Here is a 144,179-nt window from a genome sequence, read left to right as displayed (position 1 = left end):
ATCTAGCACAACATTAGCAGATTCATTGTTAGAAGGAGAGGCATCTGCAACAGCCATACCAGCCTCTTTCTTCTTAGCCTCTTTCGCAGCCAGCTTAGGACACGCTTTGATGACATGATCATTTCCCTTACAGTACTTGCAAAATGTCTTCTGTTTGTCACCCTTCTTCTCATCTTTGTCTTCCTTCTTTGGTTGCGCAGCATTTGCAGATTTCTGCTTACTAGAAGAAAAGCCAGCTTTACCTTTCCCGCTTCTCTGACTAGCAACGAAAGCTTGATCTGCGACACGCATAATATTCCTGTTTTGCCTTGACTGGTCTTCTTGCAGCAAAACAGAAACTAACTCCTCAAATGATAAGGCATTGGGATTGCCTTTCATCATCAAGCGAAGAGTGGAAGCAAAACCCTGATAAGAATCTGGTAGACCATTCAAAACAGTCTGCACAAGTGAACTGTCTGACAGGATTTCATCTGCAGAAATGAGCTGCTCTTTGAAATCCTTGATCTTTGTCAAAAAGCTATCCATAGAATCACCTTCGTTCATATGCTCACTCTCCAACTGTTTTCGGAAATAAGCAACACGAGCCTCATTTCTTGCCTGATACAATGTGGCAAGTACATCCCAAGCATCCTTAGAAGTCCTGCAGGAGCGAATATGTGGGATAATGGTACGTTTGACAGACAGCACAATCAAGGCATGAGCCTGCGCATCTCTACCATCCCAACGAATCTGCTCTGCTGAAAGTGGTGGTTCTCGAACAGCTGCTACAGCACTTGTGCCTGCACCATCATCAACAGTACCTGTTTCTGATGTGTTTGCAGCATTCCCAGCCACAATAGGACGTGCATCAATACCCTGCACAATGTTCCATAACCCCTTTGCTACCAATACATGTCGCATCATATATGCCCACAATGGATAGTTGGTGCCATCCAACTTATCCTCAGCAGCCAACATGCGGAATACATCATTGTTGTCAGCCATGGCCAATGACTGTACTACTAGATGTAAATGCTGTCTGTAAGAGGTAAACCTGTATAAAATCGACCTGTGCTATGTAGCACAGCCCAAAACAGACGAATGGGCACCTGTCCTGCAGATTTTAATCTTGAAAGAAAATCTGCACAGTAGGACGATTTTGCCTGCGCAGTACTTGGAATGCAAAAACGGAGGGCGAAATGACTTCAGATCAAAATTTTGAAACGACATATACTAACCTGCAGACGCTCGTGAAACCTCGTTGCAATCGGAGGAGATGAAGCGGCAGGTGCCGGTGATGCTGCCCGGGAGGAGGAAGCCTGCTCTGATACCAATTGTTGGAATTAGGGTTGCAGGAATGCACACACAACTTCAAGAAGATGAGGAAGCTTGAGCACAACACTGTAGTGTATTATGAGTGCCAAAAATAAAAGATAACCAACCCTAAAAGATAATGGGCGTATATACAATGCACGGGGGAAAAAACCTCCTAGTGAGGGAAAAAGTGCCCCGGCGGTCCTAAGTGTGTTCACACACATCACTACTATAATATGGTAACATCCCTCTGGCAGGCTCTTTTTCTCTCAGGTTCACGAGTCTTTTCCACTGACGTTTCAATTTGGGAGCTAATTCTATCAATTGCCCAAAAGTAATATTAGCTTTCCTTCCAGCCATGTCCTCCTGCAAATTGTAGCTATCCTACCCAACCCCTAGTGAAAAATCAGTCACTTGAAACTTCCTACGAGACTTTCGCTTCCGCTTAACCTTTACATCCCCTCCTTCCTTCACTTTACCTTTCTTCTTGCTAGGCCCTGCAGCATCCCTGCCTTCCCTTTCCTGTGGCGTTCGTTTCCACAAAGGCATTACATCAGCTTCCGTCTCCTTCGTCTTCTCAAGGGTGACCACATTCACCACCTTAGTTTTACCTTTCTCCTCATTTGTCAACCCACTGGTCCCTGCTTCACCTTTGATTTCAAATCCATAATCATTTGCCCTATCGGGAATCTGAGAGGGTAAGGGATACATATCACCCCCCATTCGCGGCGGCTTATCACAGTCAGGACTTATATGCCCCAATTCACCACAATTCCAACATGTAGGAATAAACCGTCTACCCCTGCCAAAACCACGGCCATTTCCATAGCCTGTCTGACCTTCAACCCCTTCCTGATTATAACCTCTGCGTCAGCCACGTCCACCACTTGTGTTCCCTATCATTTTCAAACTCAGATTCTTCATACAATCCACTATTTGCCGCATGTCTTGTTGAAGCCCTTCATCAGAAGCTGTAACAGCTGTGGGTGCCACCTTTGTCCCCTGTGGTGTGGCATTATTCATTTGAGCTTCTGTCGGTTGCACTCTTTCCAGCACGATTCTCATCGGTACTGCTTCTACCCTTCTAATTTCAGGCCTCACTACCACTGGAACCATCCCCAGCTGGTTCATCCGTTGCAACTTCCAATCCTTTAATTTGGCAATCTCTACAGCATCCTCATAAGATTTGGGCTTCTTTAGTTCAACCTTCCAGCGACTGCCTCCCTTCAATCCTGCAACAAAATGATCCTTCTTCATCATGTCCGGAGGCACTTGATCCTCCCCCAAAGCCCTACACAAAGTCTCCCACAACAAGGAGAATTTCTTTACATAATCATCAATTGGCTCCAATTCGCCCTATGTCAACCCCTGCACTTCATGCCAGACTCTATATGGATCCTCAACCTTCTTGAACCTGTTCAAAAGTGTAGTCTTCAATCCATCCTCGGTCATTGGAATGCATGGCTCAGTGTCCCTTAACGGCTCTTCAAAAGTTCTGAACCATGTCCTCGCATCTCCCTTCAAACATATACTCAGCAACCGCAATACTTGTGCCGGCTCGTTGATGTGGTTGCTTATGCATGCAACCTCCATTCTTTCAAGAAAATCTGCTACATCTTCATTAGGACCACCAAAAAACTCTGGATATGACATCATTTTGATCCCCAAGCTTCACCTCAAATCCCAAGAAAAACAAGAAAAACACCTTCTTCCCTGAAACCTTCAACTCCTGGGGCATACACCTTTGTAGGCGAAGAACAGCACTTGGCTCTCCTCAGTGGGTGGGGGCACCAAAAAGCTGTGGAGTGGAAAAAAGAACAAGGGAACAGGCCTCTATAGCTTCCCACTCCCCCAACCTTGGAATCACTAGCACAAAACAAGGGCACCATAGACAAAATAATCACCCAACAAACACATATGCTCTCACTGTGTGCATGACGAGGTAATCGAAGGCTGGCACAAGGTGCATTGTGAGAGTGTAAATCCGTGGACTACACCACCAAACATGTCAATCACACCTTCTTCTTCAAATCAACACACACAAGAAACAAACATATCTCTTCTCGATCAGTAGAGCAGCAATACTAGTAAAAGACAATACACCCTTGGGCTACAAGAAGCTGCCCACAAACATGATGACTAATCCCTCTCTCACCTCTTCTCAGAACATCATCACCTCAACTCTCTAGCTGCCCTTAGACACCAGGGGGGTAGTAACCCAACGAAAAAACCCACACACTCTCTCACTGGCTACAATATTAACAAAAACAAAACAAAAGCTGCTCATAAGCATCACAACTCGAGCAAAGGCTCCCTCTTGTCAGCCACTTCATTGGTCGCCTGATATCATGCTCCAAATCTCTAGACTATAGGCGATGGATCGCTTCTCAGTCCTTAGCAAAGCCCTCAGCTCGACACACAGGCTCCTTACCCTTCATCAACTTTTTCAAACTTATCTGCTGCCCATTATAGGGAACTTCCAGGACATCAGGTCGACACACCACCAGCTTCTGACATTATCAAGCTTCGGCAACAACAGAGCAGACTCTTCCATAATAGCACCGGCTCCAGCCGCTCTCTGTTCTTCCTAGAAAACTCCCCTTCACGCACTTTTTTCCTTGGTGCCTCCCTGACCCGAGCCCTGGCTACTGCCTCTTTGATGTTGTCAAGAGAAGGATGGCAAAAAACTGCAGCTTTCAGACAATCACTCTTTGCCGACTCCACAACCACTTTTTCGCCCCAACAAACCCGACTGCTCCAACCGATTGCACACCCTCGCTCCTCAAGAACTTTTCCTCTTCACACATTTTTTCTTGCCGCCTTGGCGATTAGGGTCCTTCATTTCTGCAACCGCCATACCCTCCTCCTGCAAAGCCCCACACACTATAGCGATCATGTATTTTTGCTGCGATGGCCACGACCATCCTTTCCTACAGAGCCGCCACTGGTTCTCGATCAGCTACATCATAACTTACCAAATATGGCCACTGCCCATGCATTGCCAACCATCTTCACATGCTTACTAAATATGGCCAACACCTACACACTATAGGTGCCAGAGAACGGCATCCACAATCAGCCCAGGATCAACCAGCCATCATGCCAATTGGAGTTCCCATGAACTTCCACGTGGAGGCATTACCAAGAGCTCGTAAAAAAGCATAAAACCACCCTGTTGTTCCAACATACATACATCAAAGCCCAAAGGCTACCAACATCAAAGGCCTTTCACAAGCTTTCCACACATTGGAGACCAACCTTCCTCATGGCTAAACGCAGAGCTACAATGAAAAAAAACTTCAAACCTCAAGCACTTGCTCTCCAAAAAAAAAACATGCATGTACTAGCCTACTGCAGAACCATCCACTCTGTACACCTGCCAGGGCATTCAGGGCAAAGCTTTTTTACATGCCATGCATCCCATATGTACACAAGCCCAAAACACCTTTACAAAATTTCACCTGACAACGTCATGAGCACCACCTTGGTACTGCACATGTGAAGGTGGCGAGCTGTAATCACTAGAATAGCCATTGCCAAGATCAAGAAGACAAAGCTTAAAAGGGTGGCTGATCACGCAGCAAGGAGATTGCACGGTGCTAATAGCTCACAGCTTAATAGTTGACAGCCATTAGTGAGAAGTCAAACATGGTCATAATAGTCCTTAGGAAGTAGTAGTCTCTATGTTAAGCAGTTACTTTGTAATGATCCTGCCATGATTCCAAAAGCAATCTAGTAAACAAAGAGCAATGTTGCCATTCATTATGTCTCTGTGTTACTCTTTGTAATGTGTTGAATAAGAGTGATGTGTCTGTTTTAATAAGTATGTTATGCACTAGAGAGTGAGTGAGTTATGTAGCAGAGTGAGAGAAGAGTGAGAGTGTGTGGAGTTCTAAAGTGGAGTGGTGTATTGAGTGTCCCATGACCACCCTAGAGATGATGTTAAATCCAGAAGCTCTGGGGGGTGGCTACTCGGCCTCCCACGGCATTGCTACTAGTCTGTTACTTTAGACCGTTGTCTTGCCATTCCACGGAGAGAGAAATCGATGAGAAACACCTGCTGGCGATCCTGCTGGGGAACTCTACCACAACTCCGTTGGAAAACTCTCTCTTAAGGGAAACCTCTACCGTAACTAGGCCAGAAATATTTCCGTTTTGGAAAATTACGGGCAGGGCAGAACGGTCTCTGACTGCTGAGTAGCATTCTATACTTTCAGGCAGCAAAGGAAACTCTGAAAGGGAAAGTTTTGGTTTTGCTTAAACTGATCTTGCTAGAATTAGATCCCCAAAACAAGTCTACAAAGAAGCCATAGCATGGAGGGGATTTTTTGGGCAAATCAGTGGTGCGAAGAACCTTCCACCACACAACCTAACAAAAAAAATGGAGTCAGGCATGATGTCTGCATGATTGTGAACCTGAGGATGGAGAAAAGTAATGCCTTCCAAGAAACCCTCTAGGAAGCTTGCACAGCTGCTGGGAGTGTCTCACACTGTTCCAATAAAGAAGATAGTGCGAAAACTTCTACAAACCCACACAAGAAAGAGAAAGCGTCAAATTTCAAGCACAATTTGGACCAAGAAAAGGAGTGCCAACAGCTAGAAGTTGTACACAGTCCAGGTTTAGAAAGCCCAAGAAGGGTGGAGCAATAAAACCACGAAAAACAACCATAACAACAACCCTCGAAAAGATTCAAGGAAGCCATGGCATCATTAGCCAAAAATTTCCTAGTGTTCTCAGGAGAGAAAGGGGAAGATATAGATCTGCACATGTAAGGAGGTTTAAGCAATACTGGAAAGTGGCGAGACCTCGAGATGTGGAAGAACCAGAGCTGAGTGAAATTTATAGAGATGCTTTCATAAACACCTTCAAAGACAAAGTCACGGAGTGGGTGTTGATATACCAAGACAACCATTTCCAAACTTATGAAGAGGTCATGATTTCTTTCCTAGGGAGATTCCGCAAGATAAAGTGTGCAACTCAACTATGTGTGATCAAATGAGCAAACTTCGACAAGAAGACATGGATGTTGAGACCTATGCAACAAAACTGTTGAGCTTAAGGCAGAGAGTGGCAAAACAAACCTTGACCCTCAATGCAAATAGTTGCAGATTGGTTTGTCCAAGGGCTTAAGCAGGACATCCATGTAGCAGTCAGCATAAAGTAGGCAGAAATTGAAGAGGAGTTTGAGGAACTAGTCGAGCTGACCAAAATGGCAAAAAAAAAAAGAGAGAAAGCCCAAGAAAAGTGTCACAACTAAGGAGGATGATTCAAGCGATACCTCACAGAATACTCCAGTGGCAGTAAAGAAAAGAAAGGACAAAAAGAAGAAAATCGCGAGGGCATAAATGAGCCCCAGAGAACTTGTGCTACAGGTGAAGCAGAGGTGAAGTAGCTAATGCAAGAGATGAAAAAGAGAAAAAGATCATAATTCTGTAAAAATGTGTTCTACTTATAAATAAAATAGGAAGGACACCTCAAGGAGGAATGCACAGTGTCACCAACGTGTACCATTTGTAACATGTACAAGCATAGTACTTGGAACTACAGGTACAACTTAAAAAAAAGAGCTCCCATGGTGAACAGTATGGAAGGAGCAAAAAAGAAGACCCCCCCAGGGATGGGAAGGTATGGGAGCAAAGACCGCGAAAATTACTTAAGAAGAAGAAGCCAAGGACATGTCGGTGGTTCTACAACATTCACATGCTACTATTATTTATAGCCTCGGCATGCCAAGGCAAAATGGGCCATGAAGAAAAAACATGATGAATAAAGACAAGCAAAATTAAGGAAACTTAAATAAAATTTTCCGAGTGCCAACATTATGCAGGCGGATGACATACAGATGGAGGTTCACGTCATCTTGGTAGTTATAAGGGCAAAAGCAAATGAATCTAGTGTAGTAATCACTCCGGTAGATAATCAGGACTCACCCAAAGCTCATAACAAGGCAGTTGTGGATTGGGAACAACAGCAAAAGGCGAGGATCCAAACCACTAAGGAAATAGAAATAAGGCAAGGTAAGCAGAAGGAGGGTGGCTCATGCGAAGTTATCACAAATCACCCAAGTAGGCAAAAATCTGCACAAGATGTGTGCAGAGCACAACAATAAAATCTAAAGTTGGAAGAAAGCAAGAAGGATGCTGATTGGTTTAGCAAACCAATGTAGTATGAATGCTATAGACAAGTTCAGCTAAGACAAGTGCTAGACTTATGTTCAAGATTCAAGGCTAAAATCTTAATGGCAGGCATTCAAGGACTAAGCAAGGAACTTGAGCACTCAGAAGAAGAAGAAATCCTAGAATGCAACAGAGTGCAAGCTAAGGAACTCTCAACATCCAGAGATGATGAAGTGGCCAAAGTCAAAATCCAACTAAAAACGTGCTCATCAATGATGCAATAGTAGATGGTGGATTCGGAGTAAATGTCATTACTGAGGTAAAAATTGGTATTATGATATGATGCAGTTTCTAGAGGATGGAACTTTCCCGAAAGGTTACACTGCTAACAGAAAGAAAAGGATTCCCTTAAGGAGAAGGAACTTCAATATGATTTCAAGGCAGCTCTACAAAAGAGGCATAGACCAGTTCCTACCTAGGTATGTCCCGGACCATGAGCAGCAAGTAGTAGTTCCTATGCAGGTATGTCCCAGACCATGAGAAGGAACTTCAATATGATTTCAAGGCAGCTCTACAAAAGAGGCATAGACCAGTTCCTACGCAGGTATGTCCCGGACCATGAGCAGCAAGTAGTATTAAGAGAAGCACAGTGTGTCATTACCGGAGGACACATGGGCAGAAAAATCATAACTCGAAAAATTTTGCAAGGAGGCCTATGGTGGCCAACAGTCATGAGGGATGCCAATAGTGAAGCAAAACAATGTGATGTCTGTCAGCGGGGCGGATGGGTCAACCCGGTGATTGTGATAGATTTCCCATCTTGCCTATACTGTTGTTATTTCCATTCATGAAGTGGGGATTGAATTTTGTTGAACTAATCAAGCTGCCCACAAAAGGCAGCAAGTGTGAATACATCATTGTGTTAACTGATTATTTCACCAAATGGCCTGAAGCTAAAGTTGTGAAGAGCAATTATATAGAAGAGGAGGTGAAGTTCCTCTTCAAGGACATTATTGCTAGGCATGGATTGCCAGTGGACATAGTCAGTGACTAGGCACCCATTTCGTGATGAAAGGGTTGATGAAAAGCACCTAATCAATCATCACAAGAAGTCCTCAACCTATTAATAACCCATAGTGCAATGGCCATGCGGAATCTACCAACAAGGTTCTAACCAAAATCCTGAAGAAGATTATAAATGCCAATAAGGATGATTGTGACCAAAAGTTAGATGCAGCCCTATGGGCATTCTGCACATCTTACAAAGTCTCAACGGGGCAATCACCATTCAAGCTAGTCTATGGGTTGGAGGTAGTGGTGAGAGTGGCAATCCAAGAAAAGCTACCAATGGAAGAATTCCGGGAGCACAGAATACAAGAGCTCCTAGCCTTAGAAGAAGAAAGATAACTGAGCTCCCTATAGGTGGAGATAGTGCAGCGGAGAAGAAAAGCTTGGATTGACAGGCATCTCAAGCACATAATTTTCAAGCAAGGAGACCTTATATTGGTCTATAACTCCAAGTTGGGATCGCATCCTAAAAAATTCAAAATCCGATGGATAGGACCATTCATGGTGAAAAACTCGGTCAATCAGAATGCCTTCACATTAGAAAGCTTGGATGGTATGCCTTTTCCCAAAACAATGAATGGCTTCAGGATGAGGAAATACATGGGCCAACTGGTGGAAGTTACACCATAAGAAGAATAAGCAGAGAACAAGGAGCTGGTCTAGAGCATCTGTGTTGTGGCATGATCTCACTAGCAGAGGCAATGACGCGAAAAATCCAAAAAAGCAATAGAGCTACGAAAGAATTCCACAGGGGTGGCCAATCTGCATAAAAATAGAATTCTGCAACAAATCAAGGTTAGGACAGCAAAGAAGCAAGCGACCAAGTGTACGCCGACCCAATCCACGTCAGTAATGCGAATTGCCATGATGTCGGCATAAGTAACCGCATGAAGGACAACTGTCACAAGATATTAAAATTCCACATGCAACGGTAAGACGACGGGGAGGCCACGAGTAAACTTTAATGCTTTTACACTAGGACGGCAGGGATGATACAAATCAGGAGTCACCTCACATCAAGAAGCGGGAGGTCAAAAATGACAATGCCCCAAGAAAGGAAGGAAAAACAAACAAGCATCGCAAAAAAAGAGCACAAGGAACCAAAATGTGCATACTCTCAACCTACTTTCTTGCACACAGCTCTCTCACCAACTCGCAAGCTCTCTCACCAACCTACTTTCTTGCACATAGCTCTCTCACCAATTCACAAGCTCTCTCAGATGACAAAGCCATGCCAAAGGTCAAAAAGAGTCTAAGGCCAACAAGAGGCCAGAGAAAAGCCTTTGCATGCCAATGATGATTCCCAACATGAGGAAAAAAGAACATCAGGGAGTGGGCGAGGAAGTGCGGCTCTGAAAAGCTGCTTAGTCACCACTGGGAGGATCTTGAGGACCCCGAGGATGGGGGAAATTCATTAACCAGTTTCTTGAAACGAACACTGTACATGTGGAAGAGAAGGAACCTATCAAGATCTCGAAGCTCGCAATGCACCACGCACTAGGGTTGCCAATGGACGGAGCATTGGACACGAGCATGAAGCCTAGAATAGAGGAGGAGATTCCCAAAATAGGCAACATGCATCAAGTTAAGGATGTGGTAGATGAGACCAAGCGAGAGCAGTTTGTTTTCTTTTTACAAAATGTAATGTTCATGGGGAAACTAAAAGACATGTCAAACAAGAATTGCATGCTGCTCATGGTAGCAGAAGCAGGAGAAAAAATCAATTGGGCCACCATCTACAAGGAGAACTTGGTAAAAAGAGTGGAAAAACAGCCCACGGTGGTGCATGCACACCCAAGGGCCATCACACAAGCCGCCAAGTCTATGGATCCCAAGCCTGGAGAATCCCCATGCGGAACAACCACACCATGAAGCTGAAGGATCCTCAAAACCCACTAGAGTGACCTTTAGCTCTTTCAAAGATGACATGGATGATGAAGAAGAGTGGCAAAAAATTGCCCAGAAGGCCAACAAGAAAAGAAAGCTCAGAGTAGACGAAGAGCTTTGCATGACCCACACACAGTAAGGAAGTAAAAAGCAAAAGAAGAAAGAAAAAGACAACTAGAATAGAGACAAAAACAGGAAGCCGCCCAATGGGAAGATGTAGAAAAGAAGAAAGGAAAAAGGAGAAAGAAGAAAAGAGAAGGAGGAGGAAGAGAGAAAGAGGAAGGAAGATGAATGACATAAAAAGAAAGAGGAAGAAGCTCAAAAGGGGAAGTTATCAGTAGGGGTTGATCTGTCCATATCACCAAAATTGCAGCCTTGGGTGGCAGCCTTAGCACAGAAGATGTAGGAAGGACTAAGCCACAGCCCCAAACTACCCAGAGAAATAGAGGCACAACTTCCTATCCAGCAACTACACATGAATAAAGGGCATGAGTCAGGCCCAAAACACCGTCAATCAAATGTGCACCCTGAATCAGCAACAACATGTACTGCTCAAAACTGTTATAGAAAAGCCAGGGACCTAGAGAGAAAAGCACATACAATGGCTCAGCATAAAATGGAAATGCAAAACAAGCTCACTCTGGCGGAGAAGGCCTTAGTCTAGCAGAAAGAGCTAAGTGAAGGGAAAAAAAACCCCTCACTAGCGAGAAAAATATGCTCAAAGCTTAGGTGGATAGGCTCAGAGTAGAGTTAGCTGAAGCACAAAACCAGCCAAGGTCCGGGCGACGCCATCCACCAAGGGCTAAAAGAAGAAGTGCTGGATAGCACAACAGCATTAGCAGTCGCCCAGATAGAGGTCCAAGCGCTGATAGCCCAGGAAGAAGAGGAGATCATGTACCTTCTACTTAATGCTAAAGTGGCAAACATAAAAACAACAATGAAGGCCAAACTCAACAAGGTCTGGGACCAAGCCGTGGAAGCCCTACTAGGAATTCATGAATTAATGGCTTGCAAGGCTCAAAAGGTCATCCATGACCTAGACAAAGATGATGACACGGGTAACAGCCCCAGCAATAATAGCAGCAACACCCTGCAAGTCAGGGGTCCCCCAAACGAAGCACTTCCAAAAAGGATAAGCAAGAAGAAGACAAGGACCAGAACCTAGTGCTAGCCCTAAAGGCCACCGCTTAGAAGGTAGCTCACTCTAGGAGGAGGAGGCTAAAAAGCTAGCAGAAAGAAATCAGGAATTACACCAAGAATTGCAAGACACCACACCCTCCTAGGAGTATGCAGAGACCTTGAGAGAAGTCATGGAGGACAAAGTCAAGGCCAAGACACAGGTAGAGGAATACAAAGAAAATCTCGAGAGGAGCACCAAGTTTGAAATTAACACAATCAATGAACTGAATACACTAGAATTAGAGATGCAGCACTGTCTGGAGAACGAGTCTCAAATCAGAAGAGAAAGGCGTGGAGATTGGACAGAGTACAAGATGGCACTCTAGAAGAAAAGAGAGGAGGTGCATCCAATAGCGAAAAGGGTATGACAAACCCAGAAGAACAGACTATAGTGGGTGCTGGAGCTACGTGAAGCAAAAGAAGAGACTACCAGGCTACAAACAAAACTTGCAATGGTGAAGGCTAATATGGAATCAACCATGGATAACCCAAAGATGTTGTGTGGCCGGTATACCAAGGAAAGAGTGTAGAGAGCTGCTGGTTGAGGTCCAGAAGCTGTAGGATGCCAACCAAGCTCCAAACAAAGAAAATGTGCTCCTGAATGACAGGGTAGCAAACAGTTCAGGAGCCCCGTGGGCCAACATAGATAACCCCTTCTTTGAAGCCTCCCATGTCATGTTCTCAAAATTGTTGTGAAGGCTAACAAAGAACTGCCAACATACTTTTAGAAAGGAGACAGAATAAGGTCTATACTGCCCAAGAAACACCTTCCTCCAAAGCATCCATGTTCTCAATACTTGTTCTCTCAGACTTTGGAGGGAAGGAAGATGCTGCCACCAAGGGTGCAACCACCAACCAATGCCGATGTCTGGAAGTGGGACACGGGTGGAGAGATTCTAGGAGTCACTTTTAGTATTGACAATCATTTCGTGAAAATCACATAGGAGTCGTCCGAAGAGGAGGATGAAGTGGAGATACTTGGTAAGCTCTTTCTCTAAGAAATTGATGTGGATCCTCATAGGAATAAGAGCACATATGGCGCTTGCACTTGGAATGAGTGCACAACTTGCTCTACTAACAAGAGGGACCAAATGCAAGACATTAGCATCCCAAAAGGAACCACACAAAGAAGCAGATTATGTGGTGGCCTTGTAGAGTAAACTATGCCAATTGATGAGCTTGAGTGTAGTAGTTTTTGAGGGAGAGGAGCTTCTCTTTCTCCATGATGTGGATAAACTCTTCCATCTAAGTGAAGATGAAGCCCTTTCCCATTTAAGACTACCTCGAAGTCCCCCCCCCTCTTGACAATTCCAATGATGATCACCTATACGGATGCAGCTTGTTCTTGTTGGAGAAACCTTGCTAGATTTGGGGAGGATTATGTAGAGTTTTATTGAAGAGAGTGAGCAAGCTGCAGTATCAGAGGATGAGTTTGTGCTCATACAAGCAAACTTTCCTACCAAAGTTGCCCCCAAGTGCTGCTGCATCTGCAAGTCACCATATATGAAGGTAAACCATCAATTCATTAATTTAGATAATGAATTGCAAAAAGCTATTGATGGCAAGCAAGAGGCAATACTTGACTCTTTCCTCAGGCAAACAATATGAAGTATATGTAATTTAATGCTATAACAATTGATTCGCATTGTGCTTTTAGCATGTCTTAGACGTGGAAACAATATGAAATATATGTAATTTAACGCTATAACAATTGATTCGCATTATTGTGCTTTTAGCATGTCTTAGACGTGGAAACAATATGAAATATATTTAATTTAACGCTCTAACAATTGATTCTCATTGTTCTTTCAACACATCTTAGACGGATGCATGGGGAAGTCAAAGTGGTAGACAGAGAGATTCATTTGGCAAAGACGTGGAAATTGCACATTTTATTCAAGATATACCTATTGATGACCTTGTGATTGTGCACAAGATGTATACACCTAAAGAAAAAAAAGGAAACTTTTAGGTGCTTGCTCTCATTGTCGATACACAACATGTGAGAAGGACCTTGAGGGATTGCTGAAGTCGTGGTGTCTGACACCCTTCCTAGCACAAAGAAGAGGTGCAAAGTGCATAAAGGAAAAAATTCAACATAACTAGCTATATGTGCTTGATGATATCATATTCACATGATGTACTATAAAACCCTCTCTTTTCACACATGATGATGTGAGGTTTCAAAGTATTATAATATTTTTTTGCCTTCTAATATAAGTAAACTTTGATTGAGCTTTTGTTATCTCTTTTGGGTTTCATTAAGTGAATAATTGATACTCTCTTTTGGGTTTCATTAAGTGAATAATTGATACTCTCTTTTGGGTTTCATTGTGAAAATAATGGTGAATAATCACTGCTCTCTCTCTTTGGTCTCATGAATACATATTTTTTGTCTCATAGTCTTTCTATGTCTTCCTTTCTCTCTCTCTCTCTCTCACATAAGCTATGAGGGCTTTTTTATAACAAAAACTGTATATATGTCTACAAACATATATCACTACTTATATTTATGCATTTACAAGTATATGGCTAAGTATCTATCAATAAATAAAGTTATGTATATAAAATTCTATTTAAAAGTGTGTAAATATATCAATGATAATATCAACATGAAAAATGTATAAGCCAATAGGAGCCTAATAATAAACATGAAGTCTACCAGTTATATATATATATATATATTTCTATTTAAGAGTATGTAAATATAAATGCCAATGTCTACTTTAATGATGCCATTCTAAGGGCTAGTGGGTGGGGGCTTCCTTATACTAGAAATAGCAGGGTTGCAAGGGTGCAAAAAAGTGCAAAACATAAATTATGTTTCATAGTTAGGGCATTATGTCATGAACATTATAAAAATATGGCATTAGAGTAAACATAAACATGGCACTATGTCATAAACATGGAATTAGAGTAAACATTGCAACCCACTCATTAACTTGGCTCCATAGGTCATGACTACCAAATAGATAAACATGCAACTTGAGAGTGATAGTGGGGCTGATAGAGGAAACAAGGATGCAGGCTCCACTAACCACAATGCATAGGTGGGAGAAGCGTCAAGGATCTTGTAGAGACATCAGAGAAATTGGCCCCCATATGGAAGCCCTTACACAATGAAATAATTAGTGTAAATCTTGTCATTCTTGATGTTTTATGACATTATGCCTTGCACAACACAAGATAAGAGTAAATATTGCCATTTTATATGTTTTGTGACATTATGCCTTGCACAGCACAAGATAACACCAAATAAAGAGACAACATGCACAAGACACCACCAAATAAAAAGACAACATCAAGCTCATTAAAGGGAAACAAGATTATGATTATAATTATGGCTTGCACAAGAAAACACCAAATAGAAAGACAACATGAAGCTCATTAAAGGGAAACAAGATTATGATAATGATTATGCCTTGCGCAAGACAACACCAATAATAAAGAGACAACATCAAGCTCATTAAAGGGAAACACTATAAACCAATAAATAGGACAACTTCTATAAATAGTACAAGCATCATTCTATATTAAAAGCAAGTAGATACATTGCCAAAAGTAACTCACAACCAAATGAAAAGTGTCACAAAATCATTGCAGGTCATCATGTTGAAACTTATGTGCAATCTGCATGTCTTTAGTTTTGATGGTTACCATCTTAGCATGTATTGCATAGAGATTAGTGTCCTCAAATAGCCCTCCAAGGAATGCTTTTTTTTTGCTTCTTAAAGGGCTAGAAGGGAAAGCCCTTGCATGTGCATTTCCATGGAGTAACTATACAAAATCTCTTCCACACATGACTAAATGGTGCTTTCCTCATTAATGAGAGGTCGGTTCTCTTTTGGAACTTTTGAATATTTGAGAGATATTTGATTGCATAATTCTTTCTTTGTGGGAATATTCAAGGTACATTTGTAGGGCCACAATGTGCACTGACTCATCGTCGAGAAGACCTTGGAGCACAATGACTTTTTTTTTAAGTCCTCTTGACACCCATGTGTACGTGTAACATTCGTTCCATACTCTTCCTTAGTATTTGATCCGATCTCTTCATCAGATACACCACCACCTTTTGAAAGATTTGTAGATTTAATGGGTGCCACCCCCTCCCCTCCACTTGCAAGTTCATCTCGGGTTGGAAGAGTGCCCATGGTAACTAGTGTAAGTTTCAATCCGCCAAGCTAACATGTTCAAGGAAGCGGTGGCATATGTTATCCCTCTCAAGGCACCCTATTGCTTGTGTGCTCTGATGCTTCAGGTTGACTCTCCTCATCTAAAGCCAAATTACCCCTCTAGCCTAGAATGTTATGTGGACTCAATGGTGGTGTCCCCCATGCAAGCCCACTTGCAAAAGCATGTTAAGATGCTTGGGTTCTTGAGCTTGCTTGGGGTGGTTGTCCCATGGGCCACTTATAAGCAATTTGTTTGGTGCATGCCATGCTTATGAACTAATGGACCACCCATGGGGTATTTATAGATGGTCACCCAAATTAGGGTGCTTTCACACTAGGTCATTCACATTGGGACATGTTTGTTTAAGGGCCGCTACACACATGGTGCCTATTTGCAAAAAGTGAAAGTGTGTATACCATTGAAAAAAATTACATTGAAAAGGAGACTTTGTCACGGGACCCTTTTGTACTTCTTGAAGAAATAATTAAAAACTCATAAAATATATCAAAAAGATTAAAACAAAGACTTGAATTAAATTGAAATCAAATAGCATAGCATAACACAAGGCAAGAGAAATAGAATAACATCACCACCATCAAGACAAGATTAGGTGCAATCTCCACTGTTTGTTTCAGTTAGTTTGTATGGAGGGGTGATTCCCAAGTTACTTACGCCTGGTAAACATGTGTGTGGCTATTATTTGAATACTTATGGGTTGTTTATATCTCAAGATGAAGTTGGGATGATGAATTAATAATCGTAGAAAAATATGCTTAATTTAATTTGTACAAGATTCAGCTTAATGGAATGTACAAATGTGCACAAGATTATTATATGTGCAAATGTGCACAAAGTTATTTTTATGTAACAAGTCCCATTAGCAATTATATTTGGGCAAAGGTTTTTATATGTACAAACCTGAGACTTGATATGGTTAATGATATGTAAAGCAATACCCAAAAGTGGGAAAAGCAAGCCCAATTTGTACGCACATCTATTCTTAGCTCCTTGGGCTATTTTTATGAATTAAATTCTCTAAATACTCATGTCGTGGAAGTGGAGCTAGGGGGGGGGGGGAGATTGCACCCAATCTTATCTTGATGGTGATGTTATTCTATTTCTCTTGCCTTGTGTTATGCTATGTTATTTGATTTCAATTTAATTCAAGTCTTTGTTTTAATTTTTGATGTATTTTATGAGTTTTTAATTATTTCTTCAAGAAGTACAAAAGGGTCTCCTGATAGACTTCGAGATTAAAGAGAACGGCAAAAGAGCACAAATAAATGAATGTCTTGTATTACACCTCGAATTGAAGTATATGAGTTCATATAAAAAACTTTAATTCCTTGGCATATCAAGTGTAAAATCTTTACCCAACGTTTCCCATAATTGGGCTTGCTTTTCCCACTTTTGGGTATTGCTTTACATATCATTAACCATATCAAGTCTGTATTGCCATTTCTCTTTATTGCTTTGTTTTTTGTTACAAACGTATTGCTTTTGTAATATTTGATGCTTGATCTTTCTCAAATCCCAAGCATCTACTGAGTCTGTAGTGAAAGAACCAACCAAACATTTCAACAAGATAATTGCTTTGGGTTGCACCCCCTCCTCGTACTCGATAGTGAGACTTCTACATTCCTTGGGTTCTCCACATGTCCAATGATCCATATCTTTCAAGGAATTATATCCATGTGCATAAATAACATGCTACAAAAAGTAGGAAATTATTTATTATAGATGGGTCATTTATTATTTGCCCAAAAGAAAAATAAACAATTACGATTTTAAAATATCTAAAGACTTGTCATATAGTGGGTAATGCTCATTTCACTCCATGAATCTATCACTAATTGAATAAATGTTGTGACATCTATTAAAAATTATGTCCTCTCATTTTGACTAGTACTTTTCTTCAACATGGTTGTGACCATCTTATCAAAGTAAACCCATACTTTTGCATGTTTATTGCAAAAGTGTTGGATTTCTTTCTAGTCTACACACTTGCATAATTCTATAACTCCTGTCTCAATTTGGAGATTTTGTCAGACATACTGTGTAGGAATTTTCTTGTCTTTGTTCCACTCATTAAGACCTGTCTATCTACATCATGTGTTTTTCCTGACTTTACCATGTCTTTTATTATTGTTGTATTTCCTCAATGTACTCCCTTAGAGTTGAGAAGTACTTCCATCTTATAATGGCTTCTTTTAACCATAGAGGTGGCTTCATTGTGTATGCATAATCTATGTGAAGTTTGAGAAGCTTGTCCAAATTCTCATCATAGCATACAAAGTACAAAAATGTACTTTGGCTATAGGAAATGGTATGATGGGTTTCCAATTGGTATGATAGGAAATGGTTGGCATTTTTATACAGAAGGGACAAGGATTTTTGGTTGGACCTATGTCAAAACCATGCATGCACTTTATTATTGTAAAATCTCCTCCCTACTTCCATTCAAGTTTAAAGTTTCCAATACTTGGTACACCAAGTAGTTTCTTCTCCATTTCATGCTTTATAACTGAAAAAACATAAGGGCATATGTCAAACACCCACTTTAAAAACTCGTGAGTCTCTTTGGGCACCTCAAAAGCTCCTAACCACCATACTTCCTTTTCAGATTGAACACTAAATGAGTGGCATTGAAGCATCCTTCACATAGTCCATAGCTTCGTTCTCATAAGTATGATGCTCATCCTTTCTATCTTGTGACCCTTCACAAGCTGGCACATGTTTAATTTCAAGAACTCCCCCTACACCCTATCACATAACCAAATCAAGAAATTAGAATTAATAGAAGACACTAATTAATCATCAATATTGATCTTTCTAAACTTAGATAAAGCATTTATAAAATTGAACCATAGCTTGTTACAGTTTCTTCAAGTTAACAAAAATGTTATTTAATTCATGATACTCAAAGCCTATATGTCTTTACTTTTCTCTTTTGTGACTATCCTTCTTTTCACATGAAAATGTTTACCAATAAATCTTCGAACATGTACATTATTACACCTCTTAGCAAGATTAACTCTATAAGGAGTTGGAAGAAAATGTTTTTTTATGCCTTGAATCCTTGACAATTGAAAAAAGTGCCTTATATCCCTTACGACTTATCCCAACTCCATCACATGCATTTTAAATATCATTATCACTAAGCATATTTAGTAGATCCCTCCATTACTTCTTCCACTATGGTGGCAGCTCGGTTCTTCTTCTGCTTGGAATCTTGTATACTGGCAAGGATGTCCTTTCTAGTTGAGCAAACTTTAATGAGCTCCAAAGCATTATTTAATCCTTGTCCAAATGCAAGTTAGAATAAAAAATCTTAGGGTAATTTCTTTCAATACTTAGTGGCCAAGCTTCTTTACTTCTGAGTGCCACACTTAGCCCTCTATAATGTTATCCTTAACTCCAAATTTAAGATTATAAGATCAATAATGATATATGATCATTTATCTATTCTTTTCCCACCTTGAAAAAGCGAGTCAAAAAGTCCAAGCGGCCTGGTTCCACACTGACCCTCAACCGTTCCAACTTCCCATAATTAAGAATAGCATCAAATAAATATAGGAGCATAACTTCAAAGCCATCAAGTCCCTATTAAAGACATGGGAAAACATAACTGTTCACACACACTTAAACTATGGCCGACTCATGTGTGAAATACATTCATAAGGAATCCATTCTAGCCTGCCACATGCTCTTAGAGTGGGAATTGCCATAAATATTATGTCGAACCATTTCAAGACATCCGTATAAGTTATAAATTTGGACATCTTTGCTTCATAGATTGATAATGCATGCTATTGGTGTCTCCTCTTTGCTATTTGATGTAGAATTACATTGGCAACTCTTATTAACTCCAAAATGGGTTATCACTCCAACCTTCTTAGTGTCTATCATGTCCTTGTTATCCAGTAGAAGAATTTGATGTGGGGAGTTTTGACAAGCTTATTTTATTGATGTGTATAATGTTGCATGAATGTTGAATAGTCATTGTTTCTTCAGAAGGAATGGAAAAGTTAGCAAAATGGGGTGGGGACTTGTATGAGTGATTGCATTTAAAAAAAACATTTGTGGCAATCCCAAGAAAGTTTACATTGTCAATTTCAAGTTAGTGGTGATTCTAAGGCTTGTTATTTGGAGAAACAATGACACAATCATTAGAACAAGAGAGTGAATCTCATTGAAGCGATGCAAATGTAGTTTCTTGGTTGTTATTTTCCCTGTTTTGCAATACTTTGTCAAATGGTCTTAAAGTTTTCTTGAAGCAAACCTATCTTGCTGCTTTCTTCATTCCATGTGCTTTTTACTTTTTTGTGTATAAAAATACCCCCCAAACATGGCATATTCATGTTCTAAATGAAAGGAATCCACTTAGGATGAGCTTATAATGTAGGTTGACTTAGTAATTTCCATTCAAGGGTCATGACATTATCTTCAGACCATTGATAAAGTTGGGCTCAAGTGCTTTAAATCCTACATTAAATCTTGGAAGATTTAGAGCAGGGTCAAGTTTAGGTGCTAGGATTTTAAGCTCCATGGCTTTAGGTGGTAAAGGTTCCATTTTTGGTAATGGCTCTTCTTGTAAGAGAATTATGAATATACTCACTAGGTGTCCTAAGGTGATAGTTTACGTTAATAGAGAACTGAGAACTTCTTATCCACTCACACATAACTCCATCAAAACCACTTCCTTTTTGTGGAATTTCATTTCTCAAGAGAATGAGAAATGGTTTATGCATAAATTTAGAGAACAAGCAATGGAAAAAGCCAAAGGATTGCTCCTTGGTAGCGATGCTCCTTGGTAGCTCCTTGGTAGCGATGCTACCAAGGATTGCTCCTTGGTAACGATGCTAAAAATGTTATTGCTCACTTTGGCCTCTTCTAGAAACACATTCACAAGAAATTACCTTAGCAAGCTATAACCATCATGGGGATCTTTTTGATGACCAAGCTCGAGTACACTACTTCAAAATCTCCACACCTCCTTGGGTAGAAGTTTCAATCACCATCTCTCCTACGAGTGTTGTCACACCATCGTGTTGGCCTACTATTGGTCCTTGTCCCTCCTCTCACCTCAACTCACTCATACACACTCACTAGAATGCATTAGAGAAGGTAATTAGTAATAAGATTAGCAAGAGCAAGACTTAATTGCACAATGGGAGAGTATATTGCATTATGAGAGAAAATGACTTATATACAAGGCCATGTGATCACACACACTTAAACTATGATCGATTTGGGAGTCTAAATATTATAAGTGGCCTATTGCTTATACAATGATTTATCCCATAATACATGTGTGAAGTATGTTGGATAGGTGTCATCTCCAGATGGTGTCACACTAGTGGCACACTCTTTAGCCTCTAGGCATTTTTGGGATTTATAGCATTCATTTCCATTTTTTCCTATTTACAACACTTTTTGGGTGGAGGGAAGGGGTGGAGGAACTTTCCTATATATATGAGGCATTGTAGTTCATTTCTAATCAAGTTGGCTAGTGGTTCATTGATGAGTTCTTGAGTACATTGTCTCTTCTCTCATCTCTTCTTTCTTACATAGTATCAAGAGCAAGGTGGTGGCGCACATAGAGTCTCCTTATCCTTCTTCCTCTCTATCTTTAGTCCTCTTCAACAACCCCGCTTTCTCAACTGTATTTTTTATTCTTGATTATCTGCTAAACGGATGCGTTTTTGAGGATTGAGCTCGCACGACCTACTAGAATCATCGTGGTCTACAACTTTGCAGAAGAAAGTTTTTGCAAATTCCTCACCGTTTTTGAGTTATTCTTCGCAGATTGCTTGCATGCAGAATTTCTGCTTGCGTTTTTTGCAGAAGCTCTTACATGCTTGATTATCTGCTAAACGGATGCATTTTTGAGGATTGTGCCCGCTTGACCTAGTGGAATCATCGTGGGCTACAACTTTGCAAAAGAAAGTTTTCACAAATTTCTCACCGTTTTTGAGTTATTCTTCGCAGACTGCCTGCATGCAGAATTTCTGCTTGCGTTTTTTACAGAAGCCCTTACTCATCATCCTTGCACTCATTCAATGATGCAAGAGGCTTCAAACCAGCCCCTTACCATCCTCTACAAGTGTGTTTTTAAAGCACTTCAATCCGAGTCCTACAACTCTACTTGCGGCGGTGAAAACATTGCCAACTAGTTTTCCCTACATGCGGTAGAGTTTTTTTGGAGGCTTCTTGTGGAGAGATTTCTTGGCTGCGTTTTCATCATCAACTTCAGCCCTCTTCATGGTGTTTTGAGTTACATATTCATCCTCTTTTCTACACCTTTCTACCGGCTGAAAATTCCACTTTGCTACACACTTTGTGTTTGCATTTTTGTGGACAATCAACTCCTCCATACTCCTCCACCTAAGGCTACATTCTCAGCCCTCTTTTGGTGGTCTCTACGGAGTCTATTGGTTCATATATCGGCTGCATTTTGTGGTTGTGTTTTTATACTATCTTTGTGCATATTTTGGAGATACTTCCTTGGTGGACAGTCCATCTATTGGCTATGTTGGAGGTACGACACTTCTTCCCTTGTGTTTTCCCACCCTCCACTCCCTATGGGATCTCGGAAGTCCTCTACTCCAAAAGACAAAGGCAAACTTGAAGATACTATGGATCCTACATCTCCTACGACGCTTGGACTGACAACTACTACAACGGAAGTTGGTGCAATTTCTTCTTCAGTAGGTGCTTCTACTTTCTCTTTTCCGTCGTATCCATTACCTTCTACGGATCCATACACTCTTTCTTCTTTGTCCTTTATGCCTTCCTATCCACATACTTCTATGCCCTCTATGGTATATCCCCCTACATCATCTATGCCTTTTATGGCAACTTCATCAACTATGATTCCTTCTTCTACTACTTCCACTACTACTCCTCTCCCCACTCAATCATATCATCCCTTTAACCCATTCACTCAATCTTTGAGCCTTCCAAGTCTTTCCAATTCACAAAAGCTTACCCCAAACAACTACCACACTTGGTTCTTGTTTATGCAACTTCTTTTGGAAAGCGCCGGAGTGTGGTCTATAATCACTTCTCCTCATATGGTGCCTTCTCAATATAAAACCTATATGGATGCACGGGCCAAAGCTTTACTTGTGCTGGCATGCCTACATCGGTTGTGTCTCAATTTCTCTTTACAAGGAGTACAGCTCAACAATTATGGCACGCTATACAAATGCAATATATGGAAGACTTTCAACGGTTAAGATGGCTAAGTTGGTAGAAGAGTTGGATAAGCTTTCTATCTCCAAATCCGATAACATAGTGGAGAAGCTTGGAGAATTCAATCAAATCAAGCGGCAACTTGAAGAGTTTGGTACATTGGTAATAAGCAATCCGGTCCACAAGCTACTTGGTAAATTGCATTCTTCTTTTGAATCGTTCAAAGATAACATCTTTCTTCGAGTTCCTTTCCCTTCCTTTGAAGAGACTATGGGTCTTCTTCATGATAAGTGCCTTACTCGCAAGCAAAACAAAAAGGACTCGGCTTTTGTAAGCCAAGGTAAGGGCAAAGGCAAAGGCAAGGGGAATGATCAACACAAAGGCTCTAATTCCAATGCTAAAGATTCTTCAACCAAAGGCGACAAGGACAAATCAAAGTGCACTTTCTGTGGTCGTAGTGGCCATATGGAAGATCGTTGTTTTGCTAAGAAGGCGGCATCCAAGAAGGTAAAAGCTGAACTTGAATCCAAATCTAAGGGTTCTTCTACATCAACATCTTCTCACGACAAAAACAAAGACAAGAAGGAAGACGGTAACACCAAGATTGCATATGTTGCTATGTCTTCTACTTCTTCATGTGACACAATCAAAGATCTTGATACGCATACTGCGGATGAGTGGATTGCCGATAGTGGTGCTACCTCTCACATGACAAATAGTTCTTCCTTATTGGAAAACTATAAGTCTATCTCTTCATCAGTACACATTGGTGATGCTTCGTCTCTCCCTGTGATTGGTATTGGTGATGTTTCTTTTGGAGATGCTATCTTACATGATGTTTTGCATGTGCCTAAGATGTCTACCAACTTATTTTCTATATCTAAGGCTACTTCTAAAGGTCTTGGGGTTTACTTTGATGATGAAGTGATTGAAATCATTGATAGACAGTCACTTTCTTATGTGGCACATGGTTATCAAAATGCTGGGCTTTATCATAAAAGCCCTTTTACAGCACAGTTGCCACCACATGAGTCTCATCTTCATCAATTATTTGCTTCTCCTAAAGCACTTGTTTCTAATGAAGATAGTGATCTATGGCATTTCCGCTTTGGCCATGTTCCTCTTGCTACTTTGCAACATCTTGTCTCACATGACATGGTTACAGGTCTACCAAAACTTCAGAAACCTCGCCATCATATTTGTTCTTCTTGTGCTCACATGACATGGTTACAGGTCTACCAAAGCTTCAGAAACCTCGCCATCATATTTGTTCTTCTTGTGCTCAAGGAAAGCAACATCGGGCTTCTTTTCCAGAGGAGGCTACTCATAGGGCCACACGCATACTTGAGCTTATTCATGCTGATCTTGCAGGACTTATGGAAGTACAATCGCTTGGTGGATCCAAGTATTATATGCTTCTTGTGGATGGCTTCTCTCGCAAATCATGGGTTTATTTCTTACCTAAGAAGTCTGATGCTTTTTCTCAAATTCTGAATCACCTTGGATGTTCATCTACTCCGACACTCATCTACTCAGATTCACAGAGTGCTATTGCTTTAGCCAAAAATCCAGTTATTCGAGGACGATCCAAACATATTGACGTTCATTTTCATTTTGTTCGTGTGATTGGATTTCTGAAGGTCGCATTCAGCTTGAGTATTGTCCTACGAAAGATAATGTTGCTGATTTGTTTACTAAGCCTCTTCCTCGACCTACCTTGGATTATCTTCTTCAACACGTTGGCATTGGTCCTCCCATCTGGACCTGAAGATGAGGTGTTGGATAGGTGTCATCTGCAAATGGTGTCACACTAGTGGCACACTCTTTAGCCTCTAGGCATTTTTGGGATTTATAGCATTCATTTCCATTTTTTCCTATTTACACACTTTTTGGGTGGAGGAACTTTCCTATATATATGAGGCATTGTAGTTCATTTCTAATCAAGTTGGCTAGTGGTTCATTGATGAGTTCTTGAGTACATTGTCTCTTCTCTCATCTCTTCTTTCTCACAAAGTACATTCACAACAAATCTATTCTAGCTTACTATCGCATGCTCTTGGAGTAGGAATTATCATAAATATTCCATTGGACCATTTTCGGACACTCATCCAAGTTGTGGATTTGGACACCCTTGCTTCATAGATTGATCATGCTTGCTTTTGGTGTTTCCTTCTTTTCTATTTGATGTGTATAACTATAGTGGAAGCTCTTGTTAACAAATAGTGCAATGTAGCCATTTATATGGTAGTGATGTGTAGAACTATAGTGGAAACTCTTGTTAACAAATAGCATAATATAGCCATTTATATGGTAGTGATGTGTGGATGTAGACTAATAATAGGTCGAGGCACTTTTTTCCTCTTTAGGAGATTTTTAATCTTAATTGTACACACTCTTATGAGTATTTGTAAGTGACCTCATCATTCTACTCAATTATACTTCACTAATTCTCATCAATCTATATAGAGTGTTGTGCTTCTACCCATCTCTCCTTACTTATTACTGTATATGTGCATGTTCTTACCATGGTCTCAATCCAACAATTGGTATTATCAAAGTAGGTTCTCTTGGATCTCACCCCCTTGTAATCTTCTCCTTTAGATTGACCTATTCTCTTAGGTGGAGAAAGTATACCATGTAGTGTTATATTGACTATGTTTCAAGGCATTTCAGGTGCATCCAAGGCTCATTTCACATGCTATATGATTTTTTCTTAACATTCTTCTAGCAAAGTCATAGCACGTAAACTCCATAACCTAGAGTTTAGTGTGACTTTAATGCTCTTCTCCACCATCATCATCATCTACAATAATCCTCTGTGTTTATTATAATCTTCTTTCATGTGTGTGTGTGTGTGTGTGTGTGTGTGTGTGTGTGTGTGTGTGTATATATGTATATGCATATATATATGTATATATATATATATATATATATATATATATATATATATGTATGTATGTATGTATGTATGTATGTATGTATGTATGTATGTACATACATACATACATATATACATACATACATACATATATACATAAATACATACATACATATATATATATATATATATCATCTCTTGCCTTTTAGTGTTAGATGGTGTTAGAGATGGTATATATATATATATATATATATATATAGAGAGAGAGAGAGAGAGAGAGAGAGAGAGAGAGAGAGAGAAGGGCCTTAAGCTTTGACAACTCTAACACCATCTCTTGCCTTTTAAGGCATAACAAACTACCAAAATTCAAGTAATAACCAAAGTCCATAGCTCCATGTCACTCATAGCATATGTGGTAGTAAAACTGAACTAGAATCATATGCCAATCTCTCATACTTGTCCAACCTATAAAGCCCATGGTATAGAGTACTAGAGACCACTGTGATGTCTCCATCACTCTAATCACCACGAATTGTACACCTACCATCAACAAATTTGACCCACTAGGCTTGCCCTAACAATGGTAGAGAGTGACAGCACGTTATTTTTTATGCTTAGAACAAAAAAGACTTCATAGAGAGTTATTGTCCCACCATTTTATAGCACAATGCATGTGCTTGTGCATCCCTGCCATCCCACTTGGCTTATTCCTCTACGAGAGGTGTGGAGGTGGTGGATTCTAGAGTTATATCAGAACTTGTATTAAAATCCAAAGTACATGTACTATGCTACTGTAGTGGTGAGACATAGCATGAATCAATGCCAATAACAACATTTCAAAGCCCTATAAATTGGCAAGACCAATACATGGTGCCAATAACAACATTTCAAAGCCCTATAAATTGGCAAGAACAATACATGGTGCATCATATAAGGCCACAATGGGTAGTTTGTCTTACTGAAAAGCATATAAGACCACAATGGGTAGTTGGTTTTACTGAAAAGTATCCCAAAAACATCATTGCCTACCATTTTAACCTGTAAATAACTAGTCTCTAACACAAAATGCAAATAACTCAACTACATATAGTTACTATCAATGCCCACTGATGCCATCAAGATGACAACCACTATCACTGATAACGAAGGAAATCTAGAAAGTGTATGAAAAATTATTGAGTGCAAAGTGTGGAAATGATATTTAGCAGGAATGCAAAAATCGATGATAATGTTGATCATGATGTTGAAGCTATTGATGATGAGCTCAAAGATGCCATGTCGAAGATGATGATGGCCTTGTTTGCACACTAAATGCTTGTAATTTTTAAAATCCAAAATCGAACAAGATAGTTCAAAGTGACACTTCCCTTAGAAACTTTACCCCTCTCCTTTAATGGAGAGAAAGTCACTATACACATATCAAAAAAGCTTTTGGTGTGTTAGCATGGGCTCTCCCCAATAGAAATGGTCTAGGAGCAAACTAGGTAAGCTATTTAAATAATTTTTGGTATGTTAGCATAGAAATGGTCTAGAAGCAAACTAGGTAAGCTATTTAAACAATTTTGAAATGGTCTAGGAGCAAACTAGGTAAGCCGTTTAAATAAATTTTGGTATGTTAGCATGGGTTCTCCCCAATAGAAATGGTGTAGGAGTAAACTAGGTAAGCTATTTAAACAATTTTGAAGGGATACATTTATTATTGGTGTCATAAAATTTATAAGAAGGGTTGAGGAAGTTCTTGAAAAGACTACACAACATCAAGGTGATACATTTTGAGTCTAAGAGAAAAGAGTGGGTAGCAACGTTGATGCAATGTTTGCCTTATTCTATATTCGAGTTTACTTGGAATGTACAAACATTGTTTGTTTAGTATCATCATTAGCCAATGTATTATCTAAGTACTAGACTTTTTCCAACTTTGCCAATCTTTACTTGTTAAAAGGGTGAGCTACTACAAAAGATTCAAGGCTAGCTTTGCAAACATCAACCAAGTTTTTTGGGCATTGAAGCTATCAAAAGTCTTTGAATAGGAGCAAGTCCCATGAATATCTAAAGGAAGCAAGTCCCATGATTCAAGGCTAGCTTTGCAAACATCAACCAAGTTTTTTGGGCATTGAAGCTATCAAAAGTCTTTGAATAGGAGCAAGTCCCATGAATATCTAAAGGAAGCACTCTTATGCGGCATGGGGGGGCCAACACAATTGATAGTCATGCACAATGATAAATTGTAATGCTAAAATTAAGGATAAATGAAGCCATAAATTCATTAATTATCTTTGCATTCAATTTTATTTATCGAGAGGCATTTGGATATTTTTACATAGGTAGTGCCTTTGAGTCCACATAAAGACGCTTTCAGTACAAAGAAGGGGGGGTGTCAGGGTCGAGTTGGGATTATATGGGAATTGACTCTATAACTCTTCCAACAATGTTACTCCTATACACCTCTAGCCGCTCTCTACAAAGGTAACCACTAGATCTATACGCCTCTAGTTGCTATACAAAGGTAACCACAACATCTATGCACCTCTAGTTCCTGTACAAAGGTAACCACTATATCTGCTAGGGATTTCATAAAGAGAAGAGTGTAGAAGAGAGGATGAGCAAGCTCCCTTGAATGGAAATGTAGTAAAAACAATTATTAAGTTAAAAACTAGTAGAAAATGGTTATTGCATAAAGTTACAAGCCACAAGTACAATTATATTTTAGAGGTAGTTAGAAGGAGTGGAGGGACTTTGAGTTCCAAACTACCACATACTTGGATTAAAGAAAAGATGGTGGACAATGAAAGAATAAATCAAGGTGAAAGCTAGAGATGAGATACCCCATGCTATATCTAACATTAACTAAACAAGGTCTAGACTAAAGCGATGTGTGAAGGGGAATGTTCGATGAGGAGTAAGGCTACAATCATATCCAGTAATTTTTATAGCTCTATCAACTATCTTTAGTAGGAACCCCCATCATGATTGGAGCCTTCTTGTTCATGTTCATAATAAGAGTAATTTTGACCATAGCCATGCTTTTGCAATGAATGATCCCAACAACTAACACTGGGTTGATTTTGGCATTATTCATTGAAGCTCAAGGCTTCACAACAATGGGTGCTCAACCTCACCAACATGTGACCACCCATAGGGCCCTCAGTGTATATGTGTGATCTACATGATAGCATCCCACCAAAATGATTATAGAAGACCCCAAAACAAGGCATGCCACCATTTCCACCCATGGATACTCATTTCCATACTATATCCAGATCCCAACACCATGCTATCAAACACATCACAACCTGCCTTGATTTTATTGTATTGGACAACAATCTCTGGACATGGAACAACAACTTTTCGTCCATTACCAATTTGTCTTTGGACCTCTCCTTCATGCATACCATATACATTTGATGCAAACAAAATAGGCTTCTTATCCATCCAACTACATGCCAACAAGCCATGGTCACGACAGTATGCAAACTTTGAAGTTCCTCTTTCCATGCGCTCAATATTCAACATGTCCTTGCCAGGGAAATGCTTTCGATTAGATATGTATGTTCCTGTTGCACCATATCCCTCATTTGACAAATGCATCAAAAGTTTTACGGAGTTGAACTATCTATCAAAGAATACATGGTGCCCCTTTTGCTTTAAATCCTTAGCAAGTAACGATACAACATGCAATGATAGCTCAGGAGACAAGGAAGCTTATCATATATACGAAAAGAGTAATTATAACCTGTTATCACAGAATCACATAGATTCCACAATTGAATCCCAAATTTGTGTGGCTTTTTGGGATTGTAAACTCGACAAGGATTTAGTTTACATTTTGAGGGAATGATCCTCTCATCAATGGTTACATGCTTTCCACAATTATAATGCAATTGAAAAGTTGCATTCAGTCTTTCCTCTAGAGGTAGTATTTGCCACAACTTGTACTCCTTTATGCCTCTTGTAAGAGGTCTTTGCGCATTATCACGTATATGCAAAAAGCGTTTAATCTATTGGTATTCAGTTTGGCCCATCTTCTCAGCATAGTCAGGATATCTCATGACCCCACATCTATCTCCTCGCCAATAGTACGTCTTGTCAGGCATAAATTGCAAAGCCATGCCAAGAGAAATGCCTAAAAAGCATAAGAACGAGTGTCTATCAAGAGGTACCCATCTGCGAGTCGAGTTAGAGCTCTCCAACACTTTGTTTCTCTTCTCATTTGCATAGCGATTAGTCTCATCCACAATCATATCTACCAAATCAAGCGGGAAGAGAGACAAAAATAACTGAATTTCTGTGAACTCTCGAGGTATTTGTCCCAAATCTCGTCCTACATTATCCAACCATCTTGGCAAGGGCTTGAATGTGCTGGCAGGCTCTTCATGAAGGCCATTGCCACTTACCCAAGAGGGAAAACGTATAGCCACCTCACTTGCATCATCACTTTCATGCAAAACCGGACCTTCAGCCTCAAGTAGCTCATCTTCCACAACATCACCCTCACCAACTGATGTATGTTCATCACTTGAATCCTCTTGCATTGAGTCTCACGAGGTGGCCGACCTCTCACACTAGTATTCTCATTCTTCTTTGCTCTTCTAGGAGCTTTCTTGCTCCTTGATGCATCAGCTTCTTGACTGTGTGTGCCATCCTCATGCCGTCGTGGCCTATACCTCGTCCAAGGATCACCTTCTTTGGTGGTCTCCCTCGCTTTTGTGAGATGATTTGGGAATTTTGCATGTCATTTGTTGGCATATCAGCATATACTATAGCCTCAGAACAAAGACTATGCATAACTGAGTTATCAATGTTCACTGCATTTCTGTCTACATCTTCCAACAACCTGTCACGCATAGATTGCAAACCCACCATCACATCCATTACATGTTGCATATCATCAGCATCCACATCAAGAATTGCATCAGATACTGGCAAACTGTTTTGCATCATTGCATCTCTCTTTAGCCTCTTTTGGACGTCCAACAATCATCAAATATGGCTCTATCATGCGAGCAATCATTGCAGCTGTCTGATTCTTCTATCAAAAGATCTCGTATGCCTTGCCATGTGAGGAAGTATGCATTGGCATCTTCATCAAAAATACATTTGAATAGGTGCTTTTGTGCATTGTACCTGGCTCTATGCTTATGAGCCTATGTATAGAGATCTTATGTATATATCTTATGTAGTGGAGCTTATGCATAAGTAATGCATAGAGTTCTTTATGCATAAGTTTCTTGCATAAATGCTTATATGCATAGAGCGTAGGTACAGAGATCTTATGTATCTCTTATGCACATAATGGAGTTATTATGCTAAGAGACTTATACATAGTTGTAATGTATCAAAATTTTTATTCATAATAGATTCATACATAGCTCTTTAGCATTAGACTTTACATATAAGCTCTTATTCGTAAAAGCCATACATATAGCTCTTACGTATAAGAACTCTAGTGAATAAGAGATCTTATGCAAATCTTCTAGTGAATAAGAGATCTTGTGCATATCTTATACATAGAGCTATTATGCATGAGAGCTCTATGAATACATCTCGTGCATTAAAGCGCTCTCTCTCTCTCTCTCTCTCTCTCTCTCTCTCTCTCTCTCTCTCTCTCTCTCTCTCATATTCATCATGGATACATTGTACCACCTAGGGATGGTCATCGAGGGAGCTCGGTGGAGGGAGATTTTCTCGGCTCTCTCTATACTTTGAACACACTCTCTCTCTCTAACTCTTCCCACCACCTCCCAGCCTAGCTCAGCCGACCTCCCTTTGTTACTCTGTCTATTACCATCTTCTCTTCCTCTCCTCTCTCTCTCTCTCTCTCTCTCTCTCTCCCCCTTCTCTCTCTCTCTCTCTCTCTCTCTCTCTCTCCCTCTCTCCCCCTTCTCTCTCTCTCTCTCTCTCTCTCTCTTTGCTCACTCTCTCTATCCTCCCCCTCTCACTCTCTCTATCCTCATCTCTCTCTATCTATCTATCTATCTATCCTTCTCTTTGCTCACTCTCTCTATCCTCCTCCTCCTCTCTCTCTCTCTCTCTCTCTCTCTCTCTCTCTCTCTCTCTCTCTCTCTCTCTCTCTCTCTCTCTATCCTTCTCTTTGCTCACTCTCTCTATCTACCATCTCTCTCTCCATCCATCTTACATCTCTCCATTGCTTCTCTTTCTCTCTCTCCCTTGCCTCTCTCTCTCTCTCTCTCTCTCTCTCTCTCTCTCTCTCTCTCTCTCTCTCTCTTTGCTCACTTTCTTTCCTCGTGCCTCCTTGTCTCTGTGACCCTTAATCCTCTTTCCTTGTCTATTTCACTAGTAGTCTATTACTGTCTCTCCCCTCTCAACTCATTTTTTCTAATTCTTCTTATCATTCATTTCTTATCACAGTACACTTAACTCATTTTTTGCGTAGAGATCCTTCTTCGAGTCTACAAACTTAACACTACCTTATTCATTCACACAACACAGAAAATGTTAATTCTTTATTACTTTGTATGACATGTTGAGCACAAACATTGTTGAAGCTGTCAATTATATCTTATTGTTGCAAAACCCCAACATACATTGCTCTTGCCCTCTCTCTCTCTCTCTCTCTCTCTCTCTCTCTCTCTCTCTCTCTCTCTTCATGTGTAAAATAAGATCATGACATAATCATAAATAATTGTTAAACCCAATCACTTGCATATTCGTAAACCCAATCACTTGAATATTCGTAAACAAATATGTTCATTGCACTACAATGACATCTTCATCTCAAGACACCTCCACAATGTCCTCTTCATGATCAATATACAAATAATGTCCATGCCTAATTTATGTGCTACCATAGCATAATCTCCACATCCTGCATAAAGCTCTACTATCACTTGCCCTTATTTGCATGTTGCTTTAATAGGCGATCCCAAAAGTCATATCCATATTGACATCCACTTGCAAAGAAAACATTTCTCTAAATTCCACATAATACACAACACCCATAATTTGGAGAACTTATATGTTTATACCATACCTCATTATGCTATCCCATTTGGGCATCTTCCCCAATGCATCGTGGTGCAAGGATCAATAATATAATCAAGTGAGAAAGATTGTGCATGGTTTATTCCAACTATGCTCATGAAGATAGCAGCGAACAAGGGTATATGTTTGCACAATAGTATGAGATGATTTATTGCAATAGAAAGTGATTTTCAATGGCAACCTTTTATGAAAATCATAAGCACCTTTATGATTAATGTTGCTTACCACTTATCCAAATGCCCTTCCAATATTTGTGTACACTACACATTCACTAGGGAGTTTAATACGAATCCATATTGCTTGGCATGCACTATCATGGTTGTCACTTGATACATAGTACCAATGATAATAAGAGAGCCATTGGCATCTAGGATAGTCTCACAAATCATAACCAATAAAAGCTACGTGGCATATACATAAAACATGAGAATTTATACCTAATATATACACAATAACACCTAAGGTCTTAATGTTGAAAAATTCATCTCGATTCCTCACATATACAGAGATTCCATGGTGGGATAATGTCATCGGGGTAGCTATAAATGGAACCTCCTATGGCAAGCTCACTACAATATAATCACACCTTGTGCTTGTAATATTGACACCTTTAATATTAATGTCCAGTTTTCCTTTTTCATGATGTGTAACATATCAAAAAGACGTACTAGCTCCTCTAGACACTCCTGGTTCTAAATTACATGACCTATCTTAACAGAATCCCCAACAAATGCTCTCACCTTTGGGGAAAATCGTGTCTCGCTACACCATGTTCAGAAGAGTTACATATTAATTGTCATTACATGATATAAAAGACACACATTTACTATCCTTACACATGTGTTCACAATTGATTAGTACATATGTCAACACCAAGGCTTCTATAACAGTAGAGAGGAGCTAGCACTTTGATGTTGCATCATGCTTGGAACGTTGAGAACTACTATAGAGGGCGTATGATGAGACACTCCTACAAAGCATACATTTTGTAAGTGCATGCACTACATATATACATTACATTGTCATTCCTCTTTAGTAAAATCATACCTGGAAAATTCATTTGGATTGGTGTCAGAACACCTAGGCAAGGTGCATTATTATGTCGCAATGGTGCATTTGCTGCTTCACCTCTTCCCAAGATTATCTAGACCCATAACTTATTCATCTACGTTAGTATTCCAACTATGTAATAATCAAACTCCTCACCTCTTGCCACAAGAATCTTTGGACCCATAACTATATCATGTACGTTAGTATCTGAACTATTTGATAATAAAACTAATCAATCACGAGTAAAAGAGTGCCTTGCATGTGTTGCTATGTATGACCCACTTCGTCAACTTTTAGGATTGCCTCAATGGGTTGAGTGTTATCCTCAAAATTGCTTTCGTCATACTTTAACATCATCAGAGTCATCTTCTTCCCCTCGTGCCTTTGTTTCTTCCTCTTCCTTCGTGGAATCCTTTTTTGGCACATTCGCCCCTTCATCATCACCATCCTCTTCATCTTCATTAGCCCCTTCATCTTCCAAAAGCCCATTTTCCCCTATGTTAAAGATGTGATTGGTTACGTAGAACTTGAGTCTTCACAATATAAATCACAATTCAAAAAGATATAATGTCTCGATACAACATTCTTGAATGCTGCATTCAGTGTGAACCTAATTATAACATGACATGGTTACAGGTCTACCAAAGCTTCAGAAACCTCGCCATCATATTTGTTCTTCTTGTGCTCAAGGAAAGCAACATCGGGCTTCTTTTCCAGAGGAGGCTACTCATAGAGCCACACGCATACTTGAGCTTATTCATGCTGATCTTGCAGGACTTATGGAAGTACAATCGCTTGGTGGATCCAAGTATTATATGCTTCTTGTGGATGGCTTCTCTCGCAAATCATGGGTTTATTTCTTACCTAAGAAGTCTGATGCTTTTTCTCAAATTCTGAATCACCTTGGATGTTCATCTACTCCGACACTCATCTACTCAGATTCACAGAGTGCTATTGCTTTAGCCAAAATCCAGTTATTCGAGGACGATCCAAACATATTGACGTTCATTTTCATTTTGTTCGTGTGATTGGATTTCTGAAGGTCACATTCAGCTTGAGTATTGTCCTACGAAAGATAATGTTGCTGATTTGTTTACTAAGCCTCTTCCTCGACCTACCTTGGATTATCTTCTTTAACACGTTGGCATTGGTCCTCCCATCTGGACCTGAAGATGAGGTGTTGGATAGGTGTCATCTGCAAATGGTGTCACACTAGTGGCACACTCTTTAGCCTCTAGGCATTTTTGGGATTTATAGCATTCATTTCCATTTTTTCCTATTTACACACTTTTTGGGTGGAGGAACTTTCCTATATATATGAGGCATTGTAGTTCATTTCTAATCAAGTTGGCTAGTGGTTCATTGATGAGTTCTTGAGTACATTGTCTCTTCTCTCATCTCTTCTTTCTCACAAAGTACATTCACAACAAATCTATTCTAGCTTACTATCGCATGCTCTTGGAGTAGGAATTATCATAAATATTCCATTGGACCATTTTCGGACACTCATCCAAGTTGTGGATTTGGACACCCTTGCTTCATAGATTGATCATGCTTGCTTTTGGTGTTTCCTTCTTTTCTATTTGATGTGTATAACTATAGTGGAAGCTCTTGTTAACAAATAGTGCAATGTAGCCATTTATATGGTAGTGATGTGTAGAACTATAGCGGAAACTCTTGTTAACAAATAGCATAATATAGCCATTTATATGGTAGTGATGTGTGGATGTAGACTAATAATAGGTCGAGGCACTTTTTTCCTCTTTAGGAGATTTTTAATCTTAATTGTACACACTCTTATGAGTATTTGTAAGTGACCTCATCATTCTACTCAATTATACTTCACTAATTCTCATCAATCTATATAGAGTGTTGTGCTTCTACCCATCTCTCCTTACTTATTACTGTATATGTGCATGTTCTTACCATGGTCTCAATCCAACAATTGGTATTATCAAAGTAGGTTCTCTTGGATCTCACCCCCTTGTAATCTTCTCCTTTAGATTGACCTATTCTCTTAGGTGGGAAAGTATACCATGTAGTGTTATATTGACTATGTTTCAAGGCATTTCAGGTGCATCCAAGGCTCATTTCACATGCTATATGATTTTTTCTTAACATTCTTCTAGCAAAGTCATAGCACGTAAACTCCATAACCTAGAGTTTAGTGTGACTTTAATGCTCTTCTCCACCATCATCATCATCTACAATAATCCTCTGTGTTTATTATAATCTTCTTTCATGTGTGTGTGTGTGTGTGTGTGTGTGTATATATATATATATGTATATGTATATATATATGTATATGTATATATATATGTATATGTATATATGTGTATATATATATATATATATATATATATATATATATATATGTATGTATGTATGTATGTATGTATGTATGTATGTATGTATGTATGTATGTATGTATGTATGTATACATACATACATACATATATACATACATACATAAATACATACATATATATATATATATATATATATATATATATATATATATATATACACACATATATATATATATATATATATCATCTCTTGCCTTTTAGTGTTAGATGGTGTTAGAGATGGTATATATATATATATATATATATATATATATATATATATATAGAGAGAGAGAGAGAGAGAGAGAGAGAGAAGGGCCTTAAGCTTTGACAACTCTAACACCATCTCTTGCCTTTTAAGGCATAACAAACTACCAAAATTCAAGTAATAACCAAAGTGGACATCCATAGCTCCATGTCACTCATAGCATATGTGGTAGTAAAACTGAACTAGAATCATATGCCAATCTCTCATACTTGTCCAACCTATAAAGCCCATGGTATAGAGTACTAGAGACCACTGTGATGTCTCCATCACTCTAATCACCACGAATTGTACACCTACCATCAACAAATTTGACCCACTAGGCTTGCCCTATCAATGGTAGAGAGTGACAGCACGTTATTTTTTATGCTTAGAACAAAAAAGACTTCATAGAGAGTTATTGTCCCACCATTTTATAGCACAATGCATGTGCTTGTGCATCCCTGCCATCCCACTTGGCTTATTCCTCTACGAGAGGTGTGGAGGTGGTGGATTCTAGAGTTATATCAGAACTTGTATTAGAATCCAAAGTACATGTACTATGCTACTGTAGTGGTGAGACATAGCATGAATCAATGCCAATAACAACATTTCAAAGCCCTATAAATTGGCAAGACCAATACATGGTGCCAATAACAACATTTCAAAGCCCTATAAATTGGCAAGAACAACACATGGTGCATCATATAAGGCCACAATGGGTAGTTTGTCTTACTGAAAAGCATATAAGACCACAATGGGTAGTTGGTTTTACTGAAAAGTATCCCAAAAACATCATTGCCTACCATTTTAACCTGTAAATAACTAGTCTCTGACACAAAATGCAAATAACTCAACTACATATAGTTACTATCAATGCCCACTGATGAATGCCATCAAGATGACAACCACTATCACTGATAACGAAGGAAATCTAGAAAGTGTATGAAAAATTATTGAGTGCAAAGTGTGGAAATGATATTTAGCAGGAATGCAAAAATCGATGATAATGTTGATCATGATGTTGAAGCTATTGATGATGAGCTCAAAGATGCCATGTCGAAGATGATGATGGCCCTGTTTGCACACTAAATGCTTGTAATGTATAAAACCCAAAATCGAACAAGATAGTTCAAAGTGACACTTCCCTTAGAAACTTTACCCCTCTCCTTTAATGGAGAGAAAGTCACTATACACATATCAAAAAAGCTTTTGGTATGTTAGCATGGGCTCTCCCCAATAGAAATGGTCTAGGAGCAAACTAGGTAATCTATTTAAATAATTTTTGGTATGTTAGCATAGAAATGGTCTAGAAGCAAACTAGGTAAGCTATGAAACAATTTTGAAATGGTCTAGGAGCAAACTAGGTAAGCCGTTTAAATAAATTTTGGTATGTTAGCATGGGTTCTCCCCAATAGAAATGGTGTAGGAGTAAACTAGGTAAGCTATTTAAACAATTTTGAAGGGATACATTTATTATTGGTGTCATAAAGTTTATAAGAAGGGTTGAGGAAGTTCTTGAAAAGACTACACAACATCAAGGTTATACATTTTGAGTCTAAGAGAAAAGAGTGGGTAGCAACGTTGATGCAATGTTTGCCTTATTCTATATTCGAGTTTACTTGGAATGTACAAACATTGTTTGTTTAGTATCATCATTAGACAATGTATTATCTAAGTACTAGACTTTTTCCAACTTTGCCAATCTTTACTTGTTAAAAGGGTGAGCTACTACAAAAGATTCAAGGCTAGCTTTGCAAACATCAACCAAGTTTTTTGGGCATTGAAGCTATCAAAAGTCTTTGAATAGGAGCAAGTCCCATGAATATCTAAAGGAAGCAAGTCCCATGATTCAAGGCTAGCTTTGCAAACATCAACCAAGTTTTTTGGGCATTGAAGCTATCAAAAGTCTTTGAATAGGAGCAAGTCCCATGAATATCTAAAGGAAGCACTCTTATGCGGCATGGGGGGGCCAACACAATTGATAGTCATGCACAATGATAAATTGTAATGCTAAAATTAAGGATAAATGAAGCCATAAATTCATTAATTATCTTTGCATTCAATTTTATTTATCGAGAGGCATTTGGATATTTTTACATAGGTAGTGCCTTTGAGTCCACATAAAGACGCTTTCAGTACAAAGAAGGGGGGGTGTCAGGGTCGAGTTGGGATTATATGGGAATTGACTCTATAACTCTTCCAACAATGTTACTCCTATACACCTCTAGCCGCTCTCTACAAAGGTAACCACTAGATCTATACGCCTCTAGTTGCTATACAAAGGTAACCACAACATCTATGCACCTCTAGTTCCTGTACAAAGGTAACCACTATATCTGCTAGGGATTTCATAAAGAGAAGAGTGTAGAAGAGAGGATGAGCAAGCTCCCTTGAATGGAAATGTAGTAAAAACAATTATTAAGTTAAAAACTAGTAGAAAATGGTTATTGCATAAAGTTACAAGCCACAAGTACAATTATATTTTAGAGGTAGTTAGAAGGAGTGGAGGGACTTTGAGTTCCAAACTACCACATACTTGGATTAAAGAAAAGATGGTGGATAATGAAAGAATAAATCAAGGTGAAAGCTAGAGATGAGATACCCCATGCTATATCTAACATTAACTAAACAAGGTCTAGACTAAAGCGATGTGTGAAGGGGAATGTTCGATGAGGAGTAAGGCTACAATCATATCCAGTAATTTTTATAGCTCTATCAACTATCTTTAGTAGGAACCCCCATCATGATTGGAGCCTTCTTGTTCATGTTCATAATAAGAGTAATTTTGACCATAGCCATGCTTTTGCAATGAATGATCCCAACAACTAACACTGGGTTGATTTTGGCATTATTCATTGAAGCTCAAGGCTTCACAACAATGGGTGCTCAACCTCACCAACATGTGACCACCCATAGGGCCCTCAGTGTATATGTGTGATCTACATGATAGCATCCCACCAAAATGATTATAGAAGACCCCAAAACAAGGCATGCCACCATTTCCACCCATGGATACTCATTTCCATACTATATCCAGATCCCAACACCATGCTATCAAACACATCACAACCTGCCTTGATTTTATTGTATTGGACAACAATCTCTGGACATGGAACAACAACTTTTCGTCCATTACCAATTTGTCTTTGGACCTCTCCTTCATGCATACCATATACATTTGATGCAAACAAAATAGGCTTCTTATCCATCCAACTACATGCCAACAAGCCATGGTCACGACAGTATGCAAACTTTGAAGTTCCTCTTTCCATGCGCTCAATATTCAACATGTCCTTGCCAGGGAAATGCTTTCGATTAGATATGTATGTTCCTGTTGCACCATATCCCTCATTTGACAAATGCATCAAAAGTTTTACGGAGTTGAACTATCTATCAAAGAATACATGGTGCCCCTTTTGCTTTAAATCCTTAGCAAGTAACGATACAACATGCAATGATAGCTCAGGAGACAAGGAAGCTTATCATATATACGAAAAGAGTAATTATAACCTGTTATCACAGAATCACATAGATTCCACAATTGAATCCCAAATTTGTGTGGCTTTTTGGGATTGTAAACTCGACAAGGATTTAGTTTACATTTTGAGGGAATGATCCTCTCATCAATGGTTACATGCTTTCCACAATTATAATGCAATTGAAAAGTTGCATTCAGTCTTTCCTCTAGAGGTAGTATTTGCCACAACTTGTACTCCTTTATGCCTCTTGTAAGAGGTCTTTGCGCATTATCACGTATATGCAAAAAGCGTTTAATCTATTGGTATTCAGTTTGGCCCATCTTCTCAGCATAGTCAGGATATCTCATGACCCCACATCTATCTCCTCGCCAATAGTACGTCTTGTCAGGCATAAATTGCAAAGCCATGCCAAGAGAAATGCCTAAAAAGCATAAGAACGAGTGTCTATCAAGAGGTACCCATCTGCGAGTCGAGTTAGAGCTCTCCAACACTTTGTTTCTCTTCTCATTTGCATAGCGATTAGTCTCATCCACAATCATATCTACCAAATCAAGCGGGAAGAGAGACAAAAATAACTGAATTTCTGTGAACTCTCGAGGTATTTGTCCCAAATCTCGTCCTGCATTATCCAACCATCTTGGCAAGGGCTTGAATGTGCTGGCAGGCTCTTCATGAAGGCCATTGCCACTTACCCAAGAGGGAAAACGTATAGCCACCTCACTTGCATCATCACTTTCATGCAAAACCGGACCTTCAGCCTCAAGTAGCTCATCTTCCACAACATCACCCTCACCAACTGATGTATGTTCATCACTTGAATCCTCTTGCATTGAGTCTCACGAGGTGGCCGACCTCTCACACTAGTATTCTCATTCTTCTTTGCTCTTCTAGGAGCTTTCTTGCTCCTTGATGCATCAGCTTCTTGACTGTGTGTGCCATCCTCATGCCGTCGTGGCCTATACCTCGTCCAAGGATCACCTTCTTTGGTGGTCTCCCTCGCTTTTGTGAGATGATTTGGGAATTTTGCATGTCATTTGTTGGCATATCAGCATATACTATAGCCTCAGAATAAAGACTATGCATAACTGAGTTATCAATGTTCACTGCATTTCTGTCTACATCTTCCAACAACCTGTCACGCATAGATTGCAAACCCACCATCACATCCATTACATGTTGCATATCATCAGCATCCACATCAAGAATTGCATCAGATACTGGCAAACTGTTTTGCATCATTGCATCTCTCTTTAGCCTCTTTTGGACGTCCAACAATCATCAAATACGGCTCTATCAAGCGAGCAATCATTGCAGCTGTCTGATTCTTCTATCAAAAGATCTCGTATGCCTTGCCATGTGAGGAAGTATGCATTGGCATCTTCATCAAAAATACATTTGAATAGGTGCTTTTGTGCATTGTACCTGGCTCTATGCTTATGAGCCTATGTATAGAGATCTTATGTATATATCTTATGTAGTGGAGCTTATGCATAAGTAATGCATAGAGTTCTTTATGCATAAGTTTCTTGCATAAATGCTTATATGCATAGAGCGTAGGTACAGAGATCTTATGTATCTCTTATGCACATAATGGAGTTATTATGCTAAGAGACTTATACATAGTTGTAATGTATCAAAACTTTTATTCATAATAGATTCATACATAGCTCTTTAGCATTAGACTTTACATATAAGCTCTTATTCGTAAAAGCCATACATATAGCTCTTACGTATAAGAACTCTAGTGAATAAGAGATCTTATGCAAATCTTCTAGTGAATAAGAGATCTTGTGCATATCTTATACATAGAGCTATTATGCATGAGAGCTCTATGAATACATCTCGTGCATTAAAGCGCTCTCTCTCTCTCTCTCTCTCTCTCTCTCTCTCTCTCTCTCTCTCTCTCTCATATTCATCATGGATACATTGTACCACCTAGGGATGGTCATCGAGGGAGCTCGGTGGAGGGAGATTTTCTCGGCTCTCTCTATACTTTGAACACACTCTCTCTCTCTAACTCTTCCCACCACCTCCCAGCCTAGCTCAGCCGACCTCCCTTTGTTACTCTGTCTATTACCATCTTCTCTTCCTCTCCTCTCTCTCTCTCTCTCTCTCTCTCTCTCTCTCTCTCTCTCCCCCTTCTCTCTCTCTCTCTCTCTCTCTCTCTCTCTCTCTTTCTTTGCTCACTCTCTCTATCCTCCCCCTCTCACTCTCTCTATCCTCATCTCTCTCTCTCTATCTATCTATCTATCCTTCTCTTTGCTCACTCTCTCTATCCTCCTCTCTCTCTCTCTCTCTCTCTCTCTCTCTCTCTCTCTCTCTCTCTCTCTCTCTCTATCCTTCTCTTTGCTCACTCTCTCTATCTACCATCTCTCTCTCCATCCATCTTACATCTCTCCATTGCTTCTCTTTCTCTCTCTCCCTTGCCTCTCTCTCTCTCTCTCTCTCTCTCTCTCTCTCTCTCTCTCTCTCTCTCTCTCTCTCTTGCTCACTTTCTTTCCTCGTGCCTCCTTGTCTCTGTGACCCTTAATCCTCTTTCCTTGTCTATTTCACTAGTAGTCTATTACTGTCTCTCCCCTCTCAACTCATTTTTTCTAATTCTTCTTATCATTCATTTCTTATCACAGTACACTTAACTCATTTTTTGCGTAGAGATCCTTCTTCGAGTCTACAAACTTAACACTACCTTATTCATTCACACAACACAGAAAATGTTAATTCTTTATTACTTTGTATGACATGTTGAGCACAAACATTGTTGAAGCTGTCAATTATATCTTATTGTTGCAAAACCCCAACATACATTGCTCTTGCCCTCTCTCTCTCTCTCTCTCTCTTTCTCTCTCTCTCTCTCTCTCTCTCTCTCTCTCTCTCTCTCTCTCTCTCTCTCTCTCTCTTCATGTGTAAAATAAGATCATGACATAATCATAAATAATTGTTAAACCCAATCACTTGCATATTCGTAAACCCAATCACTTGAATATTCGTAAACAAATATGTTCATTGCACTACAATGACATCTTCATCTCAAGACACCTCCACAATGTCCTCTTCATGATCAATATACAAATAATGTCCATGCCTAATTTATGTGCTACCATAGCATAATCTCCACATCCTGCATAAAGCTCTACTATCACTTGCCCTTATTTGCATGTTGCTTTAATAGGCGATCCCAAAAGTCATATCCATATTGACATCCACTTGCAAAGAAAACATTTCTCTAAATTCCACATAATACACAACACCCATAATTTGGAGAACTTATATGTTTATACCATACCTCATTATGCTATCCCATTTGGGCATCTTCCCCAATGCATCGTGGTGCAAGGATCAATAATATAATCAAGTGAGAAAGATTGTGCATGGTTTATTCCAACTATGCTCATGAAGATAGCAGCGAACAAGGGTATATGTTTGCACAATAGTATGAGATGATTTATTGCAATAGAAAGTGATTTTCAATGGCAACCTTTTATGAAAATCATAAGCACCTTTATGATTAATGTTGCTTACCACTTATCCAAATGCCCTTCCAATATTTGTGTACACTACACATTCACTAGGGAGTTTAATACGAATCCATATTGCTTGGCATGCACTATCATGGTTGTCACTTGATACATAGTACCAATGATAATAAGAGAGCCATTGGCATCTAGGATAGTCTCACAAATCATAACCAATAAAAGCTACGTGGCATATACATAAAACATGAGAATTTATACCTAATATATACACAATAACACCTAAGGTCTTAATGTTGAAAAATTCATCTCGATTCCTCACATATACAGAGATTCCATGGTGGGATAATGTCATCGGGGTAGCTATAAATGGAACCTCCTATGGCAAGCTCACTACAATATAATCACACCTTGTGCTTGTAATATTGACACCTTTAATATTAATGTCCAGTTTTCCTTTTTCATGATGTGTAACATATCAAAAAGACGTACTAGCTCCTCTAGACACTCCTGGTTCTAAATTACATGACCTATCTTAACAGAATCCCCAACAAATGCTCTCACCTTTGGGGAAAATCGTGTCTCGCTACACCATGTTCAGAAGAGTTACATATTAATTGTCATTACATGATATAAAAGACACACATTTACTATCCTTACACATGTGTTCACAATTGATTAGTACATATGTCAACACCAAGGCTTCTATAACAGTAGAGAGGAGCTAGCACTTTGATGTTGCATCATGCTTGGAACGTCGAGAACTACTATAGAGGGCGTATGATGAGACACTCCTACAAAGCATACATTTTGTAAGTGCATGCACTACATATATACATTACATTGTCATTCCTCTTTAGTAAAATCATACCTGGAAAATTCATTTGGATTGGTGTCAGAACACCTAGGCAAGGTGCATTATTATGTCGCAATGGTGCATTTGCTGCTTCACCTCTTCCCAAGATTATCTAGACCCATAACTTATTCATCTACGTTAGTATTCCAACTATGTAATAATCAAACTCCTCACCTCTTGCCACAAGAATCTTTGGACCCATAACTATATCATGTACGTTAGTATCTGAACTATTTGATAATAAAACTAATCAATCACGAGTAAAAGAGTGCCTTGCATGTGTTGCTATGTATGACCCACTTCGTCAACTTTTAGGATTGCCTCAATGGGTCGAGTGTTATCCTCAAAATTGCTTTCGTCATACTTTAACATCATCAGAGTCATCTTCTTCCCCTCGTGCCTTTGTTTCTTCCTCTTCCTTCGTGGAATCCTTTTTTGGCACATTCGCCCCTTCATCATCACCATCCTCTTCATCTTCATTAGCCCCTTCATCTTCCAAAAGCCCATTTTCCCCTGTGTTAAAGATGTGATTGGTTACGTAGAACTTGAGTCTTCACAATATAAATCACAATTCAAAAAGATATAATGTCTCGATACAACATTCTTGAATGCTGCATTCAGTGTGAACCTAATTAGTCCATTTGTTATTTTAAAAAACTTAACATCGCGTTTAAAAAGTTAGCAATTTAAGATGACACATTTACTAATCTCCTCCATCCATGCCATAACGTGATGATTGTTGTCCCACATATAAAACATCTTATTAGACATAAATGCTCACTTCGTATCTTTGAACACATTCTCGAACTCCTCATTTTTTATTCACCATATGTCATCCCATCTACTAACATCATCTTGCAATACTTCTCTAATAGGATTGTGAGATGAGAAGATAGAGCAAATGAACCTGAATCGATAGGTAACACAGCCATTTGTGTAGAATTCCCTTGCCGGCTTCTTATACCTAAACTACACTCTTTGTATAGAGGGGTTAGGCACAAGTTTGTACAAGGGAATAGGTGGCAAAGGAGTGGAATTCTTCACTTGCAAATGTACACATAGAGGTTGTGCTTACCACTCATAAAAACATCTTATGCAATATTACTTAAAAAGTGGATAACAATTACCTTTACTCTATTTAGACTATCCTGTAGGAGTTCCAACTGTAGACGAGTTGCATGTGTGACCATATAGTTGTCTTCATTCTTTCCTTCTTTTTCAGTTCCCTCTTCCACCTCTTCTACTTCCCTTGTTTGTTTTATGGATTTCAAAGAAGCACTTTTTGTGGTAGACTTAGAAGATCGACTTAGATTTCTTCATGGAGGTACCTAATCGTTGCCGTCTTCTTCTTGCACTGTTTTCCTCCTCTTCTTCGTGCTTGTTACTTCTTGGCTTGCTTGTCTGGTAACAGTGCTCTTTAAGCATTGTGTGCATGCTTTAAAGATTTAATTACATGTTGAGTTTCCATTGAATGTAGATCAATCTAAATACAATGACATATACAAGATAAATTAATCTCAGTAAAATAAAAAAATAAACATAATTACGAAGGTAATAATAAATTAAAAAACACTTACACAATCTCTTGTTAGCCATACAAAAACGTAGCCTTTGCTTTCATTTAATGTGGAGATATCACCATCTTCAAGAGGGAAAGGAAACGGTACTTCTCCCACTTCGACATTTTTAATCGACATGCTAATAGACCCAAGCGACAAAGGAATTCCATGGACGGTATCAATAGTGAAGTTTACATGCAACACGGTGCCAGTAGCTACTTTCGTACTATTAAACATTAAAAACACCCATGTCCCTTTTTCGAGTTAAGGAGGCGCCATATAAAAAAGAAAAGAAAATCAAGAGAGGGAAAGGTTAGTAGATAAGCAAGAGAAGAGAGAGAAAAGTAGGAGATTGGAAGATTAAAGAAAGAGGACAAGCAAACAAAGTAAACAATAATAGAGAGATAAAAAAAATAAAGAGAAGATAAGAAGAAAGAAAGAAAGAAAGAAAGAGATATAAATAGAGAAGCAAGATAAACTTTTAGGGTTTTCGATTTAAAAAAAGAGAGATAGAGATAAGAAACGAAAGAGAGATATAAATAGACAAGTAGAGCAAACTTTTAGCATTTTTTATTTCTTTTTAAGAAAGAGATAAAAAATAGAAAAGACAAGAGAGGAAAAGGGAAAAAAGAGAAGAAAAAATAGAAAAAGAATCAAAAGAGGAGAGAGAGAGAGAGAGAGGCAAAGGAAACGTGAAATGAGGCAAGAGAGAGAGAGAGAGAGAGAGAGAGAGGGGGGGGGGAGGCGAGGGGTGTCAGAGAGAGAGAGTTAGCAGAGAGAGAGAGAGAGAGAGAGAGAGAGAGAGAGAGAGAGAGAGAGAGAGAGAGAGAGAGAGAGAGAGAGAGAGAGAGAGAGAGAGATCAGCGAGAGTGAGAGAGTGAGAGAGAGAGATTAGCGAGTGAGAGAGTGAGAGGCATCACCCTTAGTGAGAAGGGAAACTGCCCTAGTTGCTCTTCTCACTAAGACGACATCACCCTTAGTGAGCAGGGTGATAGTTAGACGTCGCTCTTAGTAAGGAGGGCGACTGCCCTAGTCATCCTACTCATTAAGGGCGATGTTGCCCTTAGTGAGGGGGGTGGATGATTGACCCCCCCTCACTAAGAGCAACCCAGCTTGCCTTAGTAATAAGGAGGCTGGGTCACCCTTAATGAGGGGGGTCAACCCCCCTCACTAAGGGCGACCCGGTTCAACCTTAGTGCCTTCACTAAGGTTGACTAATGGTGACCCCCCTTAGATGGATATCACCAAACAACCTATATTGGATGCAGTTGTTATGAAGCATACGAAGGACGAATCAAGTATTAGCAACATGGAGTTGTCACTATTATTGGAACACATGCATTCCCTAATTCAATGTCAAAGGTAATATTAACTCCATATTGATTTAATTTTTTTATTGTTCTTATCAAGTTATTTTACATAGATTGTTAAGATGTCCAATTCTCTTGTAGATCCAGGAGGATGGTACGTGGTTCTAGAATCAACGATACAGTGCAAGAAGGTGTAGAGTCCAGTATCCTAAAATTGAAGAGACAATGTGCTTTTGAGTTTTTCCATGGTAGTCATTTTCCTAGGCAAGCTTTAGATGAGTTGGAGTGGTGTTACATGTTTAAAATGTCCATGGACCACGTCGGGTTTAGACCTAGTGAACCATATGCGTCAAACAAAAGATGATGGTTTGATAAGGTCTTGGATTTATTTTGATCACATTAGGCATGTGTAGGGATGGATAATAACTGCTACACATGTATATGATCCAAGGTACATTTTGGTCTTATAAACTTCCTAAAAAAATTGAACTTCTTTTTAGTTGTTTTACAACTGTTATATAATGGCATAAAGCTTGAAAGAGCTCATGATGACAATTGCTTCCTGCAAAATGAAAGAGGAACACATAAAGGCACAAGTTCTATCCTAGGAGATGATTAACAATATTATGGTGCACAAAGGCTTTCCCAAACTAGATTTTTTTTAGCTTCATGGCTAATGAGGTTGGAGCCGGCTAAAGGGCAGTAAGGATAGTCTATAACAATGGACCAGATAATATATTGGAAGGTCGTGATGAGCGGTAAAGGTAGGAGATTAAACTTTTCACCCACTATTTCTTTAGCTATATAGAAGATGGTCAGCACAATGTAGAGGCACAAGAAATTGTGGAGAATGACATACACAACTCAATGTGGGTTATACACCGAACACCACTTCACAACAAGGTCACTTACCAAGGATGGTTAGGTGGCCAAGATGGAAAGTGTAAGAAGAGCATCAAGAATTGCAGGCAAGGTGTTTCAGATCCATATTTCTATGGTATGAAAGAGTGGTCAAGGGGCTAGAGGCGTTAGGTCATGTGATTTTGTAATAGCAACATGGATCATACTTGGAGAGTATGCAATACTGTTAGACCCGTGGTTGTACGGCCAGTTGGAGGAGGTACAAACCTTATTGTGGATGAGATCCGAGCATTGGAGGCTGGTGGATTTGTGTTGTAAAAGGGACTACACAAAGAAGCAAATGATATAACCCATCGGTCAACAAAGTACATAAGTGGCATATCGAATATGGATTGACCAAGAGAATAGATTCGGTAATTTCAAACATAGCTACGGTCTTTGAGAATTTGGTTATTAAGGCCATGCAGATAAAAGTGTTTGTAATTGAGACCGAGGAATCACTACTACGCAATGAAAAATACAAGGTGACTATGGAAAAGAATCCATCATGCACATGTCCCGATTTTCAAATCAGGGTAGGGGCTGGTAGACCATATTGTGTATGCAAGTACCTTTATTTTGTTTATTTGCATATTTTTGGGTTATATTTGAACCATAATATGTTTATACATCGATCCACTCTATAAAAGGAGAACCTAATGAGAATGTTCAGTAGTAGGAGAACAATCTGAAAAGGACCTTATACTATTAATGACGTTGTACTAATGTTTTGAAAATGCCCTTCATTTTGTGATAATAAAATGTCCTTTATATCATGGTTCTATCAACTCTCTATGAAGGTCTATTTACTTTTCATTTTTTTAATGTCTTAGCAGGACAATCAATATGGTTGTATGTCGATGGTTGGAATATCGTTTTAAGGTCTTCTCAATGTTGATGTCTACATTGATTTTCTTAAATATAGCATTTATTCATGCAATTACTTTTTCTACGCAAAGCACTTATCCATGCTATTACTTTTCTAAATTTAGGAAATATTCATGCAAAATGCCTTTTTGCTTTTAGTATGATGTATCCATATATATGACCCCCTAGCTCTTACTCTAACCCTCACTCCCATATCTCATTGCGCCTCCCTCTCTCTCTCTTATTGTATTTCTCTCCCTCATCATTTATCTATATTTACTTCACTCTCCCTCACCATCATTCTCTACCTTACCAACCCTCACCTTCTCCCTCATCCTCTATCTTTATAGATCTCATTATGTCTTCTTTAAATGGCCCCTACTCTACTCTCAAGGATACCCTTGATATTGTTTGCAAAGATTTGTGAGTCACGTGGAGATGTGAAAGAACATCTAAAAATCATGATAGAGGCTCGTAATCTTTGGAGCAAGCTCCTAGCAAAGGAGCCTATCGATTCCAGAGATCTATATGTTTGGAATAGGAAGATTGGAAGCGCCATCGCCACTTGGCAGACTTACAAGTACATTGCTAAAGAAAAGGAGGAGTCCCTTCAAGAGAGTTGAAGAATAGAGTAAAAGTACATAGGTGTAGGAACCCTTATGTAGTTATGTCATGGTGTCTTTTGTAAACAACATTTAAGGCTATAGCCCTTACAAGTACTTAGTTGTAGGAACCCTTATCTAGTTACGTGAGGCTGTCATGTTGTCTTTAGTAAACAACATGCAAGGATGATGTAACAACCTTTCTGGAATAAAGTCTTTGTATAACCACAATTCACCTTGTCATTTTGATTAATTGCCTTGTCAAATTTTATGTTGTTTGTTGTTTTTAGGAAATAATATATGATCTTGATGTAATTTCTTATGGGAAATAAAATTATCTTTTGCCCACAATTGGCTACAATATTATCCTTTTCAATTTTGTATTGTTCATTATTATTTTTTTGACATGAAGTCACATGCAAAGGCATCCAATGACATGTGTATGCATAGAATGGCATACAATACTCCTATGCAATAAATGGTATTCGCGTTACAAGGACCTATGTATATGAAGCACACGAATCCTTATCTCTGAAATGGGATGTTGAAAAAAGCAATACATATTTACTCTTTCCCAAAAAAGTATGAAAAGATGTCTTCATTATTGGGGTGTAGGATTTTGAGGGAAGATGTCTTTATTATTAACATTAAAAAAGAAGAAAGGTGATTTTATTTTATTTTTGGTGCAAAAGTAGAGTATACCTCTTCCACTATTATGAATATAGAGATAACCTCCATAGAACTTTGTTAACCACCATTTAGCTAAGCCTTCTTAGTAGAGTACACCAACCACAACCCTCCTTTATATTGTTTGTGATATCCTCATCAAATGTTAGCATTGAAGTTGTTGCTGTGCGTATCACTAGGGAGGCCACCAATGCGGAGGTCAAGCCAAAAGTCCGTAGATAATGCACAAGCATAGAAAGATCTCACATCCTTACGATTTCTTGGTAGTGATAATGATATTTCTCAAGTGAAGACCAAAGTGGTTGGCTTAATTTCCACATGACGAGCCCATGGTTTTATATTGATGATGTGTCTTAGCGTCTCTTACTTGAGGAAGTGCGGAAGGGAACGAACACCCTTCACTTACTTTGTGCCTTCACCCCAAAGGACAAGTGACACCCATAGAAGTAAAGATGATGGTGTACAACAATATGACAGAAGAGTTGTATTTGGAAGCTGTATGTGAATGAACTTGGTTTTATTTCCACTTGGAAGCAATAACCTCAATCTTGAGGATGTAATGTTGTCATGTTTTTCTCACTTTCACTCCCTCTCGTTCTCTCTCTCTCTCTCTCTCTCTCTCTTAAATAATTATGTCATGACTCTCTCTCCCACTCTCTTTGCTACTCTCTCTCCCACTCTTTTCGCGCCCCTCTCTCTCTTGATGGAGGGGGAGGATTTCTTGATTCCAAAAAAGCGTGTGGGAGGGAGAGAGGGAGAGAGAGAGAGAGAGAGAGGGAAGGAGAGATTATGCATAGAAAGGGTGAGGGAGAGGGAAGGAGAGATTATGCATAGGAAGAGTGAGGGAGATGGCAAGGAAGCAGAGAGGGAAAAGGGTGGGAGAAGGGGAGAGAGAGGGCGAGGGAGAAAGAGAGGACGAGGTTGGGAGAAAGGGAGAAAGAGGGTGTGTAATATTCTGTGCACATGTAAGTACCCAGAAGAAAGGACGAGGTTGGGAGAAGGAGAGAGGTAAGGGGGTGGGAGAGGGAGAAGGAGAAGGAGAGTGAGAGAAGAGAGAAAGGGACGAGGTTAGGAGAGAGAGAGAGAGAGATTGAGAGGGAGGGTGGATAAGGAAGAAAGAGTGAGAGAGGGAAGATGGTGGGAGATGGAGAGACAAAGGGAAGAGGAGAGGAGATATTATGGCATAGGGAGGGAGAGGAAGAGAGAGATAGAGAGAGGAAAGGAGAGATTATGCATAGGGAGGGTGGGAAAAGGAGAGAGAGAGGAAGAGAGAAAGAGAAGAGGTTGGGGGGGGAGAGAGAGAGAGAGAGAGAGAGAGAGAGGGAAGGAGAGGGAGTGAGAGGGAGGGTGGGTAAGGGAGAAAGAGTGAGAAGGTAGGGGGGAGAGAGAGAGAGAGAGAGAGAGAGAGAGAGGAGCTAAGTTGGGCTAGAGGGGAGAAAGTGGGCTGGGCTGAGAGGTGGTGGTGGAGGTTGTAGGAGATAGTGGTGGGCTGGGAGGGAGGGTAGTTAAGGGAGAAAGAGTGAGAGGGTAGGGGGAGAGAGAGAGAGAGAGAGAGCTAGGTTGGGCTAGAGGGGAGAAAGTGGATTGGGCTAAGAGGTGGTGGTGGAGGTTGTAGGAGATAGTGGTAAGTTGGGCAGTGGTGGAGGGACTGGAGAGAGAATGTCCACATTTTTAAGAGAGAAGAGGTGCTAGTCAAAGCTGGTGTCATAGACTCTTTGCTCTTTTAAAGATATTCACATATTTTTCTTTTGAAGACATTAACATATCTTTTTTAAAGGACCCTCATGTCTTTTGAATAACTCAATATACTTTCTTGCTCTTCTTATTGTACTATTCTCTATAGACACATTCTACTCCGTTTTCTCTATATTCTTTATACCTTTTGGTATTGATATTGTATGGCTGAGGGTACCTGGTGTAGAGTGATTGTTCTTAGTATATGCTTGGGACTGAAATACTATTTTGGCCATTCTTCTTTCTGTTTGTAGTTGTTTCATGTAATGTGTGTTGTTTTGTAGTTATGCCTTTTGTGATTTGTTATATCCCCCTTGGAGAGTCGTTCTCTCTTTCCTATATAAAGGATATATTGTCCCAATTTAGTCAACTATTATAGGTAAGTTACCATGAAAGTGGTATGATATGATGTTGCAATGATATATTCACCCAACTTAGTCAACTATTGTAGGTAAGTTCGTCTCCATGGAATTGGTACGATGTATGATATGATGTTGGTTATAGGCTGCCAAGGTTTTATGCTTTACACGATTTTGTTTAAGGTGCCTAAATAGATGGGACCACTAATTCATCTACACTCCTCAGTCCTTTTGATTTTTGTCAAAGCACATTAGCCTACAACTCTCAAAACCTTCAATTCATCTCGATCCATCCACTTCTTCAATAGTTGCTTAAGTTCACATTTGCTTTTGAGTAACACCCCAAGAATACATGTTTCCATTCCTTCCCATGATGTGCATAGGTTTTTAGATAAGAAAACCCTCCTATTAGAATAGTTTTGTGTCTCCTATTAGGGATGCTGTGGATTTTATCGAGTTCCAAACTATTGATTTGGGATATTACAGGCTGCTAGTTCTACTGCTTTATGACTTTTGACTTTCACACACATGAGTGCAACAAGGAGCCACAAAAGTAAATGATGGATGAGCACTATTTCCACAAATGTTATATGGCTAATTGAGAAGCATTGTAGCATGGTGAGGCTGCAAGCAATGCTCACTAAAGACGTGCAAACAATATATAATGAACTTTTTAGATTCTCATTTTTTCTTTTTGGCAAAAGCTATAGTTCTCAAATTAAAAAATCCTTCAAATTCTAATGCATTTTAGTTATAATATTTAGCTCAAAAATATACAAATTCTAAATAAAAAAAACTTGTAAACTTATGAAATTATATGTTTTGAAATATGTAGATAGAAATGTTTTATGTGAACATTACATGGAAGTTGTTTTCTATTCTTATGCCAAGTTGGGTTCAGAAGCACGTGTTCTTGGTAGGATAGTGGAGCCTCCAAAAAGGAGTGGGTATATGTCTCATTTGCTTAAAAGCTAAGAGGAGATGCGGGGGGTCTAGTGAGGTCAAACAAGCATTTGCTTAAAAGCTAAGAGGAGATGCGGGGGGTCTAGTGAGGTCAAACAAGCATTTGCAAAATACCCTTTTTGCTTGCTCCATTAAGAGATGTGGGCTTGCGTAGGAGTTGGGAGTTAGCAGAAGTTTAATAAACGAGCAGGTTCCATGCACCAGATTTGGATTTCCATGATATCTTCAAGTCTTATAAGTGGAGGTAAATTTAGGTAAGACTAGTGTGCAATTGTAGGAAGTGGAGTTGCAAGTCTTGTAAGTGTTTGTAAGTGGAAGTAATTTCAAGTCTTGTAAGTGATTGTGAGTGGAAGTAATTTTAGGTAAGACTAGCGCGTGGACTTGTAGGAAGTGGAGCTGCACAACAAATGAGTATTTTCAAATCTCTTTTAAATGGTACTTTCTTCTGAACACGATAGCTTTTTGTCAGAAGGATTCCCTTTTTCCCCTGCTAACAAGCACTTACATGAGACACTATTACTCCTAGCAAAAAGAAAAAACAAGTTGGGCAAATCAACGTGGGTCACAGCTATAAAGATCCTTTTTTTATGAGAACAAGTGGACACCATTTTTGCCCAGTGTATGTGACACACGCCATCAGGTTCACAAGGCGTTTAATGCTGTGTCCTGGTGGTGAGCCTAGTGTGAAGACCATACAGAGGCGCTTTACCATCTGCATTTTGTGAGGCTGAGGGGCATGCTCATTGCCCACCTCAAGTGTGTAAAGGGCATTGAGAGTTGGGTGGTTAACCCCAATGGTGTGGAACCATTAAGCAACTATAAGGCATACTAGAGTTGAACCAAGTTCATACACAAGCTCATGAAACATGGCTCACTGCAACTACCACTGCACGCAGCAAAGCTCAATCCAAGCGTGTGGTGGGTTCTCTTCACACGGAAAGAGAACTCCATGGTTTCTTCTTTCTTCTCAGGAGGCTTTGTCTCCTCTTAACCTGCACTGCGCCATGGCCAAAAAGAAGCAGAAGAGGAGGAGGAGCAGGAGGGAAGGCTTTTGTCTCCGCGTTTCTGCAATGAATGCTCCCCCTCAGCAAACAGAAAAGGCCAGAAAGACCAAGCCCAGAGCAGGCGGCAAGCGAGAACCCAGAATCAATCCAACAGGAATACTTGACGCTGAGCTCTCCTCCACAGCACCCACCAAAGAAGCCGAGCTCTCCACCAAAGCATTTGCCCAGTTCCTTAGGAACAGGTATTTAATTCTTTCCCCACATAATAATTGCACAGTATTAGTATTTAATCCTTTCCCCACATTATAATTGCACATGTAAATGTAAAATATAAATATAAATAGAGATATAGATTTGAATATCGTAATGACTGAATATAAATTATAGATTTGCTTATCTTGATAAGCAAACATTAATATAAGCTTAAATAAAAGTATGAATGTAAATATAAATATAAATATAATGGTAAATATACCTGTAAGTTTTAATTTTATGTAAATGTAAATGTAAACTTGAATATGTATATTTCTACAAATATATTTAGATTTTTATCAATGTAAGCATACATATATAAATATACATGACTTTTAAATATGACTAGTGATATAGAAATATAAATTTAGTCACTTAAATATAATTACTCACAAAAGGATGTAAAAATAAACACAAACTTACACACAAAGATAAAGATAAACACAAATAGTGTAATACAAAAATATAAATAAATGCAAATGAAAATATAACTATGAATATACAACTCCTAAAGCTAAATAAATTTTCAAATACAATTATGCATGCATACATGAACTGGTTGAGCTAGCCATGGATTGCACTAGAAGTCGTCATTTGGCTAGCACAGGATATATACATGCAAACATTTATATTAGTTGTTCTGTTTTCTACATTTAGGTACAAAGCTTTGAAAGAGTTGAGAGAAACCATAGCAGCTCGCGATCTTAACCTCCTCGAACTTGCTTCTGCGTATGTTTTTGACTAATTTCAATTTAGTCTTTAAGTCATAGTGAAAGGCATTCCATTTGATGTGATAAATTACAAACTAAAAAGAAATGCTATATCATTTCTAGGAGGGTCCAACTCTAGGGAACTTGTTTTGATCACTTTGTAAAGACCATAATCATGTGAGTAAGTTACAAATCATGGTGAGTATAGGTGTGGGATCAATAAAACAAGACTAAGTGCCATAGCAAGACTTAAGTACAGAATAGAAGATAATAAGAGAGCCAAATATCATGATCTTAATTATTTTCTCTTAAAATGAGAGCAAACAAGTACATCGTTCTATAGCATGTAATAAGAGGAGCTTCTAGATTTTGGTTTATTTTATTAATTCAGCCTCTCATTCTTTTACCTCAAGGTTGGGTCTCACTTTCTATGCCCTGCTATCATGTTAATTGCTGCTATCATGGTTGCAATCATACCTAGACTTTGGTATTGGTGTCGAAGCATGCCATCATGACTTAAGGACATGTATAGGGTAATATGAGACAGTTTTAGGGGTTAGCAAGCATTGTAAGCCCTCACAGCAAGGGGGGGGGGTAGTACAGCCTAGTTAATCAACCTACGTAGGTGTTGGAAATCAATACTCCACCCTAGCCATTGTTATTGTGCAGGTAATGGATTGCACTACTTTGTAAGGCCCCGTTTATGAGTAGCCGCTGGTTTGTCTTGAGCGATGCTCGAAAGGGCCCAGTTAGACATTGGGTTTGGCCGCAGGTGGCAGACAACTTATGTAGACTTGGCACCATGCCAAGTAGGATGCATGCATGTGACATGCGGAAAGATAGGATTTTACTTAAGATAATGAATATTCTACACCTTGCTTCTCGACGATTGCACAATGTAGCGGAAGCAAGAGAGAGAGAGAGAGAGAGAGAGAGAGAGAGAGAGAGAGAGAGAGAGAGAGAGAGAGAGAGAGAGAGAGAGAGAGAGAGAGAGAGAGAGGAGAATCCCAATAAAGACATGGTACACCTGATTGGGTCCCAAATACCCATTGCAGGGCCCCCACCAAGGATGGTGTATTTGCTTTATTGAATGATGAGAAAAGGATCGACTTCCGAAACTGTCACATGTGGAAGCTCTGAACTATATGACTGTCATCATCCCATTGTCTATTCCTAGAGTTCCAGTGTCATCCTTCCATGGCAACCTTTTCACTGAAAACCTATTCGGTCTCCAAATCCACTCTGACTCTGATGAAGATCTGCGCATCTGTTTCTTCCCGTCTCCTTTTCCATTTCTACCCTGTCCCTGAACACCGTCTTTGATCTTCTTTTCCTGAGTATTGAGTCTGGCACTCTCACTCCACCCCTTGGAGGATCATCCTCCCTTGGAACCGTTGCCTGAAAGCCTTTCCTAGTGTGCCCCAAGTGGCACCTGACTCATAGGTTTGCCATTCCCTTTCGGTCTTGTGGAACACCACCAACCAACCTCCTGGGAATTTCTTCCATGTCTTGTATTCCTTTCCTTGGGCCTCGTACTTGTGTACTTTCCCGTACCTTGGACCTGCGCACCTTCATCTGGGACTGAATCAGATTTTAGCCTTGCTGAGCCTAATGTTGAGACAATGTTGCGTGGTTCCCACACCACCAAAAGATCTAGACACGGGTGATTGTTTCATCCATGCACGATGCAGCAAGGGTGGGTGGGACATTGGCTGCAATAGTATCTCAGAATCAGCCTGAAGCTCTGATACCAATGTGGGAGTCTTCTTTCAGTCCTAAACACATCCTGGAACATGCTTGATGCAAAACACATTCAGAAGATAGAGAAGAGAGAGAGAGAGAGAGAAAGAATGAGCAACAAATAAAGGATCCATGTGAAAGGATCACACCGCAAGGGCAAAACACCCTCCTTGTTCTGTAAACATTGCAAAGAACACAGGCTCGGACACAATAAACTCTGCTCAGGATCTCTGAAAAGATCACTGCTTTCCTCCAAAATCTGTAAACTCCTGTCATAGAAGAAAGTCTCCACAGATACAAAACAGCTCCCGAAACTCATCCTCAAGTGAAGTAGCTGGAGAAAGGCCCCCTTTGAGTGTAGAAAACTTCTGTGGGAAGCAAAATGCAGCCAAAACACTGCTATCCAGCAAAAATATCACTCCACTGCCAACAGAAGGCAAGGAACATGTAGAAACCGGGAAACTGTGTAGGCCACGAACAAAACATAGGTATAGATGCTCCAAAATCAGCAAAACGCTGACTGAAATCTGAAATTCAGAATCCTCCTCAAGTACCAAAATGCCTCCAAAGCCACAATCCAAACAAGAAACCCCCTCTGCAAGTGATCTGTGTCCACTGGAGAAGAAAACGCAGCCAAACAAGGGCTACAAACCTGAAAATTCAGGTCAACTAGTGTCCACACCTCCTATGAGGAAAAACGCTGAGGAGAAGGTACATTCGTGTCTAGTAGAGGAAGCCCAAGTGAAGGTAGAGCTACCAGCAAGATCAGTTCAGAAAAACGCAGCAACCATGGCTGCAAATCTGAAAAAGCAGAGGTATACGGGGGTGTAGAACGGGCTGAATATGGAAACGCTGAAGCCTTAGATCAAGAACTGCTGCAGAGAACAAGCAGGGGGGGGGGATGGCACAAGATAACCAGAAGGTAAGGCAAAAGGGAGCCCAAAGAGCTCCAAGATCAGGGCTTGGGAAAGCAAGCGCAAACAGGCCAAAAACGCAGCCTGTTTGGGGCAACTATGTTGCTGTCTAGACTTGAAAAAAAAAATGCTTGAGAACCCTGGAAGGTGCCGCCAAGAAGGACAGGTATGCTGTCCAGAAAAGACGCCCCTGTCAGGCTGCCAAGAAGCTGCAAGCTGACTGTCACGTGCACACCAGTCAGGTGTACAGTGACATGGCATCATTCTAGCATCATTAGCATCATCAGGATTTTATCAGGCATTATTCAGGCATTTATGCAATTTTATAGGCATTTATGAGGCAGCTGACTAGTTTTATTAGTATTTTATGGGAGATATGTACTGGCCGACTGCAGCCCATCTGGCCGACCAGCCCTCTCACCCTTATATATTCAGGCGCCTCTCCATTCAGCATTCCAGGGCTCATCAGTGAAGCGCATCCTCATCTGGATCATCAGCGTTTCAGCCCCTCATCTCAGCAGATAGATTAACGCATCATCCTCAGCATTCGTAATCAGCAAACGCATCTCCATCAGCATCATCTTCAGCAAACGCAGCAACATTCAGCTCAGTTCAGCCATCAGGTCTGCGTTTCATCATCCCATCAGCATTCAGCATCTGTTCCAAAGCCTCCCTTCAGTGTTTCCTTCCCAGGAAACAAGGGAAAGAGTGGACAGCAGTTCATCCCGCATATTCAGCATATTGGCAGCATATTCAGCATTACAGATCCATTTGGATCTCATTGTAACCGCATTCTTTCATATAATATAGCTGCATTGCATTGACACCTATTTGTCTATCTCTTGAACATCATTAAGTGCAGTTTAGTTAGACTAAGGTTGTGATTACTACGGTCATAAGCTCTCACATGTCACATTGGTATCAGAGCGTTACAGGGTAACCAGCATTAGAGCATGTTCAGTTCATCAGTCATTCAGTCAGACATCATGTTAATCGCTTCCGCACAGTTAAACCCAGTTCTCAAAATTTTGCAAGCCACCCTTAGGGATTTTCCCTTAGGTCTGCATCAGTAACCCATTCATCTGCATTCTTGCACAGCATATAGGGTTGCACATGGCTTGCATAGCAGACATCTTAGCAGTCAGTCCTGCATACATGTTACCCATGAACTCTCAGGGAAGAAGGACATCCATCATCAAAGGAGCACATAAGTTTTGGTCTTCAACTGGCAGCAGCAGGGGGTTTCTCTTCCACAGAAGACGGAAGTTTGCTCCAACATCGCCTCAGGAGGTTCAGAGCTTCAGGTACGACGGAGATGGTAGGTGAAAGGTTTCCACAGGCAGGTCAGGGGTGACTCAGGTATTTGCCATTCAGTTCCCGCAGTACATAGAGTCTTGGCTCAAAGGATTTCACTCTTGCAGACGACCTCAGTCCCAGCAGAAGACAGAAGGGGGCAGTGGTTCGGAGGAGAAGGATCACAGAGGAGTCGAAGGTTGCCAGGTATCCACCCAGCAACAGTTTAGCAGCGGGGAATGTCACGTGCACACCAGTCAGGTGTACAGTGACATGGCATCATTCTAGCATCATTAGCATCATCAGGATTTTATCAGGCATTATTCAGGCATTTATGCAATTTTATAGGCATTTATGAGGCAGCCGACTGGTTTTATTAGTATTTTATGGGAGATATGTACTGGCCGACTGCAACCCATCTGGCCGACCAGCCCTCTCACCCTTATATATTCAGGCGCCTCTCCATTCAGCATTCCAGGGCTCATCAGTGAAGCGCATCCTCATCTGGATCATCAGCGTTTGAGCCCCTCATCTCAGCAGATAGATTAACGCATCATCCTCAGCATTCGTAATCAGCAAACGCATCTCCATCAGCATCATCTTCAGCAAACGCAGCAACATTTAGCTCAGTTCAGTCATCAGGTCTGCGTTTCATCATCCCATCAGCATTCAGCATCTGTTCCAAAGCCTCCCTTCAGTGTTTCCTTCCCAGGAGACAAGGGAAAGAGTGGACAGCAGTTCATCCCGCATATTCAGCATATAGGCAGCATATTCAGCAGTACAGATCCATTTGGATCTCATTGTAACCGCATTCTTTCATATAATGTAGCTGCATTGCATTGACACCTATTTGTCTATCTCTTGAACATCATTAAGTGCAGTTTAGTTAGACTAAGGTTGTGATTACTACGGTCATAAGCTCTCACATGTCTTTTTTTTTTCGGTGAAAATGTCTGGGAGGTTCCCTTGGTCGTTGGGGTGCAGACCGTCCATCAATCGGACGCCCGGTCGTGCATTTATTAAGGTTTAAAGGTCGTCGTTTTTAAATTAAAAATAACTGAAATTCGTGTATAAGCTTGATTTGGTGTCCGTTTTGGATGCTTTAAAATTCTATATTAGGGTAAAATCGTGCGCAGCTTTCAAATTTGGACTCGGAATTTGAAGATTCTAAGTGGAAATGTCTCGTTTAATAAAATCACTGATTTTTACACCATAAAAACTCATAAATTCATCTATTACAGGGACATTTCTTTATTAATGAAGATGGGCCCACAATGTCTACATCAGCCTTGGTACTCAAGCCTCCATCTCTGAGCTTGTTGAGCACCAATCTCTAGATACTAGGTTTTTGGATCTCCATGTATCTTCGGTCCAAGAATGCCTCTTTGTCTTGCTAACACTCCAAGTGGAAGAAACATACCTCCAGCACTGTAGCTGACAATCTTGCCGGCACCTGATCTTTAAAACCTGTATCCATAACTCGCCATCGTGTGATGGGACTACTACTCACACACCCCTATGAGTCACCCAATCACATGGCAACACCCCCTGAGCTCTTTGGTGTTAACTATGGCACTGAGCTCAAGAAAGCTCTCCTGCCAAAACTTGACAGCCCCAACTGGCAAGCTCCTAACCAACCAGTCACGTGTCCATGTGGAACCAACCGTCCACAACTCATCATCCCAAAGCACAATCTGAAGTCAATCATTTGCTCCAAACTCCTGCTCCATTGGTACCTACCTGTACACCTGCCATGCATCCTGTTCCCATCCTACAACTGAGCAAGTACCTGTGAACCTCGACAATAGCTCTTGTCACCAAATGACCTAGCCTGCCTCTGCATGAATGCCGATATCAACCTGTACACCAAGCTCCCAAATCAATGCTCATCCAAGGGATGAAGACTCCTGTGCCTGTACCCTGTAATCCAGAAGGCCATCTGCCTGGGGAATAGGAGTGGCTCACCTTGCCAAGTAACCACATCCCCCTCTCAAGGTGAACACCGTGAGAACCTAAAGTAAACACCTGTACACCATCAAAACTATGCTGAACTGGCACAAACTCATAGACCCCCTCTGCTATTGAGAAAGGACTAACTGTCTTCCACACACACCTCGAGGATGTGGATCCAAGTGTGCACCCATGAGTCTGAAAACTCTGACAAAGCAAAGATTGGCCGAGCAAGGGCTCAAGGCCATGTGGGAAGGCGCCATTCTTGGAAAAGAACACCTGCCTCCACTGCCTCCAAAAACGCAGATGAGATAATGCAAAAACCGCTGCTGTAACCAGCCGGCAGCACGTGTACCAAGAAGAAGAGAGGGAAGAGGAAAACACAGCACCTTCAGCACCTCCTCTGGAGAAAAAATGCAGCCAGGCTGCCCAGCACCTCCTCTGGAGAAAAACGCTGCTGTGCTGCCCAACACCTCCTTTGGAAAAAACCGCAGCCATGCTGCAGCACCTCCTCTGGAGAAAAACACAGCCAGGCTACCCACCTTCAGAGAAAAAACGCAGCCATGCTGGCTGCCCTTCACCTGCTCACAAGGGCAGAAAACGCAGCCAATAGGGTACCTACTCTGGCCGCCCCAGACCTGCAGAAAACGCAGCCAGTAGGGGCTGCCCTGTACCTCCTCCAGCCGCCCCACGCTCCCTCCTCCTCTGCAACCAGCAGTATCAAAAAACGCAAAAATCCTTCTCTCAGAAAAAACGCCAGAACACCTTCTGTAGGAGAGTCTCGACTCTCAACCCGGTGCCTTGATACCATGTCAAAAGTGCGCAGCGGAATGTGTGAGACACAGGCACAGAGAGAAAGAAAACGAATCTGCATAATGATGAAGAAGCAATGATACAAACAGCCCTGTGCAAGGGGTGGTCCCGTAAGTGAGGGCATGATGAGCTACTCCCGTGAGGGAGGACCCGGGCCTAGAAGCCCCTGTCAAGGTTTCTACAAATGAGTAAGAGCCTGGCCTTATATAGCCCTTATTGGAGCTGGCCGACTTGCTCTAAAAAAAAGGACCCATGACTAGAAAATAATAAACATGTGAGTATGGATGGCCAACCCTACAACCAAGGGCCCTGACCAGAGGGAAAAATATGGTGTTGCCTGGGATAAATCTGGGCACCCCTGATACTCAACTTGGGCACACTACCAAGAGATGAATAATGCTAACGACATGCAGCATAACAAACTGGACGATACTCCGCCTTTGTAGAGGAAAGCGCCATAGTAGGCTGCTTTTTATTGCTCCATGAAATGGCTCCAAACCCAAGTGAAAAAACCCAACCGGTGGTTGAACGTCGAGTATTTGGATCTCTAGTCCAATCTGAATTAGACCTTCCAAGAAGAGTGCATCCTTGGCCATAGAAGATGCCAAAGTCCAGAGTGCCATGCAAGTATCGAAGAACTCTGAGAGCACACCGCCAATGTTGCTGACGGGGTTTGGATGAGAAAGAACTCAATAAGCTGACTGCGAAACACATGTCCAATCGGGAGTAGGACAACCAAACCAAACAACCGATGAGAACCCGATACTGTCCCTGATCAATCCCTGGAGAAGCATCAAGAAGAGAAGGCTTCTCACTAGTATCCATAGGAGAAGATACTGGTTTGCATCCAGTCATATGAAATCTGTCAAGTATCTCCCGTGTGTACTTCTACTGAGAGAAGAAAATGCCCTTAGGGGTCTGCCAAATCTCAAAGCCAAGAAAATAATGCAAAAGGCCAAGATCCGTCATCTCAAACTCTATCTCCAAAGCATCCATGACTGAATGGATCCTCAAAGAATAAGAACCTGTAAAGATGAGGTCATCAACATAGACCACAATGATAACAATCAACCCCCCTCTCAAGGAGGATATAAAGGTTCGAATCTGCATGAGAATGATGCAGGCTGAGCTTCAGAAAGAACTCATCAATCCGTTGGTACCAAGCCCGTGGAGCTTGCTTCAGACCATATAAAGCTTTCTTCAGTCGGTACACCTGATCCTGTTTGCTTGGAACAACAAATTCCGGCGGCTGATCAACATAAACCTCCTGTGTAAGCTTTCCATTCAAGAAAGCCGACTCGACGTCCATCTGGAATACGGGTTATCTATGATGTCCTGCAAGAGCAAGAACGGTGCGAATGGTAGTCATCCAGGCTGTCGGAGCGAAGGTCTCATCGAAGTCAACTCCAGGGCGCCGAGCATAACCCTTGGCAACCAACGTCGCCTTGTGCTTGTCCAAGCTGCCATCAGCTCGGAACTTCTATTTGAAGATTCGTCGCACACCAATCACCTCAGGATGCAGTGGCCTAGGCACCAAAATCCAAGTGCCATTCCGTTCAATAGCATCCAGCTCTGCCTGCATAACACGACGCCAAGGCTCATGTGAAAGAGCCTCATCCACAAAAGTGAGATCAGAAGGACCATGAATGATAGAGGACATAAGAGCATAGTTAACAAACATGTTGCCCTCATGGAGTTGTTTCCCTGAAACTCTGGAAGATCGCCTAAGAGAACCAAGCGGAGGAGCAGAAGGAAGCTCACGTAACCCAGAATCACGAACTGTCTGAAAATACCATCCAGGCACAGATCTGCTCGAACTCGCTGGAGGAGGAGCAGAGTCATCATCATTTGATGTAGCTGGAGGTGTAACAGAAGCAGAGGGAGGAGGCGGAGGAAGAAGAAGCTCACCACCCTCCTCTGAAGATGTAGGAGTCTCGTCAAACACCACATCACAGCTCATAACAACTTTGCCGGCCTGCTGATCATATAGACGATATGCCTTGGACACAGTGCTGTATCCGAGAAAAGTCATGCGCTGAGACTTCGAGTCCAACTTGGAGCGATGCTCCTTAGGCACATGTACATACGCCGAACAACCAAATACCCAGAAATGAACAACAGAGGGCTTCTCACCATGGAAAGCCTCATATGGAGTTTTATCTGGAAGAGCAGTAGTAGGAGACCTGTTTTGAATGTAGACAGCAGTAGAAGTCGCCTCAGCCGAGAAACGTTGAGGTAATGAAGAATGCTCAAGCATAGCACGGGCCATCTCCATAATGGTCCTATTCTTCCTCTCTGCAACTCCATTCTGTGATGGAGTATATGCTGTAGTACGCAGTCTTCGAATGCCATGAGCCCTGCAATAATGCTGAAACTCCTGGGATGTAAACTCACCCCCTCTGTCAGTCTTGAGAGCCTTGACGGAGGAACCGGTCTCTTTTTCCACCTCAACTCTCCAATCACAAAAGTGCTGAAAAGCCTCATCCTTGACTTCAGAAAGAAGACCCAAGTATATCTGGAGAAGTCATCAACCATCACGAGTATGTACAACGCCTTACTCAAAGATGTGGTCAGTGGTACTCATAGGACCACATAAGTTTGCATGAACAAGAGCAAGTGATGTCGAAGATCTGTGTGTTGCCTCCTTCGGAAAGGCGGCTCGGTGTTGCTTCTCTTGTAAACAAGAGGAACAAACAGAAGATGGAGCCTTGATGGTCGGTAAACCCTTAACCAACCCATCCTTCGAAGCTCGCTGTAGAAGCTGATAGCTCAAATGGCCAAACCGAGCATGCCAAAGAGCAGACGAAGAACCAAAAGAAAGCAAAGCGGTCAACTTGTACAGACCACTATCTTGGACTCCCTGAGCCAAGATGCTACCAGTCTCCTTATCATAGTTGTTACGAGGTGTGCCTCTAACAGTTTGAGGCGTTCGAGGCGTACGACTGCCTGATCGAGGCGCCCACAAAAAAAACTAAAAAAATAAAAAATTATTATTATTATTTTGTTGGTTTGAGTCTTTAGATGGGGGCTTTAAGGGCCCAAGGCAGCCCCTCTCACACACACTTTCTCTCCCTCATTCTCTCCCTCCCTCCCTTAAGCCTTTCTCAAGACCCAAAGTTCAAATTTCAAAGTTCAAACACACTGGATGATGATGTTTTTTATACCCACTTCTGGAGCTTTCTCTATACTCTACCGGTTCATTTCATTTTACTTTGTACCCTTGAATCTTGATGATATATCCAGATGACGAGGATGAACTATTTTGGTCTCATAGGTCATTTTGGCCTTTTGCAGACGTTTAATACAGCTTTCTTTCTTTCACACACAAGAATGCTGAGAAGGAAGAAGGGGAGATCAATGACAACACTCTCATGGCCATCAAAGAAGAGATCTCCAAGGAGATCACAAAGGACATGGAGGGAAAGCTCGAAGCCAAGCAGTCAGGATGGGTTGAGGTGGTGAAGAAGAACATCCGTAAAGAAGTGAGGGAGGAGACTCAAAGGGAAGAACACCAAATCATTCACACCACCATTGAGGAGGAGAAGATGAGGCATGCCCGCCGCCTCAACATTCGAGTCACAGGTATAGCCGAGACACCCGACTCCACTCTCGAGAAAGATGGACAGCTTCTATGCATGAAGCTCGGCTACAAGGAAGAGCACCCTCTCCCCTTCACCAAAGCATGGAGAGCCGGGAAAGACTCAACACGCAAGCGAGCCCTCATCCTACAGTTTGCAGGAGAGACGGAGAGGGTCACCTTCATGAGGAAGAGGGTCATACTACGAGGTTTAGAGGGAGCTCCTATTTTCTTGGATGATCTCACGAGGATGCAGCTTGAGCATAGGAGAACTTGCATGACACGAGTCTTACACGCTAGGAGAGAAGGCAAGAAGGCCTTCTATCGAGATGGTCGGGTCATCATTGATGGCCGGCCCATGGATTAGCGGTTTGGGGCCTATGGGACACAGACCAGGCAACTGACAGAGATACACATGGCAGTATGGAACTGTAATGGTTCACTATGGGTGCAGCCTGGAGGACTGGAGCATGTTATGGTGGGGAGAGACATCATACTTCTGACAGAGACACATCAGAGCCCAGAGAGAGGGCTACCTCGAGTAGAGGGATTCCAGTGGGAGTCAGCATACAGGAGGACCGCACGCCAGGGTACCTCGAGAGGGTCGGGGGGAGTAGCAGTCCTATTCAGACGGGAGCTACAGGGGAGACTGAGAGTGGTAGCACAGGATCGAGAGGCCAGATACATGTGGATCAGCTTACAGCTCTCACAGGACAGGGTTATATACATAGCTCTATGTTACTTTTCTCCATCAGGATCCTCCTATCACACACACACACACACACACATATATATATATATATTATATAATAGATGCCTCTAACACGCCTCTAACGTCTCTAAAAAATACGAGTCTTTTGAGGCGCGTACCATACCCGCCTCGTACCAAACGCCTCTGACGCCTTCAACCTTGCTCCTTATCACGAATGGTAATCTCATAATGAGAGAAGATCACCTCCGCACCGTGAGCTGTAAGAGCACTCACTGACAAAAGGTTAAATGCCAAATTTGGAATGTACAAAACGTCAGAGCAGTACCTCTTGTCCAGAGGAGCGGAAGATGGGGATGGTGCCATGTCCATGCACTGGCATGGAAGAAGAATCACCCAAAGTGATCTCGCTTGTCCTGGTAGTGAAGTCCTCAAACCAATCTCGATGGGATGTCATGTTAGCAGTAGCACCGCTATCCACAATCCGTGACCGAGATCGAGAAGTCACAAGAGCAACTATACAACGAGTACCTGCTAATAGAAGAATACCATCATCCTTCTTGGTTTGAGACACCGCTGTAGAGGAAGAGTTCTTTGCTTCTTCATCTCGCTTCTTCTTGTGACATTGGGGCGATTTATGACTCTTCTTGCCACAATAATGACACTCAATGTCCTTGTTTTTAGAAGATGTGCTTTTGTCTTTGTCTTTATCCTTGGAGTTATCCTTGGAGTTCTTGTCAGAACCCCCTTTCTCTTTCTTCTGTTGATTCTTCCCTTTATCTCGTGCAGTCAAAGCTCCATCAGAACCACTAGAGGTGCCAGTCTGCTCCTCAAAGCGAGACTCAATCTGCATAATGGAGGGGAGAACTTCCTCCCAAGTAACTGGAACAAGATGAGGAGAAGAAACAAGAGTCTGAAAATAAGCATCAAACCTCTCTGGAAGCTTGGAGAGAAGCCGAATAGCCATATCATCTGTAGAGATATCCTTGCCACAAACAGCAAGCTCATCCTGGAGATCTTTCATCTTCGAGATGAATGCAGGTAAAGATGGAAAGGTGGAAATTGACAAGTTCATAAGCTGCTTTTCCAAAGCCAAAATCCGTCCCGGAGACTTAATCTCGTAAAGATCTGCAAATGCCTTCCAAACTTCATGTGTAGCGTCTATTGTACGGACATGAGAGAGAACAGGATCCTGACAATTCAACATCAGAAAGGAGAAAACATGACGATCATTTGCTTGCCAAATATCAATCTGTGCTTGAGTCACACCACCGGAAGCAAGAGTGGGAGGAGTGGCATTGGTAGGTGTAACAAGCCAATCCCAGAGATCCCAGAGATCCACGCCACGCAAGGCTGATTTCACCTTCACCTTCACCTTCACCTTCACCTTCCACAAAGTGTAGTTGGAACAATCCAACTTTGCAGACTCAGAGAATATATGAAGTGTAGTCGGGGCAGCCATCACAAGAGCTTGGGCTGAATCTCAGAAAAATGCACAATCTCGGAAGGAGTGTCCACCACAGGTACCAAGCTTGCCACCAAAGCCAGAATCACCACAAGACCCCCTCTGCAATAGGGAATGTCCACTGGAGAGGAAAACGCAGCGAAAAAGGGGATGTAGACCTGAAAATACAGGCCGACTAGTTCCACACTCCTAGTAAAGAAAAACGCTGATGAAAAAAGTACCTTCAGGCTGAAAGCGATGAAGCCCAAGTGAAGGGAAAGCGATCAGCAGCAACTGTCCAGAAAACGCAACAACCAGAGGGCTACAAATCTGAGAAAAGCAGAGGTGAAGGGGCAGTAGATAGGGCACAATCTGGGGCAGCAGAGAGAATGCTGAACCAGGAGCGATGATACCATGAATGAGTGCACAGAGTGGAAGCAAATAAACACTAGAGTGTGCTGAGCAGAGAGTGCAAGAGAGAGAGAGATATGGAGCAACTATGCTGAATATACTGAAATGATACAGTCCCAAGCAAGAGATACGAAGAGTCTCATAAGTGAGGGAGCAAAAGGAAAGACTAGACTATGAGAAAAGTGAGAGGCTAGCCCACCTATTTATAGGTAAGAGGGGCTGGTTGACTGCACAAGATCACCTGGCCGACTGGACATGGTGAAGCTGCCCGACTGGGAAAAATGCACCCGACATGGGAAAAATCCCAGAAAAATATACTAAAAAGGGGTGGCCAGCCCACAATCAAGGGCCATGAAAAGGGACCAAAAGGGACACCAAATATGAGCAGAAACTGAGGATGAATGTGCTAACAAGGTGCCCATCTATGTATGGGCTTGGGCAGCCAGTCGGCCTGTATAAACAGGGCTGACAGCCCCCGATATGGGCCCCACGACCAGGTTGGCCAGCCCCTAGTCGGGCCCCTCCTGGCCAGCCGACTCCTACTGTCCGACTAGAGAGAAAAAACAGCCCTCCACAACTACAGAATTGGGAAAAATGATCAAAATCGGGGACGACTCCTGAGGGCGGGCACACCCACATCACACGCCCTCACTCCCTATGGTATAGTATGGTAGAGACAGGAGATGAATACTAACAGATGCTTATATGCTTTCATATGCTTCGGCAATGCATATTGGATTGAGTTTGACATGCCTAGCCTTAGATGACTTCTACATGGGACTAACCTTGACATCTAGGGCCGAGAGATCGACATACGTAGCTCGTGCTTGACGTGTCCTAGACCGGGGCTCACAATGGGGCCACGACATATAACAAATAATCCTTAAAAAAGAGTATTAATGATGTGTAACGTTACATTAAATGCTGAGCTGGTGTGTCACATAGCACCATAGTGCAAGGTGCATGTGACATCTCCTCTCCCAAGGTAGAGTTCCACACATGAACTCCCCCAAAAATGAGCCACAATTGCAACTATATAGCCCAATAACCGGTTTACACTGCTATAAGAACTGTGTTCGGCCGGTCTCTAACCACCATAACAACATGCGTAGCCGACACCATGAGCTGATTTCATGAAGTTCCTCTCGGCTAGCCAATTGCATTATGTCTTACCAACAAGGTAATTTGTTGTGGCTATTATTGCATGCACAAGAAAGTTTCAATACATGTCATTCTCGTTTGATACGAGTATCCAGCTTTAAAAAAGAATATCATTGCTTTTTCATGCATAACAAGGTACATGAAAATTTAATACTGTCCTGGGGTAAGGGAACTAGTTTATTGCCATCTCATGGTTCTCCATACAAAGTATTGGTGCAAAGGTCAAACATTTGGTTTTAATATTCATGCATGATGGTTTTTGACACTTCTAGTGACATCCTTTTGATAAACACATATTAAACTTAGGTTTATTAGCTTGACTCATGAAGAATAACATGTCATGTGTTATTGTGACCAGGTTAAGAATTAAGGAGGACCTTCCTCAATGATATTGCAGGACATTGGGTTAATCTTTACGAGATTTTTTTGAATAGTGTCAAATTATGGCTGTCTATATCTCCATATCTAGATGGAAACATTAGCCTAGTTATAAGTCATGGCGATAAACTTCAAAAAGCCCCTAATTATGTGTTAATTGACTTGAAGTATTAGGGATTTGACCATGAAATTGGTTCTAAATGGTCCAGGCTTTTTCGATTTGGGTACTTGGAAGGGCTGTACTTAGATCCATACATGTGGTATGAAAGTTTTTTGGGTTGTAGATGAGAACATAAAAATCAGGCCAATCATCTTGGATAACCTTTTAGATTACACTAATTAAAGTAGGACAATTTTCATTACACAATGTCGTGAAGATAAAGGCAACGTGTTGTTTCTACATTTGCAATGTTGATGTGTGTATGTTTGACCTGGTTTTGCAGCTATCAATTCATGGGTTTGCATCGGCATATCCAACATGGGGTTGAACTTATGGAATGGGCTCCTGGTACGATCATTCCATACAGATGATTGAGTGTCGAACTCAAAGACAATTTTTTTTATAACAAAGTTGTGGGATATACAGTATATAGTTTATGTCTGAGGGCCTGAACTCATGCTTCCTTGTGGGCAGCATTGTCTGATAGCCATTCCACATACCATTTTCCCTCTGTTTTGGTCCCATTACTTTGCGGTTTCTGGCTCTCACATGCAGGCTGTTTTCATTTACCATTGTTAGTTTTGACAATTATGCTGTAGGGACATAACCACACGGCAGTATATCCATCCATGTTTTGGTGTTTGGAAGTTGCCATATGCTTGATCTCAGTAACACATTTTTTCTAGCAATTACATTGTGAACCTTCAATACCTTTTTCAGATTAATCTTGCATTTCTCAAGCAAAGAAACCTATATCAAGTAGGAGTGATGCTACAAGAAATCCTTCTCCATCAGAGATTGGACCGTGGAATCAGCCTGCAGGAAAAAGTTGAATCCACATCTCCTGTCACACGGCAGTGTATCCATCCGTATTTTTTCGTTTGGAGGATTGCCCTATGCGTGATCTTAATAACATGCTTTTTCCAGCAATTGTGATGGGAGTCTTTAATGTTTTCTTCAGATTAAGCTTGCTATTTCTCAAGCAAAGAAACTCTATGAAGTAAGAGTGATGCTACAAGATACAGGACCTGCCTGTTACCATTATCATTAATCTTATGTCCTGGTGATGTGTGATGATCCCCTCTGCCTGTCAATGTCTGCACAGAATGCTGATGTATGTGGTCTATTGTCTTGCCTAGCTCCATCAAAGGTGCATCCTCAAGACTGTAATGCACAGAATGTTGACATGTTTATCACCTGTAGGCTGTCATCTTACCTTGCCTCCCCAAGACACTGACATCTGGGAATGGCAGTTGGTTTGCCAGGTTTTTGAAAACAAGTACGTGACTTATTATCTATAGAGAGGCTAGTTTTTTGACGTGTACCTGACACTTCAATGCTTTGTATGCAGGTGCACAGTTCTGCTCTATTGTTGGTGATTTCAACAGCTGGCAGCACCGGAAAAATTTTGCAGACCGTGAGCTACAACATGACGACTTTGGATACCGGCGTATATTTGTTGATGATAAGCTACGTGAAGGGCAGGAAGAGGATGAATTCTACCAAGATTACAATTATGTGGATGACTATGACCTTGGAGATGAAAATCCCGACATCGAGGCTCTTTTGAAGAGAGTCGAAGATGAGTACTGGGAACCTGGTGAAGATGAATTCATGGGTGACCGGCCTGAGAAACTGGCGGAGGAACTCTTTAAAGTATTCTTTGGAGATTTTGATTCCTTGAATATTGATGAGAACAAAGAGGAGGATGATATACCGGAAATTGTAGAAAAAGCAAGGGCAAGAGTTGAAGAATTGAAAGCAACTTATGGAAAGAATGATCTCCCACCAATAGATGTCATCGATGATGGGAGCAATCCTGAACACCTTGAGTTTGTTGATGACCCTGTTTGGAGGAAACGGGTCTTTGCAAAAAAACCGCCTCTCCCGTATTGGAAGTACTTGTGCAAAGGTCGAAAAGCATGGCAGAAAAAGTACATTCCGGGTATACCACATGGTAGCAGATACAGGGTTTATCTTCATACAAAGGAAGGGCCAGTAGAGCGGGTTTCGGCATGGTCCACTTACATCTTGCCAGGTGTTTTACATGGCATCTACTTATGGGATTCCCAAGGGTGGTTGCATATGTAGGGAGCCTAGAGGGCTAGGCTGTGCTTGAGGTGGTTCAGAAGGGGGTTTAAGCCTGAGAAAGTAATTGGCTATTCGGCAAGCACTGGGAAAGGGGGGATTTGATCTAGAAAACTCTTTATTGATGGGAAGGTTAGAGCAAATCAAGGCTGGGGAATGAAGGAAGAAGCCATCTGTACTCTCTTGGTGAATTGTGAAATGTAACTAGTACTGAAAGCGGTCCCTAAAGATAGTTTTGATTGGATTTCAATGGCGTATTGCAGACCCAGATGGGAATCGCTCAAGCTCTATATATTGGGAGCCGCCTCCGCGTGAGATTTTTCAGTGGCGAAACAAGAGTCCAGCAAGGCCTAGATCACTGCGTATCTATGAGTGTCATGTCGGGATAAGTGGATCAGATGCACGCATATCAACATATAATGAATTTACTGACAATGTAAGCTATTGGCTTTAGGCATTCCTTAGCCAGTTTTGTGATTGTTTGTGGTAGTCTTCAAAGACCTGTAAGAATCGTCAAATATTCAGGCTGGTTACAGATATCCCCAGCTGTCTCATGGGCAGGGGGTTGGATGGGCAAGACTGGCCATCCATAATAACCAGCCTCATATACCTGGAGAAATTCTTCGTAGTGTCAGGGTCCGATTATTAGCTCGTTTTATGACCGCATTCTGATGAACCTGCAGGTTCTCCCATACGTAAAGAACGCTGGATACAATGTCATTCAATTGTTTGGTGTGCAGGAGCATACTGACTATTCAAGTGCGGGCTATAAGGTTGCACTCCTTTTTTGTCCTCTCTCTCCACTAATCTAGGATCAGGCACTCTTTTGCAATTCAAGTTTTTGACCAACCATATCCTTGTATTGCGGCTGTTGCAGGTGACATGCATGTTTGCTATAAGCAGTCGGTTTGGCAAACCAGAAGATTTTAAACGGCTAATTGACACAGCACACGGTGATTCTGATTTCACAATGATCTTGAGTGCCTAAAACATGTGATTTGAATTCTTTATGTGGAAAACTTATTCGATTTTGCACCGTACAATTTCTTTGTTTTGAGTAGAGACTGGACTGCTGGATAGATTGTATAAGGTGGTAGGTAGGATCTTAAAACATATATGGCAAGGGGATTAAAGTATATAATCAAAAAGAGAATCCAGGTCTTGGATGAAGTGAAAATAGTACATAACGAAGGATTGGTGGTGATGGTTGATAGTGTGCATAGATTTTGAGGAAGTATAGCAAAGGACAGGAATGATTGGCTACAGGCTCGAGTGTAATCTGAAGTCCTGGACCTGTGTCGCCTAAGGGGGGATTCAGCTGCTGCACGCCAGTGTTTTGTCCACAGCCTAGCCGATAGCCCCTGGCGTCTTTGGTACCACATCCGGGTTCTCTCTTTTGTCTGGCAGCTGCAGTTTCTTCCACCCCGAAGAGGGCTGCATGCTAGCTCACCTCCCAACCGTAGGTTCTATGCTTTGAACCACCCCCGAGATAGGGGCTAAGGTCTGACTCCCATAGATCCATACTAGTCCTTTGGCATGCTGATCTATGCCTTGCCACACATGTAGCGGGAGTCTTGGTCGAAGATCAATAGTGAGGTTAAGACAACAATAACCCATGTCTCACTTATATAGTGCCCATGCTGCTATAAATAACCAAACTGTTATAAATAGCAGTACACATGGATTTATTAATAATAACCTTAGCCGCCCGTATTAGCCCATTTTCTTCTAATCCTAGGGCTCCCCTAACCTTGTCGGATTAGGCCACTAATTTTTGAGGATTAGCACTAGGTATGTAACATACTTCCCCTCCTCAGATGTTTCCACTCTTGGAAACAAAATATGTCTAAGAAACCTATGCTGTAAACTAGCAACTGTCTCCCAAGTCAAAGACATTCCTAGTCTTGGAAATAAATAGGGGAAACTCAGGCTGCGTGCGACAATTGACTCCACGATCTAGTTCACCATTCATGTACTTTCCACTCATAGCTTTGCTTTAGGAACTGACTAATTATGTAGCCATTGGTATTACAACTATGTTAGTGGAACAAAAAACAGACTGACTCGATCCAGAGTCATGAGGAACACAATAATCCCTCAATCCAACTCCCGAGGAATCGAGAAATTTGACATCATAGAGACATTTGTTGTAGCCAATCAAATTACCTATCCAATCAGGATTGGGTAATTCCTCGTACCTAGGGGATAAAAATACCTTTCCTCTTTGAGAACCACAACTATTAGATATTTGAACACTCTCGTCATAAATGACCTTTGAAAGAGTTTCTATCAAGACCATGTCCAAGCCAGAACACCCATGATATAACTCTCCTACTGTACCATATCCTCCGCCAAATGCAGAACTGTGGAATTGGTTGTATAGCAAGTCAATTCTTTCTAGGGCTACACTAGAACTCCATTTTTAAGTTCTATTTCTCAAGGGAAACTTGGGTTGACACCCATACCAAACATAACCTATTCAATATTATCATAGGCAGATCCTGACTAATCAAATGATCTCTCAGTGCTGAATATGTGCAATGTTCCACTAGAACTGATATATCCTCTGTGCTACATGACAGATGGTGAACAATCATCATGAGTAGGAACCTATCTCAATCGAACTCTAAGTGCCTGAATCATCTAGAAACTTCAAGTCCCAACTCAGCCTACTAAGTCAAGGTAATCAAAATGCAAGCGTAATCTGCCAACATCAACACTCTCTATTGGAACTGGTTCGAACTAGTATAATTCGACCAGTTAATTCGCTACACAACTTTGGATAACAGCCATAAAAGGTGATGACCTGGACATTTGCCTCGTCAGAAGCATGGCCTGTAAACCGTACATCTGCCACGTCAAAGGTGTGGCAAATGAACTGGACATCTTTCATATCATCCCATGAACTAGGCATCCAATAATCCTGAGTTTTTGGATAACTATCTCACCAAGAGCTAAAACATCTGCCTCGGCTGAACTTTGTGAACCTGCACATGTGATACATCCTAGTGTCCCAGACCACTAGAACATACCCCATATACATCTTACAATCCATTACTCCTTAGCTTGCAAGTCTTCCGAACGATTTTCTAAGGTTGTTAGTAACCTCTTTTGGCATACAAATTGAATCTTCTTGGGAGAATAAATCTACTCTAGAAACCTACTGATAAAATATCAACAAAATTTGGTCTAAATCTGGATCTCTACAAAATATATGTGCGCGCGCTAAGATCCACCATCTCTGCGAAGCAAAGAAGCTTCACCTGACATCTAGCAAAGCATAACTGCTTACCCAAAACATATAGACCTAATCAACAACATAACACTCTCTCCGATCATCAACATAACACTCTCCGATCATCTGCAATCCATAGTCTTATTCTTCGTGTCATGTGCATGCTTGCCCATGTACATTCTCAGGGATAATCCAGAAGGGGCAGCCAAGAAAAAGATCATTAGAGCTAGGATTATGGAGCACAGAGTGCAAATTTGGCTAGGGTGGAATTGGAGAAGACCAGGATGTTGTTGGCTGCTTCCAGGAGACATTGGCGGTACCAAAGACCAAGGCGGCTGAAGGAGCATCATGACATGGCAAGTCGGCTGCAGGCGCAGCATTGTATGATTTATTCAGCCAGTCGGCTGGACCAGTGGTCGGCTGGCCGACTGCTGGTCGGCCAACACTTCTCTTTTCCCAAGGGGCCTATAAAAGGCACTCAAAGCTCATCATTGTAATCATTCATTCCTTTATGGGGATACCAATGTAACACGCGGAAGCTTTGGGGGTCTTCTTTCAGCCCTAAACACCATTGGAAACATGCTGATGCAAAACGCAGACATGAAGAGAGAGTAGAGAGAGAGAGATATGCTGGGAATTGAGTATATTCCTATGGTACAAAAAGGTACCTACTTCTGCAGCCCTAGGCTGCCTCATACAAAAGGTGATAAACACCCAAAATCTAGTCCCTACTTGGACCCTAAGGACCCATCCCCATAAAGGAATGAATGATTACAATGATGAGCTTTGAGTGCCTTTTATAGGCCCCTTGGGAAAAGAGAAGTGCTGGTGACCAGCACCGACTGGCTAAATAAATCATACAATGCTGCGCCTGCAGCCGCCTTGCCATGTCATGATGCTCCTTTAGTCGCCTTGGTCTTTGGTACCGCCGACGTCTCCTGGAAGCAGCCGACAGTACCCCTTCATGCAGTCGACAGCATCCTAGTCTCCCACCCTAGCCAAATCTGCACTTTGTGCTCCATAATCCTAGCTCTAATGATCTTTTTCTTGGCTGCCCCTTTTGGATTATCCTTGAGAATGTACATGGGCAAGCATGCACATGACATCCCCCTCTACTAAACTTGATGATGGGATTCCAACCCGTTCTTGGATGACTGTCATCATCCCACTCTATTCCCGGAGTCCCTCCGTCATCCATCCGACTCTGTCAACCCTTTTCACTGAAAACCCGTCCCGGTCTCCAAAACCACTTTGTCTTAGAATAAGATCTATGCATCTATTCCATCTAGCCCCCAATCCATTCTTGCCCTGACTCTGAACACCGTCTTGGTCTCATTCGTGTGAGAAATGAGTCTGGCACTCTCACATCACCCCTTGGAGGATAATCCTCCCTTGGGACTGCCCGAGAACCTATCTGGCTCACAGGATTATCATCCCCTCTGGCTTTGTGGAACACCACCAACAAACCTCTTGGGAGCTCTTCCCGATTCTGTGTTCCTTGCCTTGGGCTTCGTAGCCGTGTACATTTCTGTACCTTGGACCTGTACACCATCATATGGGACTGATTCAGTGTTTAGCTTTGCTGAGCCTGATGCTCTGATACCAATGTAACACGCGGAAGCTCTGGGAGTCTTCTTTCAGCCCTAAACACTACTGGAAACATGTTGATGCAACCATGAATAGAGAGTTGTGGGATCGAGTTTACCATTATACTTACTGAAGTTCATTTTCTTGGGAAAATGATTCGAGGGCGTTGTCGGTGTCAATCTGGTGTCCAAAGTTGCTAGGTAACGCTCGTGTTCCACGAGTCGCATGGCTTCGTCTTCACGTTGTGGGATCTCCAATGCACGCATGTGCAACTCAAGCAAAGAGCTCGACTGCGGTCGTGACCCTGCGAGAGGGTCCCTGTGTCGAGGATCTGGAATCTGGGATACAGAAGGAGAGGGAGGAGGAGATGGAAAATGCTACGCTGGAGAACGGGTATGTTCTTCCAGAGCCTCAATCTGCTGCTCTTCCAACTTGGTCGTCTGGTTTGCGACTGCTCGCGTCATCTGCCGGAACATCTCTGCAACACTCAAGCCTGGTGCCCTAGTTGGGCTGCCTGGTGCACTTTGGTCCCATGTTTCTTGGTCTCTCTCATCGCGGAAGCTCGCCATAGCAAGAAAAAGATCTGACCATCAACTATGTGTGTGGGAGACGTACCATCCTTCGAGGGACAGGAGTCACTCCGAAAGGGGTAGTCCACCGGCGCCTGAAAACCAACCACACGAGCGAGAAAAAATTCTGGTTTCTTTGTTGAATCTTTGCACTTGAAGTAGGCTCTAATACCACTATAACATGCGGAAGCTTCGGGGGAGATCGGTAACTTCAATGCTCAGAAAATCAGCACACTTTTCGCGATGGAATTAACGCACAAAACTGAATGAAGATGTGCAGAAAATAGAGAGAGAGAGGGAGAGAGAGGAGAGGACATAGTATTGGGTCCCAAATACCCTATGTAGGGCCCCCACCACGGATGGTGTATTTGCTTTATTAGAATGATGCAAATCTGAAAAGAAAATATAGAAATCTTGACCTTTCTTGGCCTAGAAATCTCTGCCCTTGACTTGCAGTCCTCCACCCCTTTGCTTTAGCAACTTCTTGGCTGTCCTAGCCCTTGTATGCTTGAGCACTTTGTGAATTGTGAGATAACACAACTGAATTATGGCTCACCTATTTATACTCCTCCCAACTGAATTATGGCTCACCTATTTATACTCCTCCCAACAGCAGTTGGCCAGTCTATAACCAGGCGGCCAGCAATAAAAGTCCCATGACTGAATATTTCAGCATTAAATGCTGAAAATTCACATAAAAAATCTGCGCTTTTCCCCCTTGTTGGCTGGGCATCATGCGCTTGAATCTAGATGGGCTGGACCCTGAATATATGCTGTTTTTGGGGACTGGGCAGCCTGTATGGTCTGCCCCAACTTTGCCCTGCAGCCCTCATAACACTAGATGTGTTGTTGGCTGCCCCTGGCATGCCCCTAGGGCTGTCCTACAGCCCTTCCATGGCTGGTGGGTTCAGCCAGGGCCTTCCTGGCCCTCATGGGGGTGGTTTCACACTATCCCCATGCCCACACTAAGACTTGGGGTAGCCCTATGGGCTGGCCCCTATTCCTAAAAGCAAACCCTAACTATCTACAGAATGATCTGGCATCCGGTACCATACCAGATACACAGAATCACTGATGTCATTCCAGAGGGAGACTCACAGCGCGGACTAGCACTGTTGCATGTGCAGGACAGTGCACACCTGACCTTGGACTCCTGTGCAGGACAATGCACACCTGACCTCGGACGACTGAGATGGATCCCTAGTTGACTCGTCCCAGACTGGGCTCACATGGGACCAGTTTACTATCCCAGGTCCTGCACCTTCTGTACAGATATGTCTACGTGCCATCCAAGTGCGGGATGCACGTGACACTTCGTTCCTTCGTGTAATTGGTTTCTCAAATCAAGTTCCGCTTCCCTTAAGTCGAGAAATCCATCAAATAGGAATATAGATGTATCCAAAAACCTTGCATGTGTAGCAGATCCTAGCGTTCCATACCACCAAGATATACTCCATACAAGACCCCCTTTAGACATAAGATTAAGTTGAGAGTGATCAATTCCTTCCCAATCGTCCCTTGACACAACCAGACGCCCACCCGAAGGATGTCGACTTTCATGGTATACCACCACATCAATTTGCCCTATATGATATACCTTTTACTTCCTCCTATAATTCTGGGGCTGCCATAAATATAGAACACTCGTCTATGGCAATCTTGCCCCAAATAGTGATCATGAGGCTATCGTAAGTGTAGGACACTCATCCACGACAATCGTGCCTCAAGTAAAACTGTGTTTGTAGCAACTCACTGGCCCAAATCATCCCTACATAAGGTTGGCGAGGTCCACCTCATGTAAACCCTATGAACCTAAGTTCAAAACTTAGGAGGATGGTCTTGGGGAATACAACCTTTACCCAAAATAGGACTTTCTCGAAAGAAACCATAAATCCCATACGAAGCTGCTAAACTCTCCCAAGGAACCAACCACAATACTCACTTCCACCTTGGTATGTGCGCACCAAAAAGAAGTGAAACCCCATCCAATAAATAAAATTCGTGGATCATCAAGTTCTATACAAAAACCCCATCTCACATGCAATAAGCGATGGAACAAAGGTAGCCTCTCTCATCTCGAAATCTGAGATGGAACAAAGGTAACCTTTTTCATCTCGAAATCTGAGATGAAACAAAGGTGCATCCAAAATGTGCCCTTAAGGTGGGGCTAGAGTATATACGTGAGCCAAAGGTATTTGGAAAATCAAGTATAGATCATACCATTAGTACTGTGTAGATCACACATCTGTATATCATGTCCCCCTCGAGTAACGTCTATGGTACTAAAACCTAGTACCGATCCAACTCCGTAAGATAAACCTGAATCTAGGTCTATAAAGGGATCTCTACTCTGCAGTACCCAAATCAACACATTGTAAAAGTACTAGTATAATGACCAGTAAACCTAGTGCATGTCAAGGGAAATATGGCACAATGGACCCTGACAACAATAAGTTATCTATGGTCACATAGAAACCTCATCAGTGTGATCTTCTCGACAAAAGTCAAGACATGCTTAAAGTTGGAAACTCTCTGTCAAAAGATGACTGAATAAACCATCTCTGAGATCTTGTGCACTATATCCAATGTGATCGATCAAATACATGATCTAATGTTACTATTGGTAACTGAAAATATGCAAGATCAATGATCATACATGAAAGTAATAAGTAACCACAAGTAGTCACAAATGTGGTCACTAGCACTCGGCTGTGACACACATAGATTGCAATCGAAGTAAATGCTTGACAGAATTCCTTGGTCGAGGCTTCCCGATTGGAGTCTATCTATCCAAGACTAACCAATGTAATTCTTGGATGCAGGAAGGAGCTATCAGTCATGACAACTCTGCCGGCAAAATAAAATTAGATAAGTGCATAGTATACATAGCACTATCGAAGTCATGCTATTGATCCTTCGCATCCTCTCCTAGTTCACACCAGGTAACCTGCAATCACTAGGATCCCCACAAAAGACGTGGGTTCCCCCTTTGCAACACACGGGTCATAGAATAAATACCAAAGTATATCCGCATCCAAGAGTTCATCAAAACAACTCAAGGTTACCTTGGCCAGACCAGCCAAAGAAGGCTCTCTAGTTCCCCAAGTCAAGGGTCTCTACAATAAATTCTTCTCTATAGATCAGGGATTTTACCCAGAAGGAAATCACCCATCCACAACTAGATCCACTCAAATATCCAGAACAATAATCTATTAGATATCGCGTACTAGATGGGACACCAAGGTGTGTATCTCCATGTGAACCTCCCAAGTGATCAACCACCTTTTCGGTCCCCTCCCGTAGATTATCCCTACAATGGTCCATATCTATCGCTTAAGAATGGTCTACCACGAGTCCGGGTAATCAAGGAGAATATTAGTCCAAGTTGTTCGGCTAAGGCATTACGAGCGCATACAAATCAAGAAGCTATAAAAAATCTACTTCTTTCTACAAACTCAAACAACTCTTCCTCCACCTATGTCTGCTCCTCATGGGTGTGAAGGCCACGGTTTACTCTAATGGAGGGGAAAGAGCCACTAGGTATTTGGAAGGAATCATGAAGGAAAATTCAAACTGTTCCGCTCTAAGACGGAAATCTACTCGGATCAAGTCACTCCCCAAACAACCACCTCATAAAGTATGAGAGCGAAGGATTAATGCCTTGCGCGATGAGGTAAGGCTTTGGTGGAACAGGGGAGGTGTTTTTAACTACTTGCATGTATTTTTGTCGATGAGGTAAGGGTTTGGTGGAACAGGGGAGGTGTTTTTAACTACTTGCATGTATTTTTGTCGATGAGGTAAGAGTTTGGTGGGACAAGGGAGTTTGTCGACGAGGGTGGATATGAAATTTTCAGATGCACAATCATCAAACATGAACAAAGCGGACTGATCTTTGAGCTGTCCCCAAGCTTTACATACAACCCTATCTTTGCTGTCATGTGAAGTGTTGTCCTGTACATCCGGAACCATATGCACATTAGGCTTTGATGCATTTGCATTATCACGCTTCTTCTTGTTTGGGCATGCCTTTGCAATATGCTCGGTACTACCACAAGTAAAGTATTTTTCCTCACTCATATTGCTTTTTCTGTTCCGGAGTGAGACCATAGTCTCTCAGTTTGAAGGGACGCTTCTTGGTAGTGTTATTTTGAGCCTTTGTACCATTTTTATCTTGGTTTTGGTCCTTTTTAGGTGGCTGTCCATCATTTTGCAGGTTTTGGACAGCCCTCTCTTTGCCTTGAAATGAGGGTTTAGCCTTATTGGATCGACTCAATTTGAGTTTCAATTGCTCGGTGGCAGTGGCGGCTGCGATTAATTGGTGTAAGGTATGACCAGGATACATTTGTAGTCCCACTTTGTACACGGGTTGCAATCCCGATTGAAACCTTCTCTTCCTTTCCGCCTCGGTGACATGCATAAATAGAGACACCTCCAAAAGCACTTTCCAAAACTTTTGTACATATGCATTTACCGATTCCCCCTCATTTTGCTTTACCCAATCCCACTTCATTGTTATCTCATTCAATGCATTGGGAGGCAAGAATTGAGCATAGAACCTCTCCTTGAACTCTTCCCATGAGCTAACAGGATTCGGGGAGAGCTTCTCCGTGAGCCACCAATGGGCAGCAGTGCCTTTCATGAACATGCTTACATGCCGGATCATGGATTTTTGAGTGAAATCCTCATCACTAAAAGCAATATCAAACTGGGTAATAAAAGCAAGTGCCTCTGATGCATCATATTCTCCATGATGATATGTGTCAAACTTCACAGATTTGTCTCCGGCTTTGAAGTCACGAGACTTTGATGCATGTTTGTGCATCTCAACATGTTTTTCCCCATGTTTGTCCATTGGGACAGTCCCTATGACTGGCATCATTTTTGGACCAAAAGGTGATGCATAAGGCATAGATACATGTGCCCTGTAAGCATGAGGCATGGCTGACCCCTCAACATGCATTGATACATTTTCAGCCATAACTTCTCCCTCACGAGCACACTCGAAGGCATGAGTGGCGTGAGAGATACGCGGAATACTTGCACCAACAGAAAATTGCAGCCCATGTTGCATGTGTTGTGCATGCATATTTTCAGCCGGCAATGGCATTTGACATATATTTTGACCACTGCCATAAACATTGTATCCTTCACGGGCTACATTAGGTGTTCCTGCATGGCGTGAAGTCACTGATTGTTCCTCTCCCATAGCATGGAGATTCATCCTCTTAGACATAAGTTCTTGTTCGGGCACTTGTGGGGGTTCCAAGACATGTGGGATGGTTGCCTTTTCTGCATAGGCATCCTCGGTATGAGCCAAGTATGCACGTGCTGCATCCCTCGGTTGCATGTGCAACTCTTGAGCAATCATTGCCATTGCATGATTGATATAAGATTCAGCTTTCTTGGCCTTCAAACGGTCATGTACCAATGGATCCTCGTCGCGACGGTAGAGATTCAATTCTTCTTGTTGTGCATGGAGAAGAGCCTGCATACGAGTAAGTTCAGCCCTCAAGACTATGGACTCTTCTTTCTGCATCTTCTCTTTGCCAGGGTACGGCTGTCCCACATATTCATGCTCCCTATTGTGCACCACATGAGTTTGCTCATCCTGTAAAGCATTGGAGGCAGCATTTCACTGCCTCTTGTATTAGCATTCATTGTATGGTTGTCCATAATGTTCTAAGTGTAGAGATAGCTAGTGTTCACGGTGATCGTCTCTCTCACGATAGAAGTGAAAGAGAACCGTATGCTCTGATACCAATGTAACTTGGTTGAACACAATGCTAATCAATACACTTAAATACACTAAGATTTGATGGACACTTGCTCAAATACAAGAAGTAAATTGCTGAATTGACAAGAGACACACAATGAGCCGGAACGGCTGACCCCTCTCTCAAATAAAGTATATTAATCTTGGGAGAATCAAGTACATAGTGTCATGGGCATTTCTGACCAGCAAACAAGTGGTTGTCGATGTAGACTTGCAACCCACACTACCCTCTCAAGTGTCCATGTTCCCTACCATCTACTCTCTATTGTTCCACCAACACATGGTAGCAACAATCTGCAAGAGAGCATGTAGGACAAGAGAACACTACACATGGTATGTGATCTTGTAATCCGGTTCCTTCCTCCTGTTACTTGCTCCCATATTTAAGCATAAAAGCTTGCCGGTAGCAAGTAGAGTCGATGACAGCGGAAGTCTTCGCGATAGAAGTCCTTGGAGTATTGAGATCTTTGATTTGTCGTCTCTCTTTGCGACAAAAGTCTTCAAGAGGATGAAGGGAACCTTGGAAAAGCTTTCCCTATGGTTCAACTTGAGAAAGGAGAGTTGAAATTAGGATTTTCAGCAAAAAGACCAGAAATTACAGCAATAAAGAGAGCTGTTTTGCTGAATTTCAGTCATCGGAAACACTCTTGGAAGCTTGGAAAACACCCTAGCAAGTTGGGTATGGCTATGGAGAGCTTGAAAATGGAGAGAAATGGTGGAAAAACAGAGTTTTCAGCCTCCAAAAATCTTTATGAAGAGAAAACACGAATTTTCTCTTAATAAGTAAGTGAATTGGGGTCCAATCAGGTGAAGGGACATGGGGAGATGCCCATTTATGAGTAAAAGGGGAGGATCAGGTCCTGGACATTGAGTCTTGTTCGCCTCGGGACTTCAGTGAGTGTGAACTTGGAAGCGGTCATAATTTATAAGTGACTTCAGGGCGCCCAAACTTAATGAAGTGGGAACGCACTCACTTATAAATATTGGCTAAGTCCTAAGGGCTATTTGAGCCTAGATTGGGTAATACTTACCACCTGTTCACATGTGCCACAATCATGTCAGCAGCAGACAGTTTCACACGCACGGTTTACGGGCGGGCGTCCCCTTACCCGGAACTACACATTGGTCATGCAAGCATGAAAACAGCATGCAATTTCAATTGCAAGCAAGCACATAAAGATGCTATGCAATGTAGCATTGGTATGGACAATCCCCGTTCATGAGACTATACCAAAATAGACGTGCTCTAGGCAAGTACACGAGGTACCAGACCCAATGGAACACCAATCCACCAAGCATTTCCGGGCATGTAACGGAGGTACAAGTCCCAACTGAAAGCCAAGTCTACAGTATCACATGAGTGGCATCAATCCCCGGCATAAACAACTGCCATGGACACTAGTCCAATGTACATACATGATAAGAAAGCACAGGTGGACCAATTGGGTGGCCAAATGGTGACAATAGGTTTCTTAGTTTTCTTTCTTAAACAGATTTTGTTTCCATGTGTGGAAACGTTTGAGGAGGGGAGGTATGTTATGTAACTAGTGCTAATCCTTGGGATTAGTGGCCTAATTTGGCATGGTTAGGGGAGCCCTAGGATTAGGAGAAAGCAAGCTAATACGGTCGGCTAAGGTTATTATTAATAAATCCATGTGTACCAGCTATTTATAATAGTTTGGTTATTTATAGCAAAAGTGTGCTCTATATAAGTGAGACATGGATTTTTGTTTTCATAACATCGCTATTGGTTAGAGTTCGACGAAGACTCCTGCTGTGTGTGTGGTAGAGCATAGATTAGCACGCTGAGGCCCGAAGGACTGGTATGAATTTGTGGGAGTTAGACCTTAGCTCTGGCTTGGGGGTGGTTCAAAGCAAAGAACCTACGGTTGGGAGGTGAGCTAGCTTGCACCCCTCTTAGGGGTTTTGTACTAATCACTGGTGTTTTATGTTTAGGAGATCCGTGGGGTTGTCACATCACTTATGGTGTCATTATCAGGGGTAAACATTTTCCACAACACATACCCCACCAAGAGTTCACATATGGTTATCACGGCTAGTCAAGTATCTCCCAGCTACCGTACAGCCATGGCATCAGATGAATATTCACCGAGTGGTATTCCAGCATTAAGTGGAACCCTTGGATATCCAACAAATCATTGAACCCTCGGATATCCAACAAATTTAGGGTTTTACCGATCAGTCCCATGGGCTTGCACAGTATAGAAAATAACCTAACAACAAATTAACATGCTAGATCAAAGAGGTAACTAACTGTACGGCTGCTTAAGTCCACTGGGCAGCACTTCTCAGATTTTGGGCAGCAACTAGAAACTCCTGGGCAGCCAAAATGATTGTTGGGAAATTTGTAACTCTCACAAACCCCCGGGACATGTGTGCATGTCTGACTCGGGTATGTGTATGGATCATATGGGTGGTATACTCGGGTATGTGTATGGATCATATGGGTGGTATACCCATATGGAGTCCAAGGACATAACAGGATGGCCTGAGCATGCGGAGGGATCATATAGTATGGAGTCCAAGGGCATGGCAGGATACTTTGGGCAGTGCCCTTATTGATATCGGGTCTTGTACACATGGTGTACTGTGAAGGCTAGGTGATATCCATGGGGATTTCGGCCATGTACACGTGGTGTATTGTGATGGCAGGTGGTATCCTTGGTGTACAAGAAAGGGATGGGTGATTCTCCAAGTTTACAGTTTCATAATGCACTGGTGTATGCTTCCTTTCTTTTACTTTGTGTGAATCGTTTTCATGTGTGGACAATGCTTGGTCTTCCTAAAAAGGGAAGGGTGGGGCAGGGGGGGAGGTGGTCCCATATTCTTCGGGCCCTAGTGTGGTGTACTAAGCAAAATTTCTTTGTGATTGTGATTATGACATGTGTAAGTGCGCATAATCTTGTTGGCAGTTAATTTTATTGCAAAAAACGCGCCTCCTCATTACAATGATCGCCATAAGAGCAGCACCAAGTGGTGCAACAAATCCCTTTGCAGTATGGACAACCTCCTGGCCAGCATGGACAAATGTGCAGCAGTCCCGGGTTGGTATGGAGGGCATACAGAGTAGAAAAAATAACCAGGGAGATTGTATGGAGCAGAGTAGGAAGGGATACTGGGCTATGCTTTTTAGAAAATGAGCTAGAACACGCTACAGATTTCTTTTCCTCCCTCTAAGGGTCGGTTGATTTCTCCTTCGCATGGTAGAGAGGGCCATGTGGGTGGACAGCAACCCCCTTACCCATGCATACGAACATTTGAAGGGGGGCCCAAGTTAGCTGGGCCCCATTTTATTTGGCTGTGTGCACTTTGGTCCCAGTCATATTCACATGATGAAGTTATGACTTAATAAAACGTTTATCTAAAAGAGGCCCGGTTTTATACTTGTTTCTAGCAAAACACATTAGAACACGGGTGAGCAAGGGGAGCCAAGCAAGCAGGAGACTAGCAGGACTGGAGTAGGGTATGAGCTATGGGAAGACCTGAGCAAAATGAGGCTCAACATCACTCTAGACTAATTCCTGAACCTAGTGCCTAATTACAGGCAAAAACTGCTCCAAAAGATAGTATCCATAGAGAAGCTGGTGGAACTCCCAAGCATCAATAAAGAGACACCAGCCACGGACTGGAGGAATTTGGAGAAAGTACAGGATTGCAACACTGCAATTCTTGAAGAGACACTTAGGCATGCCCATCCTTGGGATTTTTGGGCATCCCCGAAAACCCTGTACATTTCACATACAAAAAATCCAAGCCATGTCCATGACCAAAGGCAATGCACATGCACATTTTCACGCAAACAATTTGTCAAGGATCAATCCGCCACCTGGCAAAGCTTTGTACCAAGTGCTTTTTTACGTGAGGAGCCAGGTTGATGACAGGTTTCCAACTTTTGTCTCGTCAGTTGCCATATTAGAGGCCCTCACCCATCTGCGGGATTTCTGCTAGTAAACCCGCTTGTGGCCAAGTTAGGGACCACTTGCAAGTTGTGATTCTTTGTGAGCTGTAGATGGGTAATCTGTGTTTGGTTAGCAGACTTGTGGGTTTTTTTGGCTGTTTATAGCTTGAGGGTTTATACGCTTGAGGAAATATTCCTTATAAAAAATGGGAATGTGTTTGTGAAGGAGCCCTTTGTATTGTATATAAACCCTCTCAATTTGAATGGAAAAGGAAGTCACATGGTTTGGATTCACTTGTTTAAATCTTCAAGTGATCAAGCTATCTATAGATGTGGATTAAGAATTGTATGTGCTCCTCTCATTTTGAATGGAAAAGGAAGTCACATGGGCTTTCACTTGCTCTTTCCATGTTATGCAAGCCTGGTCTTAGCCTTTCTTATCCTTGATTAAATCTTCAATTAGTGTGCTTGATTAAGATATCTTCATGAGTAGGGATGCATCGTAGACATTGAGCTTCTTGGCTGTGGGTACATCAAAGTATTCCATGATGAGATTTCCATGGACAGTTTTGTATCGCTCCAGCAAGATAGTTTTGTTCTGTTTCTATTTTATTTCCGTTCCGTGATGAGATATGCCATGGACATTATTGTATCACTTTGGTCTTATAGGCCCATTGGGTCTTTAGTAGATGTTTAATATATCTTTCTTTTTTTCTTTCTTTCTATGTATGTACGGGACCAACACCAACAGTGGTATTAGAGCCGTAGAACCAGCCCTCGGAGAGCAAATCGCCACTGCAGTCGCCATCTCAGTGCTGATTGCCGCCGGTTTAGAGCCAAGTGTCGCCAAAATCCGCCACCTTCCGCCTGCCACTTTGGCGGCACTAGTGCAGAGCCTGAGCCAATTTGGGCAGCTCCGCCAGCCAGTCAGGGTGACACGACTGACCTACTGCTGCATCTCACAACCACTTGGCCATTTCTGGAGGGCGAATCCACCGGCTTGTGCTCCATATGCTGGTCCATTCGTGTCTCCCCTACACTTGCTCCAGAGCCAGTTGCTCATCTCGCAGCCATCCAATGGCTTCATTGTGAATGTGTGGTCTTTTGCTTCCTACACAACCACAACGTGTTCATTGTTTAAAAGCTTCAATACCTTTGTGATTTTGTGGGGAGGAGCATAGAGAAGAGAGAAGAGGCAAGCCCATACACTAGCATCGTATCTACTGAGGTAAATGATTTGAGGTTTCTTTGACTTGCATACATAATTTTGGCAAAATCAAAAGGAGTGCCTGCTGCAGTTTTAGGGATTTTTGTTCATAAGGGGAAAGTTAGTGAAGTGGGAGCATCACAGGCATCATGGAACATTTCTTGTTCACTTCCTGGAGCTTAGCTCATTCAATTACACATCTTGCTCTTGGTGTGTTTCGTCAGCTGCATCTAACTTCAGTTCAAATCGTGATGTTTTTTACACATTCTCGTGAATCCGGTATTCTCTTACCATCATTTGGTGGTACTCAAAGTTCTCTGGTCAAGGGGGGAGCTCTCTAGTTTTGTTTTTGCCTTTGCCCAAGGTGTGAGAGATCAAGTTGTGTGGGGATTATGGCACAATGGACTTAGGATGCGTTGGGCTTTCTTTCCACAGAAGATAGGTTGGATGGGTCAAACTATTCTTTGTGGAGCTTTATGATCAAAATCATTTTGGTAGCCAAGAGGTTATGGGAAATTTTATCTGGTGATGAACCTCGTCCTCCTTCGGTGAAATCCCCCGCAAATCCTAGGATTGTTGCTCAAGTGGTTGTAGCCAGCTGGTCCACAGGCACCTACTTCAAATCAAAGAAGGTGGGATTCTCATGATAGTCGAGCCTTTTCAGTAAAAAGATGATCATACATTACATCTGGTCATGTGGGACATCCAAAGCTGCATAGTGTCACCATTTGGTTCCTTCACCAGTCTTGACCAGTGTTTCACACATTGAGCAGAACCAAGGTGTGAACGGGGATTTGCCACAAAAGAAAGCTGAAGCATTCATTGGCATGGATTGGCCTGAAAGATGGCCACACAGTATGAGCAACATGGGATTTTATTCATCAAAGTGACTTATAATGTTTATAAGGCAGTGTTTTCACACATCATTAATGAAGGGCTGGACATATTATTATTTTGGGTATGTATATGTGGATAGAAGGAGGCGCCTAGGGAAAACTTGGGCTACAAGCTTGGGAAAAGCATAAAGTTGATATCTTTGGGCAAGTTCAGCTATTTTGGGCAAAAAGGAAAAAGCACTTCAAATGTCGACTTTACAAAAAGCTGAGTGGGGCTGTTTTTATCATCAAGCGCTCATCTCTCCTGGCCGCCTGCAGCCTTCTCTCTCTTTTTCCCCAGCGTTGGCTGTATAGCAGCTTTTTGGTGTTTCTTGCGCTAGCCGTACAACTTTCTGGTGTTGCTTCTTGCGCTGGCCTTAGAGCAGGTAGTCGCTTTCATCTCTTTGTGTTTTGGCCGTACATCTGCTGATTACTGGTATAGTACAGATCTGGCCGTATAGCAGCATATCTTTTTCTCTCTCTTATCTGCCCATACATAGCAGCCACACGTGTGATGGGCATTTGGTGCTCTTCACTCATAGTTCTGGCCTCGTTATGGGCAGATTTGGGGCTGTTTTGGAGGAATTTGGGACAATTTTGAGAGCTCTTCTGGGGCTGATTTGAGGCTTTGTTTTGGGGTTGTTTTGGCACGTAGTTTGGGGCTGTTTTTTTTTGGTGGCTCTTTACCAGGTTGTTTCTGGACTGTTTATGAGCTGATTCATGGGACTGTTTTGAGACAGTTTTCGGATGGTTTTTTTGGTGCTGTTTTATCTTGGCACTAGATAGATATCTAGGCAAGAGATTTGTTGATGCTTTGTAGAAAATCCGGTGCTGTATGCACCCGCACCTTGGTTTATTGTAAAAGCTTCTCTCTCAATAAAGAAGTTCCTAGGGGGGCCGGTTGTTTTGGCTCAATCCGGTGTTTTTATATCGTTTATGGTTCTTCCGCTGTGTTATCAAGCTCTGTGTTTGGTATTTGAAGTGTTGATCTATTGCTCCAGGTCCCTCGATTAGTTACACATAGGAGGTCCTTGAAACCATGTGCCAAATCCATATTGAAGCCAAAGTACTTTTCTTGAAGCGGGACCTTGATAACTATTGGATGTTTGGGAGCTTCTTGTGTGTAACCACTGTGTGTGTGTACCTGTGTTTGTGTACCTGCTTATGTGTGTGAGAACAGCCCCTAAAAAGGTCGTGTGTGTGTGTGTGAGTTGCGGTGAACTCACTCTTAGAGTGGATAACATAAGTGTGTGTGTGACGTAAGCAGTGATGTCATGGCATATGCCAAGTGTCATTGTTTAGTGTGTTTGAATGAGTCAAAAGATAAACACCAATCAATCTAATTTGATTGAGTCGTGCAACTTGTTTCTCTCTTGAGTATTCTACTCCCTCTCTCTCTATAGTTTACCTCTCTCTCTCTCTCTCTCTCTCTCTCTCTCTCTCTCTCTCCCCACCATGGAGTTCCATCCACCATAGATGGGCAAACCTGCAAACCCTAGCTTAGACCTTGTTTATCATGGTATCAGAGCATATAGGTTTTAAATAGTTTTTTGTCTAGCTATGTGATTTTCATATGTTCAACCATCCCCAAGAAGCGGCGGAGATTGCAGCTGCCACACAACAATCTGTGAAAAGCCAGCAGTGCAACAAGAAAAGCTCGCTTCACTCACAACATTTGGGTGGCTAACAGAGAAGAAGCCCTTGGTTGTGTATTACCTAATTTTACATATTTACTGATTACTGTTTATGAGATGAACTAGGGTTTTATAGGCTGCATACCTGTGAATAGATTATGCTCAATGTTTCGTTGGTGAACCCCATGGCTGTCCACGCCCCTTCTTTTGTGGCCCGTTTTTCTTCTTTAGCCTGTCTTTCTCTTTCTTCTTCTGTCTATTTTGCACTTACAATACCCATTGCATTTTTAGAAATGCCTATAGTTTGACTTCTATTTACGATCATTTAGGTGTTTCATAGGTGAGTTGGTAAGTATTCAAACTCTTGAGAGGGGGGTCTCGAGTTCAAATCCCACTCGCTTAAGCCAATAAACACGTTGTCTATGGGCAAACCATGATCTCTCCTTGCTCTCTGTGGGTTGAGCTTGAAGAAGAGCAACATTGTCAATTGAGGTGAACCATGCCTCTCCTAGTGGGGGTTGATCTTGGAGAGGAGGCCAACTGAGTAGCAGGGTTTATATTGGAAAAAAGGAAAAAACAGCCCATTCCTTGCGCATAACATCAATTCACCACACCATGTCCAATGCTTGAAAGAATCATGCTGAAGAGAAGACATAATATGGTTAGGTGGTTGACAAAAAGGGAGCCCTCAATTGGGTATTATGTAGTATCTAATTTGTGCTAGTCTGCTGATTACTGTTCATAAGCTGAATTAAGGTTTATAGGCTGCATATCTGTGATTTGGTGATGCTCAATATTTCATGCGTGGCTTTGTTTTCTTTGCTGGCTGGGTGGTAGTGGTGACTATGTTCTCCTAGCCGCACTGGTACATCGTGTCCTGCCAGCCAGGTGGTGATCGTGAACTAGGATTTTCTAGCCATGGTGTGGTACGCGCTTTATTCTTCCTTGTGTTGTTATATCGGTCACACAGAGCAGTTGATTTGGAACCTTTCTTGGCCAGAAGAGGATGGCAAGCTCCCTGGTTAGAGCCAAGGTCTCTTGGAACACCATCCTCCTGTTGGTACACAAGGAAGTCCTTGCATCACTGACTTGGAGATTTTTAGTATAGCCATTCACAGCCTTCATCTAGGAGGGGAATGGTGGATAGAAGTTTCTAGGTGTATGCAAATTGCAGACCAGTCACCACACCCCCATAATTGGTGACTTGTGGTTACAAGGATACTGATGGATCTTCACAGCAGCAACCCTCCATGGTCCATGAACTTTCATTTCAGTGAAAATTGTAGCTAGGCTGCTGTAGGCTTGGAAAATGTCACCATATGGTCCCTTCACCAGTCTCGATCAGTGTTTCACACATTGAACGGAACCAAGGTGAGAATAGGGATTTTCCACTGAAGAAAGCTGAAGCTATTACTGGCATATTTTGGCCTGAAGTGTTGGCTTCAGAGCATGAGCAACATGGGATTTTATTTGTTGGTGTGACTTATAAGGTTTATAAGTCAACAAGTTCACACATCATTAAAGTTTGGCTGGGCTTATTACTTTTTGGGCATGCATATGTGGACAAGAGGCACCTAGAGGAAACTTGGCCTACAAGTTGAGAAAAGCATAAAGTTAATATTTTGGGCTAGTCCAGCTTCTTTTAGCAAAAAAGGGAAAAACACATCAAACATAGGCTGGTCGACTTTATGAAAAGCAGAGTGGGGTTTCTCTTTGGAGGATCATCTGGTGCTATCTCCTCCTGGTCGGCAACAGATTTCTCTCCTTCAGATTTGGCTGTATACTGCTCTGGCCGTACACAGCAGCAACAACCGGCTTGTTATGTTTCTCTCTCCTCCTAGTGCGGGTTGTACAGTGCACAACAGCTGGTCGAGCCGATTACAGGTTCTCTCTGTGGCCATACAGCTTGTGTGCTGGCCATACACAGCTGGAACAGCCAACTATTTTCTCTCTCCTCTCCTGGCACTAGCCGTACAGCGCTGACTGCAGGTATTCCTGTGCGTTGGCTGCACAGTTTTCTAGTGGTGTTTTTTTCCCTGCGTTGGCTGTACTGTTCAGTATCCGTACAGACCTGGCTGCGCAGCAGGCAGTGTTTGGACTGATTTAGAGACTGTTTGGGACAGCGTTTGGAAAACTCTTTTGGTGCTGTTTTGCATCTTGATTTTGAGCAAGAGTTTTGCGGAAGCTTTGTGGAGAATCCGGTGCAAGTTTGCAACTTTGCACCTGCACCTTGGTTTGTTGTAAAAGCTTCTACTTTGATTACAGAAGTTCCTATGTGGGGCCAGCCGTTTCGGCTTAGGGCTGTGTTTTGGTATTGTTTGTGGTTCTTCCGCTGTGTTTCAAAGTTTGTGTCTAGTACTGAAGTGTTTGTCTATTGCCCCGAGTTCCCCAGATTGGTTTCAGAAGAGGCTCAAACCAGCCCTCTTTCAGTGTCTCTTCACTATGGAGCCTCATTGTGGAGGAGAAGAGGCTACAACAGCCTTTGTCCAGAACGAGCAAGCTTGCCCACCTTCTGGGGAAGGTGAGCGTTTGGCAGTACCAATTGTGGGAACGGGCCCTACTCCAGACACCAACTTTACGTTGCTCAAAATAAAACCAGGGAAGGAACCTGTTCTCTCCGTGGTAATAAAGGAAAAACTTCTCCAGGAGGAACTTGGCTCAGATCCATTGGGATATGAGCTTTGACACCATAGTCTCTAAGGATCTGGGAGAGACGATATGTTGTGGAAAGGGCCAGTGCATATCCCGTACACCATTGTAAGACCATATAGTTACAAAAGTGAGAGTGTTCTGTTGGAAAAACATTTGCTCCATGCTTCATTCTCATGTTGTCACTGTGGGTGATGGATGTGCTCCATCTGGTAAGGCCCCCTGTATGAGGAGTAGGAAACTGGTCTGATCCAATCCCTTGGCTCTTGGTTCTTCTTCTCTTAGTTACTGGTTGATTAGCAGGGACAATGGATCTCCGATTTGAGAGGCGGGCAGCACAATTAGGCCTTTATCGTTTTATCAAATAGGGCTACAAGTAGGCAATACTCACCTAATCTACTGTGTGCATGGCTTAATAGTCATGGTACATGCATTTGACATGTGATGCATGTGATATCCCCTTGTGCTCATCTTCAAACACGATGTTGGAATATCAACTTTGGCTCTCCTTGGGATTGGGATCTTCTTGGCAGTTCACCTTTAAGTGTCCGATCTTCTATAGCATGATGTCTACGTTGTGTGACGTTTTACATCGTGTGATAAGCTAGCAGCTCCATCTGTCCTTATGGTTTTCCTAACATCAAAGCTGACCTGGCAGGTGAGGTGCTTTCTTGTGGCTGTTTATGTGTCTGGGTTTGCAGTAACTTTTGTACTTTGTACTTTGTTCATTAAGAAAATAAGTTTTTGGCTTTACAAGCTCTCCTTGAACCTACATGATTCTTTGTTTGTTTTTGGTATCATAATGATCTGCCCTTAAACCCTGTAGATATGAATTATTTTCTTTGTCATAGGCCTTGGATTGCTAGTATACTTGGATATCGTGCATTCCTATGCTTCACCAGAAACGTTGAATGGCTTGGCTACCTTCGATGGAGCAAACGATTGCTATTTTCACACAGGTGTGTACGCTTTTTAATTCTTTTAAATGACAATTTGGCTAACCAAATTGTTAAATGCCAAGATTGTTAACTTGCAATACTACAGATCTGAATACCTTGATACATCTTAGAAGGCTGCAATAGTTCTATTTTACTTATTAGAATGACAAAGAGGTTAAGAAAAATATCTATGTAAGATTGTAATGCCCAGCAAACAGGCTTTTGGCCTTCACTTCCTAAAAGAAAGCTATTTTTGTAAACTGAGCTTCAAAAGGAACATACTTTTGTAACTCTAGCTTAAAAAGGAGGTTACTTTTGTAACTAAAGCTTAGAAATTTTTGCAAAAAGGAAGAACTCTAGTCTATACTTCCTAAAGAGAAACTTTCTTTTGTAATTCTAGACTAGAATTGGCAACTGGTAAAGTACTAATCCAATGTTATCATGAAGCTTGTTTATAAGGCTTCAATGTAACCAAGGGAAGAACCCTTTGTTTTTTTTTTTGAGACTGACTTATCAATAAAATCATATGCCAAGAGCTTGGAGGGCTGTGTATGCGTGTTCGTTGTTCCCCTATTAATAAAATTTTATAACTGGGCCTTATGTGGCGTCACTGTTTTCCATATTCTTTTAATGGACTCTCACCAAGGTAGATATGGGCAAAATCAAGCAATGAGTTATAGTCCTGGCCCTAATGTGTTAGAAAATGCTTCAATGGTATTATAACAGCAACCAGATTTTGTTTTCCTCTTACAACTTTTTTTTGCTGAGAAAAATCGCTCTAGCTAGCAATCATTATAAGTAAAGAGAAAACTGATAAATATAGATTGTGAAACAAAATCCATTTATATTAAATCATTGAATAAGCAGTTGTGCTAACTGAAATCGAAAGCAATTTTTCAGCCCAAGTGTAGAACCATTTGAATTATGAAGTTGTAGGCTGTGAGCTGTTAGAAACGACTATGGGGTAGCCACAGTGTTCAGCCTGTTTTTCATTCTATGAGCCTGCGGTGGATTATGGAGATGCCATGCTGGTGAATGAATGCACATAGTTTATTATTATTACTCTATTGTAAGAATAGTATAAAAAAGTTTGAACACAGTTCATATTTTTCATGATGTATTTAAGTTATCTTTTGTTTATGATGCTAATATGAAAAATTTCAAGAAAGATAAATTCTGTAATTATGGAACCCTTGGAATGGTGTCAAAGCTCCGTTTGGAAAGAACCATCTCCATGTAAGTTCTAAGGGATGATTGATGATCTGTGGGCCCAACCAAGCAAGGATGGGAAGTCCTATGTCAGATTTCTATATAAAGATCATGAAAATTATTTCATGAATTCATATATATTTTTGGATAGATCTTGTTTTATTTTGCTTAAGCAAAGTCACAAAGATGAATCTGCAGCCATGACAAGAGGGTAGGGGTCCGTGCTAGCCGCTAGGTGTGGCCATGGAGGCTAGTCATACAAATGTGACATGAGGAGGCCTTGAGATCCTTGTTGGTGGTATTGTGGGAGAGTAGGTGACTCTTATGGATTACTTAAAAGATCCGGAAAAGAAAAGTGTATGTGGGGGGGGGGGGGGGGGGTGCAGAATCTAGCTGCATCAATTTGGCTTCTCTTTCTTCATCATGCTTTTTCTTCATGGCACATTCCGCTTTGGTGTGTCCAGGCTGTTGACAATAGTAGCATGTGAAGGTCGTAGAACCACTGGCTTGTCCTTGGCCTCTCCTTCTTGAATAATTTATGCGGTCTCTATTTCCATACCTTCCCATTCCTGGGGGTCTTCTTTCCGCTTCTTTGATGTTGTTCACCATGGGAGCTCTATTTTTCATGTTGTACCTGCAGTTCTATATACTATGATTGTACATATTACAAATGGTACAAGTTGGTGGCACAATGCATTCCTCCTTGAGGTGACCTTCCTGTTTGCATTAGGAACAGAACACATTCTTGCGGAAATCTAAGGCTTTGCTCTTTTTCATTTCTTGCATGAGCTGCTTTACCTGCAACATTACTTCTCTGGGGCTTGCTTGTGCCTTCTTGGTTTTCTTCTTTTTGTCTTTCTTTTTCTTTATTGCCATTGGAGTATCCTGCGAGGAGTCGCTTGAATTGTCCTCTTCAGTGGTGACACTCTTCCTGGGCTTCCTCTTTTGTCTCCTTTCTTGACTTCTTTTTTCTGTCATTTTGGCCAGCTCACTCCTCTTCAGTTTCCGCTTGCTTTGTGCTGACTGCTGCGTGGATATCTGGCTTAAGACCTTGGACAAACCAATCAACAACAATTTGCATTGAGGGTCGGGTTTGTTCCGTCACTCTCTGTCTCAGGCTTAGTAGCTTTGGTGCGTAACCTTCCACATCCATATCCTCTTGTCGGAGCTCTCTCATTTGATCACAGAGTTGAGTTGCAGACTTTATCTTTAGGAATCACAATGGAGGTTTTGATCACACCATATCTCCCTTGTACCTATATGTAGTGACCAGTTTCTCTTTTATACTGAGGCTTTTTATTCTTGGTAGCGGCTCTTTGGTGGTTACAGTTCGCCAGCTCCACACATGCGGCTCTTTGGTGGTTACAATTCGCCAGCTCCACACATGTGATACTGAGGTGGTGCTCACGATGTGTGGAGTGGGTTGCCTGCGCCTTTTTGTCGCCGTTGAGCTGGTGGGTGCAACAACGACAATTGCTTGGCTTTCCTAGTCTGATCTGCAGCTTCTCTACGAGGGCAATGATACAGACACGACTATTTTCATCCGTAGAGGTATTACCCAACATGGTTTGTTGCAGGATGTCCCTCACTCACATTATACACCCCCCAGACAAAGGATTGACACGAGATGGGAGATTGTTGCCAGTATTATAGTATGGTAGATTTGGAGAGCTCAGGGTTTCCAGATTTTTGAGTCTTCATGCATTAGCACTATATGGGGTGATATCATCCATACTCTCATGGTTGCTTGGGCTCGTATTCAAGGGTCCTCTCGCTCCGCGCAGGCAAAGCGTGTTGTATTTATGCGGGAGTGGAACTACGGCATTTTCTTTTCCTCTAGTCCCACAGGTCTTTCATGGCACCATGATTTTTCATACTTAATAGAAGTCTCTTTCTTGGGGAAAAAAAAAACCTCATCGTGCTAGCGCCCTTAGCGTACGTGTGGACCTTCGAGGTCCCCACAGCCTACTAAGCCCTAATTGTAACTTGGGTTAGTTAACCTAACCCTAAGCTGATCGGGAGATAATGTAAGGGTTATCTCAATCTCAATTGGAGAGGCCTCAGACGTCATAGTCACAATAAATCTTTTGAGGTTTTTTTCGTTTCGAGGTTTTTGGGATTTATGTTCAAAAGGTTTCGTTGCTCGGCTAAGAAACGGCGAGGTTTTCAAAAAATTAGAATCTTTATAAATTACAACTATACAAAAAACTTATAGAAGACACCTAAAAGGCAAATTGCTTGATTAAATGCCAAAATTGGTTCAATTAAGGATGATTGCTGAAAAAGAGAAAGAGAGAAGGGAGAAATTGGGCAAGATTCAAGACATTGAAGAATGGGGAAAGAAGAGGGGAGAAGAGAAGAGGAGAAGAAGAGAATGGGAGAAGAAAAGGATAGAAGAAGAGAAGAAAAAGGGTATGTGGTGGATGTTCGTGGGCAGCAGAGGTAGGGGGGGTTGGGGGGGAAAGGCCCTTTTTTTTGAAACGCCATTTTTCAAGAGGTTTCGTTGCCCTTTCAAAATGGTTTGGTCTAGAAACGTTTCACGCTATTTTGTTTGCTCAAAGTGCGTTTTGTTGTGACTATGTCACACATACAATGCTGTCATGTTTTAAGTTTATGAGGGCGGGCTTAGCAAGGATAATTGAATGAAACTTCTCCAAGGAAATAGAGTGAGCATACATTATACTTTGAGCATAATCTTACTTTGATACTCATTCATTGGTCCTTCAATCTTTGCATGGTTTCTTTTTATAAAATCATGCTTTGGACGAAATGATGGAGAAGAGTAAACAAGATGGAGTTGTTGAACAGACAATTGCACGTTTGATTTTCTCTTTGGCACTAGGCAAGAGGGGACATCACAAGTATTGGGGCACACGGATGTACAAATACAACGATTATGAAGTGTTGCGATTTCTACTGTCAAACTTGAAGTGGTAAGCTACGAACTAGTTTATTGTTGCTGCATACTCAAACTTTGACTTGTTATCGATATCTGTACACATACGTGACGATGTCCATCCATCCATCCAAACCAATCATCTGTCCGTCTGCATGTCCATACATACACATATGTACATATATACCTACATACATACATATGTACGTGCGTGCATATGGTGCGCACACACGCACGCACACACATGTATATATTTATACATACACATATACACATACATATACATATACATATACATATACATATACATATGCATATACATATATTTATACATATACATATACATATACATATATTTATACATATACATATATTTACATATATATACATATACATATACATATACATATACATATATGTATATATACAGAGCATGTCCATACGGACATGCTATGTATAACCTACATACGCACACTCATACATACACTCTTATATTGAGAGATGAATATAGAGATTAATGCCCAATCTCATTAGAATTTAGAATGCAAGTAGCTCTAAAAATGGAGCTGACTCCTTTTTTATTATTGGTGGATTTATGGAATGTCAGGTGGGTTCAAGAATATCATATTGATGGATTCAATTTCCACTCACTGGCATCAATGCTTTATACTCATAATGGTTTTGAAAAACCCACAGAGGGCTATGATTTGTAAGTTGTGATTTTGTTGATGCTTGATGTTATAGTGATACTGGGACATAGGATCATCTAAGAGGGGGCTTTGCTTTTTAATTTTACTTTTTTTTTTGGGAGTTACAGTTTTTGTAATCAGTATGTGGATCAAGCTGCTCAGCTCTACTTGATATTGGCAAACGAAATGCTACATAAGATAAATCCTAGCATTGTCACGATTGCAGAAGATGTATGAAGCATCTCTTTTGTCAGCCTCTATTTTTCCCCTTTTTTTCCCCTGTGAAGTAGTTAATATATAAAGCTATGCTGTTGCATTTCTCCTTTTCAGGGGTTATCAAGTATAGGAAGAAGAAGGTTTCATAAGGTTTTGACAGCTGTTGGCTTATGGCAGGCAACATTTTATCCTGGACTTTGCGAACCGATCAATGAAGGAGGTCTTGGATTTGACTACTTTGTGTGCACACAACCAGCAGATATGTGGCTCTGGTTGATTCAGAATGGTTCTGATGAGCATTGGATTATGAGTCAAGTAAGCTTTTATAGTTGAGAATTTGTCATGTGTGGTAGACGTCTATACAAACATAAGCAAGGTAGGATAACAAGGTTCAGTAGTGCAAAAGTGGTGTGAAATGTGAGGTTAGGGTGGGTTTTATAAACGGACACAGACGGACATGGCACCTCCTGGAAAGGTTATCCATTTTCTTTAGTTGGACAGTTGAACTAGTTTTTTTTTTTTTTTGGGGTGCATAGATTGTTGAAACTTTGACACGCGAGAAAAGCAGGGGCAAGATGGTGGTATATGCTGAGAATCATACGCAGGTGAGCTTTCTTTGTCACATAATTGAAAGCCTTTTTTCTTCTTGGATTTTACCCCTGGGTTTTTTCAGTTCCATTTTGGCACACATGCATGAACACACATGCGGCAGTGCCATTGAAATGGAATTAAATAAGGCTACAATGAATTAGGCCAGATACATTTTACAAATTATGCATCAAGAGAAGACTTAATTTGATTTTAATTGTGGATTTACATTTTCTTTCTTTTTCCTATTTGGTACAAAAGTCCCTGGCAGGGGGGATGTCGTTGTGTCAAGCTATACTATCCCGTTTAAATCCTAAGCATGAGAAGGCAAGTTTGGATGACAGAGGTCTGGCATTACTCAAGGTGTGTAGTTTATGTTCATATGCTATTATTTGTATTTTGGTATAGACCTTTACTTACCCACATAAGATTCTCTACTGCTCTTTTGTGGAAATGGGGCATCAGATGATCCGATTGACAACCCTGAGCATGGGAGGATCGGTGTATGTGAACTTCATGGGCAATGAGTTTGGGCACACAGAGGTATTGAGAGCTTTGTAAGGAGTGTGGACATCTCGGTGATGCAGGTGGCAGGTCACCTGAAGTTTTTGTGTGATTGGCTTATGATCACAGAGAGTAGAGTTTCCAAGGTCCAGCAACCAACATTCTTTCGCACTTGCATGCCGTCACTGGCATTTGTTGAATGACAATGGGCCACATTCCCAGCTTGCAGCTTTTGATCGGGTGAGTTACATGTTCTCGGTATCATGTTCCATGTTGCACCCTTTTGCAAGTGTTTACATCCGTTTCATCTAAGAATGACCTCTAGATTCCCTATTACATACCCATCCTTAGAGGAATTCTGTAAATATACACTATGTAACATGAAGGCCGTAAGAGCTTGATGTGTTATTGGTTGTTGTCAAAGCAGGCTCTTATGAAGCTAGAGGACGATCATGGGATTTTGAACCGACCTGTTGCTGAAGTCTTATATACAGATGATGAAGAGAAGGTAAGAAACGCATGATTGGGAGACTTTACTTGCTAACGCTTGTTTCAGTCACTGGCCCCCCCATTAAGATGCAGCAGTTCCCTAGAACTCTATGGTGATGGGAAATTCCCCTATACTGCAATGTGCCATGATCTTCTGTCCCACTGCAAGGCACAAAAGGTGGGCCAGCTGCATGAAAACCATCCAGGAGTGGGTGATATTGATCTCATTCACGACCCTTTTTTTTGGGTGATCATTGCAGATATTAGCTTTTGCTCGTGGGAGGCTACTGTTTGTCCTCAACTTCCATTCGGCTCGCTCTCATGAAACTTTCCAGATTCCAGTGGAAGAGGCTGGTGAATATGAGGTGAGCTAAGATTAGTTTTCCCGCAAATGCTTGTTGAAATTGTAACCCCATGTGAATACTAGACTTAGGGCCTTTACACATAATTGCCTTCCCATCAGAAGGGTGGTGGACTTGGATTGGGGAGATCCCCGTCCAAGAAGGATGGGTTGCCATGATTCCCCTTTTTCATGGGCGTGGGAGTGATCTCTAAGTCACATAAAAAGCATTTTATCAAGATAATTTGTCCAAAAGTTCTATTTACTTCAAATTCTAAATATTTTTAACGTCAAATGGTAAATTGCTTCATGGTGGGCAGACCCTGAGTAGAACCACCTTTGGAGGACACTTGAGGGATCAAGCACAAGAATAGAATATCATGGAAAATCCCACTCTTCCCCATTCCATCGTACCCAAACATGCTCCGATGGTGACCACACGTTGCAAGCATGTGGGGGTGGATCCCCCCCACATGCTCACAAAGTTTGGTCAACATCAGAGCATGTTAAGACTATCAATTAGCACCCAGTGTTGAGTTTTCAAGTCTCTTAGTGCTCAAGATGTTATGAAAAAACTCGTTCTTCCCCATTCCATCGTACCCAAACATGCTCCGTTGTGTGTTGCTGACGAAACTTTGCAAGCATGTGGGGAGACCCACCCTCACATGCTCGCAAAGTTTGATCACCCTTGAGGGATGTTTGGATTAGCAATTAGTGTCGTGTGTGGATTTTTCAAGTCTCTTAGTGCTAGAGAGGCCATGGAAAATCCCGCTCTTCCCCATGCCATCATACCCAAACATGCTCCAATGGTGACTAAATTTGTGAGCATGTGGGGGGAACCCACCTTCACACGCTTGCAAAGTTTGGTCAGCATTGGAGCATGTTTAAATTAGCAATTAGCACCTAGTGTAGATTTTTCAAGTCTCTTAGTGTTTGAGAGGCCATGGAAAATCCCGCTCTTTCCCATGCCATCATACCCAAACATACTCCGATGCTGACCAGACTTTGCGAGCATGTGGGGGTGCCACCCTCACATGCTCACAAAGTTGGCACCCCCACATGCTCGCAAAGTCTGGTCAGCATCCAAGAATGTTTGGATTAGCAATTAGCGCCCAATGTAGATTTTGCAAGTCTCTTAGTACTTCAGAGGCCATGGAAACGCCCGCTCTTTCTCATGCCATCATACCCAAACATGCTCCGATCGTGACCAAACTTTGTGAGCATGTGAGGGGGACCCACCCTCACATGGTCGCAAAGTTTTGTTGGCATTGAAGCATGTTTGGATTAGCAATTATTGCCCAGTGTATATTTTTGAAGTCTCGTAGTGCTTGAAAGGCCATGGAAAATCTCGCTCTTCACCATGCTATCATACCCAAACAAACTCCGATGGTGACCAAACTTTGCAAGCATGTGGGGGGGACTCACCCCCATATGTTCACAAAGTTCGGTCACCATTGGAGAAGTTTTGGATTAGCAATTAGTGCCGTGGAAGGATTTTTAAACTCTCTTAGTTCTTGAAAGGCCATGGAAAATGTCGCTCTTCCCCATGCCATCGTATCCAAACATGCTCCGATGCTGACCAAACTTTGCAGGCATACGGGGGAGATCCACCCCCACATGGTCGTAAAGTTTGGTCGGCATTAGAGCATGTTTGGATTAGCAATTAGCACCCAATGCAGATTTTTCTAGTCTTTTAATACTTGAGAGGCCATGGAAAATTCCGCTCTTCCCTGTGCCATCATTTTCAAACATACTCCAATGTGGTGACCAAGCGTTGCGAGTATGTGGGAGGGATCGACAACCATATGCTTGCAAAGTTTGGTCACCATCAAAGAATTTTTGGATTAGTGCCGTATGCGTATTTTTCAAGTCTCTTAGTGCTTGAGAAGCCATGGAACATCCTGCTCTTCCCCATGCCATCATACCCAAACATGCTCTGATGGTGACCAAACTTTGCGAGCATGTGGGGGGACCCACCCCCACATGGTCGCAAAGTTAGGTCACTATCAGAGCATGTTTAAATTAGCAATTAGTGTCATGCGTGGATCTTTCAAGTGTCTTAGTGCTTGAGAGACCATGGAAAATTCCGTTCTGCGACATGCCATCATACCCAAACATCCTTTGATGGTGACCAAACTTTGCGAGCATGTAGGGTGGACCCACCCCCACATGCTCGCAAAGTTTGGTCAGCATCAAAGTATGTTTGGATTAGAAATTTGTGCCCAGTGCGGGTTTTTTAACTCTCTTGGTGCTTGAAAAGCCATGGAAAATCCCGCTCTTCCTCCTGCCATCCTACCCAAACATGCTTTGACGGTGACCAAACTTTGCGAGCATGTGGGGGTGACCCACCCCCACATGATCACAAAGTTTGGTCACCATCAGAGCATGTTTAGATTAGCAATTAGCGCCCAATACGGATTTTTCAAGTCTTTTGGTGCTTGAGAGGCCATGGAAATCCCGCTCTTCCCCATGTCATTGTACCTAAACATGCTGCGTTGGTGACCAAACTTTGCAAGCATGTGGAGAAGGGGAGGTGTCCCATCCCCACAGGCTCACAAAATTTGGTTAGCATTCAGAAGATGTTTGGATTAGTAATAAGTGTCCAGTGCAAATTTTTCAAGTCTCTTAGTGCTTGAGAGGCCATGGAAAATCCTGCTCTTTCTCATGCCATCGTACCCAAACATGCTCCGATGGTGACCAAACTTAGGATCCTGTGCTCACGCTGAGTAGGACCACACTTCAGGACACTTGAGGGATCAAGCACAAGGGTAGAATATCATGGGCTTCTTGTGATCATGTGCCCACCAAGACCTTAGGCTCCTTTGGATTTCAAAGGAGGTACACCAAGGGATGTTGAAATTCCATAATTTTCTTTGGACACCTTTGTTCAGTATGCACATGGTGTCTCAATTAGGCGTTTGGTGACACAAAAGAGAAGACTATCTTTGATCTCTGCTGTTTACTTCTTGTGAGGCTGCAGCTGGGGGGATGTTTGCCACTAGATATCTTACTATGCTTACAAAGAAGTTGGTGAATATAATTGGTTTTCCATGCTTTGCGTGGCATTTAGATCCTTTTTTGATTGGTGGGTGATGATGACATACACTGCGATTTAAGAGACCCCCTGGTCGGAGTAAAATAGGATGGGAGGGAGTGGAATTGGAGTGATGGTAGACCAAGAGATTAAGGTTCACCTTCTAATTTTCCATGCGTAGATCCTTCTGTAGTCGCAAGGTTTTGTACTTGCTCGGAGGTGACTTGGTCTTTGTGCTGGAAGGAGTTACAGCTTGTGGTCACAAAGCGGCCACAATACCAATGGGGGCCTGTGGGGATCTGAACTCGGGACCTCCCCGCTTTGAGTTACAACCCTTAGCACTGGGCTATGTGCCCTTCGTGACTAAGGTTCACCCTTAATGACTACTGGAATTCACCCTTCATGACTACTGGAATTCTTGAGAAGACATTTTCTCTTTCTAGCAACTTTGGACTCTTGGTGTTTTTTTGAATGCTTGATCGTAGTTTAGTATGGAAAGATTTATTTACCTAAGGGGGAACAAGGGTCATACACCTGACACGAGTGGTTTACTAAGCTTAATGGGCTGTTCCAGTCTGCCGATTGGTCAATGGACATGTATTCTTAGATAATGGGTCAACTGACTTAACAATAGAGTAGTCAAACTGTTATTGTACTCTTAAATGGTGGGTGCAAATATGACTTAGTGAACAATGTAGTAGTCTAATCATTGCAGCCACAAAGATTGAGAGGCATCCATAGTGAGATATCTTCCATTCTGGATTCTCAAGTAAAGGGGTGAATGAGATAGCTTCCATCCTGGGTTCATCCCTTTACATGATGTGGATATGTCCAAAGAAACCATGGAGGTAAGACCTTAAACCTGCCACAGACCCACATTCTTTATTAAACTTTTGTGTAAGCAATTTTATTTGTAAATGATTTTTATTCTTGTGGTAACTCTATGCGCATTGATATTGCTTGACATGTTTGGATATGTAAAATTGACAATATGAAATATCAACATTGGAGAAGCTCAATGAGAGTAATTGATGTGCAATTATATAAAGATAGCACATGAATATCTTTTAGTATTATTCACGATTGATATTGTCTTTTTCTTTGAATTTATGGGCAGTTGCTTTTGGATAGTGATCATCAAATGTTTGGTGGACGAGATCAACTTAGTGCATCCTCCTCAGTAAGGAGCAGCAATTTAGAAAGGTATCAATACATGATTCTCTGTGCAGATCCAAGCATCAGGATTATGCAATTTAGGGCCTAGTAAGCTTTAGTATCTCCTAATTCCTGAGGTTTGAAAAGAAGATAAGGACTGAGTATGTAAATGTATCACAATTAAGTACCTTAAAAACCATCGCCTTACATTCCTAGTTTCACACAACTTGATTTGATTATGCAGTATGATAAAGATAGAACTTAAAAGCAACTAATTGGTGCCTCTGTTTTTTGGTAGAAAAAATGAGGTTTTCATCTTGGAGTTACCTTTACCAAGCCTAAGTGCTCAGGTAACTACTAGTATGGTGGCGTGCCTGTAGGCATGCATTCACAGAGTGTTGTATTTTTGTCACCCAGGCCTGCTCAGAGTCTGCTGGTCAGAAAGAGAATTGAGTGTGGTTGGGCTATTCACAGTGCTTCTTTTATGGCAGGTGTATAGGTTGACACGGATGGCAAAGATCTGAATATATAGGGGTATGTGAGTACCAATGTTCCCATGTGAACCCTAGAAGATATGGCAGGATTGCATTAGCAAGCCTCAGTTTCATACTACGATGCAAGAATCATACAGGCAACAAAGTGATATATGTGGGGGAGATGGCAAGGGTTATAGCAATCTAAGGCATCAACTGTTACGTGTACTTCACATTACTTGAGACAAACTGTTGCTCTGCCCAGCCTTTTGAGATGCCCTTGCCTGATGGGATGGCTTCAGTCAGCATGCTGAATGGTTTAATTTGGCCACTTACCAATTGGCTGGTTACTTGAACCGCATTTACCAGTCTGTCTCCGATTGCATTGCATTCGCAAGGTTGTATTGTTGTTTTTAAAGAGGGCTTCAAGCATCTATAATGCGCTCTTCCTCACACTAGGAGAACTGAGCTTTGAACCCTGCAGAGAGTGGTGTGTTGGAAGCAGGTTGGAACTTTGTTCTTTTGTCTCGCAACCCAAAAAGGAGTTGTAATTAGACCCCTCAGATGGCCCTGTGGCTTCTTCCCTTCAGGGCTTCAACATGTATGACAAATACTGTTTCATGTTCAAGAAAAATGATTTTGGCTACTCTCAAGTATTATGTAAGTGAAGGCTAACATGACTTATAAGTATGTTAGTAGTTAGGCTCTCTGTCTGAAGGAGATGACGTCCTCTTGGAGGTTTAAGGGTAGACTTTTATTAGTGCACCCAAACAAAAACAACTAATTATGGTGCACCTACAGCTAAATTTATGGAAAAGGTACCTTAAATTGTACTTCAGACTAATGAGAACTGTTAAGAAACCTGACTAATGAGAACTGTTAAGAAACCTCTTGATTTCTTACAGGTTCCTTGGGATTTATGTGTAGATGTTGAGAGGGAAATTGTATTCTCCAACACTCCTTATAAGATGTAGTTGTTCACCCCATGATAAGGTGAGGTGCATGGAGAGCCACATGGTTTTGGCTGAGGCTGATGTTAATAGGATAGAATCTTGCATGACGAATCGGCAGAACAGGGGTGGTGAAAACGGCTACATATTATTGGACAAAGGAATACAAGCTTCCATTGGATCCATGATCAGTCCAGATTTTCAATTGCCTTGTTGAGCAAAAAAGGGCAAGTTCTAGGTGGGAAATGCGTCACTAGAACCAATGGCAAATGGCATTTTGTAAATAGTAAACAAGGAGCACATCACTGGTGCTGTTCTGTAACTTTTTGGGAATCATTGTAATCTATGATCACACCAAACTCACCCCATAATTTTGAGGAGAACAATGTCAATGTACATCAAACATATTCTTAATGTAGTTATACATCCTTTATCTTAATACATTGTATTACTTTTTGTTCTTTCACTACATCTAGAGACCTACTCATTCTTACCAAGGCTAGCTGAGTAGAGTCGGCCTGAGAGGCTAAATAGACGGCTTTCTCAAGTAATTCAAGGTCTAAGAGTGATTATCTTTTGTAGACTACAATCTACTTATTAAACCTTGAACTGAAGCCAACTACTTGTCTCAACCCCTAGAGTATTAGGAAGGTGGATGTGAGACCAGTCTGAGTAAGCTTTCATAGTTTTGAGTGTACCTTTGGGACGATGTAATTTTTGAACCGTCATTTTGTTTAACATTGTGGCTGCAGTTGGGTAATAAAGGTACCTGCTGAAGAATAAAAGAAAAGGTAGGAGCAGCTTGGACAAAACTAAGTAGAAGCAAAGGACTAATGAGGAGAGAGGTGGTGAGAGAAATTGAGGAAGCTAAATAACAAAATTCAATGGCATAATTTTATGTGAGCATTGGAAGGTTGGTGGTTGGAAATGGTTACACATTGCTTAAAGACAAAGTTTAAGCTTTTGTGGAATTTAGAGGAACCATAGATTTACAAATTAGGTAGACTTCCACTTAGAGGAATCATAGATTCACAAATCAGATAGACTTGCACCATGTCTTGCTAAGCAAGTAAATATGAAGACAAAATAAGTAATGCACCACCAAGGCTTGTGATAATCGTCCCTCTTGAAGTGCTGCATAAGAAGCACAACATGTCATTTTGTAACTTTGTGGAAATCGTCGTAATCTTTGATCACTAGATCCACTTAGTAATTTCAAAAGAAAGATTGTACATCCTACACATCCCCAACCCCCCCCTCCCCCCCCACCCCACACACACACACACACACCACCACCATTGTGTCCATGTGCATACATAGTCGGTGCATACTAGCCTTCCTAACCTATCTCTCAACTACACATCGATATCATCGGTCTCATTGACTATTTCCACCTGTTCAAGGGCACTAATAAACCCTCTCTCTCTCTCTCTCTCTCAGGTTTTTTTGCCTTGCCATCGCCTATGTATCACATATTACCCCCATTATGGTACTGGTTGGAGCTAGACAGATTTGCATTGCATTATTGTAATACCTACGCATATAGGATGCATACTGAGCCTCTAGTAGTAGTGCTCCATCCATCACACCCCCCCGCTAGTTCAGTACTTTCATGTTCATTTTGTCCTTTTTTTTTTGGACATCTAAAAGACATTGACAGTTGTACATTTATTTGTCTCATAGGTCGAGTTCGGCCTTTAGTAGACGTAAATAGAGTTCGGCCTCTAGTAGACGTTAATACAGCTTTCTTTTTTTCTTTCTTTCTTTCTCTCTCTCTCTCTCTCTCACACACACACACACACACACACACGACACATAGCCCAACTTACTTCCCATACAGGGGCAGCTTTAGCACTGTACTGGATATGGTCTCCTAGTCTTATGCAACATATCCAAGACTGTACCATCCCACCATCAACTATTAAGGCGGATCATGCTTACTTAGACTTCACCATATGTTGTCCCCCATTGCCACATAGCATCCACCTTCAACGGCATTCATTTTCACCATGACTTGTTCTATTGTGATCACTTACCATGAATTGCTCTATTGTGATCACAGAGACAACTTGATCTCTCATCATCACTCTTAGCCATCATAATACATCTCACATCTACATGAATCCGCCTAAGCTAGCTTTGCACACACGGTTTGCTCCACTGAAACACAACTATTATTGACCCTCTCATATGGGATACCTACACACGCCACCTATATGATATCGTGAATCAACCCTCCCTTGATTTATCCCACATCCCCAGCCTACCTCTACCAGCCTTTTCACCATTGCCAATGTCACCAAAGCACTATTCAAGCTGTACAATGGTAAAGCTAAGTACAACACAAGGAGCTCCACATGGAGCACTTCCTGCATGGATCCACCACCTTGGTCTCTATCCTTGCACGTGTGAAGGCCTTCCCCCCTTTTATACCACAAACACCATGGTCCCTATCTGTAAGGTAGGAGACCCTACAGACCTTAATAACTGCCGGACTATCATGATTGGCTACACCTTGGCTAAGATCTATGGGGTTGTATTGGAGATAGAGATTGGCACTCTTAACATAAGAGGCACATGCAGAGAGCACTAGGTTAGACAAGCTTCACAAGCGTTGGATCATATCTTTACCCTTAGGGCCTTTATTGCGGCTAGTGGGTTTGTTGTTGCTTTATGGATTTTAGTAAGGGTTTTGACTCGGTGCCTTGATCATGAATTTTTAGGCTCGACTTTCCACACGTGAGATGATTCGAGAGGGATGACATTATATGAATCCATGACTACACATGAGGGCCTTTTCAAAGAGATCCATAGCACTATTGGGGTCAACAAACAAGGTTGTTTACTCTCTCGTACACTCTTTGGGCTATACCTTGATGAGATCTCAAGATTTATTGATCGATTGGGTAGCATGGGTTCACAAGGCTACATAGGTGATGGTACCTATTCGTCTTATATGTAGATAACATAGTCTTCATGCCACACTTGCTCATTTGGAGAGAATGTTTTCAAGCCCACTTCCAGGAATCTAGTACCAAATGTTGGCTATTTATTTATGCCTTGGTCTTCTCGGTAATGATGTATCTTGGGGGGGTGTAATGATGTATCTTGGGGGTTCACCTAAAAATATATACAACCACCAAGAAAGACTACTACCCATCATCGTATATACTGAACATGTATTGGAATGGGGAGCAGGTGAAGAAGCTTACAGCTTCTTAGATGGGTTTTCAGGCTATAATCAGGTGTCCATAGCACCAGAAGACCAACACAAAATGGCCTTCAATATGATGTGGGGAACATATGCTTATAAGGTTATGCCTTTTGGCCTCACCAATGCCCCACCAACCTTCCAATGATTGATGTGCACAGCCTTCAAGGACTACTTGCAAAAGTGATTGGAGGTATTCATTGATGATTTGTGTGCACACTTATGCTAGACTGAACATTTGGCTTGCTTGAGAAAGGTTTTTGAGCGATGTCGATTATATCGTATATCCTTAAACCCTTTGAAGTGTCAATTCTGGATCAAGCATGGTGTAATCTTAGGACACATTGTGTCTAAAAACGGTATTTCCATGGATGAGAGCAAGGTAAAATTGATCTTGGAATTACCCCCAACAACAAACTACAAAGGTGTATAGAGGTTTATGGGCCATGTTGGGTATTATCGACGCTTCATCATATTCTATGCTGAAATTGCCAGACCATTGTATAGACTACTCATTGTCTTTGAGTGGACTGAGGAATGCCAAGAAGCATACGATAAGTTGAAGAAAGCAATGGCAAGTGCACCTATTCTTAGACCACCCAATTGGGATCTTGTATTCCACATGCACATAAATGCATCAAATTTTGTGATAGGATGCGTATCGGTGCAACCTGAGAAATTCAAATTGGATTACCCAGTTTGCTTCGCAAGTTGTCAACTAAACAATGCAGAGAGAAACTACACTACAGAGCGTGAAGGGTTGCTGTAAAGAAATATTGACATTACTAACTGGCCAAATTCTTTTTGTGGACCATCAGGTCCTATTATATTTGGTGAACAAGTCTTGCACCACGGAAAGAATCACACGCTGGTTACTTCTACTCTTAGAATTTGACTTTATGGTTACGGTAAGAAAAGGGACACAACATGTGCTGGCCAACCATTTATCTAGAATTCCAAACGGAGAATCTACAACTGGCATTGGATGATGATCTCCTAGTTGCTTGTATGTTCCAACTTGACATGGTGCCTGAGTGGAGTAAGGAGATTTCTGACGATCTAACTCATGGTTTTCCACAAGATCAACCTTTGAACAAGGATAAAATGCGATGGCTTATTGAGCTGGCCGCACCCTATCAATTGATTGTTGGAGAATTATATAAGCTAAGCAAGGATGATATCCTAAGAAGATGTGTGTGAGAAGATGAATTTGTCATAATATTAGAAGAAGCATACTTAGGAATAGCCGAAGGACATTTCATTGGAGAAGCTACAGCTCGCAAAGTGCTTCAAGTGGGACTATGGTGACCTACGTTATTCAAGGATGCCATAAAGTTTGTGAAAAGATGCGAGGAATGTCAAAGATTTCCTATTCCATAACAAAAAGATAGGATTTCACTCACCCCTGTAATTGTAAGGCAATCCTTTGAGAAATGGGGGATTGATTTTGTTGGACCCTTTAGTCCAACAGTGCATCCGTCACAAGCTCGATATGTGATCGTGGTGGCCACAGATTATTTCACAAAGTGGGTAGAGGACAGGGCCACTAAACGAGTCGATGCTTGAACCATAGCCAAGTTCTTATATGAACAGATCATTTCTAGCTTTGGTTGCCCACTTGAATTAGTTAGTGATCAGGCTTCCCATTTCATTAATGAGGTGATTGAACTCCTACTTACAAGATTCCTTATAGTACATCGCAAATCATCACATTATTACCCCACAAACAAATGGTCAAGCAGAGAGCACCAACAAGAATTTATGTGCTATCTTGACGAAAACCTTAGAAGCAAGTTGCACGGATTGGGAACACAAGTTGACTATAGCTCTATGGACTTATCGTACATCGTATAAGGTAGCGACGGGATACATTACTCCCTTTCATCTAGCTTATGGCGTTGATGCGGTAATGCCAATGGAGTTTTTAGTTCTAAGCCTACGAATTGCAGTACAAGAAAGGCTTATTGAAAATGCATTAGCCGAGAGATTGGTTGATTTGGAAAAAATGGATGAAACTAGGCTAATTGCATCACATGGGCTTATGGTCTTGAAACTATGAAGAAAACATTAGTTTGACCATAACTTGAAACAAAAGGAACTAGAAACGGAAGAGCTCATTCTCATGTATGGTGTTGGAAGCACCAAGAAAAAAAAAACTCAAATACAGAGGGTTAGGATCTTTCAAAGTGTTTGAAATCACCCCTCAAGGTTCATTCGGAATTGAAACCATGGAGAAAGTAGAAATGGAAGGATACATCAATGGGAGCAAACTTAAAAAGTATTACGGAGCCCTGACCCAGAATATGCTCGCACAAGAGCATCTTCTGAAATAGAAGAAGGAGCTAGCCAAAGAAAAAATCATACAAGCTCAAGAAGAAGCCGAGGCAAAGGAGAGACTCTAGGGAAAAATGCTACATGTGAACATGGCTTCACTCACCTTGCTGAGACGAGGAGGGCATGGACATTGAGCCTATAGGTCTGAGTGTAAAATTCTTACAAAAGAGAGTCACACTAAGAGCATTGCATTAATTGATATGGGATCAAGTGATCTCCTATGAAACATGGGTAGCTCTAGACAAACCTTACCTCGAGGCCTTTAATGCACAAGTTTGTAGTGTGCATTTGTCAACTACAAAAACCGTAGGATTTTTAAATGTTAATATTTCAATCAGAAATAATCCCTTGGTTGGAAAGGTATTTGTTGTGCCTGCAGGATCCATGGAAGAAGAGATAATTCTTGGACGATCCTGGATTTGCGCAGTAATTGTCACATCCAATGGAAAGAACGGGCAGCACAGCTCAATGATGGCCGATGATACCATCACCGTGCCATTATGGAGTCCATTAAATAAAGGAAAACATGCAATGACATGTGACATGGAACCGCCAGTACCAAAGAAAGCACAGGCCATAACAGAGAAAGCATCCATGTCACAGCCTCATCTCCATACAAGAAAACCACAAGAAAAGTAGCAAAAGTATCTAGTATGTCAACATTGGATTCCCAAAGCCCAGCTTCAAGCCCAAGGGTACTATGATGAAGACAAGAACTCTGGGGATCAACTTAACATTCAAAAGCAGTGGGTCCAAAAGGGCTTACTAGCAACACATGGCTACTATCAAGGGAATGCAATGGTCGCAAGTGGGTACAAGGTAAAGGAGTATGCCTTTCATGCTGTTAAACATGTTCATTCGTTTCACGTGTACAAATCTCCTCCTCTGAATGCATAATGTGTGGCCTTGAGTGTTTGAGCATATAGGAAACCATAGGGTATCACAATTTACATGCATAAGGGATCGAATAGTTTCATGTCGTGAACTAGTTTGGGCTACTTCACGCCATGAAACGCTCAAAACTGTCTCACGCCATGAAACAGTTCAAAATGGTTCACATCATGAATTGACTCTAGCAGTTCACATCGTGAAACGGTCACAAGTCCTCCACTAATCGCAAGCAAACACGTGGCATACCCATTTAAGCTGGTTGCCGGCGCGACGACTAAACCATAAATATTATGTCTTTCCCTTTTTCGTGCATTTTTCTTGAGCTTGTGCATTCATCATCTTCATTGCCTTTTGGGTTGTGTTCGCATCGGTGTTCATCCTCTTCTCATTTCTTTTGGGACCTTCGATTCACAGGTAGGAGCTCCACTTAAACCTTTAAGTGCTTCATTCGTTTGCATATCATATTGTAGAACTCTTTAAAGATACATTGCACACATTCTGTAGATCATAATTGGCTGTGTCTTTTTCCTTCATTTCATTAATTTCCTCTTGTCATCATCACTACAATGCATAAGAGGAGTGACCTCTTTCCCATGTGGATGTGTATGTGGAATAATGAATGCAAATGTGTATGTGAAATGATGAGACGTCGACATGAGTGAATGGATGAGATGTGATATGTGAATTGGGATGTGAATAAATGATATGTGATGTGAATGAATCTGATGTGATGAGATGGAAAATGAGTACACATATGAATGGAATGTGGAATAAGTAATGTGGACTGATGAGGGATAATGTGGAAAGACGAGAGTTCATTATAGAAATTGTATTTGTGACCTGTTTGTAAATGATTGTTTTATGTCAAGAATGCTGGTGGGGAAGCATTTTGACCGTCTTGTGATTAAGGTCGTGGTGGAGACCTAACTGATAATAGCTGACGGAGAGTCAACGGAGGACGTCTCGCGTAGCATGGTCGGCCGAGGTCTTGACCAGCCTCGGTTCGATTTAAATGGTGAGCTTCCGGTACGATGGATGAGGGACCAAGGAAGCGGCCTATGAGTGAAGCGCTAGGTGACCTGCACAAGGGATCCTAGAGGGTGCTGACCATACGGTGCTCGGGCTCTGAGTCGTCGAAGATACCCACATGCGTCGTGGAAGATATTGGAACAAGGAGTAAGAGTTGTTTTCTGAAACCGGGCATGGATCTGGTTGATTGACCTTGCTAGTCCTCAACGGATGAGTCCATGGCTCTTTTATATGGATCTGTTGGTTGATCTTGTTGATCTTTAACGGAGATTCCATCTTGATTTTATAAGTGATTATATTGCGCTAGGAACTATTGAAAAGGCCCCTGAGTGGACAGGTGGTGAGCGTTCTAGTTGTTGCCAATGATGCCATAGAAACTCCGATGAAGGAATGATTGGAAATTAAGATTCAACTGGATATTTTGGAGGATTGTGATCAGTGATACAATGGTTTCATTAAAGGATTGTTTTAAAGAGAGCTGATGCTGAGAAAAAGGCAATTTCATATTGGGTGTGTAAGTGGTGTGACTAAGTTTTATATTTGCATGAACATCCGGCTAGGGGGCCTGGGAACTCTTTTCCCGAGTACCCGGGACAAAACCTAACCAAATTCCTAATTGGATCCCATCGCTACAGTGGTTGGACGGTTGGGCGGTTGGCTAACCCATGGGACTGATGGATCCGTAAATCGAGACCCATGGGACTGATGGCTAACCCATGGGACTAATGAGGTTAGGCTGGATTGATGGATCCGTAAATCGAGACTCAATTTCTGTTTAATTCGATAGATGAAGTAAATTTCGGACAAAAATTATTTTATGGAAAAGAATCAACGGCTGTGCCGCTCAATGAGGACAAAAGCGTTGTTCTCTATGATCTAAGTACAATCTTTTTCCCTGATCTGACTATGGGACTTACGGGTTCGGTCAGATGAGCTCATTTAGTTAAGGCTTTTGACTACGTTAGGGAAAAGTTATCTTGGTGGAATCGCCAGTGCTTTCCGGGCAAAGAAAGTTTTTTTCGGGTTCGATTTTGGAAAAACCGATGGATTAGTCTCTTGTCCGGATATCCGTGGGTGAGGCCCTGAGTGTGGGACCCTACCCCGCCCAAGAAGTGCTACTTCCACTGCTAGCACCCCTAAATTTGTTGCGCAGTGGGGACGGGGATCTTACAGCGGCTCTATCATCTTAGATCAACAAACCTTCAATGGAGATTGGTGCAGAAGAACAGGCTTACATTCATGGAAGAATGGTAGTGGTGCCTTTCTCCCTTACATTCTAGGAAGAATGGCAAGGGAATAACAAGTGCCCTAAACAGATGTAAGTGCAAAAGAAGCTACATCTACTATTTCTACTAGCTCCCTCCTCCTCCTCCTCCCACTGCCATTGCCATTGCCACTAGTGCCACCACTACTACTACTACTACCCCACTACTACAACCACCACCATCACTACTACCACATTGATACTATCACTATTATTACCACCCCCACTATCACCACCACCACCACACCACCACCACACCACCAGCACACCACTATCACCACCACACCACCACCACCAACACCACTATTACCACCTTCCTCATCTACTACTTCTAACTCCCTCTTCCTTCTCCTCCTCTCCTATCACCACCACCACCACTACTACTATGGAGGACACCACCATTACCACTCCTATAACCTCTTCCTCCTCCTCCTCCTCCTCCTCCTATAACCTCCTCCTCCTCTCCCACCACCACCACCACCACCACCATTGCTGTTGCTACTGCTATACTACTACTACTGCTGCTCTGCTGTTGCTACTACTACTACTACTACTACTAACACCACCACTATCATTACCACTACTATGATCACAACCACCACTATTACTACAATACCTACTAGCATTGTTTGTTGTTGCTACCACCACCTCTACCTCTACTACTACTACTATCTCAGTTCTTCTACTACCAACTTTCTTGACTACTACTAGTACTAACTCTCTCCTTTTCCTCCTCCTCATACTGCCACTGCCACTGCCATGCTACTGTCCACTGTCGCTACTATGACCACCACTATTAATAAAACCCTAAGATCTCTCTAGATAATTGTTATGCATAAACATGCATAAATTAGGCATAAACTCATCCACCCGACCACCCCCAAGCCCAAGGGATGCACACATGAATTATAATGAAGTACATCATACCTTTACCTTGATGTCCCATACTATCAAGAGGTATAACTCCAATCCAGTAGCATGTAGCTATAGTGTAAAAATGGTATGTGAGTAGTTATGATCCTCTACACAAGAGAGCATAACATAACCTAGCCTCAAGATAACATCAAAAGACCATAGCCTAAGTCTTCCTTGAGTGTGCCCCATGCCCCTATTATATAGGAGGGCCCTCAAGTGACTCTTGACTCTCCATCTCCCATGTGTGACCCTTGGATGCTTGACCCTAACCTTAACCCTTAAGGTTAGTCCTAACCCATGCTCCACTAGAGCTTGTTCCCATGCTCCCATGCTCACAAGCCTAATGTGGGTTAGCCTCCTAGTATATGCACACATAATGTGTATATAACGTACTTTTCCTCTCTCAAAGCATTGCACTCTTGCAATGAAACCTTGCAATGAAAAGAAGGAGAACTGTGCTGAATAATCTCAACCGACTCCCAAGTCGAATCCTCTATTTCCCTATCTTTCCACCTAATTTTTACCTCAAGGATTAGTCAACTACAAAGTTTCCTTTCCCTGAATTCAAGTGCCTTATCAGGTTCATGTGGAACATAGGATAATTCTTCGACTTCAACGAGTTCTTAAGGAGTAACTATGTTATCCTCACCTCCCAGTTTTCCTTTCAATCTATTGATATAAAAGATTGGAATGAACTCTAACATGTGGAGGTAGTTTAAGTTCATATGCAACCGTGCCAATCCGATGTATAAATCAAAATGGACCACAATATCTAGGAGATAAATTCGAGCATTTTCCTTTTGGCAAAGTCTGAGAATCTTTAGGAACTTTTAAATGAACCAACGCTCCTGGTTCAAAAGACCAAGTTGAGCGTCCTCTATCAGCACATAGAATCATGCCCTATCTTGAGCACTCTTGATAGAATCCCAAGCTTCGGTCAGCATTTCTTGCATATCATGCAAGAAATCCCTCGATGCATCAAGCTCGATGTCCTTAAGACCGACATCAATAGGTGCCCTGAGTTGATACCCATACATAAGCATGAACGGACTAAAACCAATAGCCGTAATTTTAAAACTGTTATAGGCAAATTCTAGCATTGGAAGATATTTTTTCCAATTTAATGCTTTTCCATAGACATATGCACTAAGCATATCCTCTACAATCTGATTTATACGCTTTGTTTGCCCATCAGACTGCGGATGATCAGAGCGATTCATACTCAAAGTAGTTTTCTCGTTGTAAACCATTCGGAATAAAGTAGGAATACATGGCATTATAAGAGCAGGAACCAGGTATCCATCGGTGGCCCGATGTACCCACATCTGCTCATGGAATTATCGGCGTCTTGAGTTACCCATATCGATGAGTCACATATGTCCATCCGTAAACCATCAGGTTGACAGTATAAATCACCTAAAGTATGGAACTAGAGAAAGAAATGCCAACAAAGGAAGAATCCAAATTTCCTTATCCAAACACAACAAGATAAACTTGTTGAACTCTAAAGAAAGAGATTTCAACAAGTGAAAATGCTGATGAGATTACACTTATCAATACATGTAGGCTATAGATAACAGAAGTTTATCTAGAGAATGCCCACACAACAACTTTAAATGAATTCAGAAAATGAGATTGTCTTTTAATGTTGAGGTCAACATGCTAAGTGATGTAAGCAAAGCAACAATCTTGAGCCCAAATTATCCCATAAGATAATATATGTGAGGGATCGCTAGCATCCCATACCACCATGATACCACCCATACATACCTTACCAATTTAAAACTCCCTAGTATGCCGTTTAGAAAATATGAATAAAATCCTGTATAAAAGGAATAAGATGGCCTTATCCTAGACTTTCACATACTAAAACATGTATCTATATACCTGAGACCACTAACTCTTTCCGAGTACATCATTAAAAAAGAATTTTGAATTATTGGCGTCTTTCTAATGATAATTACCCAATAAACAATAAAGTTAGGACATAAAAATAACTCACCTAGGTACATAAGCAACTAGGTATTCAAGTTGGAATATGTACAAGAGTACAAGGAACATAGTCCAAAACTACGTGCAAAAAACGAAGGCAAATGCCACATTCAAAGTACATGAAACTATCCAAAAGATCAAAAGATCCTTATAAAACCATGGATAAAAGCATAGAAGCTCCTTGAATCCATGAAAACCATAGTTGATCATAAAAATCAATGCATGCCATCTAATGATCATTAATCATGCCAAAAGAAACATTTAAAATTGGTGGCCAACTCATCAATCCGGAGTATATGAATGTGATGTCGTTCAAGCAAAACTCTAAAGTAAGCAAGTGAAACACATGCGTGTAGCACTCATTAAAACCCCTTAGATACAAGTGATCTAGGAAGAACCTAATGAGTCCATATAAAACTTGGAAAACATCCAATAAAATCCACCAAAACAAACCGATGATAGAATTTGTCTTAGGCTTAAGAAATTAAGCACAAATCTCACTTAAATAAGCGCAAAATAAATTATCATGAAAAAGTGTCAAAGGTGAAACACACTTTGAATGCAAATTCTAGCCACCATCATTGAAGAAAGTAAGGAACACGTCCAAAAAGAATGGCTAAATAATGGTAAAACATCATGCAAACATTGTTTAGAATTAATCCAAACAGAAATAACTATTAATACGAGATATAATCATATTAATTATATGCGAATAACCTGCATCTATCTAATGTCAGCATGAGAAAACGTACTTTAACATTAAAAAACCCTCGAAAATATTAAATTCTTGAGAAAAAAAATTATCATAAATTTTTCTAATTTTTCTTAATTTTATAGGGCCTCAAAATACGATAATTTTGAATTCAACCAAGCCTATCTTATGGCATTCCAAACCTATATTTTTCCAAAAAATTTTCAACAAATAGATTTGCTAAAATACCATTGATATTTTAAAAATATCAATTTTTAGGGTTTCTAAAAATAATTTCTAGAAAATTCATAATTTTTCTTGAGAGTTCCATCATTCATGAAATTTCCAATTCCGTCCGACAATTCTCAAATCTAATGAAAATTTACAATTTTAATGGATTTTTAAATTTTTGGGTCAAAAATATATTTTTAAAGGAATTTGAATGGTCACGAGCGCCCGAATGGACACACCACATGCCAAACACCAACCCCACATTTTCAAGAAATTTAAAATAAGCTTTGTCTAATTTTCCACTAATTTTTAGAAATTTTTTAAAAATTTTAATTTATCCCAAACGCATTTAGAATACGACCGGTCAAAAAATTTCGGAATCCCAACGGTTTTCCCGGAATAGGGAAAGCCAAAAGTTTCGGGAAAATGAAAAGACAAAAAAAAAAAGGAATGTGAAAGGTCAAAAGTTTCCAGAATCCGAAAGGTCAAAAGATTTTTCGAAATTCGGAAAGCCAAAAGGTTTCTCAGGAATGCGAAAAGCCAAAAGATTCGAAAAACTTTTCAGAAAATTCTAGAGTTTTTTTTCTCAATTCTCATATTTTCTCATTTTTTTCAGGCTTTTTTCCAAGCTTTTTGAATAGATTTCAAAAGCTTTTTTTATTGGAATTTAAAAACTCATTTAAAAAAAATAAAAATTTAAAAAGAAAACATAATAAGCTTTATAAAGCTTATATAATCAATTTTATGGGGGGGGTTTTTTTGCCCGAGGGCTGCTGCACACCCTTCCCCCCCGCGCATCCGCGCAGAACACAGAGAGAGGGAGAAGGGTCTCCCTCTCCACTCTCCTCTCTCCTTCTTCTCCAAACTTTTCATCTCTCTCGCCACCCCTCCTCTGTTATATCATAGAGAGGATTAGCAATTGATTAAAATACCTCTATCATAATCAACATTTAATTAATATTTTTAATTATAATTAAATCCTAATTATGATTAACATTAATAAAAAATGTGCTTTTTTAAGAGGTGTTTATACACGCGAGAGGAAAAATAGAAGAAAAATTCAGAATTGAGAGACGAAGAGGGTCCCATGCACACGAGAGAGCATTCAATGCATCAACATGCTACCCCTACTGTATTTCAGCAAAAAATTGGTAGAAATTTGATCGCATACTCGTGGAAAAACCCACAAAAATGTATTAAAAAATATGTATTTTAACCATAAAAACGCTAAAAAATCTAAAAAATTAGAAAAAAATTTCTAAAAATTCTAGAAATTTAGGAAATCCATTCTACCAAAAATATCCACAATAAAATATGTGGTATTTTTGTAAAATTTTTCCTTAATGCTTAGTTTAAATCATAAAAATAGGAAAAAATAGCATTAAACTCACGGAATTCCCTCGCAACGTCGATTCGTCCATTGAATAGTAGTAACATGCGTTCCAATTGCCATATCGATGATCCACGTACAAATCATCAACACAAATTAATAAAATAACATTTTTATTTAGTAAATATTAAAATTTACTTCAAAAAATATCAAAATTTACAATAAGAAAGAAAAAATCAAGAACAATTAACTAGAGAAAGCTTTGATACCACTGTTAAAACCCTTAGATCTCTCTAGATAATTGTTATGCATAAACATGTATAAATCAGGCATAAACTCATCCACCCAACCACCCCCAAGCCCAAGGGGGATGCACACATGATAATGAAGTACATCATACCTTTACCTTGATGTCCCATACCATCAAGTCCAATCCAGTAGCATGTAGCTATAGTGTGAAATGGTAGGTGAGTAGTTATGATCCTCTACCTCTACACAAGAGAGCATAACATAACCTAGCCTCAAGATAACATTAAGAGAGCATAGCGCCTAAGCCTGAGTGTGCCCCATGCCCCTATTATATAGGAGGGCCCTCAAGTGACTCTTGATCTCCCATGTGTGACCCTTGGATGCCTGACCCTAACCTTAACCCTTAAGGTTAGTCCTAACCCATGCTCCACTAGAGCTTGTTCCCATGCTCCCATGCCTAATGTGGGTTAGCCTCCTAGTATATGCACACATAATGTGCATATAACAAATATTATCACACTGTGACCTCCTCCTCCTCCTCCTACTACTACTACCACCACCACCACCATCACTACCACTACTACTACCATTGCTATTACCACACTATGACCTCCTCCTCTCCCACCACCACTACTACCCCCACCGTTACCACTACCACTCCCACTACCACTACAACTACAACTACCCCCACCGCTACCACTACCACTTCCACTCCCACTCCCACTACCACTACCACCATTACCACTACTATGACCACCATTTCCACTATAACTACTACTAGCATTGTTGTTGCTATTGCTATTACTACCATCACCTATACCTCTCCTACTACTACTACTACTACTACTACTACTACTACTACTACTACTACTACTACTACTACTATTAATGCTATTATTACCAGCACCTCTACTACTCCTACTATCATTGTTTTGTTGCTATTGCTATTACTACCACCACCTCCACTTATACTACTACTACTATCATTGTTTTGTTGCTATTGCTATTACTATCACCACCTCTACCTCTACAACTGTTGCTACTGCTATTGCTGATGCTATCTCAGTGTTATTTCTTCTACTATCACTACCACCATTACCACTAGTATGACCATGACCACCACTACTATTAGCATTGTTGCTGCTATTGCTATTGCTACCACCAACTCTACCTCTACTACTACTACTATCTTTGTGTCTTTCTTCTTCTTCTTCTTCTTCTTCTACTACTACTAACTCCCTTCTCATTGTCCTTCTCATACTACCACACTGTCTTGCTGCTATCTCTGCTACGACGGCAACTACTACTACCACCACCACCACTACCATTATTACCAACACCACCACTACTTACCACCATTACCATGACTACTACTAAAGCTACTACTTCGAGTAGTTAATAGTTTATTTTCATACTTATTTATATTTAATCATAATGATGTCACCTTGGGTTGTTCACCTAAAAATATGTAACTTGTATACCATATGAGTTCAAATGAAGGGGTTTTTTAATTAAAAAATTTAAAGTAAATTTATTAAAATATATTTATAGAAGGGTTTTTTAAAACCATTTTTAGAAAAAAAACCCATAAGTCCATAAGAAAAAGAGGTCATTTATTCATGAAAAACTCACAGGTAAGGGGTTTTTTAAATACCCCTTGAACGCACGTGATACATATGGTTTCATAGTAGAGCACCCTCTGAGAATGTCACTAGAATGTTTAGGTAGATGTGGTTGTGGTTTTTTGTGTACATTTAAAATGTATATCATGAGAGAGGTGTAGAGTTTTAAGAGTACATTAACAAAGTGCAGTGTTTTGAGTGTACATTGACAAGGTGTTAGAGAAAAGATGGCAAGATTGACGCTATAGAGAGTATCACCAAGAAATACATGTAAAGCTTTTCTGAGGACAAAATTCACAAGGTCTAAAAATTGGTCTGCAATTTAACATATTAGTAAACATTGAGTTAGTTTCTTTCTTTTTATAGAAATGACACCACATATGAGTATATCTCAAGTAATGAGAAGGCTGACTTGCACTAACAAACCCATTATTTGTACAACTTGGTCATGGTTGATCATTACAAAGATGGAGGTTTGAGTGAGATCTTCTTGATTCATAGATCTCTTTATTTTTCTCTGGCTCTTGTCTTCTCAAGGGATGGTTCACCTTGTTGAGTGGAGGTTTGAGTGACATGTTCTTGATTCATAGAGCTCTTTATTTTTCTCTAGCTCTTCTCAAGGGATGGATCATTACGGTTTGAGTCACATCTTCTTGATTCATAGAGCTCTTTATTTTTCTCTAGCTCTTCTCAATGGATGGGATACCTTGTTGAATACTTTGTTGAGTGATGGTATTAATGCAAAAACAAAGCATGTAGAATAATTCTTTGTTGATTATGATGACATTGATGCAAACCAAAGCATATAGAGTAGTGATGAAGGTTTGAGTCACATCTTCTTGATTCACAGAGATTTTTTGCTAGCTCTTCTCAATGGATGGGTCACCTTGTTGAATGCCTTGCTGAGTGATGGTACTAATGAAAAAACAAAGCATGTAGAAAAATGCTTTGTTGATTATGATGGCATTGATGCAAACCAAAACATGTAAAGTAGTGCTTTTGCTAGCTCTTCTCAAGGGATGGGCCACCTTGTTGAATGATGGCATTGATGCAAAAAACTAAAGCATGTAGAGTATCAATTATTCATGTAGAAATAAACATAAAATTTGAAACAACATGGTGTTGATGAAAAGCTAAGCATGTGTGCACTAATTAGTGGATGGTTCATTCTCATGGCATTGATGTAGACCTAAGTATATGGTGCACTAATGGATGATTCATTCTCATGGCATTGATGTAAACATAAGAATGTGGTGCACTATTTGATGGATGATTCATTCTCATTATTGCTTTGAAGGAACAAAGATAACCTAAAAGCTTGCTCAACTATTGCATTGAATTGGTCTAAGAAATGGTTCGTTTTCATTGTTGCCCCACTACTACAAACAAAAAAAGTTGACTTTTTAAAATGCGACAAACCAAGCATGCAAAAAACTAACAATCAAGGATTCATTTTTAGTATTACTACAAAGAAACATAGATGACTTTATAAAATATTAGAATAAGAAAATTTTAAATTTAAACGTGGAAAAATAGATACTATTAGAATTTTGAGAATAGTTGTGAGGAACAAGATATATGCTCCAATCATTGAATGTAAAATAAGGCTTTCATAAATCCTTACATATCAACATATTTAACCTTTCATATCAGCATATTTAACCAAAATAAATCATAAAATATAAAATAAGACTTTCACAAATCCTTGCATATCAACATTTTATCCAATATCAATCATTGAGATTAACCAACATCAATCACATTGAGATGAAGTTAATTGTTTTGATTTTATCCAATATCAATCATTGAGATTAACCAACATCAATCACATTGAGATGAAGTTAATTGTTTTGATTTTATCAAAACACCTTTTTTGGGCATTTGTGTGACCATACATAAGGTATGGGGGGAGGTGGCACAAGTCCCCCCCACCATGTGGATGTGCCATTCAGTCGTTTGAGCATCTTTGTTGATAAACGTGGAGGCCAACAAATTGCTATCGAGCTATAAAGTGTGTGTGACTATATACTTACTTGGTGGCCACTTGATTCGAAATTATTTTGTAGTGTTCACCTTTCTTGTTTAATATGTGATGTTATCGTTACTTAATGATAATATACTTACTTGGTGGCCACTTTTATTTCAAAATTATTTTGTAGTGTTCACCTTCATATACTTGGCATACAACTTCTCAAGCATCAAGAGATGATCTAGAGATGTTTAACGTTCTCCTCTAGAGTACGAGTGTACATCAAGATTTCCTCTAGAAACACCACCACAAATTTCCCTAAATAATCTCAAAAGAAAGTTGAGCTTTTCTAATTTTCTAGAGAAGCTTGTACCTCTAGTTGAGAATCATAGATGCACATCATTATACATTGTTTTCCTCTTTTGAATGGTAATAATACTTAATATTGTTGTTTTTCTTTGTAGATTTAGAAGAATCCTAGAACAAGAGAAAACAACTAAAATGTATGTGGTAGTCTATTGCTATTGAAAAAGAGATTCATGTATTCCTTTTTTTATGCCAGTCAATTTCTTGGCCAAGTATATTTGGATGAGAGGTGCTTTGAGGGGCCCACATCTAGGGTGGATCTTATCAATCAAATGAGATAATAACCAATGGTGACGTGAACACATCATGGGTTCAATTCAACCCCACATATAGGGTGATTAGTTAGATAACTATGGCATGCCATGTTGGACAAGAAGCAAGAATTGTGACCATTGTTGTTTCTATTTTGTGAGAGGAAAGAGAAAGACACAATAAGATAGACTCTATTATGGGAGATGTTGAATGATCACTCCATGAAGCAATGTGATCATGAACCAAGTGACTTTTATGGCTTTATGGTAGATTAGGAAAAAGAAATTGGATTGTAATACATAATGTTTAAAATGGTGGAGGCCCAACAATGAGATGGAGGACCTAGAGCACTTGTGTCTCTTCCATTGGAGACATAGTCTTCAACAGCACACCAAAAAGTATGTTAAGGACTTGCAAGAGTACATGGCTATATGTGAAAAATGGAGAGATTGCAAAGCAGAGATGAAACATAGGTGGAGCACCAGTTGATAAGGAATTGGTGAAGGAAGGGAGCATTGAGACATGCTTAAGTTCTAGCTATGGATATATGGATGTGCTAGCAGGTCTTAATAATAGTGGTATGTCCTTGTCCATGTTTTGTTCATCCCTATCTTTGTTGAGGTTATTGTTTTGTTTATCCATATCTTTGTTGAGGTTATTGTTTTGTCATTTATTATAGATTTTGATTTAAATAATGCAGCAAGCATTATATGCGATTTTGGAAGGTCAAAAAGCATTTGATAGAGGAAGCCAACATTCCAAGAATAAAAGACAACCAAGATCATGCATGGAAGTTGGCTAGCTAGGGAAATTTACAAGCATAAGATTACTCTTTATGATGCATTGATATTTGATATGGCTAATGCACTACTCTAAAGCACAACATGCATACATTACTGTAGTTAGAGGCCTTACTAAATAGAAGTGCCTTTAGAAACTCACCTTATGCACCTCATGTTGCATGTGCTATTAATCATGTTCTTATTGGGAATCTAATGTTGTGTTAGGACTCTAATGCATGAGAAGATTTATCTCTACAAGGTTTAGCAAGAGGCATTCATATATAGAACAAAATAGCTTGTGTCAACCATAATATTTTATGGAGAATAAAGATAAAAAATAGCTTGCATTGATTAGAATATGTTATGGAGAATAGAGATAAAAGCAAAGGGGATGTCCAATTTTAACCCATTGTTTAGTAAGAGCCAAGGAGCTTTAAAAGATGAGATAATAAAGAGATTTGGCATTTTTCAAGTAGAGAAATTTGACATTGCTTAGTAAGAGACAAGAAGCTTTAAAAGATGAGATAGTAGAGAAATTTGGCATTTTCAAGTAGGAAATCAACCATACCTTTTGGGCTATTCGCATAACCCCACTCAATTCTAGATTGAAATGCCTTGGATGGATAGAGGAGAAGGTCTAGTTACAATGCAATCATTACATTCAAAATGCAACAAAATGTGTAGTGGATTCATGCTTTTTCTCTAAGAGATAGCATCCTAATTCTAGTAGTGCCATGGCACAAATGATGTGGTGCTATAATGATGATGTCACCCATACAAGGTATCTAGATTGTAATATTATTCTAGTTCCTCCACTACCACTAAGTTGGTCGTTTGACATTGAAACCAACATTACAAAGGTGGTCAGTTTTCATTTATAAACAACACAAGGGACAAGAGATCCAAATTCAATGCATGTGAGAGAAGACAAGAGCAAATTAATGATAGTGTCGCGTACACAAATTAAAATGGAGACATGGGATTTCACAAAGAGGCAGTAGAGAGAGTGGATCACTATAGTTCTCTTTCCATGCAAATTCATGTAGGGAGTGTTCGTCATAGATGTCCTCTTGTGACATGCAATCTTCCACATGATGATGATGAGTGATAACTCAGAGACTACATATGTGCATGTGAAAGCCTAGCCTATACACATTTGCCTAAATTTTTAGACTAGAGAGCTTAGAAAAAAGCCATACCTTGCTTGTATATTTCTGTGTGGTTTGGGGCTACATCAAATTGAGAACATGTTCATGCATCAGTAGCCACAATGCTATATGGTACTGATGTGTTTATATCTTTTATCCATTCTAGAACCTATCCTTAAGGCATGATATTTGGGATACTTGTGATGTATCATATGTATAGCGCTAGCTCATATAGGCGGGCTCACACAATGGACCTTGTATGCTTTAGTAGTAGAGTACTTTCCCTTATAGTATGTATTATTATCTTTAGGTTATGGTTGTAGAGAAGTGAAGAAGATAGTGGAAAATTTTGGCCATCCATCTCTCTCTTGTGTGCTTGTCTATTCTTGTATCCGTGTGTGTGCGTGTGTGTGTCCGATGAAGTTTCCTTGCAAAAGGAGCTCAAGCTCACCCTCTCCCTTGCATTCTTCTCATGCAGGGTGCAAACTAGGCCCTTTCTATAATCTACCACAAAGTGGTGGGGGCCTTACAATGTAGAGCTAGCTAGTACCCATGCAGTTAATTATGATGAGGGTGGAGCATTGATTTCTTACACCCACCCTTAATGTCTAAACCATAGGTGAGAATCTTTAATCCAACACTGAGTCAATGAAGACCGCACTCCAAAATATCTCTCCCAAGATCCTTAATGAAGATGTTTACATAGTTATCACTTGCCCAATAATTAACCAAAAGATCTCTCTCAATAGCCAATGTGAATACATTTATATAGTTATCAGTTATCCACAACAATAATTGACCAAAAGATCTCTCTCAATAGCTAAGGTGAATACATTTATATAGTTATCAGTTATCCAGCAATAATTGACCTCTAAATAGCTAAGGTGAATACATTTGCATAGTTATCAATTATCCAACAATAGGCCATATCAACCTCTCCATCCATTTTGAGCTCATGCACAAAGTGATACAAAATCTCAATGCACTTTAAGCATGAAACAATTACCATGCAAATTCGGTTGTTACATTGTAGCCTTGTTGGTTGATCCAGATTGTAGCAATGTCCCGAAAATCCTCCTCGAGCACACCAACTCACATGAAGCAAATCATGTTTCTTTGTACTTAGCCTCCATGTTTTTATTGATCTAAGAGGTAACTCCAAATCCAAGCGATAAATAGTAAAACTTGTCTCAACAATGTCTTGCTATCATGGTCTTTCACCCAATCCACATCATAAAAACTATTTAAGGTATTGCCCAATGTGTAGGTAATGTTATACTCTCGTGTGTATCTTAGAATAGACGTACTTCAACATCCACATCCACATCCTTTCCTTCCAACTGCTCTCTTGGGCTTGTTTAAAAACCTTCTCAACACAAAAACTACATAGTTGATGTCTGAATGTGTGTTGCCAAGACGCTTCATGTCCCCTAGTGGAAAGTTTCTTTTGCATCAACTTCCATCGAGGTGCCTAGTGACTTGCAATTAGCTATGTTAAATGCCTTTCGAATCCCCTCATCATACTTCTACTAAGAGATGAAAATGCAACTGGATCTTGCCAAACTTTTTAATCCCTAAACAAAAATGCATGAGTCCAAGGCAACTCCTTTGTTGATGAGACCTTCTTTTCATAGTTCCCTAGACAATGATCATGTGCTTGCCCTATAAAAAGAAAATGTACAAATTCACACATGTTAGACTTTTTACTTACGGGATTCACTTATAAAGTATATAACCTATCACCTGAGTTCAATAGAAGGATATTTTTTATTTCTCACTTGTTGGAAATCAATCAAACTTTCTATGGTATGGATTTCCAACAAGTGGGATCCTATAATAATGTGTCATCATCCTTGAATGCTTGTACATGAGAGAAACAACACTAGTGCATGTCTAAGATATAAATCACATCTATCTTAGGAGTGGGAGAAGATGCTAATAGCGCATCTAAATCACACTAGTGCATGACTAGGATATAAATCACATCTACCTTAGGATGTGGAAGAAGATTCTAGCAATTAATATATATCCCATCTTTCAACAAGTAAACAACCAACAAGGTGTTGCACCACCAAGGTTGTGACTTGGATTTCCAATCAAAAAGAACATGGAGCTAAAGAAAGAGATTCTCCATTTAAACATGGAACATAACATCATGTTCTTGGAATCTTGGGAAGCTTTAGGAAACCCTTCACTCACTTTGCATGAATCTTATATTGCTTAAAATTGTGGAATGTAGGTGCCATGTGTTGGATTTCTTAAACAACTTAAATACATTGGAAATACCCCGTGGAAAAGAGATTTTTTAATTGTTAATTCCTTTACAACCCAAATCGTGGCAGTGATACTTTGTGATGATGAAGTGCCAATCCCTCCACTCATTAATTTTCATCATTGATTTTTGCCACTTTACATCATCCTTGTCATCAATGGCCCCCTTTGAAAAAAGATGCTTTTACACCTCATGCACCTCAAATGCAAGCCTCAACATTGGTGACCCATTCCCTCTCTAAGCCAAATTTATTGTTGCCGATTCCCTAATACCCCAAAAAATTCTACCTCCTTAAAGACTCACTCTAACTCTTCACCAAGGGAATCCAATTTTTCCCTTGCAATAATAGTGTTGGCATTGGCATCCTCTCCCAAGTTAAATCTAGCCTCATCAACGATAATATAAACCCCCTCTAAATCTTATCTATAACAACCCTCTTCATCAACATCCAAGGAGAAAGATAATAAAATTAATCCATCATAAAGAGCACCCCAACCTTATACCATGGCTATAAACAACCAATGGTGGGTGCTAAAAAAATTGCTTGCTACTCAAGCCTACTTCAACATTAAAGAGGGCTACATAGGACTTTGGATATGGTAAAAAGACATTGGTTTTAGATTTCCACTGCTCTAAATCTAAGGATATTTAAAGCTTAACACTCTCCTATGGGGCTAACAAAGCATGCATCATGCAATCTCCCTTAATAAACCCCCATGGAGAATCAATAGAGGGCATAGAAACCAAATATCGGGCAACCTCATGGCATTAGGTTTCCAAACATCTGCTAGAAGCTCAAGACTTCTATGAGAAATACCTAAGTATGGTGGCTTCTCAAACCTTGCCCCCCAAAGTGTCAACAAGAAGGCCAATAAGTAGCCAAGAAAAATACAAAAGAAGGCCATGACACCTCATCAACAAGGAACACTTAATGCTTAGTAATGTTATGCCCAACAAGTCCTACTTGCCCAAGCATATTGGAAGCTCAAGCCTTGTATGATGGAAAGTGAACCATCTAGGACCCCAAGCCATTGTCATCACCCCAACATTAACCTTCTCTATCTAAAGTTGTGTGGTGGCCTAATAAAATGCAATTACACTACAAGAATCTCTCTCCATAATCAGGGAAGATACATGAACTTGCTTGCAATACACAAGTTAAGGGCAAGCAAAATCTAAACCTGCCCACTACTCTCAAGAGTAAAGTATCTCTTAGTAAAAAACTATCAACATTCCTTATGTAATTGGAACCACAAAATTATGCATCCCAAACAAATATAGCACTATGAAAAAGAGGGCATCGCATCAACCTACCCCATAACCTCTGCACCAAGCCTCTTTCCCCATAACTAGAAATGACAAGTATATCAAAGAAACACTTCAAGTATCTTGGAAGGAATCCTTTGCTTATGTGAGCAAGCCTCTTTCCTTATTACAACTAGAGGTGACAAGTATATCAAAGAAAAATTGCAAGTAGCTTGGAAGGAATCCTTTGCTTATCTAAACAACGAATGGAGGACATCAAAGGTTGTAGCTCATGCTTCAACTTTGCCACATAACTCTTATGACATTTCAACACTAAATATCCAAGGCTATGACAATAGCATAGGCCCCCAACAACATGCCCAATCATTTTCATAGTCGTAGCAACTTAATCAATGGGTTTCTCAGTTTGAACCATAAGAATGTGCACTCCCATAAAAAGAATTGTCAAAGAAAGCAGCTAAATGTTAAACAAAGAAGAAGTGCTAGAGAAAATGGAGAAAGAAGAAAGTAGAAGTGTTGGAAAAAAACATGCAAAAGGATATTCCCAACATGCAAAAGGATATGGAGAAAAGGTCCCAAACAAAAATTGTAGAAGTAGAGTGTTGCTTTACATTGTGCTCTTTCACTTGCATGTCACCTTTTTCTCATGCTTTCATTCCTTCATGGCTTCACATCATTCACTAAAGGGTGCACTATCGATAATTCACACTCTCAATACCCTTTGCTTAAATGCATCAAATACCACAAAACCCTCCCTTTCCCTAAGTAACTTTGCTTTGATAATTAAGACAATGTCAACCCAAACCATAATTCGTGTCAATGCTCAATGGCTTTTAACACCACCCAAAACAAGTTGACAAAGAGGTACCATAGTCTCCAATGCTAACTAGCTCTTCACTTTACCTTTATCGTAAGTTAGATGGTAGCACTTATACATAAATACTTTTTAAAGATGAACAACCCTAACCCAAAGAACCTTCTTCTAGCCTACCCACCATGTGACTTGGTAGCATCACATGAAAATCCCTAGCAAGAAACCAAATCTCACACTCGAAGTAGCCCTACTTGACATTGTTGCTCCCCATCATTGAGATACTTGTGGCGGGAAAACAAGAAATTCATCTAAGGAGTACATAACCCCTTTACCCACAATGATATATTGTAAAAGAAGTTTTTGATCATTGCTACATGAAGGGTATGCAAACCCTTCTCTCCCTTGAGATCTAGACCCACCCAAAAAAAGAGAAAGGATTTTGTAATTTTGTTCATTCAAGTAGCCAAGAACATCAAGAAAAAATTATTCATAGGAGGTAAAATGATATAAAAAGATTAAAATATCTACCTTGTATTCATAAAAATCCAAAAAGTAGAAAAGAGAGAGAACACTAGAATTTTAATAATCAAGCATCCAATAGGGAGCAAAATGAAGATACCGCTCTTTTGTATCCTTGAAAAAAATATAGAAGCCATTTCACATACTATCTTTAGTAGATGATGCAAACAAAATAACAAAAACCAAGTGAGGAAAGGAGCACACACTCTACTTTGATGGTTATACCCTTGTTCCTTGAGATTTCCCATTGTTCACACTTCTTGAGATTTCCCCTTATTCCTTGGTGGAGTTGTGCCCTTGCTCCTTGGTGGGGTTGTGCCCTTGTTCCTTGAAATTTCCCCTTGTTCACATTGCTTTCTAACTTTCACTTTACTTGCTATTCCTTCTTATTAAATTAAATAGTGGTGATCGCTTGCTTCATTCTAATTTACTTTACTGAAGTCCATCTAAAGAGGAAAAAAATGCAACAAAAATAAGAAGGAAATAAAGAAAAAGAAAAAGAGAACAAAAGATGGGAAAAAGTTTAAAAATAAGTACCAATAAGGTGTAAATATTATTGCTCTTAATCTACAAAGCCCTCTCCCTTATGTAGACTACTTGGGCATTTGGTTATTATTAGGACTCCGCTAGCTTCTTTCCATCACACTAATATCCACATCCCCTCTCTTTCAGAGGGACATAAGACCAATCACATGACATCTTCTAACTACTATAGCCTCAACAATATGTGCAATATTCCCACTTTCCTTGGCTGACATCTTCAACCCAATCATGAGGACATAATCAACCACTTTCCTCGACCAACACATTCAACCCAATCATGAGTACATAATCGACATCAATAGGAGCAATACATTCACCACTCCTATTAACATGGAAACCTCACTATAACACAATGCCCACACTTCATATATAAAGGAGTATCTTCATATATATTTTTATCCCATCTTTTGTATATTATAAGCGCTTTTAAGATGCTCCCAAGTCATGGAACCTTTTATATGAGGTCAAATTCTCATAAAAGCATTGGAACTAGTGATAGGCACCTCATAGTCCTAAAGATACTCCCGAATGGCCTAGTGAGAAAAGGGTTATGAAGTTAAAAGGCTAATCCTTCATGTTAATAACTCACCCTCCAGTGTACAATCAAGCTTGTGTTCTTTTTACTCCCTCTTTGCCTCTTTGCAGCTCTCTCATGAGCTAGGGTTTAGTGAGCGAGTGGGGTTGGAAGTTTTTTCACATCAAATGAGGGAGCCATAGTGGTGTGACAACGTGCTTTGGAGAAAGGCCACAAACAAAATGCAACCTGTAAGAAAAAACAACAAAAACAAACATAGAACTGGTGGCTTCCAATACTCTTGAGTTAAGCGAAGCTCTACCAAATCTAAGAGAATAATTGTAAGGCTTTTAAGTCTAATGGCAGTCCCTAATGCTCTCACCTCTAGAAGCATCATCCTTGCAAAGACAAGGCTTGTTAAGGAATCTTACCATTTAGCTGTGTGAACAGCCTTGTCCATGTGGTGGAAGCAAGTTATTGGTGCACTCCTTGACCACCAAGGTCAAGATCTAATAGGTAAAGTGCCATAGAGGGAGTTAAGCACATGGAGGGCTAGCAAATTGATTTGAGATTTGTGTTTTAGTTAATTAGAGTTTATTACATATGTAATTGCCTAGAGTATATTTTTTTAATACAAGGTCATATTTTCACACAAAGCTAGCTTTTAACTTTACTATATTTCGAGGTGGGGGAGATAGCCGAGCGGTAAGGGCTCTTGCCCTACACCGTGACAACGGGTTCATCAATACCCACCCTCTCCTCCATCATGTCTAATGGCATTTGGTCTCTCAATTCCCACACTTAAAAAAGAATAACCTAACCTCGCAATACCAAAAAAAAAACTTTACTATATTTCAGGACATGTCTCCTTTATATCTCGATTCTTTAAAATAACTAGGGCTTTTTTACTAGGTTTGTTGTTGTTTTGATATGAAATATGCAATCTTTTGTTGGCCCATCGTAGTATGGCGCTAGGGACCAAAGTTCCATAAACTAAAATTAGATTGTGAATATTTGCCAAGGTAATTTGCATTTTTTCTTCATTGAAGATATGAGTTTGTTTTATCTTTGAGACCTACCATGGTAGAGTGTGATATAGTGGCTAACGTAAGTTATAACATTTTCTTTGCTAATAACATGAAAGTTTATGTTTATATAATGAGTATTGTCATAAAAAGATATCCCATTTAAAATGTATGAGTGGCTGCTCAATTCACAACATTGGACAATAGAACCAACACCCAAGCATTGGTAAGGCTTAAGGGCAATACACAACCCACCTATCTTTCTTCTAACAAGAAGTGCAAAATCTAAGGGTAATTGGATACAATATAACCAAGCCAAGCATTGGTAAGGCTTTGCAAACTTGGTCTCCATTTTCTCGATATTATATAATCTCTATATATATAATATAAAGGAAGAGTTTCACAAAGCTATCACGTGGCAAGAATTTGGAGATTCGGAAAGGGAAGGAGGTTTGGGTAGATTTTGAATTTGGAAGTCTCAAAAGATGTGCGAAGCACGAGTTGCCCACTAGGATTCTTCTAACAAGAAGTGTAGAATCTAAGGATGGATAGGGGTTGATAAGGTAAGGCTTAAGGGCTTTACACACTTAGCCTGCCCATCTATCTTCCAACAACAAGTGCAAAATATAACGGCTGATAGGATATGGGCGCCCATCCTTTTGATACCTATAAAGCCCCTTATATAAACAGCTAGATTGAAGCTATATAGCCTCAAGCTTTTGCTTAAATGCAAGCCTCTCTTTACTTGGTTGTGAGAAAGAGGAAATACTAGTAGCAAGCTTTGGTTGAGAAGAGAGTAGATGCTAGTACCTTTCTTCAAAGAAGACATCAAAGCTGCCAAGGGGCTTTTGCCCGACTGGTTTTGCTCACCTCCCACAGGCCCTCAAACCGTGACCACTCTTCTAAAAAGGAAAATGTTAGAAGTTGCTACAAAGTAAAGAAATTGAAGGTTGCTAAGTCCTAGTGAAGATGAAGTAAATGAGACACTGATGACTGCAGTATTAACCAAAAGTGTACCTACTACAGTTCGTGTGTGTGTGTGTGTGTGTGAGAGAGAGAGAGAGAGAGAGAGAGAGAGAGAGAGAGATGGAAAACAAAGGAATGCAAGTGTTACAATGATATGCGTGTGTGTGTGTGTGTGTGTGAGAGAGAGAGAGAGAGAGAGAGAGAGAGAGAGAGAGACCTATGGGACCAAATGCATTGCATAAGCAGTGAGAGGTCTCTCTTATTCAAAACAAAGGAATGAAAGTGATACTATGATATGTGTGTGTGCGTGTGTGTGAGAGAGAGAGAGAGAGAGAGAGATGGGATCAAATACATTGCATAAGCCGTGAGAGGTCTCACTCTTATCCAAAACAAAGGAATGAAAGTGATACTATGATATGTGTGTGTGTGCAAACACACGCAAGTGTGAAGAGAGAGAGAGAGAGGACTAAATACATTGCATAAGCCATGAAAGGTCTCACTATTATGCAAAATAAAGAAATGAAAGTGATACTATGATGTGTGTGTGTGTGTGCGCGCGCGCGCGTGGGGTGGGGGGGAGTGGGTGGGTGTTGGTTGTTGTTTGGGGGTGTGTTTGAGAGAGAGAGAGAGAGAGACCAAATACAGAGCATACTCTAATCCAAAACTAAGGGAATGAAAGTACATACTATGACATGAGAGAGAGAGAGAGAGAGAGAGAGAGAGAAGTTACTTTTCAACCACACTTCAGTCTCTATCTATCTTTACTACATGATTGGCACCCTCTTGTCCATTCTTGCTTCCCTTGTGAATTTTGCAACATCGTCCATTCTTCCTTCCTTTTTCAAAAGTGGATGCGCATCATTATTCGCACATCCCTTTCATATACTGCTATATTTTCTGGCTGTACACATGTGATTGCTTGTCTCCATTTGACACACAGCTTTCATATAATGCTGCACTCCAGGGTGAAAATTACTTCTGCTTAACTACTGGACAAATCCAAGAGTGTGGACTGTGTGCTTGTACCATGTGAATTGCCATGAATAAGAGGTACATAGGACACCATCCCCACCAATCCAAAGAAAATTGTGCCACTTTGCTCATCTTACAGTAACAATAGAAGTTTCTTGTGGACAGATCCATCACCCATGGGGCTTTCCCATCACCCCAATGCAAGTTTCAACCATGACAAGCCAAGGTACTTATGATGGCGCTTAGTAAGCCCATATGCCTAGCTGTCTCAGGTGTCTATAATCAGACTCTGGGTAGCCCATAGTCCTTTCATTGTAAACTGTCATAAAGTTAACTGCAACTTGAGATCACTTTAACCTCCAAAGGATAACACATACAGCCTGCCCATCCCAGCTGTCATAAAACCTGAGGACAAGCAGGGGAGTGTTGCTCATGGACGGGCAATCAGGCATGTCCACTGCCTGTCCATCCCCACAAGGCAGGCTCTATACGGGGCACACACAGCCTGCCCCTAGGAGTAGGTCAGAAAATTTGATGACAGCTGGCAAGGGAGTGTTGCTCATGGGCAACAATTGAGCCCATCTAAAGCCTCCTGTCCACAACATGTGGGCTGAATGTGCAAAGGCCCTCAAATGCATCACTCTCAGACAACTACTTGGTGGTGTAAATGGTGGCTTCAGAAAGGCCCTTCGTGTCCAGGCCAAGCCTACCACATCATCAAATAGCAAAGACTACCTTAGTCATTACCCCAAAGAACAAAAACTAATGGACAACCATGTGTGTGAGGGGGTTTAAAACACACCTATGCTTGCTGAAATTCTTACACTATGAATTACAAAGGGAGGTAGTAAGGAACAAGGCTATTATTTACAAAAGGAGTCACCGGACAGAAAGGAAACATAAATCTTATAGCATTAAGCATAGACTCATCAAAACCGAATCCATGCTGTCCCCGTTGTACAAAACTCATGTATCTCAAAATCTCACAGCCAATTGAACCATCAGGCATCAATAAGCAAAACTGTGCGGTCACATACAGCTCCATTCTTGCAGAGACTGTGTGAATAGCTTTCAAGTGTATTCTGGTGCAGTAGAACTCTCCCACATTATGGAGCTCTTACCATGGGATGTTTATGCCTAATAATGTTTGCCAACCCAATATGCTCACCTCAAAGGCTTCCATGATCTTCTACATCTAATCACATTCAATCATACCCAGGGCTTCTCAGCTTCTTTGTTTGGTGCTTCGGTTTATACCAGAATCAACGGCTCCGTCTCAAAAGCTTGTGCGTCTTTCATTCATTCACAGCATCATTCCATGCACACCTTTGAAAGCTTCATTTCTGTTTACATGTTAATGCTGCTAATCTATGCTCATCTCCAGAGCTTCAAGGTATACTTGGCACTTAATCACCACTTTGTCCACCCTGAATCCCGGCATTACACTAAAACCCACTTTAGCAGGGGAGTTGTTCTCCAGTATTTCCATACCAGGCACCACACTGTCCATACACTGGGGAGAAAAGTGGGTGCCCCTCCGTGCTTGGAAAATGCTTGCAGTGGGATTAAAAGCAAATGCAAGCCTGTGCACAAGCCATACAGCTTTTGCGAGCCTCAAAAAGCTCTGGTAAAACTGACTATTGGGGTGACTCCCCTCCGTGATCTGATTCCTATGTTCAAAGTTACCAAAGAAGGAAGTCTCCATCTTAGGATGCACCAACTGAAGAAACTTCTTATGGCAGAATTTCCCGAACAGGCAATCAGGATTAACACTGATGAGCTCGAGTGGATCGATGCCCTTCATGTCTAAGTACTCATCAAGGCAATCTCTCCTATGCTTTTCTGGGTCCAAGATGGAGGAGAGGCTGCCAAATATGTAGAAATCCTCATTCTCAAAACCATTCCACATCTGCTGACATACATAGGATTCAAAGGCATACTTCCGGTGTGACCGTCGGGCATAGTTAACCCCCACTTCGATGGAATCACAGGCAGCATCAAGGTCCCATTGGGCAGCTTTCATGAGGGAGATGAGCAGCTTTGTGAAAGATTTTGAGACCTCGGACGCACCCTGGACAGCACTTTCTAGAAGCTGGGGGGTGGGAGAATTGTTGTCTAGAGAAGATGATGGTCCTCCATTGAAAGAGGCCCCCTCTTTGGATATCTGTTGCTCTAATTTCTTCACTTTCCTTTCAAGCTTCTCTCTTTGCAAGGTGGACTCTGCAAGCATATCTTTGAGGCTCTCCACTTCTGCATTCTTCTTCCTAACCTCTATATGGAAGTTGTTGATGATGCCTTCATAGGATTTGAGGAGGACTTCCTTTGGCGGGTTTTGGTGATGTTGCTGCTGCCGCTGTTGATGATGCTGATCAAAACTAGGGTTAGGGCTAGGATTATGGTCAGGGCTACCATAATCAACAGACTGGCCTGATACTATTGCATCTCTCTCCATGTAAGAACGCTTTAGATCGGAAAGGCGGCGGATTTCCGCGACCACAGCTTTGTCGGCAATCTCAAGCTTGGCTGGATCATATGGGGAGTGAGCTGCTTGCAGTTGGAGGTAGGAGCCTTTGAGTGAAGAAACAGTGGAGAAAATGTTGGTAACTAGGGTTTCAAGAACTCTTACCTTGACAGCTAGGAGGCTAGGGTCTGGCAGAGCTGCAGGAGGGGAAAAGAAAGATGATGAAGACGCTATGGCCAAAGCTTTGCTGCTGCTACTGCTGTTCGTGCTGATGATGTTGACGCCATAGCCATCCGCATCAAGCTCTGTACTTCTGTTGCGAGACGGGGTCTTGGACCCCCCTCCTCCACTGCTTGAAGCATCCCCATCTGTTAGGTTGGATTCATCAGAAATCCTCTGCATCTGTTCAAATTGCTTGGCAAGGCTGGTGGGTTTCCTCTTATACGCCTGCGCCATTTTCTGCACAAACTCTGAGATGTTGGACGCTTTCAATGGCGATTCAGCAGGCGAGTTAGCCATAGCCACAAAAGAGCTTCTGCGGAGAGATCAAAACGAGCAAAGAGACTACAATCTGCAGAGTTAAACCTCACGACGACGACGACGACGACGACGACGACGAAGATGATGATGAGGGGGGCATTAGGCTTCTGCAGAGCCAAATACGGCCAATTCTGCACCAAAAAACCCTAATCTGAAGAGCTAAGGCTCAAGGCGATGATGATGACGACGACGACAACGATGACGGTGAGGCCATAAAACTTCTGCAGGGCCCAATACAAGCAATTCTGCAACAAAAGCCCCTAATCTGCAGGAGCTCAAGGTGCTGATGAAATGAAGGCTCTGAAGGGAGCCCTATACAGACGATTTTGCAGGGAAAAACCCCAACTTGATAGAAAGGTCAAGACAATGATGATGGCGGGGGCATTAAGCTTTTGCCCAAAGATACCGAAAACGAAAGCAAAAGATCAAGCCTAAACACGACGATTGCGGTGAAGAAGAAGGAAAGGGGCGCTAGTTAGTAAGGTCGCCATAGCCTGCTTGCTGCCAAGCTTTTTCTTTTCATCCCTCTATCTCGCTCTGCCATTTTTCGCCCTTTTCTGCCTGCAGAGCCATCCTTTAACCATTCACCTGGCGACATGTCATCCCAATGCAATCCCCATCTCCTGTTTTAAACACCCCTTGTCTAAATTTCCCCCTTAATCTTTGTCTCCCCCTTATCTTTTTGCCAAATTGAAGGTAATGCTGATGAGAGAAAAGTAAGTGTGTTTGTGTATAACCCATGGATATGCTAGACTCCAAGCAGACTCATCAGGTAGCCTTTGGGTCCCCACGAAGTTATGAATAATGATCATCTCATTTTGTGTCAGATTGCTACATACACACCCTAGGTAAGTCACATTGTTACAACTTACATACACATTGCTACATACACACCCTAGGTCAGTCAGATTGTTACATACACATTGCTACATACACACCCTAGGTAAGTCAGATTGTTACATACACACCCTACGTAAGTCTTGCCCCATAAGTCGATTGTTACGTACACAACCTAGGTAAGTCCTGCCCCCGCCCCCTCCGTAATTTTTCAGCAACTCACGAGTTTAGTGAGAGAGCCCTCGATAGGTTATTTGAAATCCCTATCCGCTATGCTACAACACTCGTGGTTTGGGCTTAGAGTTGGAGCGGCACTACAACACTTTTCAGCAACAACTCACGAGTTTAGTGAGAGATCCCTCGAATAGGTTATTTGAAATCCCTATCCGCATTGTTGTGATGATTATAAAGAAAAGGACATTTGTGAAGGCTAGAGAAAAGTTTTCTTAAATCAAATCTGAAAGTTATCAAAGGTTTGGCATAAGGGCCTCCACCATTTACACTAGGAATAAAACAATTCCCTAAAAAATGTATAATGTTCATATTCAAATTTGAGGACATTGTTAAATGAAAATATAACTAGTAATTTTAAGGAGCCCCCCTCCCCTGCCCCCCCCCCCCCCACACACACACACACCCCACCCACCCCCCAAAAAAAGCATAAGCACACACATAAATAAAGAAAAAGAAAAAACAAAACAAACAAGATATTTGGTCTTTACGAAAACTAATTAATTTAATGATAGATAGATTTATTCTTGCGCATGACAGAATTTTAAAAAAATGATTTTAAGTCTTATCATCCATCATTGTAAGGAATGTATGTGTTTAGAATAGGATTTATCCATACATGTTTTACTTTTTCCTAATCAAATATCGTGCATGTGCGTGTGCACGTGTATGTGTGCACGTGTGCTTGCATGTGTATGTGTGTGCATGTGTGCTTGCATGTGTATGTGTGTGTGTGCACGTGCATGCGCTTGTGTGCATGAGAGAGAGAGAGAGAGAGAGAGAGAGAGAGAGAGAGGTTTTCAACATTTATGGAGGCTAGGATATGGATAAGGGACTAGTATAAAGCCTTAACCATTGAAGGTGTTTTTAAAGTATTTTTTTTCAAAGAAAGAAAGATGTAATCTACATCTGCTCATCCTTACATACATCACTAAAAGTTTTTTTACATGTTTAACTTATTAATGCTTCCGTAACAGTTTTTTTAGTCATGGTAGGGTGTGTTGCATCGTTGGCATGGGAGTGTGCACTCCATGGGCCAAGGGAGCATTACACTCGTAAGAAAGAGCTAAAAATTCATATGTATAGATAAAATAGCATCCACCAGCAATAATGTGGGTTGTGAGAGTGGCCATTTTTGGATATCTAATTTCACTTTACATAACATGGGTGGCTTAACATGCACACCACCACTAGCAATAAACCCTATTGCCATATTTATCAAGCAAAACATGTGTGTATAGGAAGGATGCAAGTAATATGAGGGTGTCACATTTTGCACTCACAAGGGGGGTTAATGAAGACATTTTAGTAGGCTTCCTATAGAATCTAAGAATTATCCCAACACGGTAAAGGGCGCTAATGCAAATGTGGTGTGCTAGTGTGCATGCATAAATAAAATATTGTGTGTATCTAAAGAGTTATCATGAGGCTACCTACTTTTCATTGTTTGTGGATGTAGCGAATATAGGGTTTATTTCCACATTAGAAGATGGCAACCCTCATCAAAGATATACTGTCTTTAACCTGTAGAGATGATCATGAAGCCTATTGCTCTTGAGACTGATTATAAACCAATCAATGAGTGAAAAATCATCCATCTTTCACGAGGCTTTATCTAATATAAGCCTCTTTCTTTTGAGTCTGATTAACGAATGCTAGGTCATCCAATATTTTTTGGGGGTTGTATCTCATATTTAGTTACTTGGCTCTAGCAATGTAGTCTTGCACGGTCTTACCTTCCTCTTTCTTAAAATTGTAGATTTGTGCAATGAGGAGAATCCCACAATGAAAGTGTATCTCAAGACCTCATAAATTGTCTTTTCAAGTTGGTTAGTTCCCTAAACCATTGCAATGAAAGCATAGATGAATAGATCTTGGTGGGATCATCAATCCTTCCCATGGCTTTAGAAAAATTATCAAACATCTATAGGTAGTTAATGGGATCTCTTGTTCCATCAAATTCGGTCATCATCCTTGTAATATATATTGGCTTTGTTTTATCTAAATCGAAGCCTCTAGGTGTTCATGCCCCCCTCTTCCCATTCCAAATGCCATCCTTCTTTTACATATTCACCTAGTGGTGGGAACGTAAGGTAAAGGTTACACAAAACTCTCTATTTGAGTGTTTGGAGTTTCTTGCCCCCCATGGGGTTAGGGTGTGTGTGGTTTCCAATGGCACTTGTCCTATCGCAGCCTAACTTTGAGGTTGTCAGTTTGCTGCTATTGATAACACATTATGTGATTGGCCTTATGAAATACCTAGGTATGACTATCATTGGTTCTTTACCTTTTCTTAGAGAGGAAATGGTGAGGAAGCTTCCATAATGGGCTGCGTGAAACTTTTTCTTATACTATGTGTTTTGTGTAATGCTCGTTCCTAATGTTATTGCAAAAATAGACATGTCCCAATTATTATAAACAATGGCTTTTGGGCTTCTTGTGTGTGTGACAAACCTAGCTCAAGATCGACACCAAAAGTTTGAAACATTTAGGCGTCCACCAACATGGTTCAAGCACTTCCTAAGGGAGCAAACCTTGATGTTCTTAATATTGCTCCTGCTCCTTTGTTAGGTAGTTTAATGTCCTTTTTATGAATTTTATGGTGCTATTTTATTGAGCCAGTGATTGGCAAATCTAGAGCTCAGAGTACCATGGTGGCTCTCCCGTTTCTAGGGGTTTCAATATTCCTCCACTCACATGTGCATGTAATTGGCTTATTTCGTTCTAAAGCTCCGTTTCTAGAGGGTTCCATTGTTCCTCCACTCACATTGATGTTTAATTAGCTTATTTCGTCCCAAAACTCCTTGCTTGAGGTAGATTCGAAGGAGTCTTACCTTATTAACTATGAAGCACACATTTGATGAGACTAAAGATTGGGTGGGTTTGAAGAGGTGTGGTTTGTGCATTGTAGTTGATTGGATTGTCATTTTTGACAATTAGTTTGGGAACAAGTTCACATCAAGGGTTTCACCTTGTGAATCAGGGACTAGTGCGGGTTTTAACTTGTGAGAATTAGGGAATAATGATTCTTGAAGCACTAGTTTGAAAACAAGCTCGCATCAAAGGGCTCCACCCTCTGAACTATTCTTTAGTGCTTCATGAAGTAGGTTTGAATGGAATAAGACATTTGTATTCTGATCTAGCTAAAAAATCTAAATATTTTCTTTAAGTTTTTAGTTTTTTGAACTCTTAAAAAAAAAATTGCCAGGCTTGCGTTTGTGGGCACGAGTGCGTATATAGACTCACATTTTTTAAATATGAAAATAGGATCCAAACGCACATGTTTGGTGAGCTAGACTCACATCATTCCTGGTAGGCTCTCATGCCTCATGTCTCTGGCTCATGCTGAGCATGCTTGTAGGTTGGAACCTTTAGATTCATGGCTCATGTCTAGCGCTAATTGATTTTTTATGAAGTAGGCTTTTGATTTTTTATTTTTATGAAATAGGACTACTTGGGCACATATTCCAAGTAGCATATAGGGCTCTGAGCCTATGATAGGTTGGTGGAGAAATTATTGGGCAATAATTGATGCTCCAATAATTACAAAAAGAACAAGTAAGTTCCTTAAAAAATATTGCTGGCACAGATTCTATGATAGAGAAATCTTTGTAAGACTTGAGTACGCATGTCCTTTTACAAGTCTTCAAGGTAATTTGATATAATATTACGTATACCTACCTCTAGACTCACATCCCTAGGATCACATATGTAGAATTAGGCTAATGTCTCTAGGGCTCACATCTATAGGCTCGCATCTCTAAGCTCATGTTTGTAGACTTATGGCTTATGTAGGGATTGAGTAATATTTTCAGAATAACTAAAGATCTATATGTCAAATCTCATTATTTTTTAAATCCCAATCTTGAAGATTAATCCTCATTTTTAATAACTGCATCTTAAATCTATATATCAAAAATTATTTCTAGGAAATGAGAAACATGAATCTAGTGGCCCACACGAGATCAAGTCTAACTACTTATGGCTTACATCTATAGACTCAAGCTCGTGTCTATGGATTATAGCTCACGTCTCCAATCTCACAGCTCATGTCTCTAGGCTCACGTCTGCTAGACTTACATCTATTTTCATACGAATGTGGACTCACGTTTGTTTTCAATTTCATGAGAATGTGGGCTCACGTCTCTTTCTAGGAAATGAGAAACATGAATCTAGTGGCCC

General features: G+C 41.0%; 2 protein-coding genes, 1 long non-coding RNA gene and 2 pseudogenes across 4 annotated transcripts; 2 read left to right on the top strand and 3 right to left on the bottom strand.

Annotated features, from left to right (window-relative positions):
* Positions 1-28,984: 28,984 nt before the first annotated feature.
* On the bottom strand, positions 28,985-30,327 carry LOC147618833 (uncharacterized; annotated as a pseudogene).
* Positions 30,328-34,187: 3,860 nt separating this feature from the next.
* LOC147618832 (uncharacterized) lies at positions 34,188-40,751 on the bottom strand (annotated as a pseudogene).
* A 13,193-nt stretch (positions 40,752-53,944) lies between these two features.
* Positions 53,945-106,457, top strand: EMB2729 (Alpha amylase family protein). Of its 2 annotated transcripts, XM_086773904.1 has the most exons (21): positions 53,945-54,474; positions 55,142-55,213; positions 70,028-70,092; positions 71,096-71,782; positions 72,096-72,268; positions 72,516-72,605; positions 72,710-72,785; positions 94,132-94,239; positions 98,270-98,360; positions 98,931-99,032; positions 99,141-99,243; positions 99,406-99,543; positions 99,765-99,833; positions 100,078-100,179; positions 100,282-100,359; positions 100,450-100,560; positions 100,748-100,828; positions 101,070-101,174; positions 105,301-105,386; positions 105,637-105,688; positions 105,830-106,457. In XM_086773904.1, exons 1-21 carry the CDS (start codon positions 54,095-54,097, stop codon positions 105,860-105,862), a joined length of 2,802 nt encoding a protein of 933 aa, XP_086630030.1. In that variant the 5' UTR covers positions 53,945-54,094; the 3' UTR covers positions 105,863-106,457. The 2 variants fall into 2 exon arrangements, with proteins under 2 accessions (XP_086630030.1, XP_086630029.1); XM_086773903.1 differs by lacking the exon at positions 55,142-55,213 and having other exon boundaries at positions 54,029-54,474.
* Positions 106,458-106,554: 97 nt separating this feature from the next.
* LOC147618830 (uncharacterized) lies at positions 106,555-106,796 on the top strand. Its single transcript, XR_015261975.1, has 2 exons — positions 106,555-106,629; positions 106,739-106,796. It is a non-coding gene; the product is annotated as an uncharacterized LOC147618830 (long non-coding RNA).
* A 30,021-nt stretch (positions 106,797-136,817) lies between these two features.
* LOC147618829 (protein GRAVITROPIC IN THE LIGHT 1-like) lies at positions 136,818-140,232 on the bottom strand. The gene has a single exon (XM_086773902.1). The coding sequence runs from the start codon at positions 138,906-138,908 to the stop codon at positions 137,292-137,294; it is 1,617 nt and encodes a 538-aa protein (XP_086630028.1). The 5' UTR covers positions 138,909-140,232; the 3' UTR covers positions 136,818-137,291.
* Positions 140,233-144,179: the final 3,947 nt, after the last annotated feature.

Source organism: Cibotium barometz, chromosome 34 (assembly GCF_041138505.1).
Source record: "Cibotium barometz isolate CiBa-2024 chromosome 34, ASM4113850v1, whole genome shotgun sequence".
Classification (NCBI taxonomy): domain Eukaryota; kingdom Viridiplantae; phylum Streptophyta; class Polypodiopsida; order Cyatheales; family Cibotiaceae; genus Cibotium; species Cibotium barometz.
The sequence above is the reverse complement of the archived record's forward strand: the minus strand, read 5'-3'. Positions and strand labels throughout refer to the sequence as shown.

What these genes read in the sequence shown, in the direction of transcription:
- EMB2729 (XM_086773904.1), top strand. Translation starts at nt 54,095, where the DNA reads ATGGCTCACTGCAACTACCACTGCACGCAGCAAAGCTCAATCCAAGCG. An exon ending in ATAATGAATTTACTGACAAT is followed by an intron (nt 72,269 to 72,515) that starts GTAAGCTATTGG and finishes ATGAACCTGCAG; the next exon opens with GTTCTCCCATACGTAAAGAA. An exon ending in AGCATTGGATTATGAGTCAA is followed by an intron (nt 99,544 to 99,764) that starts GTAAGCTTTTAT and finishes TGGGGTGCATAG; the next exon opens with ATTGTTGAAACTTTGACACG.
- LOC147618829 (XM_086773902.1), bottom strand. Translation starts at nt 138,908, where the DNA reads ATGGCTAACTCGCCTGCTGAATCGCCATTGAAAGCGTCCAACATCTCA.